The sequence below is a fragment of the Gymnodraco acuticeps genome, unplaced genomic scaffold (assembly GCF_902827175.1).
Source record: "Gymnodraco acuticeps unplaced genomic scaffold, fGymAcu1.1, whole genome shotgun sequence".
Lineage (NCBI taxonomy): Eukaryota > Metazoa > Chordata > Actinopteri > Perciformes > Bathydraconidae > Gymnodraco > Gymnodraco acuticeps.
Genome location: NW_022990513.1, coordinates 2,219,000 through 2,363,178, shown reverse-complemented (window position 1 = coordinate 2,363,178; position 144,179 = coordinate 2,219,000). Strand labels below are relative to the sequence as shown.

Sequence of the window (144,179 nt, the reverse complement as noted above, 5' to 3'; positions counted from 1 at the left end):
GGTGAACTGGCCCTCTCTGTTGGAGTGAAACTACGTTCCCAGAGACTGACTTCACTGTATCCAAACCTTCTAATTTTGTCATAAGCTGACCCTTCTCTGGACTGCGGCCCTTTCTGGTCACCCACACCTGATCCCCAACCTGAAATGGAAGAGGGATGGCAGTTAGATATGCCCTGTCCTTTGCCCTTGGTAGCTTATCCATACATAGGAATAAGTTGAGCCTTGTCAAATTGATTGGAATGTCCCAATCTGTTTTACAGTTTTTGATGATCCACTCTTTGGCTGCTCTGACACCTCTCTCTGCCACCCCCATTGGTTTGAGATTATATGGTAACGACCAGATGGGGTGTGATTCCCTTTATCCTGCAAGAGTGACAAAACTTTCTCATTTTTAAAGTGAGTCGCATTATCCATTCTTATTCTCTTAGTTTTGGAAAAATTACTGATATGTTCTGCCAGTTTAGCAGACACTGTGTTCCCTGTCGCTCGGGTCAGAGGATAGACATGTTTATGACTCCCTCCATTATCACAGATCACAAGGAAATACTTGTTCCCACTGGGAGTGCGGGTCGGAAAAGGACCTGCTATGTCCGCACTAAAACTGATTAGTGGTTCAAATCAAATCAAATTTTATTTCTATAGCACATTTAAAAACGATTTTCGGTCGAGCCAAAGTGCTGCACATGCAGATAATAAATAACACATTCCTACTGATGTAAACAGAAGACAATAAATTACAACATCAAATATAAAAATCAAACACAGGGAAGTGTCATGAGTCGTGCTCTGCTCTGATTAGAAGGCCAGGGTGAAGAAGTGAGTTTTTAGTTTAGATTTAAAAACCCCTAGGGTTTGGGCCGACCTCACATGGAGGGGCAGAGTGTTCCAGAGCCTAGGGCCAGCCGCCGCGAAGGCTCGGTGCCCTCTGGTTTTTAGCCTGGTTTTAGGCACTACCAGTAGCAGCTGGTCAGCAGACCTTAACGCTCTGGCTGGGGTGTAGCGCTGGAGGAGTTCAGCTATATAGGCCGGAGCCAGCCCATTTAGTGCTTTAAAAACAAATAAAAGGATTTTAAAATCAATTCGGAACAGAATTGGAAGCCAGTGTAGTGAGGCCAGAATTGGGGTGATGTGGTCACGCTTTTTGTGGCCGGTGAGGAGACGTGCCGCTGCGTTCTGCACTAGCTGCAGGCGTTTAATTGAGGCCTGGTCCATACCCACGTATAGAGCGTTGCAATAATCGAGTCTCGAGGTCACAAAGGCGTTGATAACCCTCTCCAGGTCTTTAAAAGATAAAAAAGACTTGGTTTTAGCCAATACTCTTAATTTAAAAAAGCAGGATTTCACTACGCTGCTGACCTGCTTGTCGAATTTAAAAGTGTTAGTAAAGGTCACTCCAAGATTCATGACAGAGGGGAGGATGTTTGTTTTAAGAGGACCCAGAATGTCGACAGAAGAGGCTGGAGGTTGGGGTCCAAAAAAGATGACCTCAGTCTTGCTCTCGTTAAGGTTAAGAACATTTCTGCTCAGCCAGGACTTCATTTCTGTCAGGCAATCCATCAACTGCTGTAGTGAGTGTTTGTCATTTCCTTTGAGAGGCAGATCAATCTGAACATCGTCAGCGTAGCAGTGGAAGGGAATGTTACGTTTTGTGAGGATTAAACCTAGGGGCAGTATATACAATAAAAATAGGATGGGGCCCAGGATAGAGCCTTGGGGAACCCCACAAGTAAGAGGGGCCTTTGCAGAGGAGAAGGCACCTAGCTGCACTGAAAAACTGCGGTCTGTCGGGTAGGACCTGAACCATGCAAGGGCAGAGCCTGTGATGCCAGCGGACTGTTCAAGCCGTGACAACAGGATGCTATGGTCCACAGTGTCGAAGGCAGCTGTCAGGTCTAACAGCACCAAGACAGCTGGGCTACCTGAGTCGGCGGCTAGGCGCAGATCATTAAAAACTCTTAAAAGGGCTGTTTCAGTGCTGTGCATTGGTTTGAAGCCAGACTGAAACTTTTCATGGATTCCATGTGAGATTAAAAAAGACTGCATCTGGGCGTAGACTACTCGCTCCAGGGCTTTGGATAAAAAAGGTAGCTGGGAGATGGGCCTAAAATTTGCGGGAATTGAGGGGTCGAGATTTTTCTTTTTTAGCAGTGGCTTGACCACAGCATGTTTGAAGGCAGCTGGGACGCAACCTGAGGTAAGAGAGGTGTTTATGAGTAATAAAATACTTGCTCCGTCCTTATCTTTCTTACAGTGCAGACGCTTTTCTGCTTGCTCTTGCCTCTGCTTACTTTTTATGCTGATTTTCCTATTCTTATTCTCTGAAAACTTCGAGCAGCGGCTCCTGGACATTAACTTATCACTGGGACAGTTCATCTTCGTAAATAGACGGAGGGTTTCAGCCATATTTCAACATTTTTACGACGACGTCAGTCTTACAATAGCGTGGCCTAGCAACAGCTAAAGCCTGGTAGGCTACTGCTATTTAGCTTAAGCTAGTTGGTAGCAAAATGCCTCCGTTCTCTACAGATGACTTCCAGAAACTTATACAGAAGATGGCTGTGTTGGAAATGAAAATGATACGGTTGGAAGTTAACGTGGAAGTGAATGGACTATGTCGTGGGAATGACACGACTTTACCAGTGTTGCAAAGTAATGGAGAAGGGTATGCTAACTCACAGCTAGTTAGCAGCTACAAGGATTCCAAGGAACAGGAGGGCTGTGTACCGGGTAATAAATCTACAAGTGATAGTCCTCCCTGGAACACTCTGGGTGCAAAGCCTAAGAGTAAATCATTTCCATGGGATTTGGGAGGACGAACAACATGCAGAGCCCAGCGCTCCGAAATCTGTGATGCGACCGGCTGGCCTGCATTGTTATCACCCAGGAAGAGCGCCTCTTCAACCCCTATTCATACTAGGAAACAGCAGTGGACAGCTGCTAAAGGGAGAATTACAAACAATCCTCCTAAACCACCAAGTGTGCCAATCCAGAACAGATACGCTCCGCTGACCGAGAACCGGAGATCTGATGACCTGGATAACCTGTCCTCTTCACGCAGCAGGGTAAGGACCAATAGCTACTCCAAAAGTAAAAGGCTAGAGGGAAAGCTAACGACTGGGCCTGAAACTCTGATTGTGGGTGACTCTGCTGTAAGAGATGTAAAAGGTCTGTGTAATAAGAACAACACCAAAGTACTCTGTTTTCCCAAGGATGTGGTCTCTGACTTGGCTGAGAAGATCCTGCATATTGGGGCTGAACATCCGATTGTGAAGAATGTGGTACTGCACATTGGAACAAATGATGTTGTGAAACAACAGTCAGAAGTGCTGAAAGAAGACTTTACATGTTTGTTGGAAACTGCCAGCTCTCTAAATGCAGAGGTGTTCATCAGTGGCCCTCTACCGCCAGTCAGAAGAGGAGTGGAGAGATTCAGCAGATTGTTTGCACTGAACACCTGGCTTTCAACGGCCTGTACTGACCATTCTGTTCATTTTATTGACAATTTTAACTTTTTCTGGGATCGCAGTCATCTTTTCAAGGCAAATGGAGTTTGCCTGAACAAGTCAGGAGTGAAATTGTTTATCTCTAACATATTCAACTGCCTGCATCATCAATCTGTTCCCTCTGCCAAGGACAAGCGGCAAGAGGAATCAAAACATCATCATCGGTGCCCCCCCCCCCCCTGTCAACGCCTTTGAGGATACTCCGTTCACCCTTTCACCCTCGCCCACCCTCCTGGAGATCGATGAACACACAAAGGAGATACAGAGGGTTGGCACCGATTCCTTCCTGGAGTTCAAAGACCAAACGAAGGCGATACGCAGGGCTGGCACCATGTCCTTTACCCCCGCTCCTCAACGACGCCCACCAAAATCACCGCGGAGACGCGCACCATCTCCCCCGTCCTCATCACCGCGCCTACGTCAACCACCTCCCCCCCCTGGCAGCATGTCCTCTACCCCCGCACCATCTAGCCCGTCTCCATCACCGTGCCTACGTCGACCACCTCCCCTCCCTTCGAGGGGGCTTCTGCAGTCTCCGAAGCCTGATAAGGATGTGTGTGTACAAAACACAACAAACTCTTACTGATATGTGATGGGTCCAGGCTCAAGGGCGTATGGCACTCTCAACTCTTTCCAGGACATGTCGGGGCCCTGCCTGCCAGTAGCTTTGCCGATATCTGTGTTGATAGGTAATAGATTAAGAGCGGTGAATCATAGAAACAGGAAGCGCTCAAACGTTTGTTTGAGTGTATCTAATTTAGCAGTGATTCCATGTCAGCCACAGCTTGTTACAAAAAACATGACTGATAGTGTGTTTAACAAACTCAAACTAGCTTTATTAAATGTCAGGTCTTTGGCAGGAAAAACATTTTTAATCAATGATTTAATCACTGAGCACAATCTCGATTTTATGTTTTTAACAGAAACTTGGATTGAACAAAATAACAGTGCAGCTGTTCTTATCGAATCAACCCCTCCCAACTTTAGTTTTATGAGTCAGGAAAGAATGCATAAGAAAGGGGGTGGAGTTGCTATTCTGTTCAATGATTCCCTTCAATGCAGGAAGACATCGTATGGAAACTTTGATTCTTTTGAATATGTGGCCCTTCGGCTGAAATGCTCCTCTCGAGCTCTGTTCCTAAATATCTATAGACCACCCAAATACTGTGCAAGCTTTTTTGATGACTTTACTGAACTGCTGTCTATAGTGTGTATTGACTTTGACCGTCTAGTCATTGTTGGTGATTTTAACATCCATGTTGACAACCCCCAGGACAGAGGGGCTAAAGAACTGTTTTGTGTTCTTGATAGCTATGGACTGACTCAGCATGTGACGGAGCCCACGCACAATAAGGGGCACACTCTGGACTTAATTATCTCAAAGGGTCTGAATATCTCTAAGGTTGTGGTGACTGATGTTGCACTCTCTGACCATTCCTGTGTTTTTCTTTGAGAGCTCTATTTCTGTTCATAAAAATGTTCAAAAAGAGGTAACCACAAAGCGATATTTAACTGAAAATACTAGGGAAATGTTACTCAGAATTTCTCTTCCACACTTGCCCCTGCCAAACATCTCAGTAAATGAGCTAGTAGATCATTTTAAAATTCAAAAATTAAAAATGTTATAGATGCCATTGCTCCAACTAAGGTAAAGGAAGTGTCTGGCAAGAAAAATATCTCCATGGAGAAAGGCCATGACCGTGAAAACAGAAAAAAGAGAATGTCGAAAAGCTGAACGCAGGTGGCGAAAACAAATCTCCAGGTTCCCTTTGAAATCTATAAAGAGAGACTTGGCCTTTATAATTGGAATTGAAAAACGCACGACAATCGTTCTTCTCTGACATCATTACCAAAAACAAAAACAACGCACGTGCCTTGTTTGCTACCGTCGACAGACTAACTAACCCCCCAGTGTCAGTAGCCTCTGAATTTCTATCCACCAGGGCGTGCAATGATTTTGCCTCCTTTATTCACCGACAAAATTCAGAAAATCAGACAAGCAGTCAGTGCCTCTGCATCAGGAACAGCAAATGTGTTGTCCCTATCTCCACTTAACATCAATTCAGACATCATGACACAATTCCATCAGATTAATGATAAAAACCTAGAGGACATTATTCAACTTCTGAAATCCTCCTCTTGCTGCCTTGATATTATTCCAACAGGATTTTTCAAAGATGTTTTGCCTTGCATGGCCTCAGATCTACTTCATATAGTAAAACAAATCTCTTCACTCAGGTATTTTTCCACAGGCCCTGAAAACTGCAGTCATTAAACCGCTCTTAAAAAAAGAATAATCTAGATGCTTCAGTAATGAACAATTACAGGCCCATATCAAACCTCCCATTTCTAGGTAAAATCATTGAAAAAGTTGTTTTTTCAACAGTGCAGTAATTTCTTGCATTTAAATAACTGTTTTGATGTGTTCCAGTCAGGCTTTCGTCCAAACCACAGCACTGAGACTGCTCTTGTAAAGGTCTTTAATGACATCCACTTAAACACCAGACAGTGGCAGAACTTCAGTGTTAGTATTATTAGATCTGCAGTGCTGCGTTTGACACTGTTGACCACAGCATATTACTAGACCGACTGGAGAACTGGGTGGGACTTTCGGAAAACAGTTCTGAATTGGTTTGAATCCTACTTAAAGGACAGAAACAACTTTGTTTCTATAGGTAAATACACATCTGAGGTTGACAAATATGACATGTGGGGTTCCTCAAGGCTCCATCTTGGGGCCTCTTCTCTTAACATCTACATGCTACCACTGGCTCAGATAATGAAGAACAACAAAATAAGTTACCATAGCTATGCAGATGACACACAATGTACGTAACAATTTCACTAGGAGACTATGCTCCAATTCAAACACTGAGTAAGTGCATTGAACAAATCAATGACTGGATGTGTCAGAACTTTCTCCAATTAAACAAAGATAAAACTGAGGTAATGGTTTTTGGAGCCAATCAGAACGTATAAAAGTTAGCACTGAGCTTCAGTGTGCAATGTTCAAACAACAGATAAAGCCAGAAATCTAGGTGTAGTCATGGACTCTGACCTGAGTTTCAACAGTCACATTAAAACTGTTACTAAATCAGCCTACTATCACCTAAAGAATATATCTAGGATTAAAGACTAATGTCACAGCAGGATTTGGAAAAAACTTGTCCATGCTTTTATCTTCAGTAGACTCGACTACTGCAATGGTGTCTTCACAGGTCTCACTAAAAAATCTATTAGGAAGCTGCAGCTAATTCAGAACGCTGCTGCTCGAGTCCTCACTAACACTAAGAAGTGGATCACATCACTCCAGTTCTGAAGTCTTTACACTGGCTCCTGTGTGTCAAAGAAGAGATTTCAAAATACTGCTGCTGGTTTTATAAAGCACTGAATGGTTTAGGCCCAAAATAAATTTCTGACCTCCTGCTAAATTATGAACCATCCGATCTCTCAGGTCTTCAGGGACTGGTCAGCTTCTGTCCCAGAGTCAGAACTAAACATGGTAAAGGCAGCGTTCAGTTATTATGCTCCAAATATCTGGAACAAACTCCCAGAAACCTGCAGGTCCGCTGCAACTCTTACTATACTTTTAATCCAGGCTGAAGACTTTTCTTTTTGTCACTGCTTTATTGAACTATTCATATCTTAGACTGCACTGTAACTTTTATCCATGTACTTTTTCTTTTAATGTTTAATTGACAGCACTGTAACTTTTATCCATGTATTTTTCTTTTAATGTTTATTTTATTAGCTTTCTTTTAATGTGACTGATTTTAAATGCCATTTTCTTAATCTCTTTCATTTTTTGTAAAGCACTTTGAATTGCCTTGTGTTGAAAAGTGCTATATAAATAAACTTGCCTTGCCTTGCCTTGCTCCAACTGAATCAAAAACATCTCTGAGAAGGCGAGAGGGAATGCTGTCTGAGGTGCAGTTTGTCGGCCGCAGGTGCTTGACAACATCCGAGAGAAGAGAGGGGATACAGGCTCAAAGTGGTCGAGGACAGCAGGGCACAGAAAAGGAGCAGAATCTGGGTAGCACTAGTGTGGGCTAGCCTAAGGGCAGATACATTTTCAATAAAAAATGTAAGAAACCTATCACAGAGAGTAGTTGATGGCACAACCAAAAGAAGCATCACAGGGATTTATGATCGAGTTGATGACATTAAAAATAACCTGAGGTTTCTGGCTGTTTTAGAGATTAACAGAGAAATGTGCTCTGTTTTGGCTGCTTTGACTGCCGTCTGGTAGTCGGAAAGACAAGCACGAAGGATTTTCTAGGGAGACATGGAGTTTATCCTTTTCCATTTTCTCTCTGCACGCCTGCAAGCGCGTCTGAGAGCACGAGTACAGTCATTGAGCCACGGCTCTGAGAGTACTTTGGTGCGTCTAAGCGTAAAAAGGAGCACAGAGTCCAGTATCAGGGTACATGTCGAGTCAAACATGGAGATAAGCTCATCAGCACTAAAAGCACAGATACATCTCTAATTTACAGATCGGAGAAAACATTAAAAAAAACATCAGAAAACTGTGAGGGCAGTCAAGGGGTTAATCAAACGCAGACGGCGCGCAGACGGCGCGCAGGACGGCGCGCAGGGGCTCGCGACTCGACCCCTGCGGAAGGGATCGAGGTTTGTAAACAGAACCGGAAAATGGTCTGAGATATGTGTTGCTGCACAGATTTCATCCACAGATACAGACAGTCCGAACGATAAAACTAAATCTAAATGTGTCCTTTTTTCGTGTGTTGGGCCAGCCACGGACTGAGTGAGACCAAAAGAATCAAGGAGATTTAAAAAGTCCCTAACCAGAGGTTTGGACTCGCAACACACATGGATATTAAAAATCTCCGGAAATCAAGACACGATCATATTTCATTCACCATGATCCCGGACAGAAAGTCAGAAAAGTCATTTATAAAATCCTTATTGCACTTTGGCGGACGATACACGACTGCGCAGAGTATAGGTGAGGCCGGGTTCAGTTCAAAGAGCTGCAACTCAAAGCTAGCATAGCTAGTTACAGGGTGAAGCAATCGGCATTGGAGGCTAGCTCTAAACACTGATGCAATGCCCCCACCGAGGCCGGTGGTACGGGGGGAGCTGAAGAATGTACAGTCAGGAGGAAGAAGTTCAGAGAACGGTGTATACTCGCCAGCGTGGACCCAGGTTCCTCCTCTATTATTTTAAGATGTTCAGGATGAACTTTTTTAAACCCATCCACCTCTGCACATTGAAGACATGATGAACGTGTGTGTTGTAGGTGCAGTTGCAGTTTTGGTATGAGGATTTTTTTGCTTAGACAATATTTTCTCATCCTAACTAGGCCTACATGGCCTAAACTGCTGTGTAATTTGTCTACTACCTGAGGAGCGTTTTCAGGAGGTATATGAACGCTTCCACCTTTTTTCCATATTACTAGGAAATATGGCCGTCAGGTGGTTAACTCTTCTCCTGCTTTGAGCAAGTGCAGTCAACTTCTCTATTCCCCTGATAGTCTAAATCAATTTTATCTGTATGGCTACGAACATGATTCCATTCTAAATCCATGCCTGCTCTTAACTCTGCAATAAGACTCCATTGATGGGCATGGGTCAGTGCTTCACGTTTTACATTGTGAACTGTCCTTTGTTCCCAATAATCAAGCTCTTCTTTTCCCGCTTTGTAACAATAATCACTATCAAGTAACTATACGGATGTGTGTTATTTTACGTTTTTTAGCAAAAAGAAGACCCTCAACAATGGCATTTGCTTCAGCAGTTTGTGCTGTACCGGGTATAGCACCCTTTTGTTTGTACTTCACCTGATTTAGTTTGCATTATAAAGGCCCAAGTGGCTGCTTGGTCACCTTTTCGCAAACTCCCATCTGTAAACAGTGTTATCTGTGGAGTAGCGGTTTTCTGTAAGGGTTCAATGTTTCCCTTTGTGGCTTACTTCCTGTGGTCCTAAACTCCACATCTGGATCAGACATCATCATCTGGCCATTTTCCCCATCTACTCATCATTGCTTTTGCTCCTTGAACAGTTTGTTTAGTAGCTTCTGAGATTGAAGGATAAGGAGTGGTATATGCACATTTTGGTACCTTGAGACATTTCTCTCAGAGCTGAATAAAATCTGAATGCAGTGCCAGATGCTTCTCTTCAGGAGAGAACTTTTCCTCTGTTCTTGACCAAGTCATGGACATAAACAACACTGACTTTTATCACCTGTTCCTTATCTCCACACTTCCTCCTAAATCATTTTTGGTTAGATGAACCTCCAAAGGTTTTCCCATGTCTCGCATTGTTAGTCTATGGGACTGGGTCACTACATACTGCTTCGTTTTTTGATATTGATCTTTTGTTCTGGTGTTAAAAAGATAACTTTTGGAGACCCCTTTTTTCTTAACATCCCCTTTAATTTGTGTAACGGAGCTGCATTTTCACTGTAGTGAGGTACGTGGTTAGAGACATATTCACAAGTCCCCAAAAACATTTTCTAGATCTTTACTTTCCTCTGGATCAGGAAAATCTAAAAAGTTTTTGTTTTGTACTCATCTGTCAGATCTCTTCCCTTTTCAGACAGTTTGAAACCCAAATACTTTAGCGTCTTGCTTTGCTACTTCACATTTTTTCAACCCTATCTTGAAACCTGCTTCCCTCAACTTGGTTACGACCTGCTGCAGCACATCAAGATGTTCTTCTTCATCACATGAGTAAAATAGACATCGTCTATATAAACTTCCACAGGAAGATTATGCAGGTATTGTTATAGCGGTTTGGAACACATTTGGTGAGTTTTTATATCCCTGAGGGAGTCGAGTCCAACAATATGCTTGAGTACCCCAGGTGAAACAAGTTTTAAGCTGGCTCTGTTCATCTAAATGGTATAGACCAAAACCCATTACTGAGATCAATACGCAGTTTTATACTTCCTCAAGGGTAGGTTTTCATTGTTCTTGATGGATTGATCAGAGGTCGAGCATCAGTGATGGATCTTTTGTTTAGCTCTATCAGATTATGCACCAATCTATACGTTTTATCAGGTTTAGGAATCCCCATTACTGGCCAAATTTGTCTTGGAGGACTTTGCACTTTTTTTATGACTCCTAAGAGTTCCAATTCTTCTATAGTTTTATCTAATTCTGCTTTGCTTCAGGTTTTATAGAAATTGGACGACGGCCTTTTTGGCATTCCTCCTTGAATTGAGTGCGTAAATTCTGGGGCAAAATCCCACATCATTTTTAAAATGGGAAACTGAAGTTTCAACTCAAGATTTTATGCAGACGAGTTTTATTTTTCACATCCGATTTTCCCACCAATTTCATTCACTTGATCAACTTGATTTACTGGTTTCATCATATGTGTTACATTGCTTGTCAAAATGTGGGAGATCTATTACCTTAGGCCAAATTATGAGCACCTCTTAAACCCACCACACCCTTCTCTCTCGATTTCAGACATTAAGAACACTCTTCCCATCTGCTAAAGTTACTATCTCATGATTCCAAGTGGGTTCTCCCTGTGTATGAATTGTGAAATCTGAACCAGAATCTACTCTATAGGTTTCGTCCCCTAAAGTACTGAAAAAATTACCCTCTGCATTTTCCCATGTGTGTTTTCGCATTAATTCTATTCTAACGCGGGTCTGTGTCGGTCTGAGGAGGCTTCTTCTGACCAAACTTCGCATCCCACTCCAATTGTTTCCCTCTGAGGGCATGTTTCTGCTCTTTGGTCATGCCTGCATATTCCTTGTTGTTCACCCTGGGTCCGTGGTGGTAAATTGGGATCGCGTGGAGGGATATTGAGTCTTGGGTTGATTTTGAGACTTCTCTCGGTTTTTTTGTGGAGCAGTGTTTCCGAATCTTTTGTTTTCCCACTCTTCTTTTTGTATTTCTAGCCCTTTGCGGTGTTGCCGGTAAAATCCTCCTCTGCTTCCTGTAGATGTACACTTAAATTACTCATTGCCCCCGCTCACCATTGGGTTGAGACGGTGTGTCATTTTTAGGAAAATAATTTAGTTTAGGATTTTTGTCTGAAAATTGTGCACCTTTTTTCCTTTCTCATTTACATGTATGCTTTCCACATCATACATTGGCAACTCAATCACTCTTTGCTGAGGAGTCAAGATTTCCCATCTGGCAGCTACTTTACTCCCTCCTGGCACAGCCAAGTATTTTTCCATATCCATCAGACCATTAGAATGATTTTGCAAGTCAATTGCAGCCACAGCAAGAAGCATTTTATCACTAGCACATCTCTGACTAACTGATTGATTTCTGTTGCACTGGATTTAATCCTGGAGTTATTCTGGTCGTGGCCAGCACCTGAGCGGGAGTCATGTTAACTGGCAAAATACACTCCCTTTGTAGTCGCATAAACATTGCTGTGCTGGGCGAACTCAACAAAGATTCTGTGAGACCTTTGTTTAAGCATGTTTGGTAAAACTCTATATCTGATTGTCCTGCTTCCCTCTCTAAATGCAGATCCTTCTTGAGGCAGTTTTGTAGAGTTTGTTTCTGTTTGGACAAGGTTTTGATTTATTGCGAGAGCACTAAAAGTGTCAAGGAGGTTCCCTGTTGGTCTTAACAGGGTACGAGTTGAAGAGATTACTGGATGTAGAGTATGTGCTAACAGGCTTTGACCTAAGTCAAGGCCAAGTTGAGTTTGAGGATCGTCCCAATTAGCATGTGAACCATATGTTTGTGATTTCTGAATATTATTATACAAGTGGTTCTGTTCCACTGCTTCATCCCTCCTAATATTCCCTTCTTGAAAATATTTATAGCCTGCTTGCAAATAAGCTTGCTTCCACGGAAGTGGGACTCCTGGTTTTTCCATTAATTTTCTTGGATCGGGTGCCTCTTTTGTCAATCTTGCCTCTCCTTTTGTTACAGGATACCAAGCGTCAGCCAGAAGGTCCTAATCGCCAGATTGTGGCCATTTAGTTTGCTCCTCAACATTTTCTAATTGAGGGTTATAGCTAGGCCCATCCATCATTAGTATACAATGTAGGCTCTTGACAAGGTGATTTTGTTGGATCGTATTGTTTTGCCACTTTACCCTTTGATCGACTGTTTTTTCCCCTGGCCACTAGAGCTCTGTCTACTTGAAATCTGACTTGGGTAGGGGTTGATATGTTTATGGGTGAGAGCAAAGGTCTTCCCCTAGATCTGGGGGTGGACTGCCTGGTTTGGGGAGATTTCAACATTATTACACTCTCCAGATCTTCTCCTCCCTGATTAGAGGCCATATCATTTTTTAATGGGTCTCTCTGTTGTCTGTTTAGATTGTGATTATCTTCCTCCTCAGAGGTATCCCCTCTTTCTGACTCCGATTGACCCCCTGCTGAACTTGTGTCTTCATCTTCACGCTGGGATTTTCTCTAGTTCCGCTCCAAACAGAGTTTTTATGTTTGGTGTATCTACTAGGAATCTGAATAAAGGTGAACATTCACCCCAAGGGAATGCTTCAGCTGCTGCTGTCAAGAGAGTATTTACGGGGATCCCACGATACTTTCTGCCCTGGGTTCTGAGTCTGAATGTGACTATGTTTTCTCCATCTGAAGTAGCAGACTGTATCAACATCTTCATTCCTCTGTTTAGGGCTTTGATTAATTTGTTTTCATCAATCTGATCTCTTTTTGAATAACTTTTTTTGCTTGCCATTAAATGCATAAATGAGGAGTATAATATTCCCATTTTGGATCCAGGATCCGCATCTTCTACTTCTCCTTCTTTTAAGAGTCCTTGGCCTAATGCATCCAAAGTTCCTGGTCCTGAAAATCGAACAGCAGTCGCTGCTTGATTTCTTTTATGCATTATATTTGCCCTTGTTCGTCTACAATATGCCTGTCTAAATGTCCTGCGACATTCAGCTTCGTGTTCAGCGTCTTTCGTTAGATCAGGCTCACACAAAGTCATTAACGGCCCTATTCCGAGCATTTGAGTTTGGTCTGGGGCAGCTACTTCAATAATGATCCTATTCTCTCCATAGTTTGTTTTTTCCATTTGTTGGGTTCCTATCCTATCCATTGGAATTCCCATTACGGGGTTGTTTTTTTCTGGTTCTGGCAGCATGTTTGAGGTCAGAGGTGATTCTTGAAATAACAGCTGTCTCATAGGAGTGTTTGGATCTCTTCCTAATCCTGGAGACTGTAGCATCTCAGGAGCAGAGAAAGGGGGGAGATATTGACCCTCAACACTGAGCTCCCTCAATGCATGTGCGAAATCATCATGCGATGAACAACATAGTACCACATTTAACTCTCCCTGACTTGTTTGTAAAGCTTTCTTTAAGGCTTGTGTTGAGTCCTCTGTTGTGTAACCGAAAATCCCATTTCCAAAAAGGGTCAAGAGCACAGTACCTGTCCATAGGTCCACATCAGTTTCATACCTTTTTTCCGACACAGATGGAAAAGCACCCCTGTGAGAGGAGAGGGAAAAACTGCCTTCTTCCTTATCAGTGACACCCATAACTCTTTATAAGCCGTACACTCAACTTTAACAAACCACTTGGTTTTATTTATACTGTAACTATAGAAAAACCTAAAATATGAAGCATGTTCATTGTGGGTTATACAAGAATATAATTGATTATATTTGATTATAACTAACTTTCGTTTTAAGTATTAAACATACTATGAAAACTCTCAACAAGTCGGATGGCTTCCCTGACCACCGGTATCCACCAGGAGGTTCGAGGGTTACCGCCCCTTGAGGCACCTAAGACCTTGAGACCACAGCTCCCCACCGCGGCTTCGGCAATAGAGGCTTTGAACACCGACCACTCTGGTTTAATGTCCCCAACCTCCACAGGAATTCCCGAAAAGCTCCGCCGGAGGTGTGAGTTGAAGGCCTCCTGAACTTGGGCCTCCTCCAGACGTTCCCAGTTCACCCGAACTACACGTTTGGGCTTACCAGGGCTATCCAGAGGCTTCCCACGCCACTCGACCCAACTCACCACCAGATGGTGATCAGTTGACAACTCCGCCCCTCTCTCTACCCGAGTGTCCAAAACATTCGGCCTCAGGTCCGATGATACGATAACGAAATCGATCATGGACCTTCTGCCTAGGGTGCTCTGGTACCACCTACACTTGTGAGCATCCTTATGTTCGAACATGGTGTTTGTTATGGCCAATCCATGACTAGCACAGAAGTCCAGTAACAAATCACCACTCCGGTTCAGATTAGGGGGGCCGTTCCTCCCAATCACGCCCCTCCAAGTGTCTCCAACATTGCCCACATGTGCGTTGAAGTCTCCCAGCAAGATTAAAGAGACCCCTTGAGGAGCCCCATACAGGACTCTTTCCAGGGTCTCCAAGAAGGCCGTATACTCCGAACAGTCAGAGTTTCCCCCCCCCATAACCCGCAGGTGTAGGGAGGCGACCCTCTCGTCCACTGGGGTAAACTCCAACAACGAAGCACCTAACCGGGGACTTGTGAGTATCCCCACACCCGCCTGGCGCCTCACACCTTGAGCAACTCCGGAGAAGAATAGAGTCCAACCCCTATCCAGAAGTAAGGTTCCAGAGCCAACGCTGTGCGTAGAGGTGAGCCCAACCAGATCCAACTGGTAACGCTCCACCTCCCGCACAAGCTCCGGCTCCTTCCCCCCCAGAGAGGTGATGTTCCACGTCCCCAAAGCCAGCTTCTGTCACCCGGGTCTGGTCCGTCGAGACCCTCTGCTTTCACTGCCACCCTTCTGGCAGCACACCCGACCCCATCGCTGTTTCCCGTAGGTGGTGGGCCCGCGGGACTGAGAAGCGGAGGTGTTGCCCACGTTGCCTTTTCGGGCTGTGCCCGGCCGGGCTCCGTGGCAAGCCCGGCCACCAGACGCTCGCCGACGAGTCCTCCTTCTGGGCCTGGCTCCAGAAGGGGACCCCGGGCTTCCTCCGGGCCGGTTATCCTCACTTCCTGTTTTTTCTTTCATGAGGTCTTTTGAACCAATCTTAGTCTGGCCCCTTGCCTGAGACCAATTTGCCATGGGAGACCCTACCAGGAACACAATGTTCCAGACAACACAGCCCCCAGGTTCATCAGGGCACACAAACCTCTCTACCACGGTAAGGTGCTGGTTCTTCAGAGAGGCTATTGTTTAAAGTGTTCAATACAATACAATCAAAATAAACTACTTTTGAATTCATCATTGAATTTTGTAAATAACAAAGTAACTTTGTCAAGTTTACCTGGGAATATAGTCAATGTTTCTAAAATCACCTAAAACTGACAAAAGGAGTGATTTCCCCGTATATAATGTCAAACTCACTTACACTCAAAGCTACATAGATCGCTTTCCAGTCTGTTAACCCAGAATGCAAAGCGATACAAAATCAGTCAAGTGCCGGGAAAACTCAAATTAAGTTAAAGATACAAACAAGAGACAAACAACAAAATGAGTGCGGGACCGAGCAAGAAGCTAAAAACATACCACTTCCACCCAGAATGGGAGGAAGAATATTTGTTTGTGATGTCACATTCAAAGGTTATTTGCCTTATTTGTAAAGCAAGCGTCGCTCTGCCAAAGAAAGGTAACGTGGAGAGGCATTATCGGAGTGTTCACAAGGCATATGACAGCGACTTCCCTCCGAGTAGCGAGTTGAGAAAGAGAAAGGTCATGTATTATTGCTACACAAACATTATCTCGCAGTCTTAGTGTCGCCAACTTGTTTCTAACATGCAAAAAGACAAACAAATGCGTCTATGGTCGGTGTATTTTCGATCTTTCCAATCCAGACGAGATCTCTCCCCCCCCTGTGTGCGAGGGGGCGGGGCAGTTTACACACACGCAGCTGCTCCATGCAGCAACACACGGCAGGGATGGCGGAGAGAAGCGCTCCAAGGTGTGGTTAAATGTTACCCGTCTTGAGGTGGACAATGCTCCTTGCCAAGAGAGTTTAGCATGTAAGGGCGGTAACACGAGCAATTTGTCTAAACATTTAGCAAAAGTGCTCCACATTCAGACGGAGGAATGCACCGGGCTCGACTGTCTTTCTAGTAGCTCTGTAGCCCCATCCACGAGTAACGTTTCCACGTCAGGTGTTATGTATGCTAGCAGCAACACACAGAGTTAACTCCATTATACAAACATGGGTTAATGATTAGAGGAAACTGAGTTATTTAGTTTGTTACAGTTTCAGCTATTCTGTTTACAGTTCTGTCATCAGATTATTTAATACGATTTGTTAAAACATTGTTGTTTCTTTTGATGTGAAATATTATTTATTTAATTTAAATAAAAAGCAATGTTAATTTTGCTCACAATTTGTTAAGTTCATTGAATAATATATGTATTTTTGAATCAAGTATTCATCTTTATTGTCTTCATTGTTAGTTTCCACATGCCTAAAACAACCTCAAGCTAAATCTAAAAGTTGATGGCTAAATAAGAGCGTTTGAGAAATTGTGCAAGGCATACAGTAATAGTCCGAATAGTCGATTAATCGATAGATTAATCGATTATCAAATGAGTCGTTTGTTGCAGCCCTATTATCCCATGTATAAATAAAACGTGTTATTCAGCAACTCTTGCAATTTGGGATTTTATTTTGGTTGGTAGACCTCGGTGAGCTGGTCATTTCAAAAGTAGCTCACCAGCCAAAAAAGTGTGGGCACCCCTGCTATAGGCTAAATGTCTTTCCCTGATATACCTGGTTTAAATGTAAGCCTGTTGGCTCACAGTAGGCCTATCGCCATGTTAATTCAAAGATGAACTAAATATAAAGATAAATGCATTAAGAATGATAAAGATGGGTTTATTATTATATATATTATATTAAAATAATTATATTAAATCTTGTTTTTTGCCTTAATCTATGGTCTGTGTCCTTTCGTTCATCCATTTACACCTATAGGGCCCATTCTATTTGTCAGTTTGAAGACCTTGCTGCACTAGCAACCTGTTAGGGGCTGGTGACAGAAGAGGTTACCAGCCCCTAATAGTCAAATAACCAACTTTTATCATAAGATAACACTCTTTGGTACATATAAATAAGGTTTTTTGGGGATTGGTCTCCTAACTTTAATAATGACAGAAAAGTATAAACATACCTTTTGGATTTTTCCTTTCAAATTTCATTTCCGCCTAAATTGTATCAGTGTTTGATTGTATATTTTACAAAGATGGACAAAGGTATTGGTACAAAATGTGCTTTAGTGTATGCTTTGCCTCACCCTGAACATATAAACCAAAGTCTGTGACATTCTGATCCTTATTTCCAGATATACAAGTGATAAGGTTGACATGGCCCCCTTCAGAGGAGCCTACATTTTCACTATTTTCGGTTATGGGAAGGTTCCATACATCAACCACATTTTTTTATTTTGCAGTAAAATATTTTTATACAACAATCCGTTTCATATATTACAGATATTAAATAATGAAAAAACATGGTTGTGCTTTGTTCTACCTCGGGTAGGGGTATCTCGATAACTAAAGCCTTTTTTGGGGGTTTGTTCCTCTACTATCGATTCTATTGGATGTAATGGTTAAGAAAAAGGTGGGGTTCCAGAGATATGGTCCTGCATAAAGTATAAAGAATGCCAGCCAGCTTAAGTACATTACGCAGCAGACTTTACTTATTGTTTACTACGTAAGGAAGCAGGACCCAGAGCACACGGAGCACAGAGCGGACAGCAGATAACGGAATTGCAGTTGTATTGCTTATAGATTATCAGAACATTTCAAAGGGGACACAGCCACATTGGATATTAACCTATGGATTAACTACATCATCGTTTTTATCGTTTTAATGCCATTGAAGACCAGTTTAGACCAGACAAAGAGGAAGGTAAGCCATGTTAGCCTAGCGCATGTTAGTACCTAGCACCACTTGTTTTGATGTACGTTTTTGTTGATAATGTCGCGAGTTTGTATCTTTCAGTGTTGAGGTGAGCACCGTTAGATTCTGTGTCTTTACGATCATAAACGATGTGTTGGAGCTAGGAGTGATTTTCGGTGCAGTAATAGGTTAGCATTTTTCGCTCGGGGCTAATTCAGAGGCTCACTGTTAGCATTGTGTGTTTTTTTTGAAAAAATAAATGAAAAAGATCAGTTAAATGAGTTTTTCCCCGTTATATGGATATAAAATATTCATAGTTTATTAAATATTAAGGTTCCTTAGACCAGTGGTTCCCAAACTTTTCCTGCCCGAGGCACACCAAAGGACAAGTAAAAATCTCAAGGCACACCTATTGTGCAAAATAGCCCTTATAACACGTGTTATCACTCATATCATGTAAAATATCTGTAAATGTGCATAATTATTTACTAATGCCAAATAAAATGTGACAAAGACAACTATATTACTCATGACATATTTATTAACGAAATATTTCAGAAATTAATTTGAAACTTTATCAAATTAGGTTTCATCAAAGCAGCAACACACTCATTTAAACCAGACAGGTCACATCATTAACATTTCAGCAATGAAACATGTGCTATTGTAAATATTTTTGCCGACTTACAAATTAGTGAGATACATGTGCCTGTCGGGGCGCGCAGAATTTTGTAATCCTTGGTGGCACTGAGGAGAGGGCCACTCGCAAGTCCTGTTCAACAGAGAGCCGTGAGTCCTGTGACCTCCTGTTGTTCTTCATGTAAATCAGAGTAGAGAACGCCAGCTCCAGAGATGGGGTCGTTACTAAAATGTTTTAATATATTACATATTACTTTTAAAAAAGTAATATATTACACTACTTCGTTACTATCTACATAAAGTAACTCGTTACTTTACTCGCCGAGCACGTACGAACTTGCGCATGCCTGAGTGGCAATAACTTTCCTTACCAGCAGGCGGCGGTAGTGTGTATTTGTCATTCAAAACAGGCAACAACCGGAAGACAGAGAAGAAGAACAGACGACGTGATATAAACAAACAACAAATAGCTGTGCGGTAGCTTCACCTTAGCATGTGTTCTTTGCAGGTGTTTGTTGAGGTTTGACCACGTGGTGTTTCCAGCAGTGGATAACAGCTTCTGGCCTGGACACAGTTTGCACCTCACCGTCACATTCCTGTCTATTCTTCGGACGAACTCAAAATAATGGGCATACCTCCACCCCTCGAGAGTTATCGCTGACTCAGCCATGTTTATCAAATCAAGTTTTATTTATATAGCACATTTATAAACGATTTTTGGTTGAGCCAAAGTGCTGTACATATAATAAAATTAGCCTACAGTAGAGACACTTTACAGCAAATACAACAACACAGATTGTTCAGAATATCAGTATGAGAAAAACGACACCCTCTGTCCTTAGACCCTCACATCGTACAAGGAAAAACTTCCAGAGAAAAACCCACAGCTTAAAGGGAAAAAATGGGAGAAACCTCAGGGAGAGCAACAGAGGAGGGATCCCTCTCCCAGGACGGACAGACGTGCAATAGATGCCGTGTGTAAATCGAAGAGATAATACATTTTACAGCATATAGACCGAATGTTAGGAAATGCATGTGTCTGTAATAAGAAGATGAATCCACGAGGATGTTAGCTACAATCCTGATGTTTATGCAGCACTGCACGTGGAGATGTGGACGCGCAAATCGCGCAGATTACGTACATATAAACCTACAAAGTACTGATATTATAGTAAATAAAACAATTATTATTTTTGTGTAGTTGTATATTGCAATAATAACGTATGGTTGTCACAAAATCCCACGGCACACCCAGACTTGCCTCACAGCACACCAGTGTGCCGCGGCACACCGTTTGGGAACCACTGCCTTATGCTACGTTCACACCGGACGCGATGCGAATATTCGCTTCGCTCTAAACGCTCCTATCGCATCGCTCTAGTCCAGGGGTGGCCAACCCGCGGCTCTCGAGCCGCATGCGGCTCTTTGCCTAGTTTCATGCGGCTCTTCAGTTCATATCGAATTGTATATGTGTGAGTTTGGGGGAGAGACACTGACTCCTGACTAGTGTTGCACGGTGTACCGATACTTGAAAGGTACCGCGATACCCTGCCGTTAAAAACGTTACTATTCCTCCGTTTCATTAGTATCGGTACTTTAAGAATGACGGGGAAAAGTACTCCGGTGAGAAAGCGCCGTTTAATAAGAGCCGTGTGTGTTCAGCGCTCTACTTCCACTCCCTGCACTGCAGCCGTGCCTGCAGTCCCGCCCCTCTCAAGCACGCTCAAGTGCCTCCCCTCTCTCGTGCACGCGCTAGCTGCCAGAGCACGTGAGAAAACGAGAAGCATGGCTGCAAGTGGGAGTGCAGCTGCTGCTGCGCCTCGGCTTGTTGACAAAAAAGACGCCAGAAGTGACATTTGGAAGTATTTGAGCTATATCTCTAACAGTGAGAGCAAGCCTACGGACACCACGAGGCCTGTCTGTAAGAAATGTATTAATTTGATTTAATACGAATTCTTGTCATTTCTTTTATTTATTGTTCTCATTGTTTAAAAGTGTGTGTTATGGTTATGGTTCTGGTGTGAAATAAAGCACAATAATTACATTTAAGACTGTTTCCCTTTTTTTAAGAAAAGTATCGAAAAAGAATCGGAATCGCAATTCTTGACTTGGTATCGAAACCAAAATGTTGGTATCGTGACAACACTAGCTAGCTACTCCTGACAGTTAAACCTGATATTTAGTAGGTCTGTTAAGTATTGAATGCTGATCATTCTGACGTAATTTGGCCGGTCAAAGTTGTTTGGGCTCGGATAAAATCGCTCCGTTACTTTCGTCCCGTGTTACTTTCGTCCCGTGTTACTTTCGTCCCGTGTTACTTTCGTCCCGGCTCTCCCTACGTGTGTATGTGTGGTGTCAGGTGTCAGTATGAGAGGATGACAGCGCGTCTAATTTTGATGTGGCCCAAGAGCCAATCACAATAATACCTGTGATGCAGTGAACCAATCACCTTTGAGGGGGGGAAAACCTATCGTTGATTAAACACTATCCAGTGTTTCCCCTACCATTGTCTTGGAGGGGCGCTGCGCCCCGCCAACGGTGCCCCGTGCCCCCCCCTGAAATTCAAGGTGTTTAAAAAATATATATAATTATTTTTTTTTTTAAATATATATATAGCACCAAATTGCAAATAATCTATAACTACTGTCACTTTTAACATTGAACATGTGCTCTTTTATTAAATAAACTAAACGCTTTCATTTTAAGTTGTGAGTTTAGTGTTTTTGACCCTAAGAAACACTGATGCATTAATCAATAACAATAATCCACAGCTCCTCTCTCTGCTCCAGAGGATTTAAAAAAAAAATATCCCAATGCCACAAAAATGCATCAGTGACGTGGTTGAAATCTTGTCTCCAGAAAACAAAAAACTGAAACAAGCGGTATCAGTGACTGTGTGTTTGATGTGGCTCTTTGCAGTAAAATAGAAAAAATGTGGCTCTTAACCTCTGACTGGTTGGCCACCCCTGCTCTAGTCGCTCGAGTTTCACAGCGGCTGCCAGCTGTGTTTACTCGCATCATTCAAACAAGACGCGCTGGCTCGGGAGCTACAACTACAACAAAATTAACATATTTTACCGTGATTAAATTGTAATACACGTTTCTAAATGATGCCGACGTAACAACATACTGATACCGGTTAGTAAAAACCATGAATTAATGCTTTGACAAGTCTGCAGACAGACGGCAGGCGAAAAACCTTTTAAAATGCTTGTTTTCTGAATGGAGATTGGGTCGACCAGGCTAAGCTAACGTTGTATATGCTCACTCCCAACCCAGTCTCATGGCATTTCGTGTTCACCAACACGATTTTTAATCTATTGATTCGTGTTCCCCAACACGATTTGCCCCTTTTGTTCGTGTTGCACAGCATGATTTTTTTTCGTGTTGCACAGCACGATTTTAAAAGCAATGTATTTCTACTGCTTGCTTTTATTTATTGGTTTAATTCCATAATCTCGGGCTTTTTTGGCGTCCGTCAGGGACTGAATTTCAAAATAAAATATCCGGAAACAGACGTAGGACTATAAGGGACATTTCGAGCGTCATTGCGATTGTCAACCTTTCTGAGTTTAGGATGGCCGAAGACACTACACTACACTACCCATAATCCCCAGCTATCGTTTAGGACTACAGTCCCCCGTAAGGTTACGCAGAGCGTCAAACAGCTGTGTGAAATGGAACGAAACCACGCCAGACTATCCAAAACTGGAATTGAACGCCCCCCCCAGAACTACACATGCTGGATGCTGGCTATTGTGTTTTGCCAAATGTTCTATGGGACGTCTCTACTGAACGTTTTCGTTTTTCCCACAATTAGAAGTTGCCAGTATTAAACACATTGGCGTTATCAAATGTAAAACTATTATATATTATTTATTATAATTAATAAATGGGTGAAAATCGCTATATATACCCACATGACAGCTCATTGTTACTTTGTAATTCTACTCCACTATAATTCAGAGGTTAACCTGGTATTTTTACTCCACTGCATTTATTTGAGTTACTTTGCAGATTCTGATTAATTATGTGAAATATAAACAACCCTTAAATCAGACTTTAGTTACACCTGAGTAAAATTCAGGTAAGGTGATTGTCAAGTGCCAACAATCAGGAGAGATATTTGATAGTTGGTGCTTGAGAAGACTAAACATGTATCTGCAATTGACATGAATGGAAACGAGTAATAAAGTATATTCATTACTCGTTATTCTCTACTAATAGTTAATTAAAGACTGTATATTATGGCTATTTTGCACATCCCTTTCAAGATTTTCAAAGGTTTATTGACATATCATATACACAACTACGGTGTAGTTATGCAATGAATGAAACACTTGGGTCACAGGTTCCTCAACAGTGCATTACAAGACATCTATCAATATGTGTGAACCTCCACCATTAAACTGTCATATTCTGCACATTTCTTATTCTATCTACATACATACGAGTATAATTCATATGTATAATATCAGTTAAACTAAGTGGTTCAACATAGTTAACATTGCAGGAAAGCAATATATTAGACGTTAAGTACTTTGTCAGGCTTAATATTTATCTGTAGATAGATACCCCCAACGTTTTTTTCTTATTTAAAAGAAGACCTTAATCTGTTATTTAATGTTTAAATAAAGGTTAATTCGTTTTTCTGTTTTGCACCTCCTCCTATTAATATCTTTGTACATTCTGCACTAAACTGTTTTATTGTAGAGATCACTTATAGTATCTTCTTTTTTAAATTTTTATTCTATATTTCTATATTTATACTTTCCCCCTATGAAAGTATGTACTCTTAATATTTTTTTAATCAAACACAATAATTCAATAACGTGCTTTAACCACTAGATGCACACAAGGTACACAAATGTTTTCCGGATTTCATATCATATAAACACAAAATCCCAGCATGCATTGCGGCTAAAACATCCAATAAGCGAGCTTAAAACCATAGCTGAGGATCTTGGGTAATGCCTATGTCCGGTTATTTTTATTTTGAAATTCAGTCCCTGACGGACGCCAAAAAAGCCCGATATTATGGAATTAAACCAATAAATAAAATCAAGGATAATTGTGTATTATTGGTGAGTAAATAACAGTGTGTTATTTTGAAAAGAATAACAAATTAGAAGGAAAAAAATATTAAAAAAATACAGATTTCAGTATTCTGAGGCTCTGAGCCCCATTTATTTTCCTCACAGACGGCAACAAAAGTCAGAAATTATACGATTTAAAATAAAAGCAATAATTGTGGCTTGATATTGAGTAAGAACATGTTTTTATGAACCACACAGCTTCAGGTCTTCCTCGACCCGACCGGAGAAAAAGACGTGCTGCAAGCAGTAGAAATACATTGCTTTTAAAATCGTGCTGTGCAACACGAAAAAAAGGGGCAAATCGTGTTGGGGAACACGAATCAATAGATTAAAAATCGTGTTGGTGAACACGAAATGCCGTGAGACTGGGTTGTCACTCCACACTCATAACAACGGCCTACAGACATAAATAAGCCAGCGACTGTATTCGCCATGACACAGACAGTCTGTGGTTTGCAGTGATGTACCTGAACGCGTTCATATTTTGGGCGAACGTGAACTAAACGTACTGTATTTCCGCTAGATGAACGTAATTGAGAACGCGTTCATTCTCAGCGCTGTATAACGGCGTTCAAAAGTGCGTTCATTCTCAGCACTGTATTATAACGGCGTTCAAAAGTGTGCCAGATTTCATATGCCTTTCAGCCGAAAACCCAGTTAAAACACACCGTAAACAGGCTTGAAAATAATGCGGAAAACCACCCAATCTGGCAACAGCAAGCTGCCTGTGACGCATACGCGCCTGTCACCCCTGGCTGTCGCACTAAAATATACGTCATCAGACTCCTCACAACAAACAATGTGGAACCGCGGAACCGGCGAGCATTGAATGAATGAATGAATTAGTATGGACGAAGCCGAGAGCAGCTGCAGCAGCACTCGCTCAGAGTCAGACTCTACGGCGTCGGTGTATGAGCATTTAAAAGAGTTTTACATTAAAGTCAGTACTGACTCAGACGAAAAAAATCTAACGTTTGCCTGTAACCTTAGTTTCATACCTCAGCCTGGTTCCTACCTCGTGTTGTGTTAGTACAGAGTTATGTCGGCACATGTTTATATGTTATATGTTTGCACAATGACTACTTTCACTTTTGGTACTTTAAGTATATTTAGATTATTATACTTAATAAAGACAATTCAAGCAGCACGTTTTTTCTCATGTTTTTGAAAATATACTGTAGAGATGAAAGCTGCAGCTGCTACTAGTGTGGACTGAATGGGCGGCAGCAAAGCGTTATGGAAATGCCAGTATTCTGATTGCTGTCTGTGGTTCTATATGGGTTGTGGCAATCATTTTGACAAATAATAGCTCGCAGCAACGTATTGAAAAAATAACTATAAACTATAAATTAGTTCATTTTTGAAACCATGAACTTTAGTTCAACATTTTGAATTATGAACTATGAACTGAACTAGTTCATTTTAAAATGTGTGAACTGTGAACTGAACTAGTTCATGTCGAAAGTGAACTTTCCCAACACTGGTGGTTTGTTCTTGTTTAACTTGTGTCCAGTTTCTGAACAGATATGAGGAGCTGTGATCTCTGTGTGCTAACTGCTAACAGCTAATGGCTGATGTTTTCTGGATAACGTCAGTAACGGCAGGCTGAGATCCTCACCGCTGATTGGCTACCGCGAGAACGCGTCACGTGAATTTGACGCTCGAGTTGAACAAATTGAACTCTCGCGTTTGACGCGGCCCCCTTCAATCGCCTCAATCGCGTGATTCGCGCCGCGTCCACCGCTTCATGCGCGCCGTCGGAGCGAATTCGCGTCTGATCTTGTCTCTGCATTGACTTTACATGTAATCGCGCCGCCCCCAAACGTCGCATCGCGTCCGGTGTGAACGTCGCATTAGACGTTGTTTCCTGCAAATGACGCGATTTCGGGTCCGTGGGGCCTAAGAGGATAACAGAGTATGTTTTTATTTTTTTCACAACAGTTGTATTTGGATGGAATGAATACCTATAGTGATAATTCAAAGTAATACAATGATTTTTACAATGAACAAGTTCAAATGGAACTGATGGTTCCCAAATTACCCAGAGGTGAGTCCGCCTGGACTTTATTTTTCTAAACCTCTCTAAAAAGGTCACATTTCACTTGTTTTGCATCAATCTTGATACAGGATACTTATTATATGTTATAGTTTGGATTCCTAAAGCTTTTAGTCTACTAACCCATCATTCAAGTGTGGTTTTCACTATAAGTAATGTTTTTTTTTTAGGCGGACATTAGAATTTACATGTTCTTACTATGTTCCATCTGAATTTACTTTAAAATAAAAACATCTATATTGATTCTGACACTTCTACATCCAACTCACAGATGTAACCTTGCTTTGAGAGAAAAGATTATTAATTTACCCCTTTTAGAAGTGAAGATATAGTCTTTTTTGTGTTAGTGGCATTTTCGAGCCTGAAACCTGAAAACAGGCTCAGGGCTTAAGAGGTTAATACAATTAATTGAGTAAATTATGCAACCAATTTGCACTTATGTAAAAAGTCAATCAAGATCACTTTGGCTTTTTTTTTACAAAACTCTCCTGTAGCCTTAACCAAATACATCACAAATATGCATATGGACATGTTAAACTAGCTTGCATATCGCTCCTTTAAAATGTAAATATGTAATGAGTTTAAACCATAGACTGTATATATAAATGGACGTAGTGTCCGTGACGTCACCCATAGGATTCTGAAGAGTTGCCGACAAGCCCTTAGTAGGCGGAGTCGGCCACTAACGGCTCGACTGTGACGTCAGAGTCTAATCCCGCCTGCTCCAAATAAGGGCAAAGAGGCGGAGCCGAGGCGGGACCTGCTGCCTCCGAACTGGAAGTAAACAGAGCTAGCTCAGGCTAAGAAGCTAAGCTAACATGAAATACATGCATACCAAGTTACTGCTAACAGTGTAGTTCCCCTATATAAACGTTAAATTCATAATCAAATGAGACAATCTGCAAGAGAATTAGCTATATTTTGTTATTCTTAATGCTTGTCATTCACACGTTGAGAAAAGACGGACTCCACCGCCCGGACCTAGTGGGCTAGAAACATGTTTTTTTCTGCTGTAAAGTTGGGCATTTTAACATGGGGGTCTATGGAAATTGCTCCTTTCTGCAGCCAGTCTCTAGCAGTTCATGTATGAACTGCAGTGTGTGGCACTTCCGTATTGGCATCCCGGCTGTTCCCCAGAGTTTGCCGCTTGGTTTAAACCTGGCTGCCTTTTAATTAAAGACTAGAGCGTATGCATGACATCTTGTTTTTCCTTACATTTTTAAACACTTCAACAATATTTTCTGCAGCTCTTAATTACAACTTCAGATAAACATGTATTAGCCATTAAGAAGGGTTTAAGTAGCATTACCAGAATCTGTGAAGTCACATTATTTTTTTACTTCAAATGAAACATACAGAGGCCAAAGCAATTAAGCAACAAAAAATGCAGTTCAATCCCAAGCATTGCAATCTTTCAACAAGGTTGGCCTTTTGTGTCAGTTCAATCATTTCAACCAGATACTGATACGCGGAGTGAAGCAGGTAGGACCCAAACGCAGATAATACTGATAATACCTTTATTTCAAGGGCTCTTATCGAACACATCACATGGAAACAAACAAAACACTCTACGGTGAACTAGGTCACAAACAAAAGAAGCACCAACCCTGAACACAGGAAGAGACCAGACTAAATACAGGGAGGGGTAATCACCAGACGAGAAACAGCCGGGCAGGGGAGGAGAAACCCAAGGGCCACAAGTGAACCCAATCAAACAATTAGACACACCAGGGAAACTAACGACAGGGAGGAAAAACCCAGGGAGAGGGACCAGACAATACACAAGGAGGAAAACATGACAGAGAGAACAGAAACACACCCATAACAAGACATACAAAACTAAAACGTGACATAACACAAGAATCATGACAGAACCCCCCCCTCAAGGGACGGATTCTAGACGTCCCTAAACACCAAAACAAAAATCCAACAACGTCCAGCAGGGTGGGTGGAGGGGGTCCGGAGGACGGGCCTTGGCTAACAGCCCAGGGCGAGGCAGAGTTCGAAGAGGGGGTCTCGGGCGGACGGCCCGGGGGCAAGGCAGAGTTCGAGGAAGGGGTCTCGGGCGGACGGCCCGGGGGCAAGGCAGAGTTCAAGGAAGGGGTCTCGGGCGGACGGCCCGGGGGCAAGGCCTAGTTCGAGGAAGGGGTCTCGGGCGGACGGCCCGGGGGCAAGGCAGAGTTCGAGGAGGGGCGAAGACCACAGCGGGCGAACTCAGGGGACCGGGCTCGAGGGCGAAGACCGGACAGCTCCAGAGGCCGGGCAGGAGCCGGTGTCGACCGGACAGGATCCGGAGCCGGTGGGACAGGTGTCGGCAAGATTCCCCACGGAAGAGGACACAGGGCCGGCAGGACCCCCGGCCGCAGAGCAGTCGGCGGAACCTCCAACGACACAGGACATGGGGTTGGCAGGAACCCCGGCAGAAGAGCAGTCTGCGGGACCTCCAACGACACAAGACATGGAGTTGGCAGGACCCCCGGCAGAAGAGTAGTCTGCGGGACCTCCAACGGCTCAGGACATAGGGTTGGCAGGACCCCCGGCAGAAGAGTAGTCTGCGGGACCTCCAACGGGACAAGACATGGAGTTGGCGTCGGCTGGAGAGCCAGCAGGAGCCGAGGTGCCGGAGTCGGACGGTACGCCGACAAGACTCGGGGAGCTGGTGTCGGCTGAGGAGCCAGCAGGAGACGAGGTGCTGGAGTCGGCCGGTACGCCGACAAGACTCGGGGAGCTGGCGTCGGCTGGGGAGCCAGCAGGAGACGAGGTGCTGCAGTTGGCCGGTACGCCGACAAGACTCGGGGAGCTGGCGTCGGCTGGGGAGCCAGCAGGAGACGAGGTGCTGGAGTCGGCCGGTACGCCGACAAGACTCGGGGAGCTGGCGTCGGCTGAGGAGCCAGCAGGAGACGAGGTGCTGGAGTCGGCCGGTACGCCGACAAGACTCGGGGAGCTGGCGTCGGCTGGGGAGCCAGCAGGAGACGAGGTGCCGGAGTCGGCCGGTACGCCGACAAGACTCGGGGAGCTGGCGTCGGCTGGGGAGCCAGCAGGAGACGAGGTGCTGGAGTCGGCCGGTACGCCGACAGGCCTCGGGGAGCTGGCGTTGGCCGGTACGCCAGTCCTGGAGCCGAAACTGGAGTCGGGACCATGGCTACTGGGGACGGTACTGAAGCCAGAATCATGGCTGTAAGGTCCGGTTTTGGAGCCGGAAACATGGCTGTAAGGTCCGGTTCTGGAGCCGGAAACATGGCTGTAAGGTCCGGTTCTGGAGCCGGAAACATGGCTGTAAGGTCCGGTTGAGGAGCCGGAAACATGACTGTAAGGTCCGGTGTGGAAGCCTGGACCCTGGCTGTGTACGCCAGGTAATCCAGTATGGACGCAAAGCTGCTTGGGCATGGAGGCATGGCTGCTGGGTCCGGCACAGGAGCCGGAACCATGGCTGTTGGGGCTTGTACTGGAGTCGGAATTGTGGCTGCTCCGGCTGCTAGCCTGGCCTTGCGACGACTCCTCTTAGCAGCCGCCTGAATACTCCGTGGACCTCCATAAGCCAGCCGAGTTCCGGAATACAACTCCTAGACAGGAGCAGGAACTGGAGCAGAAGCACGGGTTGAGTGTAGGCGGAACCCACCAAGGCGTATGGTGCCAGGTTGGGAATTGGGAGCCAGGGAGCTAGCATGCCTGGGGCTAGCAGGCCGGGAATCCCACACCGGAATCATGGCTGTTGGAGCACGGGCTGGAATCCTGGCCCTGCGTCTCCTAGAGGCTCTTTGGAGACTCCGTGGACCTCCAACAGGACCGTAGTCGGATCCGAGGAAAGGGTTAGAAGCGTCGGACCAATACTCAGGACAACTTGTGAAAAGCTGTAACCACTCCGGCAACAAATTCCTCAACCAAGGCATTTCGGCCACCTCCATTCGTGCCTTCTCGAGAATAGCCTCTTTGTCCTTTCTAGAATAAGTTCCTTTCCACTCAGCATGATAACATTGTAGAGAAAAGTCTAGATCGAACAGATCCATCTCAAACTCCTGAAAATCCGCTGGGTCCATTTCTTGGTTGGTGCTTTCTGATACGCGGAGTGAAGCAGGTAGGACCCAAACGCAAATAACACTGATAATACCTTTATTTCAAGGGCTCTTATCGAACATATCACATGGAAACAAACAAAACACTCTACGGTGAACTAGGTCACAAACAAAAGAAGCACCAACCCTGAACACAGGAAGAGACCAGACTAAATACAGGGAGGGGTAATCACCAGACGAGAAACAGCCGGGCAGGGGAGGAGAAACCCAAGGGCCACAGGTGAACACAATCAAACAATTAGACACACCAGGGAAACTAACGACAGGGAGGAAAACCCAGGGAGAGGGACCAGACAATACACAAGGAGGAAAACATGACAGAGATAACAGAAACACACCCATAACAAGACATACAAAACTAAAACGTGACATAACACAAGAATCATGACAGATACGAGTTATTGTAGAGACTGAGCTGGAGGGTGTGGACAAGATGTCAGTATCGTCTGATTGAGCAGACGCTGCTTCTTCACAGACGGTAAAGATGTATTCTTGGACACCATCATCAGGTATTGGGATGACCTTGATAGTTGTCAAATCTTATATATATTGCATTCTAAAACGTCGACCTATAGAGTGCCACAGTGATGCATCCTAAAACCCGGAAGTAAAGTTCTTCCGGTTCCATCGACAAAAAAAACAATGCAATTTCTCCATAGGATTTTGGAAAATAGCTCGAAATAAGGTCTGTGGTTGACACACATTTAAGAGACACGTTTTGTTCAGCCGGATTATCTCCACATGTCAACCCTACTTTTATAATTTTCGAATGAAGATTATTATCATCTGATATTTAAGAAGTGTGTTACATTTGAAATGGCAGAAAGTCTTGTTGCAATTTCGAGATATTAAAAGAGGCCCCTTGAGTTTCTCTGTTAATTATCAATAGTCTGTGCGAATGAACAAGGGAACTACAAGGGACATTTTCCCCAGATATAATGGTTACATTCTTCCTAAGTTAATAATGCGCATCCTGCAGGCCTTGAGAATTGAGTCACACAGTTAACAAGACAATAGTCTGAATTGTCAATGAATGCATTAATTCCAGTAAACGCGGACTTCGAGGTGAAAGGAAGTTCACAGAAGCTCTTAAGCTAAAAGGAACAATCAACTTCTGTTAATGATAAAGATGTGTGTGTGTTAAAGATATGCAGGATAAGGCTACTTGAGCAGATATGGTATTACTGCTCAAAACAATACCTGTGTTTGTGTTTTATATTGATATCTCTGTTTTATTATTTCATAAATGTGAGGACTAAACTTGCTCCAAACATTCTGGGGAGCCATGGAGTAAACAGGGTTTTATTGCTGTGTGGGTGGAGGCTGCAGAAATATGAGACAGCCAGATGTGTTTGTTTTGCTTCAAACTGAGACTGTTTGCGGGTCCTCTGCTTGCACACGCTGATTCTCTGTGACACAGCATCTTTTGCATCTCCCAATGAGATGACCTGAAAAGATGACCAGCTGACCCAACCCCTCCTGTTTTATTCTTGTATGTAAGCCTGTTCGGCCTTGTGTCCGGTCTCTTTCCTGCTGCCGTCAAGATGATAAGTTCTCCCGGCATTAGGACCAGAGCAGGGGGAGGCCTGACCCCTTTGAGAAGTGTATTGTATTATTACCGTTTATTATTAAAACAGATTATTGTTTAACCCTCGTCCTGGTTGTTTTGAGTTTTCCTTCTTTTAAAGCAAACTCATATAGGATCGGCGCGGAGCAGAGATATCTACTCCAACAATTTGGTGAAACCCCGACGTGATGACGTCATGACGTGGTGACGTGGTGACGTCATGATAGTTTTTTTTTTATTAGAGGAAACACTAGCAACGGACGGAGGGAGATGCCTGGAGTAATCTCTGACAAATGAAAGCGTTAGCGCAAATTCAATAAGGAAGACCTAACATGAGTCACTTACACGTCACTCTATTGCTCCCTTCCCCCCTCATTAAATACGAGGGCGTCACCCCTCAGCAGCCAATTGCTGCACAGGCTAAATTCCTTAAATACCTGCTCTTCCTCCCTGTCAGTTGTCATTTCAGGTGACTACACGCAGTGGTAGCACTACAATACTCCTCCTCGTGAGAAAAACCGTAAGAAACAATTAGCTCAAGATGTCCAACTCGGACAATTCGGAACACGAACCTTCTCTGGAAGTCTCTGATCCCGGTTCGGCTCCCCACAGCGGCTTATCAACAGAGGCAGACTTCCTCATCGCCCGGCTCCTGCAGCAGGGCATTCCCACAGCCCCAGGCCTCACTCTCTCTCAGCTGCGAGAGCTCTCGGACCAGGTCTCCAGCGTAGCTCCCCAGTCCGGGGCAGCAGCTCCAGTCAGCTCCCCAGAGAGCAGGGCGAGGACGCGGCCGCCGCCGCGGAGGTAAAAAAGGGCAGGAAGTCGAGCCCTCCAGGATCCCGTCCGCCTCCAAAATCCACCCCTTCCCAGGCTCGCCAGTCCGGGAGCGTCACTAACACACCCCATATGGAGAGTAGCGCGGCCGGCTCCCTGCAATCCCCGGCTAGCTCCATGATAGCTATCGATGCTCGCCTCCAGGCCCCGGAAGACTCCGTCACAGGAGCTTCAACTTCCGTTGCACTCAGGTACTAGTTTTAACGAAAATGTTTGCACTCACCCTTACACAGGGTTGGGTCGTAACGGAATACATGTAACGGCGTTACGTAATCAGAAAAAATCAAGTATATTCAGCTGGCGTTACATTTGAGAAACGAGTAATCTGAGTACAGTTACTTTCGTAAACCTGAAATGAATACTTATTGGAATTATTGGTGGAAAAGTTTCCTCACAATATGTAATATTTATTACCGGCAGAACCGTGTGCACACTGCACAGCGCTGCAGCATGTCTGTGAGCAAGAGATGCAGCGTGTCTGTGAGGCCCCGCCCCCGCACGCAGATGAGAGAGAGAGAGTTCTCTTTCAAAATATATTGAAAGTTAGAAACGGAGATGGTTAGATAAAATGTGGAAGATAACGTTTATGTAGCATTTATTTATTTTCGAAATGATGACATTTATAACGGGATCAAATCAAAGTGAATGACCTGCTGCTGCTGCTGAATGCATGGGGCAAGTGACTGGGAAAAGTTTTAAAAGTTATTACATCGTTTCAGATAATAAATAATAATGATAATTCATTACATTTAGGGGCGCCTTTCAAAGCACCCAAGGACACCTTACAATGCATAACATATTCCAAGGAAAGGTTTTAAGACAGTACAAATAATGCAGTCTGGGTGAGTTTTTTATGTGTGGTGCAGATGAGAGAGCTGTCCAGAATGACACCAAGATGTTGTGTTTGTGCTCTTCATAAGCCATTAAAACAGTAAAATACGTGTCTCCCGTTCACCAAAACATACCCATCTGTTATGGAGAGAAGTATTCCAAAGAAAAAGAAAAGAAAAAAAGAAGAAGAGGAAAAAAGAAGAAAAAGAGAAGAAAAGGAAGTATTCTAAAAGTAATCTGCCACCGGTACCGGCGGGGACTGTTGTTAGCTTCCGATGCGCAGAAGAAAAATCTGGCCCACCCTAAAGTACATTTCTGCCTACGCTACTGGTCCGCACAGCAGCGTGTGTTGACGTTGGCGGTCGGCGTGTCTGACCAATCACATGAATCTCTTGCCCCCGACATACAAAGCAATAGCAATGTTAAAACGAAGTAAACTGGAAAAAAAATCCCCAACAGGCGAAAACCTACCAGTTTCACCCACTGTCTCTGCCACCTCCCTCCATGCCTCGCTCTTCCGGTTTGTATCCCGGTAGATGAACAGAGACTGATCATACAGCACCGGGTGATTCACTAACGCTATAATGAACCTTCCCTCAAATGTTCGTAATATGAGGAAATGACCTGCGTAGTCTCTCCCAGCATACACGTGGTCTGATTGGCTAGCGCTGTACTGGCAGATTTGCATAAACGGGATTTCATTGGCCGACGCTTCTGCCGAGGCGCCAAAAGTTGAACATTGCTCAACTTTTGAAGCGAGCAACGCCAGCAACGCTCCACGTCGCTTCCCAAAATACAGTTCTGCTAAAAGTGACGTCACCCCATTCAAAGTGAATGGGCAGAAGCGTTTGGAAGCTTTAATGCACGCCACCGTGTGGACGGGCCATCACAGTAGCTCTGCACCAGAAACATCGTGAAAAAAAACAAAAAAAACATCCTCCACTCCCATTAACATCCCTCAGCTAGCAGCTGCGCTATCTACTCACCCAGATTCCGTGTTTGTTGACTATCTCCTGTCAGGGCTCTCCCAAGGCTTCAGGGTAGGGGTCCTCCCATCTCCCACAGTGACTTTCGTAGCAAGAACTTACAGTCAGCCGCTAAAGAACCCAACATAGTTTTCCCAGCTCATCGACAAAGAACTTCTCAAAGGATATATAATCGGTCCTTTTAGCTCCTCCCTCTTCTCAGTGTTCCGTTCAAATCCCATCGGAATAGCCACACGTAAATAAAAAGGCTGATTTTCGATCTGTCCGCTCCCTGCTCCGGCCCATTCTGCAGCGTCAATAGCATCATCCCTCCAGATCAGTTCTCCCTTCACCATGCTCAGTGGATAATGCAATAAAGATGATCAAGTTCACAGGGCACGGAGCTCGGCTCTCCAAAGCGGACATTACCGATGCCTTCAAAATCATCCCCATTCATCCGTCTCAGTGGAATTTGTTCGGTATTAAGTGGGAGTCCAAACTCTATTTTCGCCGTTCGCCTGACCTTCGGGTGCAGAAGCAGCCCCTGCATGTTCAATTCCTTCTCGGAAGCGCTCTGCTGGATCCTGCTGAACATCGTCAGAATCCCCTCCGTCCTTCACCTACCGGACGACTTCCTCCCCATAAACCCGCCACAGGACAGCTCAGGGATCTCACTGGCCAAGCTTAAACACTGCTTCAGGAGTGAGCTGTCCCTCTCTCCAAAGAGAAAACGTTAGGTCCCGAAACACGCTTAGAGTTCTTAGGCATCATCCTCGACTCCATAGACATGAAGGCGTCTCTCCCCTCCGACAAATTGCAGCGCATCCGGGACATCACCAAGTCATACTGCGAGCAACAAGTTATCACAAAACAACAGTTGCTCTCCCTTCTCGGACACCTCAACTTCGCCATGCACGTCATCCCCCAGGAGCGCTCGTTCATCTCCCGCCTCCTGGACGCAGCATCAGCGGTGACAACCTCCATGACTGCGTTTTCTTAGACGAAGGCTGCCGCTCAGACCTACTTTTCTGGTCCCTCCTGCTCGCCCAATGGAACGGAGTTACTTTCTTTTACGATGGCCTCGTGCGTTCCTCTGACTCAATGAGGTTCTTCACGGATGCCGCCCCATCCGTGGGTTTTGGGAGTTTCTTCCAGGGAGAGTGGTTCGCAGGGTCATGGCCCCCGTCAATTTCTACCTCAAGCAAGTTCTCATTAAATCCGGCCTATCACCTATATCATGCTCGGGACATTCCTTCAGCATAGGTGCAGCCACCTCTGCTGCTAATCAAGGTCTCTCTACCTCATCCCTACAACAACTAGGACGGCGGTCCTCCTCCGCCTTCACAACCTACCTTCGCCCGGACATCAGCGCCGTACTGGCTTCCCAAAGATCTCTCAGACCCTAACTATGGTATCTATGCATATAACTGGTGGTGGTTCATAACAAGTCTACACGTATACATGTCTCATTATGGTACCGGATTTCAAACTGCATTCCCGTCCTAGTCCGCGGGCCCCGCCCACAGGGAACAATGTCTCGTCTCACACTGCACCTACATGTAACGGGCTTCATCTCATCTCATGCACGCAGGTATCCAAATCCCAGGCCCTTGCTCAACTGTGTCCGTGTAAAATGTATATCCTGCGAAGTCAGGTGTGGGGTCCCCGTAGACTTCGGTCTCGTGGACTGCTGGTCCCAGCAGATTTCGGTCTCGTGGACTTGGGCCACCGTACACTTCGGTGTCGTGGCTTCGGGCCACCGTACACTTCGGTGTCGTGGACGTTGGGCCACCGTACACTTCGGTGTCAGTTACAAAACAAGATCCCTGCTCCGGCAGGACGTTCGACCTTCGGGCGGCGTAGTCAAGCCCTGCTAGCCAGGCAGGCAACCCTCAGGTCGTTTTCAGATAAGACCGGCACTGATTTCGGCAGTCAGAGTCTCAGCATGACCCGTAAGCTCCGGCAGTGATTCCGGCCCACTGCCGCATACATATGTTAATCTATTATTTCATCCCCAGATCACCACAGTCACCCCACAAGATAAGAAACTCAGTTCATCTCAGTATTTCATACTTCACTGGTTTTGGGGATTTCATCTGAGCGGTTCTTTCCCTCCTGAATGATTATCCTGCAAACCGGGGCCTAATCGCCAAACACCATTCCATTCTCCTTTTGTATTATCATGACAATCATTTCATTCATATGACGTGTAAACAATAAATATGTATTCCTTACATCACGTCTCTCCGGTTTGAACTAAGGATCCTACAACTGAAAGGTAAAACGGACGCCTGTTTCTATCGAAGGTCTGTAATTGGCTTAAGCTAAATTTTAGAGTTGTCAAGGAATATTTCCCAGTGTCATAGTCTTCACGTTAAGATAATGCAATGCATAGTTTACTATAGGTAGGTAAGTTATAAATAAATAAAGCAACGAGGTGTTAAGAGTACGGTGAAAGGCCCCGTAGGTTTTTCAGAATCATACGGCTAAACTCGTTAGCTACAAGTGAAGCGATGAGGTGTGTAACACTAGGTGAAAAACCCAGTGGATTTTTTCAGAAATCAATATTACGACATACTCATCGGGGAAGTTCAGTGGTTTTATAAAGACTCCATCCAGAACAAACCAGAATAATGCTTTCCAGTCTCATAGGAAGCTGCAGTTGTATTATGTTAATCCAAGAGGAGAAAACGCAAATTTCAAAAGCCATTTGAAATGATCGGATCTCACTATCTCTTGTTCTGTTGGGTTTAACGCCCATTCTGTTGAAAGAAATATCGCATCTTAAAAGCTGAACAAACAGCGTGGAGGATATATTTATGTGCTTATGAATAAATACAATATATTATTGAACATAGGATAGCCTTAGTCAGATAAAGAAATGCGAAGTCATAATGGAAGGATACCAGAAAAAAAATACAAAAAAGAAAAGAAAAGCCCCCCTTTCTCCACATTGCTCTAATTGCTGTGCAGCAGCCCGGAGCCAGACTGCTTGCTCTCTTCTCTAATGCCTGAAAAATGGCTGCTGAGCGTTGAATTTAAAACAAGGAGTGAATAATCAACGACTGATCTGAAGTTGGAGTGAATAACATTGAAAATTAATAGATCGATGTGTGATTTGAGGTGGTAGATATTGAAATAAATAAGAAACTATAATTTGTTGTTTTTAGCATAGTTTTTGTGGGATACAGTTACGTCACATTATGGTTTTTATGAGAAGTTTTGAGAACTGATTGTTACTATTGCATTGTGAATTTCGTGGTATTTGTCATTAACTGAGAATTGTACTTAATTATATTTCAGAGGAATTTAATTACATATAGTAACGTTGAGGGAAAGTAAAAAGAGGTTTTACTGAGTATATGAAGTACATTGAGGTTAAGGTTCGATTCAAATTAAATATAATAGTGGATTATTCCACCTAGATTACACATAGAAAGAGGAGAATTTGTTAAACATTAGATAACAAACTCACTGTAAGAAATATATATTGTAATGTTATTTAGGAGTTGTATTGATCATACAACAGTGAAGTTCAGCTCTAAGTGTTATGAACTGGCCTTGGCTGGTTACATTTTTTATTGAAGCCAGACTACAAGTCGTATGGTTTAATTTGTATTGAACTCAGTCTCCAAGCAGTGTGGTTTATATCCGCATGTGTTGAGTGTTCCCCTCCCCTTCCCCCAGTCACATGGGGCCAGTGCTATACTGCTAAGCTAGTTAGCCAGCCAGTTGGCATACTAGATGGTGAAATAGTTGGAATAAAGATGTACACGAACAATGAGAGTAGATTCAGTTGTTTTGTTTTTCATGCTTTTCACCAAGGCTCATTTGAGTGGTTATTGTTTTAATGTAGTGTTGTTTTGTGTTATATTTCTAAACTATAATGTACCCACACGCATGTGGTTTATTTGTCACAGTTCATTTGAAAGTCAGCCACCTCATGGCTAGATCTCATCTCTGAGAGTCCATTGTGTTAATGAGTAAGAGGTCCTTTTGTTCTTCAGGCCACATGTTCAGGATTATCAGCATCCAAGTTATTCTGTTAGTCCACAATCTTGTGAAAGACAAATCATTGTTCTTTTGTCACATTTTGAATTACATAAGATTTCATTTTGCTAAATCAATTTATCTATAAATGTTGTAGTTGGAGTTTGGTGTTTGCTAACATTTTTAGGAACGACATAGGCCTACACTTGGGTCAAATGACATTACTGTGATCTGATTAGTGTGCTCTGCAGGTTTACTATTGTTCTGACCAAGCAGTGGGATTTTTAAGTACAGGGAGGTTCTTTCATAGTGTGTGAAATATGCGATGCTGGAAACATGTGGGTGTTGAAAAACTTAGTTTGGGTAAATATGTCACAATGGACGAAACGATTATGAGAGGGAGTTTTTGTAATATCATTAGTAGACATTAATGGTGTTGTTTAGATGGCAGTTAACTACTAAGACAAATAGTATGATTAGAAAGAGACAGAGTGGAACGGGTTGGATTTATTTAACCTCAGTGTGCTAGAATTTCTATAGGTAATGCGTCCGAGACCTGGACTCTCTCTCTCTGCCCATCAGACGGCTAAGACCCCGATCCGCTGTGCAAACAAAGGCCAATCCCAACCAGGAGACTGCTCCTTCTCAATAGACCAGACAGAGAACCAGAGCTGAACCAACAACAACAATAAGAACTGCATCCAGAACTATCTCCACCTGTGGCATCCAGAACCAAACAGCTTGCTGACAAGCAGAGATCTACTCTCATCAGTCCCTCAGGCAGGGCATGAAGTTCCAAGCTGAGCCACGAGATTTGGCACAAGAGCAAAGTGTGGGACTTGAGAGCAGAATCCGCCCTCCATAAAGCAGCAGAGAGACTGTAAAGGAGGAGATGAAATGCAAAGCAGTGCAAGAACAGTGGCATGATGGGGGCTGCAGATGTAGCTGGGCAGATGGCTGCTTCAAAGAGTTACAGCTGATGGATAAAGGGGGAGGAGTCAGAATCAGAGGAGTTGGTCGAGAATGTGAGGTGGCCGGGGTCGCGGCTTGAGATAAACCAGAGGAGAGGAGAAGGGAATCAACGGGAATGAGTGAGTTTACACATAAACACACTTATTATAAGCGCACATTTAAAGAACTTGAATTGACTTGATAAATAAGTCAAGAAAAAAGTTGTATTAACCATGAATTAATCAATTGGTAAATTAAAAATAGCAGTAAAGAGGAAACTATTAAAGTAAAATGAGAATCATCCTAAAACACAATGAGGGATAAAGGGGGAGACATGACAGAGTAGAACCATATTCTTCAATCTTTTCATCATGTTAACAAATCATTCTTTAAGAGATTTTTATTCACCTATGAATAAAGTACTGATCTCATTTGTTACAATATTGATCACCATTAAAAGGATAATTTTAGGAACCACTCTATAGGACAAATCTGTATTTGTATGGATAAGGCTAAAGGGAGAGCTGGTGCCAAGCCAAATATAGTATTCCAATCTATAAAGTATTGATTTCACCATTGTGCCATAGTTATTACCATAGGCGGGATTTCAGATGGACATGCAAAATGACTTCTGTTTTTAAATCCTTGATAAAGTTGGGAGAAGTTGTTGCATGTTCGGACACCCAGGGTTCCACACACTGCTAGAGAATGTAACATTGTTTTTAAGTAGACCAGAATTGAAGATACATGAAATGCAGAGCTACACAGGTCCTAGTAATGGTTTGACTCAAGATAATAATTATATGCACAACTTTCTGAAATAGATCTATTAGACATGTTAATATAGATTGGGTGTTAATAAACTGCAGTAGTAGTACAATAAGGAAGTGCATTTTTTTGGCTATCACTTTTCAGGGAATGTGGGGAACAGCTGTCCCAATGAAAAGTTAGAGATATCTTGAACATTATAGTTGTAATCGTGAATTAATAAATGATGGCGCTCAAAGTCTCTGCAGAGCACGACACATGGCCAAAAAGACTGAGACCAACTGACCTTTGACCCTGACCGACAGTGTAACTTGAGAAGGCACTGTCAATGACTGACTCTGGGGTGAACCTGACCAAACTTGACTTTACAACCTGACAGTGTGAGTGTGAATGTGAGTGTATGTCTGCATGTGATCAGTGCAACTGCATGATTTAAAACAATGACTAATCAAGCAAGCTTTTGGACTAACACATTATTCTGGGGCTCAACACAATTCCACAGAATTGGAACACCGCACTTGTGCACTCCCACAGGAGTTTGCAGAATGTGAAACTCAAACTAAAACATGAAGATTCTGTTTCTTTTAGGACTGAATGATGGAGAGAAACACTTAATTTCACTGAAGTGTTTACTGTGGAAATGATGGATGTACATTTGGGAATGACCTGAAGATTCTCTTCCCATACAGGATTTTGGTTACACATGAGTTCATGTGTAAAAAGGGGGAGTGTAAACTTCACAGTCTACATTTTTCATTTAGGGACTGAAAGGAACCTGCTGCCCCAACTCGATTGTTCAATCTGAACATTGATTGACAGTTTTAGAATTGACCTGCTCCATATCTGAGGATAAGATACTGTTTGATGAATGTTGACATGTTTCTAATATTGGTTGAGTTATAACAGGTAACACAGATGCAGAATCAGTGGCCAAGGGGCTACTGTGAGAGATGTAATTCCAGAATGGAATACTGAAGAAGTTGACCTCTGAGGGCCCAGGAGCCCTGAGCGTAGGCTTGAGGGATTTGTATCAGATTTCTCCACACAGGTTGGTGACGCAAAAAGGGACCCAGGAGGCCGACACAGCGGAGTTCGTCTGGCTGAAGGTCATCAGGCCAAAGTGACTCAACCCCAGGCTCTCCGGCCCCGACCGAGTGACCCAGCGGATCTCTCATGCCGGACACCCAAGGAAAGGGGGACAGCTCGTACCACGGGTGCCAGTGTGCGGCGGCGAAACCACCTGCTAGGACCGGGGACGACATCAGGACGGACGTGGCCCTCGCAGAGGAGGTCGACTCGGAAGCTGTCATCAGTGGACTGGACAAGAACGACCTCGGAGACATCCTTACAGCAGACTACTCGGAAGCGGCTGTCAGCGGGCTGGGGGACTTGTCGAGGCAGCAGAGGAGTCTACTTCTCTCTGATCAGTTCCACCAGTGAAGGGAAAGCCGCATCTCCCCCTCCCTATCAGCTGCCCTTGTTGGCGTATTCCTCTGGGGGGGGGACCTGATGATTCACCACACAAGGATACTGCTTTCTAGCACTCAGGTTCCACCTCTGATAGTTCCTTCACTGCCATGGACAGTTGTGTTCTGTTCTCGAAGGTTTCAAGTACTCTAAATCCCAGCTTCGGATGGATTTATACAATGTTTGGGGGACGGACACAGTGGAAAAGAATGACAGTGGGTATGTTTCAAAATGCCTTGTGTAAGTTTATCTCTGGAGAAAGAGATAAAAAGGGGGAATTGAAGAATTGAAGTAAAGTGTGATGGCAGAAAGTTTAATACAGCGTATTTCTGGTATATTCATTTTTAATGTCATCTAATATATAGTCAAGTTTTTCCTCTTAATCATAGAGGTTTTTTACATTGATGTTCTTATAATGATGTCCCATTTTTAGTAGAAGTACATTTAGCGCAAATGGTCTTTTCTTCCACTTGACTTGTTAATAATCAGGAGGTGGTTTTTTGGCTATTTTGTGAGTAGGTAATTGTGAGCCTCTCCGCTCACACAGGGTTCAAAATGGACGGAAAGAGCAGGTTCGTGTAACACAGGCGTTTATTAGCTCCACACAACAGTATCCACGGGTCTCCAACGTTGCCCGTGTGGCAACCCTTTTGCCACCTTCCAGGATCCCGCCTACTGCAAAACAGACCAGAACCAGGTTACGACATGCTTTTATTCCGGCACTGATTACCTGATTCCGATCAGCTGTCTGGCCTCCGGCCGAGCCACTCCCTTCACTCCAGCAGCCGGCGCCCTAACCCACCCCGCTGCCACAGTAATGATACAGGACAATCTGTGATCTCTGCTTTAAGTAAAATAATTACCCATTGATAAGTATGTTTCAGAGAGTCATTTTGGGCTTTCGAGGGCAGAACTCAGTAGATTGTCTGTAAGAGTTTTCTGTATAATCTGGAAGCTTAAATTAATAAGAGGAGGACATATGTCAATTGCTGGATCTTCTCAAATATAACATACCTTGATTACAATTTCCAGATACTTGAAGAAGTCAGGAGACGATTGGGTCACACACAATTAGAGAGACAATGGTCCTTCTGATTCTGGGTGAGCTGACTTCGGAGTGGAAGGGAAGTTCAGAGATGGCCTGAGGGTATGGGAACAGTTAAGCTTTGTTGGTTAGCTGGTCCTGAGGAGGTCATGAGATGATGACTGTTAAACCCCAACAAGTATGGCTTTCATAAAGAAAAACATGTGACATTGGTGTGGTGAGCTGGAGGATAAGAGGTGTGTGCGTCAAACATCCATAGGGAGGATGTATGTGTTTATTGTAGTAGCTAGGTATAATTACTGCTCAAGCTATGTGTTTGTGTTTTGTTGATTTCTATCTGTTTTTTCATGTTATAAGTACTAAATTGACACCACATTTTGTAATAATTGGTTTAAACAGATGTGTGTGTTAAAGATATTTTAGGGGGAATGTGTGTGCGTTCTGTTAAATAGTCCTCTGTCTGTGAAATGACTCCAAAGTATGACTGTGGGACTGCCTAAGGGTAGACACACACACACACACACACACACACACACACACACACACACACACACACACACACACACACACACACACACACACACACACACACACTGTAAGGAGATGGAATCAACAAACTGCTGACTCATTGCCTAGGGTTCGCCCAGAAGTGAAACCGGCCAAACTCCTTCCCGCTTATGTGTATAAATACTTTAACATGTTTATGCTCTGGGCTCTCTTCCTGACTGGCTGTCGTGGTACGTATATCACACGGTGGTAGGAATTGAGCCCGGAGTACTGTTGCAGAGTGCTCTGTATGTTGTGTTGTGTTTTACCATTAAATCAGCATATTTGTTATAACCTTACCAATGGTTGCTGTGAATTCTTCCTCTGTTAATCTGACCCATTCACAAAAGGACGCGTGGAGGCAGAGGGGGGCCTTAGAGCCCCCGCCAAAGAATGACGTCTGCCACAATATAATTCAGAACGCCGCTGCTCGAGTCCTCACTGACACTAAGAAAGTGGATCACATCACTCCTGTTCTGAAGTCTTTACACTGGCTTCCTGTGTGTCAAAGAATAGATTTCAAAATACTGCTGCTGGTTTATAAAGCACTGAATGGTTTAGGCCCAAAATACATTTCTGACCTCCTGCTAAATTATGAACCATCCAGATCTCTCAGGTCTTCAGGGACTGGTCAGCTTTCAGTCCCCCGAGTCAGAACTAAACATGGTAAAGCAGCGTTCAGTTATTATGCTCCAAATATCTGGAACAAACTCCCAGAAACCTGCAGGTCCGCTGCAACTCTGACTACTTTTAAATCCAGGCTGAAGACTTTTCTTTTTGTCGCTGCTTTTAATTGAACTATTCACATCTTAAACTGCACTGTAACTATTATCCATGTACTTTTTCTTTTAATGTTTATTTTATTATCTTTTCTTTTTAATGACTGATTTTAAATGCCATTTTCTTAATGTCTTTCATTTTTGTAAAGCGCCTTGCCTTGCCTCTCCTCGCCTCGCCTTGCGCTCGCCTTGCGCTCGGGCTCAATTGCTTATCCTGTCTGAGTAGCCCGGATAATGCTGCACCGCAATTTTGGACGACAAATGTTATACACCGAAAATGTTGACGTCGAATTTTTTTCACTTGAATTTTTACATTTTTATTTCACATAGGTAAATTCAGATAGATGATTTTCAAAGTAATTATTTTCATTGCTATAAATTCGGTGTCTAATACAATTAAAATACTTCTGTCTCTTGTTTGCTTCCATAGATACGCGCCGTTATCCGAGCTAAACTTCAAGAATTGGTCACAATCTGCAGCTGGAGGAGGGAGAGGAGTGCTTAGGGACCGTCTACAAACTGCAACGGGGTTTTAAGAGATCTCCAGGATGTGACCATCCATGCATTCTCATGTTCACTCTTTAATCCTACGCTATTCAATAATATGTCTTCTCTGTCCCTGTATAATTCTCTCATTATATCCATAGATCACCGCAGCTAGCTCGTAAGGTAAGAAGAAACCCAGTACATCTCATTTAATTGTACTTCATTTCTTTTGGGGATTTCATCGGATCGGTTCTCCCCTCCCCAATGATACTCCTGCACAACGGGGCCTAATCGCCAAAACTCCATTTCATTCATTCGTGTATTCCTGGCAATACATATGTATTCTTACATCAAAACCGTCTATCCTGATTGAAATGAAGCTCAGCGTAAGTTCAACCAGGAAGACCTTCTTTACTCATTCATTCACTATTTCCATGTTACTACTATCTCTCCTCTCAATAAGTGATCAGCGCGTCACTTCCCAGCATAACCAATCACTTCGCTCTACTCTCACAAGCCTATCATAGCACTCCGCTAAATCTTTTAAATCTGCTCTCCCCTCTGACAGCTGCCATTTCAGGTGAATCGGCGCAACCCTCCTCCACCCCTTCTTTCACCTCCTGTCCCTCTGAATCCAGGGTCAAGCTAAGCCCCTCCCCTTCAGACCGAACCCAACTATCCATTCACCACCACCAGGGTCTAGACCCCGGGGGATTTCATCGGATCGGTTCTCCCTCCCGAATGATACTCCTGCACAACGGGGCCTAATTGCCAAAACTCCATTACATTCATTCGTGTATTCCTGGCAATAAATATGTATTCTTACATCAAAACCGTCTCTCCTGATTGAACTGTGGATGTTCTTTCCCTGCACTCCTCTAGAGGAGAGGTGTTACCAATGCAGAACAAACAGAAAGAGGAGATGTTGGACACACATTTCACTGCCTCTCTATTTGTTTGAGTTAAAATCGCTGGAAACATGGTAACGCAAAACCTATGATCCACCATCCACCAGTAATCATAGGGTTATAAATGGGCATGTACATGGGGAATGTTGGTTAATGCTGAGGTGCCCGGTTGTAGGAATCAATTTAAGATTTTCTTCTTTTTTTGTAATGTAATTTCTGTTTATTTTATTAGTGATTTCCCGAGGATGCGAGGTTGCTGTCGACTGTAATTTGATTGGTGGTTTATTTGTATAAATAGAAAAAGAGTTTGTAATATCACTTTTAATTCCAACAGAAACACGGATAGTCAACAAACTCATGAAGTAGTGATCTGTTGCACACCCAAATTTGAATCATAGACATTGTAGTGAGGTAAGGTAACTCATTCCTTTGAGAAAGTTTAAGTGTTTAATTTGTACAATAGACAACAGAATCATCGTATGTGAGTATAGGATTAGGCAATACCTAGAAGACATCTGTGACAGAACAACACATTTGTTGACAGCGACAAGCAAAATAAAATCTTGAAATGACACACATTGCAAAACTATCTTTTAAGTGTAAGAAGTGGACAGGAACTTTAACCTCTGAGTTGTCCAACTTCAACAAACATTTTAAAGTTTATCACTCAGGCAGTCCTTTGCTAAATTGACGAGGAGCCTTTAAAAAGTGTCACAGAAAACATTTGGCCAGAATCAACATCAGTCCCTATCATGCTTGGAACTACTGATAGACAAGAAGCAGAGGACAAGACAACCAATCAGATCATCTGATCTACAGAAAATACATTATTCTTCACTCACATATTCATTGTGTGGTCAGTAAAGCCAGTGTGTCTGAATGCATTCATTGCATTAGTAAATGATTACAATCTTAAACAGAAGTAAACATGTTCTCTTAGTTTCCAGTTTAACGCTGACGGTACACATAGACCCCTCATCTATTATCACACCCTCTTAGCCTAGTTGCCAGCTCATAGAGTACTTTTGTGAACCCGGAAATGTTGAGTGCCCCAAAGTTTTATGTTAGAAATATATAGTAGGGTCCCCAGCACATAGAAACTGCCAGAGGCTAACTTGCATTCATTAGCATGAATTAGCATATGAAGGCAATAGTTCAAAAATGGCTTGGCCGATTTGGAACATTGTTTTGGAGGGTATTTAGGATGCTGAGTACATTTCTGAAATGTTTAGGATAGAAATGGCAGTTTTGAGTTGCCTAAAACTATAAAGTTGATCCAACATTCATCAAAATCAGTCCACACAGGGTATAAATATGGCCACTTTCTGGTTGAATCTGCCATTTTTCATCCTGAGAATGTCAGAAATGGTTTCAATATCCTTAAACAACATCAAAACCACACCAAAATTGTACAAATTAGCCAAGCAATTGTGCTGTTGTCTGCATATGCTAATTCATGCAAATTAATACATTTTATGATAATCGCCCAAAATATGAAAGTAAGCATCCAGCAGTTTCTATGTGCTGGCGACCCGTACTATACATTTCTGACATAAAACTTTGGGGTACTCAACATTTCCAGTTTCACAAAAGGACTCTATGAGCTGGCAAACAGACTGTCTCTACAGCCTGAATAAAATGAAACTGGTTGATGTGAAAAAGATAGCATTTTACATTGAATAGGTATTAGCTTTTTCCAGTCGTGTTTTTTCATATGCAGAGGGAAGTCACATCCAATTCAAAAAGCTTCCTAAATCGACTCAGCTTTGATCCAATCCACCAGATCTTCTGTGACCTCACTGCAGGATTTTATCTCGCGTGTCGGGGAGTCTGAGGGCCACCAGGCCCCCGCACACCAGCGCAGCGAAGGACAGCAGGATGGGCACGGCCCTGGTGACGCCCACAAAGCTGGGGAAGATGGAGCTGCCGAGCACTGCCGCCAGCTTACACAGAGCGTTCAGCAACCCGAAGGCTGTGGCCCTGAGAGGGGAGAGATACTGTGAGGTACTCTTCTGTTAAACCTTCCACTGAAACACAACTGCTCTCAACAACTGTATTACTGCATCTACATCCAGTGGTTACTTTACTTTATTCAGAGTATTTCTACTGTATGCTATTTTATACTTCTACTCCTCTACATTTAAAAGGGAAATCATATGATTTTACTGCATTACATTTATGTAAAAGTTTTAGCTATTTTAACAACATCTACAAATGTAACTGGTGGACTCTTTAAGTCACAAAAGAGATCAAATATTTGACAAGTCAATCAGCACTTTGTTTGTCTACAACAGTAAAATGCTACTTGATGCAACCATTTTATCTAGAAATGTTACATACTGTATATCACAATTATATACACACTAACAAGCCATTTTTTTCAGAATGAATACTTTTAATCTATATACTTTAAGTACATTTTGCTGATAATACTTTTGTACTTTTACTGAAGTAGGATTTTGAATGCAGGACTTTTACTTGTAATGGAATATTTTGCCAATAATGTATTGGTACTGTTACTCAAGTAAAGCATATGAATACCTCTTCCACCTGATTTACTTGAGTATTTCCATTTATTGTTACTTTATACTTCTACTTCACTACATTTCAGAGGCAAATATCATACTTTTTACTCCACCGCATGTATTTTTACATTCTCAGTTACTAGTTACTTTGTACATAAAAATACACATGCAGATATGGTATAATGCCGTATTGTACTGCTAATCTAGACAGTATTTCAAGTATCTAAATTGCTCCACATTGACAAATTACAATACTAACATTCTCTTATATGTATAATATAGGATAACATAATAAATATAATAGTATAAAACTGTGAAAAGATCCTTTCTGCAACAAGTACTTGAAGTACTCTACATGTGGCTGATACAGTAATGCTTCTTTACTTTATATTATTCTGAAATGGGACATTGTGCAGAATGAGTAGTTTTACTTTTTGTAAGGACATTTTGGTACTTTTACAATTACATTTTTTTATTAGGAGTTTCACTTGTAATGGAGTACTTTACCACCATCGTATTTGTACTTTTACCGAAGTAAAGGATCTGAGTACCTTTCCCAACACATCTGACATACACATTGTATACAACAACAGAGTGTGGTACCTCTTGGAAGTGGGGAACAGCTCCACGGTCACCACCTGGATGCCGTTCCATGCCGCGACACTGACGCCGCAGAACAGACACTGCAGGGCGATGATCGCTGATTGGCTGAAGCTCAGGAACAGCAGGAAGGTGCAGCCAGCTGAAATGAGCATGGAGCCACCTGAGGAGAACACACACGCTCTGTATGAATCTTGACATTGAGTCTCAATGTAGGTTTTCTATTCTGTTCATTTTTCTGGAGTGATTGAAAAGATAAGAAGAATTAAAGCAGCAACAACTACCAACACTGAAAGGATAATGAAGCCCAACTCGAGATGACTAGTTGTGTCTGTAAACCTGACCAAATCCTCACAGCTGCTCTCTGTAACTCAACTCTTCACCGATGAGGAACACCTACAGAAATAACTCCACCACAAGGCACAATCAGAGGACACTTTAGGGATGATGATAACTAACACTAACTATTTTACATTTACTCATCAATGTTGGAGTTGTGCTGTAAATTCATTCTTTTGATGTGTATGATTAACTTGAGTTTTTCCTACATTTCATCAATAGTTTTTTCCTTGTTGTGGTGATAATGGCAGATAAAACGGTTTGTATTTAGTGTGAGGATTTTGCTACTCATTGTTGAGTCAGCAGTCAACGTTTGGCCGACTTCACACTTGAGCCGCAATCCAAAGGTGGGCTGATCTTGTACCGTTGGTTGAAATCTGATCATTTCTTTTTATTTCACTTACCATCTAAATAAGGCCACTTCAAAATATGATACGATAGAGGGTTCGAGTTCCTATGTGGTTGAAATGTGGTCCAGCGTCATTCATTCCATCATTAGAATGAGGTGGAATCATGTCACCAAGCTAACTTGAACAGAATACAAAAACATTTCAATAGTTTGAGTTGATAGAAAGATTTTGCTCCAAATGTTTATCAGAAAGTGGGGATGTATTCCTAACTTCCCTAGCTATCCCTGCTTGACCAACTCCAAGGTGGGATTTGGTCACAGCTCATTAAACATCTAAACCCAACTAACCCCAGCATTCAACCTATCACAATCAATTTAGCCGCCATTTCTTTATGTGACCACCTAGCTGCTGTGCAGTTTTAAAAGGTGAGCATTTTTTCAGCTATATAAAACATGTTGAGTCTGCAGCCAACCTTCTGTCGCCTACACACTTGAGCCACAATGCCTTGCCTTTACATTCGCATAGGAGCTGAAAAACGACACTTCAGAATATGAAAATTGTTGGTTTTTTTGTGACTGCATGGACTTATAGAAAAAGCATCTTTGAATCAGAAGATTGAGGGTTCGAGTGCCACGTCCAGCATCATTAGAATAAAAAAAGCGAAATTCTGTCTCCTGCCAACTCGAGCAGAATACAAACATTTAAAACGTTAGAGTGGATTCTGCTAACTTTCCGTTGTGAAGTCGGCAATCTACCCTTCAAGCTATCCCTGCTTCACCAGCCCCAAGCTGGGATTTGGTCCCACCTTATTAATACTGTGAACATATATAATTCTATTGTCTAAAAAAACCAACATCTAAATACAGCAGAGGAGCCCGGAGAGCACAGACCTCGGCCAAGGCCAACCCCAATATCACAACGTAACAATGATTTGTGTATCTGCCCGTGGTTCTGATGGAGAAGAAAACTGGACAGGCAAGCACCCTTATTCCAAGATCAGGTTACCCCTCCCTCTGGACATTGTGTTCTGTCTTCTCACAAGCATTGTTTGGTGTTCCAAAATGTACCGTCATATTTATGTGTACAACAGTGCATCTACACAGAGATATATACAGGTTTGGACATGTCACGCATGGATAGTGCTGCGTACCTCACTCACATTCAGGTTCAGATCCGGACTCAAGTCCAGAGGTTCAGGTTCAGGTCCGGACTTATAAGTCCGGACCTGAACCCATGGCTTGTGTCAAGTTGTGTGACTAAAGTGAACTTATTGTGAGCTAATTATCAATTGAAAATGAACTCATAATCAACTCAAATTCAAACTCGTCAGGTGTATTGTGCTCCCTTCCAACTTGTGTCTACATTTCTCTACAAAGTACAAATGTAAAAAAAATACTTTTTGCCACTTAGTCTACAAATGACTTATGACAGCAACTACAGTGAACTACTACAAAGTTCAAACATTTATTTCATTTACCAAACTAAAGTAACCAAACAGTCCCTGAGCTGACTGAGCCTAAATCCCTAAAACGTTGCTGAAAGGTAGAGTGTAGAGTAGACTATACGCATTACACTGTTACACACCTACTATACAGTATACACTGTAGTGACTGTACAGTCAGTGTACTGTACTCTCTGTACACCATGTCTTTTCTACAACTCTACATGTGTACATTATACAGTACATACATACCAAATATCCAATATGGCGACCAGCAGCCCACGCTGTCCACTATGTCTAAGCCAATCACATCGCTAGCTTCCCTTGACGTCACACAGATCTCGCGAGCAGTTGCGATATTTTGCGAGACTTCGTGAGTTCAGTAATGGCCGCCATATCAGAAGCCGACACGATGTTTTTCGTCTTTACTCAGCGCAAATTTCTCAATCTATGGAAGGTTTTAGATGGTTTAGAACAAAAAGGAGAATATACACAAGTGCTAGTTTTTATGCGAGTCCAAGTACCAGTTCCCGACGTTCCGGTTTAAACCGGACTTGAACCGAAACTTTTTACAAGTCCAGTACCGGTTCGGCGTACCGGTACGCAGCACTACGCATGGATAAGTAAAAGGTAAGACATTTCCAAAACTCACCTATGATCTTGACCCTGCCAATCTTCTCCATAAAGAGGGCAGAGATGATGTTGCCCGGCAACACAGCCAGACTTCCCAGGAAGCTGACCAGGTAGATGAGCACGTCGTTCTCCTCCACGGTGTCCAGGTGGCAGCCCTGTTTGTTGTGCTCGAAGGTGGTGTTCTCTATCCTACAGTCAATGAACTTCTCCTCCCACAGGTCTACAAAGAAACAACATCATGACGAGGAAGATGAAGCTCATGAAAGATTCAGGGAAACGTATGGTGGGGTTTGTTTAATTCAAACTTGAATGAACTTTTTGACTTAGCCTTCACTGTTTTGGATATGTTGTACTCTATGCCTGAATGATCTTGTTATTGAGTTGTATGCTTATATCATTGTTTGTAAATTGTTTGTCTAGTTTTGTGTGACTCAAAGATCTATAGGGACAACAATGAAAATGTCATTTCACTACTATCTGTATCCGTGTCCTACACAAATATATTCCGATCTGTACTTGGATTATTTTGGAAGTGCACAACAAATTAACTGTGTAGTGTACTATCATTGTTTGCATTCGATTTTGTTAGAAAAATATCACTCGTCACCGGCTTGATCTTCAATATCAGGAAACATGTATTTATTATCCTTGCAAGAATGGAAGTAGTCATCACACACAGAGGTTGCATGGGACAAATAGTTCTCCGAACAGTGTCCTTAGCATTCCTTATATACAAGAGAGTGTTACAGTCACAAGATGAGAGAATACTGGTTCAAAGCAGTAATCTGACCTTGGTTCAACTTCAGATTAGCTAAAGCCTGCGTAATCAATAAACATGACAGTCATATGCCTATCTCTCTAGGGGCTGTGTCATCATGTTAATCGTAAGAACATAGCTATCATATGTAAAACACAGTGTCTCATGAGCGTCATCCATCTAATCATACATCTGGTTACGTACACAGTTACAGTTAGGTCTCGGTTATCATGTGCTACACTGATAGAGAAAGAGTACATTAGTATGTAGTATTTTCCCAATATATTGTTTACAGCTTGGCTCCCATCTAGCCTATATGAATTAAAAAAAAATAGAAAGCAACATTTTCTCCACCTTCAAAACAAAGGAGGAAGGATAAACTAAGGCCAAATGTCTATATAGAAAAAAAACATATATATAGCTGTTGGGGTCTGGATTAAATTAAATAGAGGAAATAGAATATTAAAGGCAAAAAAAGAGGAAAGACTGAAATTAGTGGGCAATATTGTATGATTTTCCTTTGTACTGGTAGGAGGTTCAGATGGAGCTTGAACCTGCTGTTATGTCTAGAATAGAAAATGAGGCCCTACTGGTACAATGGGTCAGAACCAGGTAAAACTCATTTCAAGTTACTCAACATATACTGTATTTCGCTGTCTAACCACTTCTTAATTTCTAAAGTATAATGATGTATGGTATCTAATACATTTAAATGATCAGTAAGGGAGAGAGGGGTAAGATGACCACAGCAACCTTTACTTCAGGACGTCTTCTGTCAATCACAATTATAATAATGCATCAAAGAAATGTGGTCTTGTGGCTTAACTAAGGCGTACATTGATCCCAGTCGAGGGGTAAATTGAGCCATCTGGGGGTAAAATTACCAGTTGACTTTTCAAGTTTAAACCTGAGTTGTGTGGTACAGGAATGCTGTTTCTGTCAGTAATTCAGAGCCAGTTCACAGCATTTCTTTGGAGTAAGGCCATGGAACTGGTCAGCAGTTTTTTGATCTGGTCTGAAGCCCCTTCTCTCTCCTGTGTGAAGACCCTCTTTCCTCTGCTGTTCCTATACCTCCTGTTTTCACTTCTCTACGCAGGGTTGACCTGTCAATATTTCTGTCTTTTGCCACTGCTCTGATGGATTCTCCAGCCTCTCCATCAGTGGCTGCTTTCTTCATCTCCTCAGTCTTTCTCTTGGGCTTTCTTGGCATGATGGCTTTACTACAATGTTTAAAACATCACAAACACATCAGTTGTGTACAACTATATTGAAAGAGCATTTTACACCTCCAGTGCCTCATGGGGGGTTAAGATGAACTTTGCCCCACAGCCACTTTTTGGAAAAAACTTTGTAGCTTAGTCCTTCATGCTAATCTTTAGCTAAATGATTCACATGGTGTTACACCTTGCTACATAACTGTAAACTGTAAATAACCAACATGTGTGATATATATTTTCAGACCTGGATATATTTGCTTTGACAGAACAGTAATTATAGCTGACATGTTGAAACCTGGAGAAGACATTTTTGCTTAGGAAGGTTCGCAACAGAGTGAAGTGATCTGGAAGTTCTTTAGGAGCAGCCATGAAAAGAGCTGTTCAGAGTCTCTAGATCAGTGGTTCCCAACCTTTTTTCCCAAGAGCCCCCCCAAATGACTCCTGTTGGAAGTTGCGCCCCCCCCACACACACACACAAGGGGCGTGGCGCGCAACAGCGGGAATTCAAGTTTAAATATCTCAAAAAAGCTACAACTACTGCCACAAACTGGATGAATGTGAAGTATTTAGTTAAAGGAGGATGAAAGCGTAATTAAGGAGCACTATTGGAGCGACTTTGATGGTTATTGGACTCAGGATTCATTCATTTGGATTCCCGCTGTATGAAGAAATGAAAGGACGGCGCAAGTGGAAACAATTCACAAAGGGATGAAACTGTTTAAAACACATGCTCAAAGTAAGCCGGATTTTGCCGATGTGTTTATGTGGATTCAAAAGTCGTAAATAATCTAAATGGAGGAGACCGATCTGATCGGAGCAACTGTGACAAATAATCCAACTGAAACCGGCATGGACAATGACTATGTTTTAAAAATGCACTTATCCAGAAAAGCCTGGTTTGGACACTTTATGGGCAGAAGAAACATTTATATTAAAGAAAGAATTATACATTTCTGTCTTTTTATGCCTTTAATACTAACTTGAATTTTTATTAAAATTAATTAGTCAATTATTTTTTATATTTTATTGTAATGTAGAGAAGAGGCTTTTAGTGACAATCATGTATTGCCTTACAATATGTACAAAAAAAAAAAAAAAAAAAAAGGTCTAAATATGATATTTGGCCTCAAATCATCTGAGGCCTGGCACCCCCCCCTGCAATCTTTGGGTGCGCCCCCCAGGTTGGGAACCACTGCTCTAGATGATGGAAAGGAGCTTCAATATTTCCTTTATAACCTCCTTTACCTGAGGATACACTGGACCATCCTTTACAAAGGGGAGGAGAAAATGTAATTGCAAACGATTGTGACGGAGAAACGAGCTAATGTAAATTACGGTGCTTATTATGCATTTTAAAACTAATGCAATAACTTGCCAAATTCAGTAATAACTTGCCTCAGCCGGTTTGCTTTCCATCCCCAAGGCCAAACTCCAGAGCTTCGGGGACAGAGCCTTCTCTGTGGCAGCCCCGAAGCTCTGGAACTCCCTCCCCCAATACCTCCGTGAGTCTGAGTCCCTCACCCTGTTCCAGTCCCGCCTCAAAACCCACCTCTTCAACTCTGTATCCATAAGCCCCCCCCCTCTCAATCAACTTCCTCCTGACTGCTTTTCTGTTTTGTTTATTTTTGGCATTGTCTTTGTTTTGTTTGTCTACCCTCCCTCCCAAATGTAAAGCGTCTTTGGGTTCAAGAAAAGCGCTATAGAAATAAAATATATTATTATTATTAAATTGTTTAACCCCACGACGTGAGTCACAGAGGTTAAGCAATGGTGGTTAGGAAAAGACGACCTGATATGTGACAACTCTACCACAACCCTGGTCGGCGACAGAGTCTGTGATATACAAGATTGTATTGTCAGCTTAAAAATTGACATCATAAAGATTCATAGTAAAATGTCATTTATTTAGAGTAATTATCAGGGGACGCAATATAAATAATTGTGCGACACATTTATCAACCACAAAAAGACCATGGCCAAAACTCTCAAACTGTACCAGCTTCATTTCTTAAACTACCGTTCTTAATACATATATTATGGACTAGACCTACATTATTGTTTAGGCAGCCTTTCATCTGTATACGTTTGGGATAACAAGTATTTAGATTTTGTAATGCAGTGATGACAATTTAAGATGTCAAATAGTGAACCATTGTGTGATTTTTTAATATTAAGTGTGAGCACTGCAAATACTTGTTTAAAGTATCTGGTTTTGGGAGGTGCCTGAAAATGATGGAATGCAGCAGCAAGTAAAGATTTAGATGTAACCCTCTGAACCGTAACTCCTGCATCACTCTTGTTTTTTGTAATGGTCCCCCTCCTGCTCCAGCTGAACCTACCTGTGTCAGAGAAGCGGGTGGAGCGGATGGTGCAGTTCTCAAACACAGTGTCTGTGGACCTGATGTCTTCAAAGCGACAGCCTTCAAACAGTGAGCCCTCAAACCTCACTGACTTCATCTCTATTTTGATGAACCTATGGGGGTGGGGTGGTACACACACAAGCCAACAGACAAAAAAAACATGGACTCACTTCTATTGCTGTGGCAGCTCAGAATTAGAAAGGTAAGAATGGGTTTGACTGGTTAATTCAACATGGCCGTCTCTGATATTACTGCCATGGAGTTCAAAGGGTGGAATGATCATCTCCATGGAAACATGATATAGTGTACTCCATTGGCAGCCTTGTTTATTATACCATCAATGCCGTATAATATGTTAAAGCCCATTCTATATTTTTCAATTCTGCAAAATGCATAGAAGTTAAATAATATACAGTAGTACACCATACTGTATATCTGCAATGAACATGTCCTCGTGCAGAGTGTAACCCTAACCCTTGGGTTCTCTCGCTCATGTTGTTACAAAACCACACAGCAACACCAAGTCCAGCTCATGGTTTTAAAATTCAACTGTGGGAAACTTGGATGATACTTTAGAGGTGGTGCAAAGTTTGTTTAAAAGCTAGACTCAGATTGAAAGGAATAAAGAGATACAAATAGGTGCACATCAATTCAAAGAATATGATAGTGGCAAAATAGAAAAAACAAGTATGAAAGGTATCTTACTTGTTGTGGAATTAAAGATTACAAAAAGGTCAAACTGAATGAACTCAGCACAGCGGTGCTGATGGGTTCTCTCTAACCCTTTTTCAAAGGAAAACAGAACAGCAGACACTCGATATGACTTCAGGTTGCTCTAACAAAATCAGGGGCTATATATTTACTGACTTGATAGTGTACCTGGCATATGCATGTATACACAGTGTATACCTTGTAAGGTGCAAAGCCTTCATAAACCTGTAAGGATATTTACGGTGCACTTCTGTCATTTCTGTTCTGAACATTAGCATATACAGTAAGAGATTATCTGTGCTCTTATTGCCAATGTTTTATGAGTTCCAGGGCATCGCATACATCAAAACACAGCATGCTAAACAGTTTCTGCTAACAACATAACTGAGAATGAAATGATTGATATTGTAGACCTCATCATAATCTTGTTATGGTCACGGGGATGAGGTGTTGATGAACCTTTTCTGGACAGTAAATTGAAAGTAGCTGTCTTTGGATAATGCTATTATGGTCTGAGGGTGATCTGATCCATCGGCCACCAATAATTACCGGCTCATTGTAGGTGGTCTCTACAAAGGCCTATCAGAAGAGCCGACGACATTCTGAATTCTAACGTTTTCAATACACATTTGTACGATTTATGGCCTGCTCTTCATTATGATATCTCAGTGCCCTTAGTCTGTATCGCCTTCACACTCCTGACTACTTCCAAAGACTCATTACTCAGTTGTGCATACGTATTAAAGCTGAGCATGTCTTAGCACACATGTGTTCCAACTCAACCTCAAGACTCTACCTGCTGTGTGCGGACAATATCACTGCATAGCTTTGTGTTATGAAGATGATGCAGCGGTACATACGAGTCATTGATGTATTCCCCTTCTTTATGGATCTGGTTTTCTAAAGAAAAGTTGAAATGGAAGTTCTCCACTCGTTCTCTATGGAACACCTAAAGGAGGACAAAAAACATAAATACATTTTTTAAAATCAAGCAATGTCCTTTCAAACCATGATGATGTTTATTTATGAAGGTAGATATGGTGCAAAATGCGAGAGCTTGTAAAACCTGATGTGAGCACTTGCAGATGAATGTGTCGCTAAAGTAATTTTCACCTGTAGATGTGAGGGGAGGGAGGGGGGTAAGGGGCGGAGCTATCAGAACGACGAGGCGCAAACTCGGGTCAGTCACAGCCATAGTCAGGTCGAACCGGATGACTGCGGGGGCCCTGCATGTTGCCCCTTTCACACCAATGCGGTTCCAGGGCCGGTTCGGAGCTTGAGCCTGATAAGCACCGTTTTTTCCTGTTCACGCCGCAGCGGAACAGGAAAACCCGAAAACCTGTCTTACCAAGCTCGAAAAAAAATGCGGTCTAGAAGCAAGAACTGCATACGTCACGTCAGAGGGGGCGAGATTAACCTGAACTAACAGTTTATGGAGAGTACGGCAAATAAAAGTTGAAACAAGCAGTAGCACTGAGCAAAGTGACTAGAACGCAACCACACACTTGTAAAAACAACACACTTTATAAAGTCAGGTAACACTAACCAGGCTTCGTGTGATTCTGTCTTGTACCTTACTTTGACCATCCGTTCACTGTCATTGATCATTGTGGAGAGCAGGCAGACGTGTTGTTTTGTATTGTAGCAGCTATCAGATTAAATCAATACATGGGCTGCACAGGTTGTCATGTCCGACTATCACAAGTAGGGATGGGTACCGAGCCCCGGTATTAAACGGGCCGCGGGGCTGAATTATTAAAGACCGTGGTACCATTAAGCTCCGACGTTATCGGTCTTTTTATCGGTACTGGAGACATGTACAAAAGATATGTCATATGTATTATTGCTACACAAACATTATATTGCAGTTTTAGTGTCGCCAACTCTGTTTCTAACATGCAAAAAGACTGCAAAATGCGTCTATGATTTATTTGTAGTATTTTCGATCTTTCCAATCCAGACGAGAGATCTCTCTCCCCGTCTGTGTGCGAGGGGGCGGAGCAGTTTACACACACGCAGCTGCTACATGCATGCAACCAGGGGCGGACTGGCCACGGGACGAATCCCGATGGGCCGGTAGCCCGGTACCGAAGTGGGCCGGTCGGACCACTCGACGCGGCCCACTGCCCCACTCCGATCGGCCCACTTCGGTACAGGTGAAATTGTAATCAGCTTAATGCTTGGCCCATGTAGTGAACGTGGATCGCTTTATTTAGTGATCGGATACGATCGGAAAAGCATTCCATGTAAACGGGGCTATTGATAGGTTGTCAAACTTGTCAATCTTATGTTTTTCGAAAGTAGGCTAATAGATGAACTGAAGGGGTTGGGCCGGGAGAGATGAGTCGTCTCTTCCAATTGGATAGAGAGCGAGGCCCGCGTCAGAGGTCCACTCATCAGACAAGCTCCCTAGCTTCGTTTGATGATTGATCAGTAAGTTAGCTAGCGAAATTGAGACAGACAAGTTGGAGAACAGTAAACATTTTCGAAAATCACAGAGCTGTTTAGTAGAAGGGCTCCCGCTCCCAGTCGCAGTAATAAGGAGGAGAATGAGAAAGAAGATGATGAACCACAGACCCGGCATATAATGACAGCAGGTGCAGTGTGCAGGGCTGTGTTAATTTATGTTACTGTTAGCAATAGCATTAGTTGACTGAGAAAACCGTCAAGAAAAAAGTTTAGCGATGTTACGACTAGTATAATATGCCCACGGCTGTGATTGACAACCTGGACAGCCAGTCAGAAGCTAGAATGCCAACCTAGAGAGCCAATCATAACCTAGAACGGGCTGCAGGGCTGGCCAGACTATTATATTGTGCATACAGTTAGATGCATTAGGATAGAGTCATATGCTCATGATATTCCAAGTTCAATTATATAATATTAATATTATAATTTTAAATAATTATATTAAATAATATTAATATTCAATAATATTAATATTGATTAATATTCAATAATATTAATATTGAATAATAAGGACACATAGATGTGTGGCCAATTCACTATTGCATTCATTTTAGTGATTGACATTACTGTGCATGATATTGTATTCCTTGAAGTTGGTTATTTAATAATGACTATTAGAATCATTTGTTGGTTAGACCACATGGCATTGATTCGAGCCGTCAGGGCCCTCTAGGCCCTCTGTGAGGGCCTAAGATATTCTAAAAAATAATATTTGAAAACATTAAAAAAAAAAATAATAATAATAATATTAAATATTAAAATAATATTTCCAAAGAAATAAATCCTTCGAATCTGCCTGTTCAGTTTCTGTTGGAATGTGAAGGGTTAAATGCCGTCTCTGCGAGTTACTGTGAAGACGGGAGGGCATGTTGGTCCCTCTCTACATTGATTGATTGATTGATTGATTGATTGATTGATTGATTGATTGATTGATTGATTGAAAAGTGTATTAACAGCTTGTATATTGGGTACAGTACAGTACAGCTCAAAACATACAATTGTTAAGGGGATGCAGACCAGAGAAAGACTTTCGTCTTGTTTACATCAGGGTCCCCCATTTCCAATTCATCATATCATTTAAGACATATAAGACATACAAGACATACAGATGGCTTATTTACAATTTACATACAGGTGGTTTTTTACATACAGATTGCTTATTTACAATTTTCTTTTTAGATTTCGTTCTAATACATCCTAACCGGACATTTAAGACATACCATGTCTACAGATATACAGTTAGTAACAGAGTCTAAAATGCGAGTATATACATAGATGGGGGGGGGGAAGCTGTCCATTGAACGACAGGTTGAGATTTGTACCATTACCGGGGCCAGTTTTGCAATGCTCTCCCCCGAAGGTGCTCTTTAAGAGAGGTTTTGAAGGTAAGTATAGTTTTACTTTCCTTTACAGTTGTGGGAAGAGCGTTCCACCTTGATGTGGCATCATTGCGAAACGTGTATTCCCCCTTTTTTGTGCCAAATCTGGGTTTCACATGATTTGTGGAGCTCCCTCTGGTGTTATGATCATGGTATTCCTTGACCTTTGGGAAGAATTTTGACATGTACATGGGTACCATAGAGGTGTAGTGGATCTTGTAGACCAGGCCCATTGCAAGTAGCTGTACTCTGTCGTCTACTCTAAGCCATCCTAGGTTGTCAAAGTGGGCAGAGGTGAGGTGGGTTCTAGATGAAAGGTCAAGCAGTAGTCTGACCAGTTTATTTTGCGATGTTTGAAGTTTTATTTTTAGCGCCTTGGAGGTGCTATGGTACCATGACGTGCAAGCATAGTCATAGTACCCTTGAATTGACATTCACAGAGGGCCCAGCTATAGTAACTCAACGAGAGAGTAATGTCAAATGACAGTACAATTGACCAATCATATCTTCCCTCTAAATGGGCGGGCTTTATTTTCGCGGACTTTATGACAAGTTCCGCCCGCTGTGAGGTCTATGCAAGTGGTGCAGTGACGCGTTCTAAAACCCGGAAGTAAGCTGCGCTCGGATTCCCTCGACAGAAAGCAACGGGATTTCTCCATAGGGTTTTGGAAAATAGCTCGAAATAAGGTCTGTGGAAAACGAACCTGTTAGATAAATGCACGTTTTGTTCAGCCGGATAATATCCACATGTCTACCCTACTTTTATTATCTTTGAATCATAAATCTAATCGATAGATTTATGATCGACAGATTTATGATCGATAGATTTATGATTAGCATAAGTTCGTTCATGATGGCTCACTTCAGTGATAAAGATGACATCGTTGCGAAATTATTAACCGAGTCATTTTCAAGATTGAGTTCCAATGATAAACTGGAGTGGCAAAGGATCAGCTGAATGACCCGCCATCAAGTGCTTCATCCAAAAGGACAGGAGGATGGACTTTGTGTTTCAGTGATTTGATCATCAAAGGTAGGCCTAAGTCATTTTCAATGTGGGCCGCCGTGCCGACTTAATTCATTTGTAATTGTTACTTGGCTGTGGGTGCCCTGTCATGATAGGTGTTTATATAAATGGTGTTGTTCTGTGTGGTAGAGGGTCGCTGTCATTGATGCGTTTTGCACCCCGGGCCGCTGTTTTGATATTCCGCTGAAGTATACGTTGAGACGTAATATCTCTTCTTTTTTTTCGAGGGAAGGGGGGGTCAGAGGGCCTAGGTATAAAAGTCACGGCTCGCCAGTGCATTGATTGAATATCTGAGCTGCATGTGCATTGCCACTTCTTTTTGTTTACAGCCAGGCACAGGCAACCATGTTTGACTATACCCATTAGCTGTACTTTGTCCTTAATCCCAATTGTACATTCACATTACTGACTCCTAGTCAGCCACTTTGACATACTTCACACATGACACGGACATTTTTAAGAAACCTTAACTAAAGGAAGGTTTCATTTTGCACCTTACTCCTGTTGTCCATCTCTTTTATGTTATGGCTTGACTCTGGGGAATCTAGCCATAACAGTATACAGTATATGAGCATAGTAGATGTATCATTTATCTGTAGGCTACAAGGGTGGTCCGCATGCGTGGGCGGCGGCCCGGTGTGTGGGCCGGTGCGTCTGAACGTCCCGGGCTGAATTTGTATCCCAGTCCGCCCCCGCATGCAACACACACACACGGAGGAGATGGCGGGACAAAATGATCTGTGTTGTCATGAGTTCCATGAGCTGTTGTTGACCTTACCTTGACCTTGGACTCGTACTCCTCATACTGAAGGTGTTTGATCATGTCAGGGAACCAAACAGACAGGCCATAGTAACTGTGACACAATGCAGAATGTAAAACACTGAATCAATAACAGGAGCAAACAACAATCATAATGAAGCTGCACTCTGTATCACATAGTTATAAGACAGATAATCCTCTGCTTAAAGAGTTATTATATTAATGATTATTTAAAGATGAAATTATAATTTGTCATAGCCTTACTCTTCGAGTTATTCTACCATGTAAGTGTGACTCATTTTAAATCTGTAAAATCTGTTTCTTATAGACTGGATGATGATGTAATGCATGACATGGTTAACTCACCTGAAAGCCATACAGAACCAGATGATGGCCATGAAGAGCGTAGCAAACCTCAGCTCTACAGACAGGAGTGATGCTACGTTCTTCAACACCTGGGACAAACATCCACACACAGCCGTGAACAATGCTACATCACAGTAAGCACACTGCGAAATGATCATCACAATATAATATCAGAGAGCGTTTCTGTTTTAGAGATAGTAGGGGGAAACCCATTTGTCTTGGTTTCAGGATAGAACAATGGCCTAAAGCTATTTGAAGTTGTGTTGCATTTTGACCGTTAGAAGTTGCAGAATTACAATACTTAATTGAAATATAAAATGTACCAATAGCATTTTAGACAAAAGTCTAAGGCAGTGTTTACCCGAGAACGAAACGGTTTGTATCTGCTACTTTTCTCTCGCATATAGCCCCTTCGTTCACACGAGGCCGTAACGGAACCGCGGAAACGGACCCCTAAAACGATAACGGGTCCCAAGGTGGATAGATCTGCAGACGGAACGCTCTGGGGGGCCAAACGGCTCAGTGTGTACGCCCTATACGATCATTTCCTGATAACGATGAATCCATAGCCCCGCCTCTCCCCACCTCTGCTGCTCACTGCTGTAGCATGGTCAGTAGATACTGCTAGTGCTACTGCTACTGACCATGCTACAGATGTTAGTGCAAAATCTACAGCTCCTCTACCACAACCATCAGCAACAAGTGGACATGGAGAACTACATGAACTACATGTTCCTAAATCCACCGCGGAGAATAAACAGAAGGGCAACCATGGCAACCATGCTCGGGGATCTTCTTCGCTGTTTTTGGTGTATTTTGTGGCAGAAGTCCAGCGCCACTTACAGGCCCGGCATATGTACTACAGCGTTTCCAGTAGTCTCGTGTGAACGGACACGTTAAATGAGCCGAATGCGTGTGCACGGAAGACTTTTTTGATAACAAATTCGGTCCGTTTGCGCTCCCGTGTAAATGGGGTCAAATAGGAAGGAGGCTATCATAGCTTATCTGCTGTGGTCAACAGTCTAGAGAGAATGTACATGCTTAGCTAATGTGCTAACCTTTATTGAATACATATGTGAAAAAATAACAGGAGTCAATAGTCAACAATCACAGCTGTCAAGCTACAGCTAGTGGAGGACTGTATGTACTCTGCAGATACTTAACCTAACGCTGGGCCAACATGTTTCAGATCTTATCTCTACACTATTGTGTGTGCAGTACTTACCAGTTTACAGAGTGTGAGTGAGCGTACAGCCCATCGCTGTAAAGCTGTTCCTGTAGCGCTCTGAATCTCAATAAACTCATCCTCTGCTGTCTTAGGTGCCTTGATATGAGTCACCTGAAAATATATAAATGAAGGAGAGTTAAAAAGAACATATTTGTCTAAGAGGCTTCTCTTGGTGGACCCGCTGCCTTTTTGGGCTTCAATTCAACACAACTCAAGCTCCCTTCATTAACCACGAGACTACAAACATCTTTAGGATGTGGAATGTTTGACTTACCCTTTATCAACCTCAACATTTTGGAAGAAACCATGTACCAGAACACTCATATTGTTATAGACTCATAATGTCAGAAATGTTGATACGCCTAATTGTAGAACAAGCTACTTCCAATCATTAGCTTACTGTCAGCTTGAATCCTACTTAATGCCCTTTTACGGGTGCACACTATTGGACACTATTGGATTGACTACCTCTCAATTAATCTCAATTTGAAACAATTATGTGGATAATGACTGGATATGACCAGATACAGTGTCTATACTGTGTCTGTGGGTAGCAGCAGTGTAACACTATTATCTGTACCTGTTTATATGCATGTTTTACATTTCACCAGAAGATGAAAAAAGTGTTCTTCACTGCTTCATTTGCTGTGCTGAATTTTCATAGCAGACACTTTCACATGAATACCACCAATGCTACCACTAATTTGAACAATGTCTATATTCAGGTGTCCGAGTTAGCCCTGACAGTGCCACATTGAGAAAGTTTGCACACTGCCATGACCTTGAAACTGAAAGAGCTAAATGGAATTCATTCTAGTCTAACCTCTTAAAAATGTGACTGGCCATCGTGCAGGCAACCACCTCTCTTTTAAAGCCTTTAGTGGGCTCATTCTAAAGCAATAATACATTTTTGACCTGGAATGATATGAAACTAGAAAACATGAGGAATATAATGCTGCAAAATGTCCTGCTAGCTTATTCGGAGGGAGACTAAATAACGCTTTAAGCTAATGCTTTGGATAAACGCGTCAGCTAACTGTAATGTAAAGTAATGCCATCCAGTTTGAAAAATAATCATGCAGTGTTTTGCAGGCAGAATACATGTGTTATTATCACCTATTTTAAAGGGTTGATATAAATATATCTCCATGCTAGACTCTAAACAGACTTAGAATTGCATAAAAATAACCGGCTGTCAAAAATTACTCCGAGGTTGCAGATGTGAGGGGAGGGGTTAGAGTGCAGTTGTCGAGAGTGAGGTTGAAGTTCTGGGATGTGGGGCCAAAGATGATGATGTCTGATTTGTCGCTATTCAGTCGAAGGTAGGTTGTTTGCATCCAGGATTTGATTTCTAAGAGACGGTTGGTGAGTCTGGAGTTGGGTTGTGATGTATTTTTGGAGATGTGAAGTTGGATGTCATCAGCATAGCAGTGGAACTGAAGGCTGTGTCGACGGATTATTTTTACCAAGGGGGAGCATGTAGAGGAGGAAAAGGAGGGGACCAAGCACCAAACCCTGGGGGACGCCTTGGGACAGAGCGGTGGTGGAGGAAGTGCAGATATTGATATGGATGAACTGTGGCCTGTACTACGAAGCAGGATTTGCGATTAGCGAGGTAACTTCAGGGTTAACTCTGAATTTTCAGTCCTACGACGCTGGTTCACTTCTTACCGGGATAGATCTCCATGGTAACTGATGCTGAACACCTAATCTAACCGGAGCTCAGTGAAAGCGCCGCCTGCTGACCAAGCAATCAGAGCTCTGTTTACGGAGTTTAAAGCTATCAAGTCATATTACAGGATAAAGAAAAATACAGTTTAAACTGACGTTGCAGGAAAGACGGCCTGCAAAAATCACAGACTGTGTTAACGTGAAAATTAATAGAATATCACCTTCCATCTTTAGAGGAATCTGACTATTATTACATTAGCGTTAAGAAAGCTTTCTTAAATATCTGCCACAACATAAGTAACCGGATCAAAGTAACATTACGTACAGTCCACGGCACTGTGAGTGCAGACGTGTCCCATTATCATTCATATCACATCATCATATATATAATATATCTCCTTATCTGAGTCAGCTGAGCCGTATCTGGCCGTGCAACACTCACAGTGTCACATACTGTATGCAGAAGTATTATTTTAAGCAACACATTAAGTTGACGAAACACTCGAGTCAAATGTAATTAAAGTCAGATCGTGTCTTAGACGGGGCAGTGATATCATAAACCTGTTATTGTGCGAATTCAAACACTTAATTCAGCTGTTCTGTATTCACCTTGCAGGTGCAACTATGTTGCTTTTATCCTGGATAAAGTGTTTAAGTCATGGATGTTTAAAATGTAACTTCTTCATATTTGTCTAACATGATAGTTTACTTTTCATTAATGAAGTATGACGCTGCGTCAGTACGCTTGTCCCTGTTTGATTGGTCAAATGTTGCTAACCCCGCCCCTTTCACGTGAACGAGAAACCCTGGGTTGAGTGACTGAGTTGATAACCAGCGTCGTAGGACCGCTTAGCGAGAGCGCGTTTGTTTGGGTTAGTTAAGCCAGATAACTCAAACATATCCAGGGTCTGTTGAACTGGCTTCGTCGTACAGGCTACTGGTGTTTGTTGGTGAGGTAGGATTTCAGCCAGGATAGTGCATTCTCGGTAAATGTCAATTAAGCACGTTTTATTTCAGATGTATTGCCAGGACAAACAGAAAGAGTGCAGGGCCGCATCGCAAATTAATCTTCATGTTCCCTCCTTTGAGACGATGTACACCAGCTTGGTAACATATCAATAGGGAAGAGCAGAAGAAGTATAACTGCAAAGATTTGGAATGCTAAACATTTGCTCATATCAAAATAATATATTAGCAGCTTGTTAAATGCATATTCAATGTGTACTCACAGTAAATACTTTTTCTGGCTGTCCCTTGGCCCTCCAGTTGGTGTCATGGACCTGCTTCAGGATCATCCAAGCCTCATCGTGCTTGGCTGTCTGCTCAACACAAACACGCACACACACACAGCAATGAGAACACTCACTGAACCGAGGTTACTGCAAGTATGCCTTGCCACCGTGGTATAACCAAATATTAAGCAATGCACAATCAAGTATTAATGTGTAACACATTGTTTGTTTGACATCATATGGGTGTTGCTGGTCCTGTGTTAGAGTAGAATGAAGATGTGTGCAGTCTCACCTCCAGCAGGAAGCGGGGGCTCTCAGGCATGAATGTGAGACCGACCAGGGAGGAGATAGCAGGAAGAGCTGCAACCAGGACAAACACCCTCCAGCTGTGGAACTGGAACTCTGTGCCCATACTGAACCCCCAGCCTACACACACACACACACACACACACACACACACACACACACACACACACACACACACACACACACACACACACACACACACACACACACACACACACACACACACACACACACACACACACACACACACACACACACACACACACACACACACACACACACACACACACACACACACACACACACACACACACACACACACACACACACACACACACACACACACACACACACACACACACTAGTTGGGGAGCAGTGTAAGGTCACTGGAAACAATGCACTGATAACTTATTGATAACAAAACATGATGACCATAATCTTCAGCATGTCCAACAACATGTTTTCCTGAAGAAGATTGTCCACAGACTTTCCAAACTGGCAGTTTGTCATGAGGAGAACTCAATGTTTAAATGGCCACAAAAACCCCAAAAGGCCACCCAGTGAGTAGCCATGGCAAAGTTCAAGTGGTTATAGCATACTGATGATGATGTATGATGTATTGTTTGAGATTAGAGAAATCGTCCATTGTCTGTATTCCTTTTTCTTTCCTTTAGGTGTTGAAACGTTAAGTAAATAATTGCATAACTCAGACACTTTAAAGTCACTAGTCTTTGACTAAACTATTTCTCAACCTGTCTGCTTCCTGAGAACATTTTGCAAGAGATACTGAATGTTGTCCATTTTACATTGAGAAAACAACAGTGAACACCTCCTTCACTCTGTCTATGAAAGGACTCATTTTGGGGTCTAACCCAAGGATTAGGAAAGTATACATGAGCTGCTTTCCTATCCAGCAGCATTAATATGCTGTATATTGAGCTGAATTAACTAAGCTCTTTTAGATCTTACCATATCTGGGGATGATTCCCCAGGCGGTGAAGGAAGCGTAGATGCCACCGATCATCCAGAACATACACAACCAGGACAGATGCTCGCCTCTCTTATCCATCTGGAGGAACTCGGAGAAGTACGAGTACACAATGGGCACTGTGCCACCAATACTGAGAGAACAGAGGAATAATGACAGAGAAAGAGTAATAATTACAACTAATAAGATGTATTAGCTGACCACTGAACTATAAACAACATACAAATGTTTCATTGTAAAAGTATTTCCACTTATTCAAATGTTGCAATGACAGAACAGATCCTATTTCAAGCATTACGAGAAGTGCCAAAAGTCATGTTGTAGCAAACAGAAACTCAGAGAGCAAAGTGCTTTAGTCGTCACATTCTGACTCTCTTTCGTCTTCAGGCACACTCCCACACCTTGAACCCTATCATTGTCATTCCCTAACTGTCCACCAGAGGCCCTCAGACTTCTCCCCCAGGTCTCCTTCAGCTGCTGCACCATGACCTGAATTGTGTCACCCAGAGCCTGCCTTCCTGTACCTGCCTGTAACATCCTGTATGTACATCTTTGCTTCTTTAGGAGGAAATAAGAGATTTCTAGTGTGAAATTAGCTTGAATAACGTGCCAGAAACACTCACTGAAAAGCATTATGATTACATGTGGGTGCAGTTGTGTGGCACACACATGCAGGACACATGACATCTTCTGATAAGGCGAGCTGTTCTGCATCACATCCTCTGCTGAGCTCAGGATGTGACCTCATTTCTCAGCCCGAGTGTCCCTGTGGACTACAGTGAGTCTGAGTTAGAACACTCTGCTGTGTAACTGCAATAAAACCCTAACCACACTCTGCATATGCATGGTGTGGAGCTTGATTGATGATTTATTTATTAAAAAGCCTTTGAAAGACGTTGCAATAGGAAATGTTACACATCTGGGGCTCTGGTTGAGCAAAGGGGAACTCCAACACCAGGACATGCTTAAGGTGAATGCTTTCTGCTCACAATATCTGTGGGGTTTCAACTGTGTGAAGGGGGATACAAAGGAGAGCATTTAGGACACCCAGCTAATGTACTCTGCACCTCTTTATGAAAGGTTTGAGTTGAGGAGAAAAACCACATGCTTTTATGCTGATTATCACATTTTTAGGGATTACAAATATTAAACTTATTTGGGAAAAATTGATTTAAAAAAATGTAAACTGTGCTGAAGTATAGGTGTTGGTTGCATTGGGGGATGTTAATACTTTGATGGATTTAAAATCCTGCCCACAGCCTTCTCTAAAGATCTAAACTCTGTTTTTTAGGGGACAGTGTTTCAACAACATGCTTGAAATATGTATGTCTCTGGAAGAGAAAATACTATTCTTTCACAATGATTTTGTGATTTAGAATGATTAAAAATGTTTATTTTCAAATGAAAACCTTCCACAATACAGCCTGGTTGTTAAGTTAACAATAAGCATTAGCTTCTATAAACATTTCCAAACATTTGGACTACCTATGTTGCAAATGTATTATCTTTTCAATTTACACACGGCATCTATTGCACGTCTGTCCGTCCTGGGAGAGGGATCCCTCCTCTGTTGCTCTCCCTGAGGTTTCTCCCATGTTCCCTTTAAACTGTGGGTTTTCTCTGGAAGTTTTTCCTTGTACGATGTGAGGGTCTAAGGACAGAGGGTCTAAGGACAGAGGGTGTCGTATTGTCATACTGATATTCTGTACACACTGTGAAGTCCACTGAGACAAATGTAACATTTGTGATATTGGGCTATATAAATAAACATTGATTGAAAACATTGATTACATATTAAGTATGTATTATTAAGACCATCTTAAACTACGCTGGTCCTGCTTGGAGTGGAAACATAAAACGTTCACCTCAGTAAGAGAAGGAGTGTGTGTGTGCGTGCTGTGTGTGTGTGTGTGTGCGTGCTGTGTGTGTATGTGTGCGTGCTGTGTGTGTGTGGTGTGTGTGTGTGTGCGTGCGTGCTGTGTGTGTATGTGTGTGTGTGTGTGTGTGTGTGTGTGTGTGTGTGAGTATTACCCAACACCAGACAGCACCCTGAAGAAGAGGAAGAAGCCATATCCCTGGGCGAAGGCAGACAGGAAGACAAAGACACAGTTTATAGCTAACGCAACGATCAGACAGCGCCGCCGGCCCACTTTGTCTGCTAGACCCCCCCACAGGAACGCTCCCACCATCATGCTCAGGAAGACGGTCAGACCTGCACAGAGAACAAGAAAAGTAGAATTGTATAAAGATATGACAAATCTGAAAAAACTATAGCGTCAGCTGCATGATAACTTTTGTTAGATGGTAATTAGCTTAGCTAGCTTCTGTTGCCCCTTTAATCAGACAGAACTCTGTCTCCAGTTTGGCAACTTTATTCTTCCAGATGGAACATTTATTACATTTTAGCAGACAGCTGCCATAAGGAGACAGCTGTTCAATTCTCATTTCCAACCAGCAGTCCATGTGTTGTTTTTGAAAGCATAGCCATGGTTGCTCTCTAACCTCAACCATATTATATATACTGTAACACATTATTGTGTTAGTGATTCATTTTGTCTTACTCCTAGGAATCTAACCTTTTCTGTGTGGGGACGTTTAAGACCAACCCTGAGTCTGTTATCTGTCTTAAAGAATGGGAGGCGTCAGCTATTGTTGATATTATCAGGTCAACTATCGGGCACAGAGGGTTTTATGACTGTGAGAACGCTGGCTTCTAAGCACCACAGACAGGTGATCCAGTGTCTCCAGATGTTGGGGCTATCTCCAAGTGTTCCTAGAATGTTTACGTCAGCCCCCCAATATGTGGATTAACTCTCTGTAAGATAGTTAAAAGGTCTATCGAGAGAGAGGCTATTCAGATTTGACATGGCAACCCACCCGTGCAGTCAGAACCTCTGGCTGCTGTGCAGCAGGGCTGAATTTCTCCGGCCGATACTTGTAATAAACATCAGTGTTTGACATCAAAGCTCAAACTCTCCCGTGTCTCTCTGAGTCCTGACTCTCCATTGCTGCAGAAGTTTCCCTTACAGTATGTTAATGTCCCATTACATGACTTAGTTATTTTAGATGTTCGCTAACCTATCAAAGTACTGAGTTCGCCTTAAATTCGTTTTTTAATCTTAAACCTATCAAAGTTATGTTTGGGTCTGAATGGTCTGAATCCAACCAAATTAACCATAGCAGGAAGATTGAAAAATATATATTTTTCCAAATTATTTTTAGGCTATGGTTTCAGAGGGAACAGACAAATGATGTCCTGCTAGTGTTTAAACATGATTAACCTTTCCACCTGCACCTATCATTTATTTCATGTGACAGTCTTTACTGAAAGCTTTGTGTTGCCTCATTTAGAAGCTTGAACTGAATAGGGACACATTGCTGACATTTATAACAGGGATTAATAAAGGTGTATCTAATCTTACTGCAAAGTAAACCCCCTCTAGGTACTAAAATAAACACCAGGGTTGTGGTCAAATCGTCCATTTTGGTTACGAAGGTTCCTAACAGAGTGAAGTGACTGGAAAGTTGTTTAGTGTCAGGCGTGAAATGAACTGTTAGGATTCTGGAGTCGATAGGAAAGGAGCTTCAACGCTTCCCTTATAACTTCCTTTATCTTGGGATACACTGGACCTTCCTTACAAAAGAAAGAAGAAAATGCTGTCCCAGAATACCTTGCATCCGCAATATTTACCGTGACACAACATTCAGGAAAAACAACCGATCGTGACTGAGAAATGCATATCATGGGAGTTACTGTGCTAATTGAACATTTTCCATCTAATGCCATAACTTCCCAAAGTGTTTATATATTTGAACATTAATACGATTTTAAAGATAAAGGCAACCTATCAACGTTACGCTAATTACTGTAAAATGAATCAAGTCTATATTTCATTTTATTTTACTCAGTTTACTGATTTTTGTGGGGTTTCTTAAACTCTTTCAACATGTGATTGTGATATGCATAGGGATCGATGTGTACACCTAGCAAGTGATGTTTATATTGCGGAACGTTTTATTTAATTGAAATAAATAGATAAAACAAAAGGGTGATCGTGAGTGTGAGCAACCATTTGGTTTCACTTTCATTTTTTACTTCAATAAACTTTTCAATTTTGTGAACGTTCATACAGTTCGCATCAAAAATCAAACAAAGCGCATTGGGCAAAATATCTAGATGTGCTTTGTATAGGCAACCCTATGGAAAACTGTTATTTTCCCATGGCAGACGCACATCAATAAGATCCACTCACGCATCATAATTACGTTGCCTAGTAGTGCAAGTAGTGCAGTCACATTCTCTTAGCACTGCTTTTGTCTTTTCATAAGTCCTGATACATTCTCCTTCACATCTTTCCTTAACCCCATGCAGTTCCTCATAGAGGTTAAGGGACAGTAGTAAGGAAAGATGATCTGATATTTTGTTAATTCAACCGCAACCCTGTATTTGCCATTTTTTCATCCTCTCATTTTCTTTCCAAAAGTCGGGTTAACTAACATACACGGAGGTCTTAGACTTAGACCATACCGCCGTATGATGTCAGGACTCTTTTTGCCTTAACATTTCAAGTCCTTGAGGAGCAGCTTGCTTCTGCTCCCGCCACGAATATCCCCCCCACTGCTGCCAGAGACGGCGAGCATGTAACACTACACCTCAGTGTGCAGATGGCCATGCAGCAGGGAACAGCTGAGTCTGTGACTCATCATATCGGGTTGGAAATTATAATAATAATAAAATCCATTAACATAAACTTTATGAAACACGAGAAAACCTTCAAAATGCACACCCTTGAAACCAGTCCTAGCAGGGACGGCTGTAACCAACAGGCTGATATCTACTTTCAAACTCTGTCCCAGGGGCACCGCCAGGGATTTTGGGCCCCATGAAAAGATAATCACATTGGAACATTTTGTTCTTAATGTTCTACAATTGTTTGGGCCCCTGTCAGTCACGGGCCCTTAGAATCGTCCTAACTGTTCACCCCCTTACGGTGCCCTTTCCCAGGAATATAGGGAGCGCTGAAACGCTGCACAGCTCTCTCCAAGGTCAGGATCGATCGCTCCGGCTGCATGCTGACTCAAAGTGTTTTTGAAAATACAACGCTGGATCAAACTGAGGGGGGTGGAGTAGTAGAGTGAGCAGGAGTGATTTTGTTTCTCTGCCCTTCTGCTGCTGAGTCTGGTGGTTGGGGGGGGGGGGTTGGATATAATGCTGATGATAGTCACAAAGAAGAAGAACTGCCCAGAGCACTTTCTTCTCTAATCTCCTCTCCACTTGTCTACTACTTTATATCTCTTAAAGGGCCCATGTAATGCTTTTCCGGTTATTACCTGTCCCCTTATAAACAACCTGATCTCACCAGAATGCGTGACTCCACCACGACTCCTTAACACCACATTGCGTGGTGGAGATCACGAACTTTGCTACATTTACTGTACGTGTCTGCACCACGCAAACAACCCCAATGTAAAGTGAATGAGGCTCTTTTGTCGTGGTGCACACACGCATTTCTACAACGTCCAGCAGTGAGCTTTTATTCGATAAAACGTTTTTAAAATCTACTTTATAGATTGTAGTAACTCACGGGAGGCTTATTTTATTTTATTTGTATTCATAATAATTTGTATTTTTCGTCAGAATGTATTATGGTGCATTAGTTACCAATGTTTGTTCTCAAAAAACAGTGCATTGGGTGTAATACAACTGTGATTTTTATTAAATTAGTTAGTATTTAAGGAAGGCCAGAGCTTCAGCTGTGTCAAATAGATTGTTCCCTTTAGTTAACGTTTTTTAAAAGAACAGTATATTCCGGTTTGATCATGTCCCCTTTATTGTATTACGGACGCAAAGAGCAATGTGAGCGTCCATTCCCATTGGATAACGGAGAATTTTACACCCGGAAGTAAGTATTCTCTTTACTGTCGATTGATTTTACAGTGATATCTGCACTACTCATCAACTCAAAAACACCAGATTATCCTTGTTAATTACACAACATTGATTGGTTTAAATTGTATACAATGCTTTTGTAATTTTCCCCTTCGATTCGGAGAAACAAATATTTTTTCGGAGTTTTTGGATGGCAGAACACTACCCAGAATCCTCAGCTATCGTTTGGGACTACACCATAGAGGCTTCTCAATACTCAAATCCCCCTCCTCGACTCCTCGGTCCTCCGGTAGTGACCCGGAAATGAATTTCAGCGCGCCATTTTGAAGGACATCTAATTTCTCTAAATGCACACCGAGGACCGAGGATCGAGCATCAAGGAGGCTCTCTGGAGGAGCTCTAACCGAGGATACACTGATGGTTCCTCCACGGCTCCTCTGCGGATGCATTTCCGGGAACGGTGGAGGCGTGACGCACGGCCGGACTTATCTCAGCCAATGACAGCTCTGCATGCATCCCCTGGATATTATTTTAGAAACTGCTTTCATCGCGATGCGATGTTTCCAGTGAGAACAGCTGAGAGGTCCGTGCAGAAAGCAGAGCAGTGTGTATAATATATATCACTCAGTATAACTGGCCTACTCTCTTTATTTGCTGTAGTTTAGTAGATATCTACAAACAAAGAGTCAATATTTTTCTAAGACCATTTAGTGCTTCACATAATAAAATACACAACGGCTGTAGCCTGATTATGCTTTAGGAGCTGTAGGTGTGTGTGTGTGTGTGTGTGTGTGTGTGTGTGTGTGTGTGTGTGTGTGTGGGTGTGTGTGTGTGCGTGTGGTACAGTGTGTAGCTGTGTGTGTTGTACAGTGTGTAGGTGTGTGTGGTACAGTGTGTAGGTGTGTGTGTTGCAGTGCGTAGATGCGGCGGACAGACGGCCCTCAGTTGGTTTGGTGTCCTATGCTTACTTTTAATAGGCCTACTTGTAAATACAACTTTTGGCCCGTAATTTCAATTCCCCATTTCAGCGACCAGAGAGAGGGGGGGATATATCCAGTCTCTGATTGTGTTACGTTATGAGAATGCTCTCATACTTTAAATTGTATATATTTATATAAATATACACTGTAAAAACCAACCTATAAGATCTACTCAATAAAATGGAGGTTACAATTTGCACACTCCTTTTGAGTAGATTTTACCCAATGTTTTTGGGTAAAGGTTACTAATATTTAATATATAAGACTTACTTTAAGAAATTAAGTAAAATCTAACTCAATTACTTAAAACGTATTACTTATAAATGAGTAATATTTACTCCTAATCGTAGGTAGCTATTTACTTAATAATTGATCCATATTACACATTCATATTACTTTATTAGTAAGGTTACCAGTAAACACACAAGATGTTATTGATCATGTTTTTTTTATTGACCAAATGTATTGTGCAATATGGTCATACATTGAGATTATTTAAACAGTTAAGTGCATTTCAATTGTTAACACCGAGCAGAATCTTCAAAATAATCACAATCACATTGTTTTAACAGTAAAGAGCATGGGAATTGTAAACATTTTTAACATAATCTTCCAAGTGCAATTTACTCAACTATTAAAACCTTTGAGTGCCAGTAAACAGTCCACTTTTAACAGAACAAGGTTTCTTCACATCACATTATTTTGTGTTTGTGTCACTCGGCACTAAAACAAGTCAACATCCACTTCAGAACAAATTGTTTATTTGAGGCTATGGACCTGTTTGAGCAGCTTGGCTCCATCAAGCTCCAAAAACTGTTTTTAGAATACCTCAAATGTGTATTTGAGCTTGTTGGGGTATTCCAGGTTGAGGGTGTAGATCAGTGTTTCTCAAACTTTTTCATACCAAGGACCACTTAACCAATCAAAAAACACTCGCGGACCACCTAACTCCAAAAATATCCAAAAACACATTGTTTTTTACAAATCGCCTGAAAATTGTACAAACAAGTGGCAGCATGTGTGATGAAGGTGCTTATCTGGGCTATATCATGCAATCGAAAGTGAAACTTAAGCTCGTTCCATTGCGGATGTGAAATGTGAAATGTGACCAATATACTCACGGACCACTAGGGGACGCTCACGGAACACCAGTGGTCCGCGGACCACACTTTGAGAAGCACTGGCTCAGATGAATCCCATCAACAGTGCGCATGCCTTTGTTTGGTTTCCGCACAAAACTCTGTCTCCCTCTATGACAATAGACACATCTGCTGGTCCCCCCTGTCCCTGGCATCATGGATCACAAGCACCTTCATAGTTTGGTCCACGACGTTGTCATGCTCGTCCTCCATGTTGAAAAGAAAGAAAGAAAAGCATATTCACTTTAAATTAGGCATATTAACAAGAAGCTATTATACAATATAGGCTTTGTGGTCTAGCATTAAGCCTAATCAATAAAACCAGGGATTGACTTTTTTTTAATGATTTGTAAAAATGTGTGGCAGCGATTAAAAACAAACAAGATTTCTAACTTATATAAAAAATGTCAGGCCCAGTCAAATTGCCCATCGATCTAATCAATGACATTACATTGATTCTTTCCCATAAACATCACTTTTCAGTGCATGATTTTATTTATCTTATTTCACTTTAACACCAAAAGAAGGTTTTTGTTTTTAGGTAGTTGTATATGTTAAGTAGCTAAGCACATCAGTACATTATCCCTAAATCATGTTCCTGTGAATGCTAAACCATTTATAAAAACAATAAGATGTTTACAGATTTACAGCAATAAATTGCATATTTATTTGTTAGGTGTAAGAGTGGTTAATCACAGAAATTAAACCATGGTATCAGAGCGACCTCCGAAATAACTCCGTTAAAATCTTGAAGTGATCAGTCTTTAACGACATACCTGGCTGTCTTGAAAAAGGTCTTCTTGGCGTTCCCCAAGGTCTTCAATCAGGCACCTGGCCACTGCATCTCTTTTTCCCAACACTCTGGGCCTGTGAGGAAATGCATTTTAGTGACAAGACTTATTTCTGCATTTTCATATTCTTGAATGAAACATTTAAATAAATGTGCCTCATCAATTGTGCTCAGAAGAGGGCGCATCCTGGAGCCAGCATCTCCTCCTTTGGCACGCATCAGCTGGAGCGAGTGGTGTTAGTGTACCCATCCAGTTTCAGCATCAAAGTCTCTTCCAGTGAAAGAGTTGTTATGTGTCGGAACTCCTCCTTGATCTAATAAAGAGCATAGGAGACAACACTCATTACTCACAACAGTGAGTTGAAATGGAAACAAATACACGTAACGTTCTCACCTGAGCCTCATTGAATAAACCAGGCCATCTCTCCTTGAAGACACTGACACGTGGGCTGAGGGTCACCACCTCCACTCCAAATTGTCTGCAGGATTTAAAATGCATAGGACTTAGTGCCATCTCTGAGGATGTTACACTTATATTCACATTTCTTACACTGAACATTACCAACAAAATAACACAATTAAACATGTATATGTAGAAAAATCCTAAAATATATAACAATGAGCTTTGGCTCTGCTCCGTGGTAATCTCTCCAGTCCTCACGATAATATACAGTAAGCTTAATGTAAACATAAGTCTATAGGCTATTGCTGCAGCTATACCTCAAAAAAGACAAATGAATCATAAATCATTATTACTGTGGCTTGGCAGAATATATTTTTCACTACGAGATAGTTGTCTCAGTATTTATCGTTTCATGCACGCTCATATGAATACAGGCACACGAGGAAACTGACGGCCGACGTTAGATAGACTAAGAGAGATGCTACAAGCTAGCTTCAACTTAGTTAGCCTTGTGCATCATTTGAATTTGTCCCCCACAAACCGTTACTGTACTCAATACTACTCAACCGGGTCAGAGTTCGTCATATTACTTGAACTGACATGCTATTTAATAAACGGCTACTGATTTTTGCAGTGTGCATCACGTATCCATTTAGAATATTTGGTAACACGTCCATTGGATAATGTGTAGAAAATAACATTGGACAAACACACTTATAGAGGACGACCAACTTCAAAGGTTGATTTAAACGAATGCCGCCTTCCGATAAACTATCGGTGAGCTGGATGCAATCCTACCTGGAGGGGAGAGAACAGATGGTGGAGGTAAACGGTACTCTGTCCCCCCCCCTCCCAGTGAGCTGTGGTGTTCCACAAGGAAGCATATTAGGTCCGTTACTGTTCCTAATTTATGTAAATGACATGTCATCAGCATGTGACTGCAACTTGTTCCTGTTCGCGGACGACTCAGCCCTGCTGGTCTCTGACAGGAACAGGTTGCAGGTTGAAAAAACCCTCAGCTCCGAGCTCGGCAGAATCTGCACCTGGCTCGCCGATAATAAATTATCATTACACCTGGGTAAAACAGAGTCCATTCTCTTCGGTTCGAAACATAATCTCAGCAAATCCGACGACTTCTCAGTTGCAGTGGGCGACATTATTGTCACAAGTAAGAAGGAAATGACATACCTAGGATCTATTCTTGAGGCAAACCTCTCCTGTGACAAAATGGCATCCAATGTAATAAAAAAAGTCAATCAAAGAACTAGATTCCTATACCGGATCTCCTCTCTGGTAAACAAAAACACCCTGAAAACTCTGGCAGGAGCACTCATTCAAGGGTACTATGACTATGCTTGCACGTCATGGTACCATAGCACCTCCAAGGCGCTAAAAATAAAACTTCAAACATCGCAAAATAAACTGGTCAGACTACTGCTTGACCTTTCATCTAGAACCCACCTCACCTCTGCCCACTTTGACAACCTAGGATGGCTTAGAGTAGACGACAGAGTACAGCTACTTGCAATGGGCCTGGTCTACAAGATCCACTACACCTCTATGGTACCCATGTACATGTCAAAATTCTTCCCAAAGGTCAAGGAATACCATGATCATAACACCAGAGGGAGCTCCACAAATCATGTGAAACCCAGATTTGGCACAAAAAAGGGGGAATACACGTTTCGCAATTATGCCACATCAAGGTGGAACGCTCTTCCCACAACTGTAAAGGAAAGTAAAACTATACTTACCTTCAAAACCTCTCTTAAAGAGCACCTTCGGGGGAGAGCATTGCAAAACTGGCCCCGGTAATGGTACAAATCTCAACCTGTCGTTCAATGGACAGCTTCCCCCCCCCCCATCTATGTATATACTCGCATTTTAGACTCTGTTACTAACTGTATATCTGTAGACTTGGTATGTCTTAAATGTCCTGTTAGGATGCATTAGAACGAAATCTAAAATGAAAATTGTAAATAAGCAATCTGTATGTAAAAAACCCACCTGTATGTAAATTGTAAATAAGCCATCTGTATGTCAAATATGTCTTATATGTCTTAAATGACATGATGAATTGGAAATGGGGGACCCTGATGTAAACAAGACGAAAGTCTTTCTCTGGTCTGCATCCCCTTAACAATTGTATGTTTTGAGCTGTACTGTACTGTACCCAATATACAAGCTGTTAATACACTTTTCAATCAATCAATCCGCGCGCTGTTCTTGTTAGTACTTAGCTAGCAAACAATAGCCTTATCTGCTAAGCACGCACGATGCTAACGTGAAACACAACTTGGCTGGTTAACTTACATTAATATACAACTGTCGCCGTGACGCTTAACTCATTTCAGACGGCATGCCGTCAACATGCACATTATTGCTGTAATAACAATTATTAACAATATGGAGCTAAACATCATAGTGCTTTACTCTTAGCTCCTATGTTAGCTACAGCTATCTAGCATCAGTGACCGACTTCCAGTGAGTAATAGATGATAATAGATGAGAACAAACTTACATTCCTTGTCTAACAGTGAAGCAAGCAGACAACAAGTCTTGTGATGAACCTCAAAAAACGTGAACATGTATATGTAGGACATGATAGACAGTAATATCTTACCTTCCAACATTTCCACACACCAGGAGGAGGGAGGCGCGAAAGAGAACCGCTCCTCTGGCCTGCAGCCAAGAATCACCGCAGACGCATGCGCAAAGGGGCAGTGTGGGCCTAATGTCTTCAAGTAGATTTGACCCAGATTGTTTGTGTTTCAGTTGGTACTGTCAGAAATTAGGTAGTGTAGGTAGAATTTACCCATTCATATATACTAACAATGCTCACTTATATACCTTGAGTACAATTTAAATGATTTGCTTGGATAATACTACCCTCCAAAATCCTTTTTTATAGTGTATGTGTGTGTATATGTCCGCATCTGTAGCCTGTTATTGTCTCATTATACCGCACTGTGAATGAATCAAAGTAAATATATAAGTGGTCATGAACACATCAGTTAATCAGACAGGGCTGCTGTGCCTCCTGTCATCATTAATGGACGTCTCTTTAAAATGACCGCTCAGAGGAGAGGAGTTCTCATTTCTCTAACCGCCTGCTGCTTCCCCTCCTCAGTCCTCCGCTCGCATCTCCTGTGGGCGGGACTGAGGCCCAATCCCAAACCACCCCCTCGAACCTACCCCTCCGTGATGGAGTGAACTCCGTCTGTAGCCACACTCGCAGCTCAACGAGGCTCCCTCCTGTCAGATGGAGGGAGTAAACACAGCAGCAAGCTTTGGGACGGCCTCCCCTCTCTCCGGCAGAAACAGGAAATGCCGTAACTGTGTGTAACAACGGTTTCAAATCAGCATCTCTTAGACAAAAAGTTTAAATTAATAACTCAAATAAAACTCCAAACATCTTTCATTGTGTTTCAAAGCTCTTTTAGTTTTAAACCTGATGTTTATAAGCTTCTTAGTTTTTGCAACGGTCTGTAAATATACACAACTTTGTAATAAAAAGCACACATTTACCTTTTTCTAGACTGAACACAGGTTTGATCCTCAGTTCAAAACATATGAGGTCATCATGAGGTTGTTAACATCGTAGTTTATCAGTGGATGTTTGCTGGAACTACCTGTAAACAGCGTGTTTCCTAACGGACACACACAGCGTGACTCCGGTCAGGTAGAGACCGGTCTCAAGTCAGCTGCAGACTCGCTGTTTGAGGGCTTGATAGCCCACTCCCCCTCCACACTCGTTGCTTTGGAACAGCCCTCAATATGGCGGACCCTCCGCGTGAACGCGCAAACGGAGGGGTAGGGTGTAGGGGTAGGGTGTAGGGGGCGGTTTGGGAATGGGCTTGACTCACGAGGATATGAGTGGAGGACGGGAGTCGAGGAGGGGAAATTTAAGAATTGAGAAGCCTCTCATGTGCTTAGCTTGACAAACGCCGTGATCAGTCCAAGCTCTGTGATTGGATGTTGGAGTGGCAGTGCACGAAGTTTACACGGAGCGTCAAAAAGCACTTTGAAATGGAATGAAACCCATCAACGGCACACTATTCAAAACAGGTATTGAACGTGTCCTACCCCCCCGCCCCCCCCCCCCCCCCCACCTTAGGTCGCAGGCTCCTCCAACAGTGCAACACAATAGAACAGATACACAGAAAAAATTGTGAAATAGTGCAATAAGAGTCTATATAGCTACAAGTGATTGGAATATGATATATTCGATAAATAATTTCTAAGTAGCAGCCAGATGAATGTTATGGATGTTGTTTCTAAGTTCAGGTGTTTAATAGTCTTATGGCCTGTGGGATGAAGCTCTCTCTGAGTCTGGTGGTTTTAGTCCGGATGCTGCGGTAACGCCTGCCAGACGGCAGCAGACTGAACAGTTTGTGACTGGCGTAATGGGGGTCTTTTATAATCCTGAGGGCTTTCTTTAAGGTTAACGTGGTGTTTTTACTCCACTACATTTAATTTAGTTACTTTGCAGATTCTGATGAATGATGTGAAATATAAACAACCCTTAAATCAGACTTTAGTTACACCTGAGTAAAATTCAGGGAAGGTGAAACATTTATCTGCAGATCTCTATAAAGTATATTCATTACTCGTTATTCTCTAATAGTTAATTAAAGACTGTATATTATGGCTATTTTGCACATCCCTTTCAAGATTTTCAAAGGTTTATTGACATATCATATACACAACTACGGTGTAGTTATGCAATGAATGCAAAACTTGGGTCACAGGTTCCTCAACAGTGCATTACAAGACATCTATCAATATGTGTGTACCTCCACCATTAAACTGTCGTATTCTGAACATTTCTTATACTATCTACATACATCTTATAAGAGTATAATAAATATGTATAATATCGGTTAAAATAAGTGCTTCAACGTTAACATTGCAGGAAAGTTGATTGTCAAGTTCCAAAACAAATCATGCAATATATTAGACGTTAAGTACTTTGTCAGGCTTAATATTTATCTGTAGATAGATACCCCCAAAGCTTTTTTCTTATTTCAAAGAAGACCTTAACCTAATGTTTAAATAAAGCCTTATTAGTTTGTCTGTTTTGCACATCCTCCTATCAGGCACTAAACTGTTTTGTTGTAGATATTATTTACAGTATCTTCTTGATATTTTCTATTCTATATTTATATCATTGACCTTCTACTTTCCCACTATTTTGTATGTACTCTTAATATTTAAATGTTTTCATCAAATATAACACATTCAAAAGTGCTTTACAAAAATGAAAGACATTAAGAAAAAGGCATTTTAAACAGTTATTAAAAAGCAACACAATCTACCTGCATTGCATTACTCTAAACGTGTAATAACGTGCTATAACCAGTAGGAGGTTTGGGTTAAAAAGCTGTCAAGTTTACAGTGTTAACAAAATAAAAATATACTGCTGTTTCTGGTTTAGTTTACGACGGATATATTTAGTTATTGTCTTGATATTTGTAACACAAAAGCGATGGAAAAAACCCACAGCAACACAGAAAAGATGGTCTTAACATGACCCAGCGGTCTAGTAGTTAATAAAAAACAATAATATCAAAACAAAATATTACTACTAACTTTATTGTGAAATTCAAACTGAACGGTAAAATAATAGTTTCCGGTCTATTCTGAGCCCGATCTCTGTAGATAAATAAAGAACTACGACAGATGTGTAATATTTAATGCAGCCAAACCATTTATTACAATGCATTCATGTGATGACTTTCAAAGAGTAGAGCAAGCACTGCTGAATAAAGTATGATTTGATCTTTTACGAAACGTTTGTTTTCATATGGAATGCAGTTGGAGGTCAACCAATCACAGAGCTTGAGGACTAATCACGGGGTTTGTCAAGCTAAGCACATGAGAGGCTTCTCAATTCTTAAATGTCCCCTCCTCGACTCCTATCCTCGATACTTAGTCCCGCCCACAGGAGATGCGAGCGGAGGACTGAGGAGGGGAACCGAGGAGAGAGGAGGGGAAGCAGCAGGCGGTTAGAGAAATGAGAACTCCTCTCCTCTGAGCTGTCATTTTAAAGAGACCTCCATCAATTCTAGTAGACCTCAACAATGGAAATATGATCAGTAGAAATGGCCATGACATGGAACCTTTCATATTTCCTCCTTATTATCTCCCGCACCTTCCTTGTTTATCCTGCTGTCTCCCCTGATTTCCTCTCTTGTACTCCCCCCTTCTTCTGCTCTGTTTTTTTTCTCTCCTGTTCTCTGCTATCTTTGTCTTCATATTAATGGGGGAAGTAAATGGGGGCAGTGTTTCACACCATCAGTTGACAATCTCTCACACAAACGTATGCAGTTTAATCCAAGTTCTATACACACTGATGAGAGGCGTCACTGCAGCAGAGTGACTGTTCAATGTGAATATGTTAAAAAGTGAAATAGTAAAGTTTTGGAAGCAATGCGTGGGTTTGGGAGAGACTGGAGTCGTGTAAGAGTCTGTACAATTTGTATTCATCCACAATGGATGCAAACATTTTCTTTTAGTATGTAAGGGAACACATGGTGAGTGATGGAGATAGAAACAGATCATTTTGTTGGACAATGTGTTTAATCTCCTCGCCATTCCCTCTTTACTCCTCCCCCTCTTTGGATCTGTGTTCTCCTATCAACTCCAAATCTTTTTCCCTCACTTGCTCTACTCAAAGACCCCATAGACTGCAAACCTTGAGATGTGACTCTCTCACACCCTGCACATAACAGAGCCTTCAAACAGCTACAGTTGGCAGTACACACAGATTTATAGCATCCTCACTGCCCATTAGCTAATTACTGCAGCAGTCATTTGAGGATTAACTGAGATTCAGGAAATCATTCACTCTCCCTTGACTGCCAGAGTGTGTGTGTGTGTGTGTGTGTGTGTGTGTGTGTGTGTGTGTGTGTGTGTGTGTGTGTGTGTGTGTGTGTGTGTGTGTGTGTGTGTGTGTGTGTGTGTGTGTGTGTGTGTGTGTGTGTGTGTGTGTGTGTGTGTGTGTGTGTGTGTTGTGTGTGTTGTGTGTGTGTGTGTGTGTGTGCATAGAGCTCAGTTTATAACTCGAACCCTGATTACAGGTATAAGAATGTAATTCATTATTACGTTACTTATTTTCTATCATGGCTGAAAATAAAAATGTCATTGAGCACCTCGAGGGCTCATGAGGGGTGTGTGTTCTCTCCCCTATGTAGTAGTGCCGCGCACATATACTATCAGGACGTTACTGATGTGGTGCGGCCGCGGAGTGATACTGTGGGTATACAAGCCCGCATCTGGTATGCATGTATGTACTCATGGAAAGGTCTACGGATACCTTTATTACTCTCCATGACCTGCGGTCAACTATATAGCATAAAGGACTATTACACCCTAAAACAACAAATACAGGAAAAGTTTCTTCCTTCAGTAGTCAGCAGTCACCTTTATAAATAAAGTGTTAGGTAGTAACCCTCCAACACTAAGCACCCTCTTTACCACTTCAAGTCATAGGTATATACAGTTTTATAGATTCAATAAACAGCGGTTCTTTACATGTACGGTACCGTAACCAGTGGCACAGTAGGAATAAGCTTGCAAAATATGTTACCAATTGCCAGAGTGCGTCACCCGTTACCTGCAGAAGGAAGCCATGCACGCATCGCAGCGCTGAAGGATAATCTAGGGCCCGCTCTCTTTAACTCCAGTCGACTTTCTGCTGCTTTCCTATGTGGTGAAACGAGGACCAGCCGCTGTGTTCAGTGGCGTTTTTATATGTACAAAAGTGTTGGGGCACTTAGGGCGCATTCACACCAGCCTTTTATTGTCACGATCTGTCTGTGTTGTGTTTTGTCTTGTTTAGATCTGTCTTTGGTTTCCTGTCTCTGGGCCCTTCTCACTTCGGTTAAATGGATTCCTTGCGTCCCTCACTTGCGTCGTTTCCCTGTGATTAGTCCCTCCCACCAGGGAAGCATGGAGAGACGCAAGGAAACCACGAGAAGCAGGAGACCCCGTCTCAGGTCGACTATTTTCATTTCCTCGCTCCTCGGTCTGGGTCTCACCGGAAGTTGATTTGTCTGCGCCATCTTGAGTACCGTCTCATGGCTCTTATTTCTGCCAGAGGACCGATGATCGAGGATCGAGGAGCGAGGAGCGATAATGGAGGAGCGATAATCGAGGAACCACCAGACCATCCTCCGATGAAATCCTCAGATACTCGCCCCGCCCCATTACTTACTATCGCTCACTGATTGGACGATGCAGTGCATGCACTGATCTGATGCTTCTTGACATGAGAGCAGTTTCCCAGCGGAGTGAAGAAAATACACGAACCTCACGGGAGTCACTCCTCAGTTTATACCGTGTTTTGTTTCAATTCATGTATAATTTAGTTACAAATATGTGATATATCTGAACAACAAAGTGGTCACAAATCATTTTATTCATTTTTTGGAAACATTTTTTACAGCACCCATTCACTTAGACAGTGAGAGACAGGGGCTTGATCGGGGCTTGATCGGGGCTTGATCAGGGCTTGACCCACATCGCTCAAAATGGCTCAATAGGCAAACTGTAGACACTAATTAGAAGAACTTACTTGCTCCTACTTGGAGCTAGAAGTTGAGCTTGGTGGAAAAGTAATGGCAAGCTGTGCTGTGTTGGTGGTAAAGGACGGTGAGTTGTGGTAAAGGCCATCAGGGACGGGAGTACCAGGCACATACTGGCGTGAAAGTGCGTCAGCATTTCGGTTGCTTTGACCGGAGCGGTACTTGATATCAAAATCAAAAGAGGCAAGCTGGGCCGCCCACCGTTGCTCAGTGGCCCCAAGTTTTGCCGACTGGATGTAGCTCAATGGATTGTTGTCGGTATAAACGATGCACTTATGCCCCAATAAGTACTCTCGAAACTTCTCCGTCATGACCCACTTGAGCCCAAGGAATTCCAGTTTCATGGAGCTATAGTTGGACATGTTGCGCTCCGTGGGCCGAAGGCCTCGGCTAGCATAGGCCACTGGTCTCACAGCACCGTCCGTGTCCTGGGAGAGGACAGCCCCAAGGCCACTATGACTAGCGTCAATCTCCAAAATGAAGGGGCGTGAGAAGTCCGCATAAGTCAACACTGGGGCTGAGACCAACTTTGACTTCAGGGCCTCAAAGCCTTCCTCACACCGAAGACCATTCGGCAGCCAAAAGCTGACCTGATTTTGTCTTGGTCTTGGTGCCTGCCAGTTTAGCCACTAACTGGTGCAGAGGTCCTGCCAGCTTTGCAAAGCCCTTTGCAAAGCCCTCTACAAAGCGGCAGTAATAGCTGGCGAAACCCAAAAAGGAACACAGCTCGGAAACATGACGGGGACGCTTCCAATGAGCGACAGCCTCAACTTTCTGAGGGTCGGTTGCAACACCCTGGCTCGAGATGACATGCCCCAAGTATTTAACCTCATGTTGAAGGAAAGCACATTTGTCAAGCTTTACTTTAAGGCCCTCTCTTTCAAGTCGACCAAGCATCAACTCCAAACATTGCAGATGTTTAGGGACGGGTGGCGCAGTGGTCTGTGCATCCGATCATCAGATCAAGGGGGAGTGCTGGGGAACTCCAGTTCGAAACCCGCTCCTGCCGCCACTGCGTCAGGCCGTTGTGTCCTTGGGCAAGACACTTCACCCGGATTTGCTCCTGTGGGTATTGTCCACAGTACATGTATAATACTAATGTGTACCTGTAAAAGCACCTCGAGGTCTTCGAGGCGTGAAGATGGACGGTGTGGCGCAGTGCGCTGTGCAATGATCATCAGATCAAGGGGTGAAACCCCGCCGCTGCTGTGTCTGTAAAGCCGGTGTGTCCTTGGGCAAGACACTTCACCTGAACTTGCTCCTGTGGGTATTGTCCACAGTATCTGACCATTGCATGTATCATATATGTGTAATGTGTGTATATGTAAAGCGCTTTGAGTCATTGATAAAGCGCTATAATAAATGTAAGGAATTATTATTATTAGATGTTGCTCAACAGAGGATGAAAAGACGATGATGTCATCAAGGTAGAGCAACAACGACTGGCCCTGTTGGTCGCCAAACATCCTCTGCATCAGCCGATGGAAGGTACTTGGGGCGTTGCATAAGCCAAAAGGCATCCGATTGAACTCAAAGAGGCCGAAGGGTGTACAGAAGGCAGTTTTGGCCTGGTCGGGTTCCGACATCGGAACCTGATTGTAGCAACTGGCAAGGTCAAGGGTGGAGAACCAGCGGGCCCCAGAAAGTGCATCAAGGCTCTCCTCAATGCGGGGCAAGGGGAAAGCATCTTTCCTGGTCTTGCTGTTGAGGAGGCGGTAGTCGACACACAAGCGCAGGCTCCCATCCTTTTTCCTCACCAGCACTATTGGTGATGCATACGGGCTGCTGCTCTCCCTGATGACCTGGGACTCCAAGAGCTGGTTGATATGGGCCTTCACGGCTTCATACTCTGATGGAGGGATGTGTCGGTACCTCTGCCTTACAGGCACATCATCAAGAACAGGAATGTCATGGGAAATGAGTGTAGTGCAGCCCAGGTCTCCATAATGGGTCGAGAAGACAGACTGGTACTGTTGCAACAGGGACTTTAACCTTGTCTGCTCGTGCTCATGCAAGGCAGACAGATCCAATGACTCTAACTTGTCATGCACGGAGCAGCGGTCTGGGAGGAGACAGTTGCAAAGGTTGACCCCACCTCAGTGACACCTGCAGGGAGACTTACAACCTGCGCGGCACTCAACGTGCCAAGACCAGTCCGTGGGTAAAGGAGAACCTCAGTGGTCCCAACATTGACCACTGGGACGTATGCAGTACCCCGGACTACCTATACAAGGCAAGGTGACACAAGCAGCCCAGCTGGCAACCCTGCCTCAGGGGGCTCAAACAGAGCAGTTTGACTGGAAAACTGTGCCGCACATGTGCTAGCAACCAGCTTCATCACACCTCCAGGTATGCGCACCACACGCTTTCCTCGAACCCTCACAGTGCCAGTTGGGTTCCCAAGAACCTGAGCAGAAGACTGGTGGCACTCCTGTAGAGCTGCAATGACTGTGACAGGCGCCCGTGTCACAGTGGGTGAGTCAAAGAGAGAGGGACCAAAGGTACCAAAGAGTTCTCGATAGCATCGGCGAATCACATTCATCCCCAGGATTCCAGGGACAGAAGACACAGCACCAGGGGGGTCTTTAACAACAAGAATCCCACAGCTGGCCATCTCCTTGCCACACAGTTCAATATCTAGCTCCAAGTAGCCAATATATGGAATGGATAGGCCGTTAGCTGCTCGCAGCCAGTGACAGGAGCGGAGGCGATCGTTGCCCCAAGGTGCAAAATGCGACAAGAAGAAACTTTCCGTGACTGTGGACACCATGGAACCCGTGTCCACCAAGCAGGTAACAGTTACACCTCCTATCAAGACATTTATGTTTGGGCAAGGAGCAATCAAGTCGACCGTTGCCCTTTCCTGTGAGCCTGTGGTCTCTCCAACTGAGCTGTGACTCGAAAGCTCAGTGGGCTCTAGTTTTCCGCCTGGTGGGATGAATGGGAAGGCCTAGCAGCACTGGAGTTTACGCCATCATCAGGAAAAGCACGGTGCCGGGAGGGAACCCGCTCACTTTAACACTCTCGAGCTATATGGCCAGGCTGCTGACACCTTCTGCAGATCAAAGGACCATTACGGGACGTTTGACCTTGGAAGCAAGGGGCCTGCAGGGAGGCTACAGTCTGGGTGAGTCGGTTAAGCTGTTCTTGCTGATGCTTCAAAAGGTCCATCAGGTCACTCAACCCTGGCTCAGGCGGAGTGACAGGAGGAGTGTGTTGGAAGCGTCCCTGCACCCCATACTGAAAACCATAAGCAGATGGCAAAGAAGAGCTGTGCACCCTGGCACCCCCTGGAAGACCCTCCCTCTCCCACCTAATAGCCTCACCACGAAGGTCCAGCAAGGTGGTATTGTGGTGGCGACGGACAACTTGTTTGAGCTTCCTGCGAAATAACTGTCAAGAACGTGCTCAATGAACTGATCACGTAGTAGGATATCTGCGTTGGGCATCCCATCAGGTGCATGTTGCGTGACCTGAGCCATTAAAGCCATAAGGACTAAGGCATACTCCTGCAGGGTCTCACCTTCGAGTTGGTGACGAGAAAAGAAAGCCTGTTGTAAGGTGACGTAAGACTGAGCGCAACCATATAGCTCCTTTAAGATAGCGAGCATCCGAGCTGGGTCTCCTCGCTCTGCACTAGTGCAAAACTTGATCTCTTCTTTGGCTTCGCCCTCAAGATGATCAAAGAGGAATAGGGCTTGGTCGGCCGCAGAAAGATGGCGGGCACGCGCACATGCCTGCACCTCCTCTGACCACTCAGCTATGCTTATGCCTGTCTTTCCGTTAAACATGGGACATTTACGGTCCCTTGGAATAACAACTAGCCGCTCAGTGACAGCAGCAGCAACCCCCGCAAGCGGGGCCTGACTAACCATAGCAGAAGAGGAAGAAGCACCACCAGAGTCCGCCAGGGGAACAGTACGCTCCTGACGAAGTCGCTCGTTGTCTGCCCTAAGCTCATACACTAGGTCCCGGAGCTGCTGCATCTCCTCCTCCATAACGACTGGGGAAAGCTACACCAAAGCTAAGAAAATGGTATGGGCATGGCAAAATCCTGCAGGTGATAACAACACTGCGCCCAGGGGAGTCCTTAGCGGAGCAATTTCTCCGCCACTGCACCGGCAGTCAGATGCGCTGTCCAGATGCGAGTGTTGCGAAACGGCTGCCACGACAAACAATTCATTCAGGCCACGCCGTGCTCCAGCCACCAGCGAAGGGGTTGACAGGTAAGTCACGAGCTACGCCACACCCCTGTATTTATACTTCCGGCGCGCCCAGCAGTGACAAATGCGGAGGCGCATGGCACAGTGCCGTGCAGCGGTGCGGAGGGAGAAAACCTCCGGTCACACAAATACAACTGTAAAAAAAATAAAAAACATACTCTGTTATCCTCTTAGGCCCCACGGACCCGGTTCCGGGGCCGAAATCGCGTCATTTGCAGGAAACAACGTCTAAGGAACCTTAATATTTAATAAACTATGAATATTTAATATCCATATAACGGGAAAAAAACTAATTTAACTGATCTTTTTCATTTTTTTCTTCAAAAAAACACACAATGCTAATTGTGCTAACCTATTACTGCACTGAAAATCACTCCTAGCTCCCTTATTACTTATCCTAGCTGCACATCCAACACATCGTTTATGATCGTAAAGACACAGAATCTAACGGTACTCACCTCAACACTGAAAGATACAAACTCGCGAAGTTATCAACAAAAATGTACATCAAAACAAGTGGCGCTAGGTAATAACATGCGCTAGGCTAACATGGCTTACCTTCCTCTTTGCCTGGTCTAAACTGGTCTTCAATGGCATTACAACGATATAAACGATGATGTAGTTAATCCATAGGTTAATATCCAATGTGACTGTGTCCCCTTTGAAATGTTCTGATAATCTATAAGCAATAAAACTGAAATTCCGTTATCTGCTGTCCGCTCTGTGCTCCGTGCGCTCTGGGTCCTGCAATTCCTGCTTCCTTACGTAGTAAACAATAAGTAAAGTCTGCTGCGTAATGTGCTTATGCTGGCTGGCATTGCACTGCATCCCCATTAAGTAATGGTTGATTAATAAATCCCATTTTATGTTTCATCATACTCTCAGAGTAGTCGTCCGGAAACTTGAAATGTTCGCTGCATACATGCGCCTGTGGATCTTTCGGTTCGGTCCGAGCACATTTCGCTAGCCACTGCCTCCGAACGTACCTCCTACGCTTACCCGTTGGCAATAGATGGAACCGAGCATTCCGTGGATTGTTCCTATCCGAATTGTGGCAATGTTTCGCGATACAATGAGGCATATTTCTATAGAATTGTGAGAGTAACTAGAGTTAGTGATGTTACGTATTGCACCGAGGCTTCGGAGTGTGTGTCGAGTAATCCCCGAAGCTTTTTGTGAACCTTGTATCGAGGCTTGTATCGTTTTGGGCCAGTGACGTCATCGATGACAAACGAAGCCTCGCTGTCTGCCGATACCACGTGACTGCTTCAGGAAGCGATTCAGATCGGTTGAACCCTATGGTTGAACCGTTGAACCACAACGCTCATAATACCTATGGATGTATAATAAATTACCCCTCCTGTACCCGGGCCCGCTGGTGACACGATGGAATTAAAAGAGCTCAGAACCTCACTTATATAGAGGTCGGAACATGGCATAAGTATAAATAGATACAAGCATAAATAAATGTAGGAAAAAAAACATGAATGAATAAATACAGGAATACATATGTTACAGTGTTTTCAGGGAGATTCAGTGTGTGTGCTGTGGCTCAGCTGGAAAGCAGTTGACTCATGACCGCAGGGTTCCTGGTTCAACGACTGTCAATACGTATTTTTTGTTGTTTATAAAAGCTACAGCTACATGAGATAATGTAGTTAATAAATGTATTCTTTGATATGGTTTAGCCTTTCTCAGGCTATAACATGGTTACGTTTATGAATATTAGTAAGGAATACAAATCCCTCTTTGCAATATTTACCAGCCTCCTTAGGCTTTTCAATCACAATCATTCAACTGGAATAAATACAATATTGTTAACATGAAAATATGATTTAATGTTCGTTGTTTAGAGTTATTCTAAGGCTTTACTCATTGGGAACTCGGTATGAGATAGAGCACACTGTTGAGATGTCCAATCTGCCTGTTTTACACACTTTGACCAACAGGGGGTTTGTGTTCAAATGAAGCCCATGATGAAGCCTCATGAGATGAACCCTTTTGCGAACCAATTGGCTGGAAAGCTTCAAAGCTTCATAAGGCTTCATCTCGCCATCACTAACTAGAGTAAACAACATTAATAAAGCACATAAGTCAATTTGTCCTCGACACCAAACGCATAGTTCACGTCACTTTCGGTAAAATAAGTCATGTGACTCGTCAAAATGGCGCCGCCCACAGGGTTGATGTTATTTTGGTAATTAATCAGCTTAAAATCACTGATAACGTCATCGGATTAAAACAATTAAAAAAAGACTGGCAGAGACTGGTCTGTTTTATCGGATGATAATTATTAAAAAATGCGTGTCATGAGGATTGCCTCCCTTTAAGTGATTATTGAATTTCTTTCTTCTTGCCGCTTGGAGTGCCTATTGTATAGCTGCGGCTTATTTAGGTTTATTTTGATATTGTGTTAGTTTCTTGGACCCCATTAATTGTTTCCCTCTTTGTCCCCCTTTTTAGTTACTGAAACTTACGGTGGTGGTTTCCCCATTTTTGAGTTTTAATTTCTTCCAGTGTGAGTGTGAGAGTGTTGGACACTTGTGACTGGAGTTACTTCAGTTTTGTTTGGGATCCGTCTCCTCACTCGTTGACCCTGTCCCCTCACTGGTAAGCCTCAGCCCCCTAATTAGTTTTCCCCTTTTTATTATAGCCCCGTGTATGATTGTGTTTTAAACTGTCTTTTAAATATTGCATCGTATTTAATCAAATGTAATATTTGTGATAATTGGAACCACGTCTCCTGCTCCTCAGTATTGGAACCTTTGTGTCTGTTTAGCGAAATACATGCTATATTTCCATGGGTGCAATTCCCAAGGTGCCGTTGTCGGACTAGTGTGAAGTTTATTATCAAATGAACCTCAACAAAATACTTTCACCTACCCCGTATCATTTGCGGCTGCTGCCACATATGTATAAATGTCCTTTCTACCTATAGTCAGGGGTTACATTGGGCCGGGGCTGTCCGGGGCACATAGGACGATGCTCTGACTTCATCACCCTCGCACATTTGTCATATGTTTACAAAAAACGATATATATGTTAAAAATGTTCTCGTTCTTAATATAGACTATTGAGGGTCGATATGTGTTGACTTTACTTTAAAATAGCAGATCACTGGGACCGGATATAGTTTTTTCGGCTTAATGAACGTGTGTCTCTTCCTTGGAGAAGCAGCATCGCCCGGACTCCGGTCCTCCTCTTCCGTGCAGAGAGTTTGCAGGGGTGTGTGTCAGTGACGTGTAGTCAGGGGAGGCAGGGGAGGTACGGATCGGCCATCGTGAGAGTCGGGACCAGTGGCGGATTTAGGATTGTAGGAGATCCGGGGCTTAGCCCAGGAGTTGTTGGATTGGTGGGGGGGGTGCAGGGGTACAGTGCTATTTTTTACAAGTGGGGGGTGGACCGAACATCCTTTAGGGGGATCGTCGCCTCCTCTCGGGGGGTCCGGGGGCATGCTCCTCCGGGAAGATTTTTTTTTAAATATTGAAGTTGAAAGCATCAATCTGGTGCACTTTGAGAGCAACATTAACCCTACCTTAATAACACCTTAAAGCAGACAAAAGGCACTGGAGAATACTCATTAACACCCTTTAATGAAGCAAACTAATGCCTTAACTCACTCAAATAGTCGTTTACTTATTAAGGTGAAACGAATGTGCGTAGAGTTTTAAAGGATGCGGATAGTCTCACCTTGATTCTGGCGCATTGCTTATCGTTTTATAGATCTATTCTCATCCACCATCTTTGTTTGTGACGTAAAGAGTGTAAGAGTCACGTTTCTGAATCGGACACTCTGAGTGGATGCAGTCACAGCCAATCGGAGTCTGATTCAGAGGGTTGCCTGTCAGTTCTGTTGTTATGTGTACTGAAACGAGAGCCGGTATAATTCCACGCGCGAAAACAAAATACAAATTGGAATACGTTATTTTAGTGTCTTAAAAGTAGACTGAGGTATGAAGGGTTAACGTTACATCTTAGGATAATTTGTAGTCATGTTCTGTATACATACTAACATATAAGGGTATACTTAGTGTGGTTACTCCATGTTTACTAGCTATAACATTAACGTTACATCACTCTTTTTCACTTCTTACTCAGTCAGCCAGAGTGCAGATATCACCATTAGATTAACAAACCTGAAACATCATCCATTTCTTGACTGCTGGTGATGACATTGTTGTCAGCTGCTGATACTGCTGCTGCTGCAGCTTGTGGCCTGCTTCGATGACAATAACTTTATAATATCCATAACTGTATAGGCTATTAGCTTAAAACTCGTCAGGCACTAGGAAGGATCACTTCTTCTTCAGGGCAGGCTACGCAGTACGCAGGCTAATGTCCCACAGTGGCTGCCTCTCTGGTGGACTCCGGTACTACACATTACTCCCGAGACGTTTTCAACAAAACATTTTTTATTTTTTTATTTTATTTAAGTGAAACATCCGGGGCTTTTCAGAAAACATCCGGGGCTTGAGCCCAAGTAGCCACCCCCTAGCGCCGCCACTGGTCGGGACTTATCCTGGTGGGCCGCTGGCCAGCTGTGTGTTCTGGAGAATCAGAGAGCGGCCAGATGTCAACGGCCTGGTTCGCTGACGGCAGACAACACCCCCCCCCCCCTTGACAATTCACGAGCGTCGTATTTGGGGTTTTTGTGCCGAAATAGCTCAGTTGGGAGAGAGATAGACTGAAGATCTAAAGGTCCCTGGTTCAATCCCGGGTTTCGGCAGAAGGTAGATTTCTTTAGGGGACAAGTTGCTCAATGGTTATACCTGATGTACCCTAGGTTGTGAGTTGGGTGAGCGTTACACCAAATATCTGAAGGTCCCTGGTAAATATTGTGAAAGTGTTTACTTTGCATGAACGGGAGCAGCAATAAGAGCTTGTATTGTTCAGATAATTCATGAAAAAGAGCAGAAAATGTATTTTCCATGATTTTCTTTGATTAGATATAACATAAACAAAGCCTAATTTTTTTTAAGTGAAACATCCGGGGCTTTTCAGAAAACATCCGGGGCTTGAGCCCAAGTAGCCACCCCCTAGCGCCGCCACTGGTCGGGACTTATCCTGGTGGGCCGCTGGCCAGCTGTGTGTTCTGGAGAATCACAGAACGGCCGGACGTCAACGGCCTGGTTCGCTGACGGCAGACAACAACCCCCCCCCCCTTGACAATTCACGAGCGTCGTATTTGGGGTTTTTGTGCCGAAATAGCTCAGTTGGGAGAGAGATAGACTGAAGATCTAAAGGTCCCTGGTTCAATCCCGGGTTTCGGCAGAAGGTAGATTTCTTTAGGGGGACAAGTTGCTCAATGGTTATACCTGATGTACCCTAGGTTGTGAGTTGGGTGAGCGTTAGACCAAATATCTGAAGGTCCCTGGTAAATATTGTGAAAGAGTTTACTTTGCATGAACGGGAGCAGCAATAAGAGCTTCTATTGTTCAGATAATTCATGAAAAAGAGCAGAAAATGTACTTTCCATGATTTTCTTTGATTAGATATAACATAAACAAAGCCTACAAGTATAGGCATGTTTGATTAAACATTGCTGTAGTTAAGGTTAAGTAAAGCCAAGATATGAGAAAGTATGGTACTAAAGCCCCTGTCACACTGTCCCGAAATTGACACCCGATGGACACACGATAAAGGAAATGTTCAAATTTGGCTGTGATCGTAGCAACATCGGGCCATTCGTGAGGGCATCTAAGCCATCGTATGACCGCCGGTGGAGTTTCTCAGGCTCCGGCAGCAACTTCGTGAGCGGCAACTTCGTAAGGCACTCGTGAGGGCATCTTGTCAAATCGTGTCATCTTCGTGTTATCATCGGTGCATTCACCCTCACTCTGATCGGGGCGAATGCCCGATGGCCTCACGATGGCCTTACGAAGGGCAAAATTGACACACGAATTCAACACGAAAATGAACCTTCGCAAGGTCCTTCGGCAATTTTTTGGCATGCCAAAGATTTTGCCACTGCTCACGAAGTTGCTGCCGGAGCCTGAGAAACTCCACCGGCGATCATACGATGGCTTAAGATGCCCTCACGAATGGCCCGATGTTGCTACGATCACAGCCGAATTTGAACATTTCCTTTATCGTGTGTCCATCGGGTTGTTTTATTGCACAACAAAATCATGTAAATATATTATGTAAATAACCCAATTTGTGTTCTGTGAAACTAAAAAGGATATCATATATTATTTTGAAGGACAGTTGACAGGAAGTTGTTGTTGTTATGGAAACAACATTACGGAGAAAACGTAATATTTTCTACATATAACGACGGATAAAGTAAAGAACAAAGTCTGAAGATATCAGTACAGTATCATAGTACTGTAACACAATTGTTTTTGGTACTTTCATTGCAGTTGTATGTCTTAAATGTAATGTAAATGTTGCCTTCGTGTGTGTTTCGGGGCCATCTTCGTGCGAAATTCACAATTCCATATTCGTGTGTCCATCGGGTGTCAATTTCGGGACAGTGTGACAGGGGCTTTAGCCATGCATTTGGGAAAAAAGCTGAGAATGTCACCAATTTTGATTTAAGAGTCATAAACCAAGGGTAATACATATTAAACCACTTGAATATAATCCCCCTCTGGTACATGTCACACTAACCCTGGCTCCACCTGATCATGTTTAGTTTTAGTTCTTGATCGTATCCCTTGGCTGATGAATTCTTGAACAGAAAAACTCTTTATAACCAGTGGGAGTCAACACATCAATACATAACTATAGCGGTCAACTCGGTCGCTGCAGCACAGACTAAAACACTTCCCACACAGAAGCCACACTGTAAGCAGAAGTAAATCATGAAAGCCCCTACCCAGCATCCCTTTATCTGCATTGGAAAGACACAGATCCTTTTCTGCAGAGGGTAGAACGAACGCTACCACAAAACACTCGACTCCATCCCCCATCAGAGCCAGGCCCAGCACTACAAACAGCGTCCACTGGAACTTCCCGTGGCCACAGTCCTCCATGATGTCTTCGTATTGTTCAGATAACTCTTCTAGTTCAGACACCGCACTGCCAGCTGCTCTAGTTTTAGCCCTGGGAAGAGAACAAGAAGAAGTCTTAAAGATGAATGAAGATGGGTTTTTTGACAGATCTAGGGATTTCAAACCCTTAAAGGGATCATTCATACTGAAGTGGGTTTTTATTTGATTTTACCAAGCAGAACACAGGAGATGCTGGTCTACTGCTACCTCTATTCACAAAATAATGATTAACAGAGCATCAGTGCTTTGGTGGAGTAGATATAACAGTTGCCTGCTTTAAATGTCTTTCAGAATACTTTTTTTAAGATAGCGTCGACTCAAACAGATTTTACAGATTTGTTAGGCAGGCCGTTCTTTTAGGTGATAGGTAAGATACATTTAGCTGTTGCCCCCTTCCACAGCAATACAATGCTTCACTTCCATTTCGTAACTCCTGTCTGCTACTTCCAGCCCAGTTTCACAGTGGCATGCTGACCGCCACCTACTGTACACTATGGATAATAATCTCATACAACCAAGAGTAAACCATACCACGTTATACTTTTAACTGTTTGTGTTTGATCACAATTATAAAAAACTATAGAATTTATGTTGTTACATTTGTATCCATTGTGCAAAGATCTTTGTGCAATGCCAAGTCATGGTTAAAATGACAGAGGAAGTGATAGTGAAACCCAATTATTCTATATATTGTTGCTTTCCTCTAGTTATTGCTGTTCTATCAACTCGTTTTATTGTTAATTTTAAGAATCACAATGTCTTCAGACAGAAACCATTCAAAATAATATATTCATTTCATAGACAGTAGGCCTATATAGACCCATATGCTTCTATACTCAAATGAATATCTATATAAGGTGCCAATCCTCTCACTTCCTGAATGTGTGTTTTGGCATCTTAGAAAGTCCTCATGTAATACCTCTGATAAACTATGATATGCTGTTACGACCCTGGTCGTTATGTATAGTGTGCAGATATTTCTTCCTCCTCCTGTGTCTGTGTGGCTGCGTGTGAGTAAACAGGTGGTGCCCGGTAGCTGATTGGCTGCCCTCGACAGGCTGATTGGTCCACCTGAGGAGACGGGAGCATATTAAGCTGCAGCCGTGCAGTTCCTCGGCCGCTCTCTCTGATTTGACTTCTCCTACTCCCAATACAAATTGCGTTAAGATATCTGTCCTGTTGTGCTGTGTAGCTATTTATACCGTATACCGGTACTTCTCTTCTGTTGTGAGACTGTAGAAAGAAAAGCTACTTTACCTGTCTTTGTAGACACGCTTTATTTTTCTCAGGAGTGCAAAACCCTTTGCGTTTGGGTAATTCGTTGTCTCCTGTTTTTACGTTAGAGTAGGTAAGAAGCCTGCACGTTTATTTTTCTCATTCGTTAGGTAAGAGTTTTGTGTTAAAAGGTTTGTTCGTTTTGTGGTTTTGTTCCTGCTCTTTGTAATAATTTTGGTAATTAAATTGACCAAACGACATTCTCTGTCTCGGCGTCCATGTTCTTGGGAGTGGGAAAAGTGGGGAGAGTGCAACTTTATGCTGCACCTATGTTCCCCTAGACCTGGGCGTAACAATGCTTACAGTGTATGGTTAGGGTGTTACCATAAATATGTCAAAAGTAGTAACCTCACTACTTAGGGATTAGGACCAATGCAGTGGCTGTCCCCGCCTCCATGTTATTTTAGCAATGGTCAGTTATCTTGACTTATTAGGTATGCTAGGCTAGTTTAAGTAGAATGCTTGGAATCATTAAGACTTCTGCTAATGCTGCACATTTCCACAAGAACACATAGAACCAGCGTGCTGGGCCTCACCGTGCTGCTCTCTGTGCAGCCTTCACCTCGTCAGGGTGGGGTATCCCTTGATATTCTCCTTCGTACATCTGATCCTCTTCATCATGTCCTTCTGTCGCATCGCTGGCTGCATCCTCTTCCTGGGTAGGGTAGTCTGCCTGGTAACCATATCCATCATGGCCTCCACCTTCTCCGTAACTCCCATAGCTGTCACCTCCTCCTTGGTGGTATACGTTGTTTTGGTATGGGTCAGCCATCTTGGTTTACTAGACTCACTATGCTAATGGCTAACTTTACTGCAAGTACAAGGTCACTGGTTGGCTTGCTAGTTATGTATAGTCTGCTGGTAGTTAATAACTGGTGAGATAAACTTGCAGTTTGACCCTTTAGTTTAGCATGATGAGGTTATTAGCCTATATATGAATATAATGCAGAATAACTACAGTAAAAGTCATTAGTTACAGTGACCGTGTGCTTTTTAAAGCCAAGATTGCTAGATTAAAGTAGATCTTTTAAACATGAAGGTGCTCTCCTTGAATGTATCTCTGTAATAATGTGTGATGTCTCTGTCCCTGGTGTTAGTTGTGATGCTGCTGTGAGTTATTCCAGAGTCCTGTCAGATATTGTCTTCAGTTGTCACTCCTGAAAAGAAAGAAACTCATGTTGATTCATCTTCATGGCAAAATGCTGTAAAGACACTTGCAGTACTGCCGACTTAAAGCTAACCTATTATGCTATATTTGGACAATATATTATAGGGCCATATCTTTACAAAACATGTCTCTGAAGTGTTTTGCTCAAAATACCAAACAGATCACCCATTGTAGCATGCCTCATATCCCTCTATTTCAGCCCTGTTACTAAAGTGCTGATTCTGGGTCTGGTCCTTTAAATGTAACCGAACTGCTGCTGGTTACGCCCCTTTGGAGCTGCTGCTGGTTACGCCCCTTTGGAACTGCTGCTGCTGCTGGCCACGCCCCTTTGGAGCATCCACATGCAAGCAGTGAGCTCTGTGAAGAGAAGGCTGTCTACCAGCAGAAACTCAGCTAAACTCTGCCATGATTAAACACTATATTATGTTCCAAACCTCATCAAGCATTATTTCTGAAACATTATGGAGCTCAAACGCTTTCTCTCTCACGGGTTTACCACAAGGTGAGTACCTTTTTATATCTGGCTTCTTTACAGAGATGCTTGCTAATGTAAACACGGACCACATTACTTCCAAACCACGTCATGCATTGTTTCTGATACAGCGACGTTTGTGATAGGGCCGTGGGCGTAAAGCCAGCCCACATTTCAGTAATGTCGTCATGACTGCAACAAATCTGGATCAGCTCCGTTGTTCTCCCGTTTTTAAAGATGTGGGTAAGGAGGAAAATAGACAGGGTTTTATTTTCTGACACTTTGTGAGTCTCCTTACACACCGGGGCCACATATTTATGTATAAAATACATCAAAAAGTGCATTTTGCATGATAGGAGACCTTTAAATGAACAACTGACATGTATGTCCATGTGCTAAACCCAGTGTTGGGACTAACACGTTACAAAGTAACGCGTTACTGTAACGCCGTTATTTTTGGTAGTAACTGGTACTCTAACGCATTACTTTTTAAATGCAGTAACTCAGTTACCGTTACTACATGGTGCGTTACTCCGTTAGTTTTTTTTATATAGTCAACAGCCAGGCGAACAGAGATGAGAACTGTACTTAAGTACAGTACTTGAGTAAATGTACTTAGATACTTCCTGTGTCACATGCGGAGACGCGCTGTGGGCGTGTTTGTGTTGTTTACTAACAAGACTATCATGGCGGCGGCGGAGCTCAAGTCTAGTTTCTCCACCTGGAGATATTCTCACTATTTCACTTTTGTCGAGCACAAAGAAAAGAACGTTTTAGTTAAATGTAAGTTGTGTCTTGGCGGGTCAAAGAGCCTATCTACTGCCCAAACCAGTAATTCAAATCTCTTAAAACATCTGCAAAAACAACATGCTGGGACAAAGCTAGTAGCTAAGACCACAGAGACTCAGCCGACGCCACTCCACCTCCACCTAAGCAACAGCGGCTGGATTTTAACCAAGGGACTGCTAGCCAGGGAAAAGTCGTTAAAGCCATTGCACGGTATGTTGTAGAACACATGCAGGCTATTGCTACAGTGGAGTCACCCGCTTTCAGGGAGCTAGTTAGCATGATAGCATGTCCGGGCGGCACACGGCATATGGGACGGAAAACTTTTTCCAACTACCTGGAGAAAGAATATACAAAAATGGAAAGCCAGCTAATATCGATGCAATCCAGATTGCATATAAGGCATGTCAAGTTGATCAACAGATTGTATTATTCTCCAATGCAATAACAGTACTGAAATGAAGGCTATAATTTTATCCTTTAACGCCCACATAAAATCAATTTCAAGGACCGCCTACTTCCATCTACGTAACATTGCAAAAATCAGGCATATCTTGCCTCAAAACGATGCAGAGAAACTAGTCCATGCATTTGTTACTTCAAGGCTGGATTATTGTAACTCTTTATTATCAGGGTGTACCTAGAAGTCAGTCAAGTCGCTTCAGCTGATTCAAAATGCTGCAGCTCGTGTACTAGCCAGAGTTAGGAAAAGGGACCACATTACTCCTGTTCTGGCTGCCTTACACTGGCTCCCTATAGAACACAGGATAGAATTTTAAATTCTTCTTCTCGCCTACAAAGCCCTTAATGGGCAGGCGCCATCTTACCTTAAAGAACTCATTATACCCTACTGTCCTACTAGGGCATTGTTTTCCAAGAATGCAGGGTTTGTTGGTTGTTCCTAGAGTCTCTAAAAGTACAATGGGAGCCAGAGCCTTTTCTTATCAAGCTCCACATTTGTGGAATCAGCTTCCAGTTTGTGTTCGGACGGCAGACACCCTATCCGTTTTTAAGAGTGCGCTTTAGACCTTCCTTTTTGATAAAGCTTATAGTTAGGGCTGATTAGATTCAGCCCCTAGTTTTGCTGATATAGGCTTAGTTTGTCGGGGGACATCTTACTTCTTCCTTCTCTCTGTCTATACCTGTGTACTCTCATGTTCCCATTAACCCAGCTTCCCAAAATGTCTTTCTTTTTGGTGTCTATATACGCCGGGATCCGGAGTCATGGATGATCCTGCGCTCCTCTGTCCTGGATCGCGAGCCCTGGATCTTGAGTCGTGGCTGTGGTCCTGGATCATAGGTCCTGGATGGATATCCTCGTGGATTCATCTTCCTATTATACACACATGCATTTCCAAACATTTGGACTACCTATGTTGCAAATGTATTATCTTTTCAATTTACACACGGCATCTATTGCACGTCTGTCCGTCCTGGGAGAGGGATCCCTCCTCTGTTGCTCTCCCTGAGGTTTCTCCCATTTTTCCCTTTAAACTGTGGGTTTTCTTCGGAAGTTTTTCCTTACGATGTGAGGGTCTAAGGACAGAGGGTGTCGTATTGTCATACTGATATTTTGTACAAACTGTAAAGTCCACTGAGACAAATGTAACATTTGTGATATTGGGCTATATAAATAAACATTGATTGATTGATATAAGGGCATTAATGGGAGCCCTTTTTTTAAGTAACGAAAACGTTACTTTTCACAGTAACGCATTACTTTTTTGTGTAAGTAACTAGTAAAGTAACTGAGTTACTTTTGAAATGAAGTAACTAGTAATGGTAACTAGTTACTGGTTTTCAGTAACTAGCACAACACTGGCTAAACCACATAGTTTCAGTGACAAAAAGTGGTGACATTTATTTACTTCCTTGCTGAGAGTGAGTCTCATCAGTCTCATGCTTCAAGTCTCTGACCCAGCTGATTAGCTTAGCCTCACATAAAGACTGGAATCAGGGAAACAGCCGGCCTGCCTCTGTGTCTCCATTCTGTTTTTAAAAAACGTATAATATTCACTAATTAACACATACGTGTTCAGGGCTGTTAGTCACCATAAATTACTCACAGCATATAACTCTGTAAAACAACACGTCGTTTTGTTTACATTTCTGTAAATATTTGAGATATAACCGCAATCCATCTGATTTGAAGAAAACACCGGGAAAGGTTATCCGAACTTCCTCTGCCTTATACAGTAGGCAGTCCAGTACCATATTTTGCAATGATGACCCACAAAGACTCCCTAGTTAAAAACTATATCAGTTTCTCTGTTATGGATGCTTAGTCATTTTAAATGCAGTAAAGCATTGGGACCTTCGTTGCATGTCAAACCAGTCCCTCTATCCTTGGGGGACTGTCATCTGCCAAATAAAGGCAAAAACATTCCCCAAAGATAATATTATACAAAACAAAAAACACAGCTGAACCACTAATGAGTCGATATTTCAGTTTGATACACATTTTTACCAAGAGTCTAAGACTCAGCAAAAGACTCCTCTTCAGGATCCCAACAAGCAAACTAGTAAGATCTAACATCTTCTAAAACTCTGCAACATTCACGATAAACCATTCAGAAATATGTAACAAAAGCCCATATCTTAGAAGAAGGCTCAGTTACATGCCTTCTGCTCAAAATGTTCCTGGGACCATATGAAATATGAAGTATCCCATTTCACCTACGTTTATGTGCAGGGAAGCTCAGCTGATATTTTCACACAATTAGTTATGTCCTCATTTTAAACTCAGGTTTGCAAAAATGTTCAATGTCAGACTGATCAGTTTGCCAGATGTCCTTATGACCAAGTTTACCGTGTAGTATTAGAACAATTGAACGGCATGATGGCTCAAATGATATGGACAATTTCCATATATGTGTAATACCATAGAAGGATCTTACAACGATCTGCTGATATTTACAATATGAGCCACACAGTAAACCATTAGTGGTTGAGGTGATGAACAATGTATTTATTGCTCCACTGTGTTCTACACAGTTCCATGAATGTCCCCTTGCTTTTCAACTGCTGTTTAGTCAATCCTATTTGTTCTACCCTGCTCTCATTCTACTGCAGGTTACTTTCTTAGCTGATATATTTAAGATATGCACTGTTATATAACACCTCAAGGGAAAATCTGACAGATCATGAAGTCACAGATTATTGTGATTCAGTTCACATTTTGTGTATACTCTTCATCTTCTTTATCATCTTGCTACCTGAAGACAACAACATTTGGAAGAGATTTATTTTTTGTTTTTCTTATAACATTATTCAAAAACAAGCAAGGCAAGGCACGTTTATTTATATAGCACCTTTCAACACAAGGCAATTCAAGGTGCTTTACAAAAAACGAAAGACAGTGTTGAATGCACCCACCAAGGCTCCTAGAAGCTTTACAATAAATCCATGATCTGATGGTGGTTATTACCCAGCAGGCTAGCCTAGGCTGGAGAAACTGTTGGACTGCAGTAACAACGCAAATGTCCTTTTACGAGGGAAGCAAGAGAGTAGCATGAAGCTGCAGCATCGGAGACTGCAGTTTCAGGACCGCACTCCTAGGACCCTAGTTTTCGTGACACTGCCACCTAGCGAGTAGGAGACATGAATATGAACGACAACGCACAGAGTGTGAGTAATGTGAAGTGCTTTTAAAGTTGTATTTGTTTAACATTAATAACAATGCCGGTGTCTTGAAATGAAGTGTGATTAGCTAACGTTAACTTTGATAGTCTTAAGGCAATACAAACAATCACCTGTTAGCTTAGGATAGCTTCTAACCGTATTAAATGCACTAAAAACAATTATTCGTTAGCTATAGCTTTCAGCAAAATAAACTGTTAGCATATTTGATTATTTGTTTAATGAAACCGGGTGCTTTCAATGCGACCATCTTTATAAGGACGTTGGCACAGGCTACCGGGGAAGTGGACGGCGAGGAATCTTGGAGGGTTTTAACTCCGAAGAGGGCTTCCCGGGGTTCTGCAGCTGGAGCTGTTTTCTGGTGGCTGAGGGAACAACAGACCCCGCATCACCCCAGTGAAGAATCCTCGGTGTGGAAATTGTGCCCGTCTTCTGAATAAATACAAATGGATTCTGCACTGAAATGCCTCTCGGTCAAACGGCATGTTTCTCTTTGGCAGCCAGGTGCAGAAACACACTAACAGTTGTTTTTGTTTTTGAGTAATCAAGCACCTCTTCAAAGACACATTTGGTTTGATTTATTTCGAACGTGTAATACAAAAAAAATAATAATAATGAAATGAAACAAGAGAATTATGATACTGTAGAAACGTAAGCAGTATCAAATTGATAAACTAAATATTATTGACTTACAAATGATATATAAACAAATGATCTACCTAATTACACATCCGAAAAGGCATGGGAAGGAGTTTACACGTATTTAACCCCACCCCTTCTCCTAAAAACTAAATTAACATTTTGGTTTTCTTTTAACAAAATATACATTGATTGAATGTTTCTCATAACTCTGTCATTATGCTGCTTTCAAATCCATGTCTCAGTGCTGTACCAGTCACCTCTGTGGAAACATTGGTATCACTGCCTTTTTTTATTTATATTTGAGTGTTGTATGTCTTTTAAAAATGGACCAAGAGTCTCTTCAAATGAAAGCTGATGATGATGATGATGATACATCTAAATGTATGTCTACATACAATATACATTTCAAATTATAAATAGATTATATCATTCTTACTACAATATATATATATTTATATATATATATATATATATACATTATATTTACGTTGTATGTCAAATTTGATAAGACAAATATACAAGACTATCTTTTTACATCTGACATACAAAATACATTTGTTATTAAAAAAGAAAAACATATTTTCATGCATTTTTAGATCGTTAATAACAAGCATTACAATGTCTAAAGAGACTTGCTGTGGATTAGACTCAATACTCGCTGGTTGTACTTTTGCGGGCATCCAATTCGCTAGGTGGCGATGTTGCAAAACAACTAGGGTCCCAGGAGTGCGGTCCTAGGAGTGCGGTCCCAGGAGTGCGGTCCCAGGAGTGCGGTCCCAGGAGTGCGGTCCTGAAACTGCAGTCTCCGACGCTGCAGCTTCATACTATTGGAGTAGGAGGCAATGCTTCGTGTTGAAACCACAGATGGTCTGTTATGATTCACAGTGTGAACCACTTGTTTTGATGGTTGACTTTTCAATTGTTCTACGAAACTCTTAGCGAGGTCAATATTCACTCTTTGGGATTCTCCACCTCCACAGTAGATGATGGTCCCCCTTTAGCTTTCCATTATAGGCGAAGTTGCTAAGAGTTCAGTATCCTCCATGTACCCTACATTTCATTTACACTGCTTCCCTGCTGGACTAAGAACAATTAATGGTTTGTTAAAGCTCCCCTAACCCATGGTTTGTTTATGGTGATACAGCTGATACAGCATTCCCACTATATGTTCTTCTACGCACGAAAAGTTTATTATTCCACCGGCTTATTTTGCTGCGCTTCTCCTCCCACATTCCACATCGCTGAAACTCCGTTCAAACATCAAAACGTTCAGCTCGGTCGGGAATCGATTGCTCTTACTTTTCTCATTCATAACTTTCATAATTACAGAGATACATCCCATAATACATCACATTTTTAACATTGAAGTCAATGGAGAAACTCTTCAGACTTGAAAAATCTTCATGCGACTTCAACTGCTAACTGTTCATTCATACTTTCACTCAGAAACCTCATTCCAACTTTAAAATGTTACACGTCTTTCTGACATTATTAGTTTATAACAACTTTTAAATCTGATTCTTACTTTTAGAGATATTAAACATTGTTCAGACCTTGGTAAAGAGGCTTTCTTCAGATTTTAACATTACATTAACTAGAGTGCGTGATGTCACAGCTAGAGTGGAGGAAATCTTGAAATTTGCCTTCGTATTTTTTTTAAATCTGCCATAATTCGCAAAACCCTACATTCCTGAGACATAATGTATCATGACAGACGTAGGAAAACATCTCGTAGCTTAGAGGTTTATCTCTCATTCAGAACAATGGAAACCTGTGATCTCTGCACAGTTAGCTCAAATATAAACACCTGTGTCATGGAACACGATGATGTCACATTGACAGGTTTGGTAACTTCGCTTGAATATCACCGGTCCAGCCCTCAACAGCTCTACGTCAATTATGGGGTTTCTTCAAATGCCATTTTCACTTTAGTGAAAATGCTCCAAACGGCCCAACATTTCGCAGGTTTGGTAACGATGTAGCCATCAACGCATCTAAGCGTATTATGGGGTGTCATCAAATGCCGTTGCCATGGCGACAGACCACTCGCCATGAAACACGATGTCACTGTAACTCCAATGGACACGGTGCAATCGTCCCCGAATCTTCACTTGTATATCACCGGTCCATGCCTCAACAGCTCTACGCCAAATCTGAGATCTCACCATGTGCCGTTTCCATGGAAACGCATCCCTCGCCTTAAAACACGATGTTGTCGTGATACCTATGCAAATGGAGCAAACACCACCAGACTTCAGATAATGGTTAATGGTCCGGCCCTCAACAGCTCTGTCAATTATAGAGTGTCATCATATGCCGTTTCCATGGAAACGCATCCCTTGCCATGAAACACGATGTCGCTTTAACTCCAATGGGCACAGTCCGATCGCCCCCAAACCTTGCTTGTATATCACCGGTCCATGCCTCAACAGCTCTACGCCAAATCTGAGATCTCACCATAGGCTGTTTCCATGGAAACGCATCCCTTGCCATAAAACACGATGTTGTCATGATACCTATGCAAATGGAGCAAACACCACCAGACTTCAGATGACAGTTAATGATCCAGTCCTTAACATGTCTATGTGCCATTAGTGAGTTTTCCTCAAAAGCTGTTGCCATGGCAATAAAACACAATATTGCTATAACTCCTATGAAAATTGTCAAAAAGTGGTAAAACTTCACGTGTGCCAACAGTCCAGCCGTGAAGACATCTACGGGACAGTTTTGAGATTTCTTAGAATGCCGTTGCCATGGCAACACAATGTTCGCCTTGAAACACGGTTTTCTCATAACTTCAGTGAAAATAAACAGCCCACAACTTCACAGGTTTGGTAACGATGCAGCCATCAACGCATCTAAGCGTATTAAGGGATGTCATCAAATGCCGTTGGCATGGCGATAGATCATTCACCATCAAGTTAGTTCAAAAGTTTGCAGTTCAAATATTCTGCTGCTTTTCCAAGCATTTTTACTTTATTTTCTTCTCTCATCACACATTCAAGCCCCCAGTGTTCATGTATCATTTCAATCTCAATTCTTCACTTTCTTCTTACACATTACATTTCAGCATAGCAGTTTAGCGTCAGCTTTTCAGCATAAAGCATTCCCACTAGCAATTTCTTCAGGAATTGCATTCTCTAGTTATTGAATAATATTCCTCAACGCTGATCAGTTGTGATTTAAAAAATCTGCTTTCACATGTGTCTCAGTGCTCATATTCATACATTCTGTCATTTTATTCTGCTTTGTGTAAAAGTGAATGTCTTAAATCATACCTGTTTACTGTTACCTGCCAATAGGTGTGGATAAGAAAAAGGAGAAGAGAGATGCTAACCAAAAGAAAGCAAATGGAAATCACTCTATCATAATAAAGAAGAACATTCTCAGCCTATTCATTAGGTGTTTTTAAATGTTTTGAATATAAGTTGTTTGTACAATATTTACAATACTGAGAAGCCTTAATAAAAAAAAAGGCAAGACCAACTTAAAGAAGATTGGCTCACTAAAAGACACATTTATGATGTAAAGGACGCAGGTCTTTGGAAGGAAGTGATGTTCTGCTCTGCAGAATACACAATGCCATTTATCTCTCAGACTACACACATTTCAAACTAAGAGCAATAAGAGATCAAGCTTCATCTACTATACATTAGAACACACACCAATCAGCAAGAGGAGTGAGATACAGTCACAACTGACCCTTTTCTTTCTATATAAGGAAGGAGAAGAAGGGACAAATGGCAAGTTTCTTTTTGTCTGCTCGAACTGAAAAAAGATTTGGGGCTCGTAGACATAAATAAATGTATAACACACACACTCACGCACAAACACACACTAATGTGCCCGGTGATACATCTTGCAGTTGCAGCTTGTCCCATCATAATGATTATATATGGTCGTAGCTAGCTGGTTGGATTCAGTCAGTTTTCACATCAAGCTGAGAAGTGTGCAAAAAAAGTACAATTCAGAAACATGTTATCATACCAGCACACTATTACAGTAATGTGTTTGTGTAGTCATGTCCGTCAGTACACGTTCTACAAACAAATCCATATCAAGGGGACTGCACATATACTGCCAGCTTGTGTGTGTTAAATAAGTGACAACACATCCTTGGTCTCTTGATATATGTGGTCCTTCTACTGTCTTTGTCATTTATGTCATAACATCGGCAAACAGCCTCTAGCATCCCAGCTCCATCAGAAAATTAAATTGAATTTAATTCAAGGCTTTATTATTGGTCTCTTCAGTGGACCACTAGTTACATCAAAAACATATTTGAGTGTTGTTACATTTAAATAAAAAACACTTTCTGTGTGTGAATCTCTCTGCATTTGAGTGTGAATCTCTCTGCATTTGAGTGTGAATCTCTCTGCATTTGAGTGTGAATCTCTCTGCATTTGAGTGTGAATCTCTTTGCATTTGAGTGTGAATTTCTCTGCATTTGTGTGTGGATTTCTGAGACTCCCCTGACGCCGCTAGATTCACACATACAGTCTGCTTAATTGTAAGCCAATCACATGCGTGTGTCCCCACGAGGGTTTGCCTAATGCATTTGCAACGTAGCGTAACATTTACGCGGTTTGCGGAGTCTGGGGGTGTCACAGAGTCCGGGGCCGTTTCTCAATGTCGAGTACACATGCTGCAGAGCCACTATTTCAAGTATATTACGTCACCAAGAAGAGCCGGCTCTTTCGGCTCCCAAACGGCTCTTCAGTTTACCACATATTATACCTTTTATAATTCAATCAAATGTAGCCCTGTTTTGACTAATGATGTATATGTGTACACATATATCACTTAAATTATTCAATACATCCTTTGTACTGAAGTATTCAAAAGTAAAAATTACACGTTTAATATAAATGATTTGCTGTGGCGAAATGTTTTCATTGCATTTACAGACCCGTGTAACTCTCTGATACCACCCAGTGAATGCACTGACTTGCAGAACCACGCTACACAAAGCAGATAGCAACACCTATAAAAACTTAAGCATAGACATTTAAACTAAGGGGCTACTGTATCGACATTTTAAAATTATATTTAAAGAAAAGGCCCTGACAAAACAGCAGGGCTCTATTTCAGTATTAGCTATAGAAAAAAAGACAGCAACAGCTGACATCAAATCTTTGCTGAGCCTCAGGATAATCATAAATAAATAACATAGTGAAAATAAATATATTGCAATGCTCAAAACAGCAGCATCCAACCGTCTCTAATCCTTGGATATTACATGTCACTGCATGAATGCACGGAGCAGCTGTAGCGCGGAGATCATCATCATCATTCTGTCTTGTATTACTTAACAACAACAACAAAACTGGCTCGTTCGCGGGCGCGAGCCGGCTCCCGTCGTTCACTTAAAAGAGCCGGCTCGTTTGCGACCGACACATCACTAGTTGACAGTTCAGAGTTCATCTCCAACAACATGGCATCTTGCCGTTGGTCATGCAATAATCTCGAAACATAAATGATTACTTTTGCTTAATTATGAAGGTAGCTCAGTTAGTTTGAGGATATTTTGCCCACCGCTATTTTGCTACCACTACTACTGTGATTAGAACGTTGATTTTGCCCACTAGTGGTCTGCGGGCGAACACTTGTTTACCAACACCGATTACTCCTATGGCTAACGTTAGCAAAGTTACCTTATGATCCTACTCATCCTAGGTAATCTATTAGCATTATTTAGCTTACTTGTTTGCAAACGCTAGTATTAAATGCCACGCATAATATATCAATACACACCAGTAATGAAGCAACCATTCATAGCTTAAACATACTTAATCATGAATGCCAATATACTTCTAGGCGATAGACCCTGTCAAACCGTTATTTTCAATAACGTCAACTTCATATAACCTCAACCTGTTAAGCCCCAAGGACCCCCTCGGCGGGTCCTTTTTTTTTTTCACGACACTGGGGGATCTTAATATTTAAGAACCTATTAATGTGTTATACCAGATTAACGGGAAGAATCTCAGCTAACTGACGATACAAATCATTTTTACCAAAACAAAACACAAGTCTCATAAGAAGCATCTAAATGACCCCGAAAAATGCTAACGCACTTTGGCACAGAACTCAAGATAAAAGATACCCTTATCAGCTGCACATACAAGATATCCGATTAAAGCTGAGGTTCCACAGATTATTTAGGTATATAGTATCATCACTGAGTGATCCGAACTCGCGACAGCGGAAGCAAACACAGACATCACAACACGTACCTTTACGTAGCTTTTACAGGAGATCGTCTCACCGTAGCTGTCAATCTGATCAAAAGACTTGTTCAATGGCATTACAACGAGAAAAAACGCGGCTGAATCGGTTGATCCATAGGTTGATAATGTTTCTGTGGAATATTTTAATCCATAATTCCATTTTTATGTAAAAATCGGAGAGTAAAAGTTAGCTGCTAATGGTAGCCACCAGAGTTATCGCAGCTTCCGGTTTTGGCTATGTGTCAGTCTCACACAAACACATTACCAAATAAGGAGTATGTGGGAGTTCCCCTCGATTCCATTGGCTCTGACGGTTAGAAAGAGATTTCAATCAGCAAAATCGAGCAAGGGGGGCCAGAGATAGGTCAAATCCACCCAAATGACCCCAGAAGTGGGTTTTTTGTGCTTAATCTCTCTAAAAAGATCAAATTTCACTTGTTTTGCATCAATCTTGATACAGGGTACTTATTATATGTTGTAGTTTGGATTCCTAAAGCTTTTAGTCTACCATCCCATCATCCAAGGGTAGTTTTCACTATAAGTAATTATTTTTTTTGGACGGACACAATAATTTACATTTTTTTACTGTGTTCAATCTGAATTTACTTTAAAATAAAAACATATATATTGATTCTGACACTTCTACATCCGACTCACAAGTGTAACCTTGCTTTGAGAAAAAAGATTATTAATTTAACCCTTTTAGAAGTGAAGATATGATCATTTGTTCTGGGAATGTCATTTTCGAGCCTGAGACCTGAAAAACAGGCTTGGGGCTTATTAAGCCCTGAGCCTGTTTTTCAATATAGATGTTTTTATTAAGTAAATTTAGATTGAACATAGTAAAAAAATGTAAATTATAAAACCACTTATAGTGAAAACCACCCTTGAATGATGGGATAGTAGACTAAAAGCTTTAGGAATCCAAACTATAACATATAATAATAATAATAATAATAATCCTTATATTTATTATAGCGCTTTATCAAAGACTCTCAAAGCGCTTTACAAATACACATTACACATACAGTACCCTGTATCAAGATTGATGCAAAGCAAGTGACATTTTTAACCTTTTTAGAGAGAAATAGGAAAAAAAAAACACCTCTGGGGTCATTTGGGTGTATTTGCCATATCTCTGGAACCCATTGGTCGATTGTGATGATTGACATCTCTTTTTAACCGTTAGAGCCAATAGAATTATGGGCATAGATATGTCTCATAATTATTTGTGTGAACATAAAAATAATTTGTGTGTAAATATGTGATTTGTAAATGTAAAACACCATCCACAAATGCATTTAAAAGATTTGCAAACTCACAAATAAATGTGCAAATGTAAAATGGATCTGCAAATACGCTAAATATTTTCACAAATAAAAAAAAGATCTGTGAATATCTCTTTAACATTGACAACTTTCGATCAGGCATTTGTGAATCCATTTTGTATTTGCCCACCAAAAATGCTCTTGCGGATCTCAAATCTCTGCTTGTGGATCGTCTTTTTACACACACAGAGTTTCGAGACAAACTTTCCGCCGGTCTCGGCTAAAATCTACTCGTTTCACTCGGTTATTTTCGGAAACCACGTGATGGCCAGCTGATGACGACATTTCTGCATGATTTCAAAGTAAGAGCATGATGGTTTGTTTAATGCTGTTTTTGTATTATAATGAACAGCGGAACGTTAGATGCATTCTTCATCACCATCACCATCACCATCATCATCATGTTATAGTGATACAGTTAGTTTGTGTTAGTTTATTGGATAGCATATATCGAGCACTTTCGTTGATGTTGAAGTGCAGGCTATAGCCTACGCCACTTTCGGGTCCCGGGGGGCTACAGCTGGCAGCAAAGCAGCCCAGATAAAACTATTTCTTCATTGTTTGTTGTGTATTCAGTCAAGCGGGTCAAAGTTACAAAGCACTTCACATCTTATTAATCGGCCTAATTTTACTTTACCAGTGCAGTAATAAAGTAATCTGTAGAAAAGCACCGTATTTAGGTCAGCCTTCATAGTAAGGCTACATTAAATGTTATAATATTCATTGTGTCCTTTCTACTGTATGCATATATTCCTGTCTATTGCTTTCATTTGTATTTAATGTTATTGTGTTTGTACTTGTTTCCACACATTTCATAATTTGGGATGAATGAAGTATCTATATATGATATCCATCTATCTATCTGTCCGTCTATCCATCTGTCTGTCTGTCTATCTATCTGTCTATCTACCTATCCATCTATCTATCTGTCTATCTGTCTATCTGACTGTCTGCCTGTCTGCCTACCTACCTACCTATACCTGCCTGCCTACCTAGTACCTACCTACTAGTTGTTATGTTTGGAAAGGTTTTGTCATTGTATTGCTCTTTACCGGCACCTGCAGAGTACAGGACTTTACATTGTACTTGCAATTTTACATTGTAACTTTGACCCGCTTGACTGAATACACAACAAACAATGAAGAAATAGTTTTATCTGGGCTGCTTCGCTGCCAGCTGTAGCCCCCCGGGACCCGAAAGTGGTGTAGCCTGTACTTCAACATCAACGAAAGTGCTCGATATATGCTATATTGATCCAATAAACTAACACAAACTAACTATATCACTATAATATGATGATGATGATGATGATGATGATGATGATGATGATGGTGATAAAGAATGCATCTAACGTTCCGCTGTTCATTATAATAAAAAAACAGAGCCTTAAACAAACCATCATGCTCTTACTTTGAAATAATGCGGAAATGTCGTCATCAGCGGGCCATCACGTGGTTTCCGAAAATCACCGAGTGACACGAGTAGATTTTAGCCGAGACCGGCGGAAAATATGTCTCAAAATTCCGTGTGTGTAAAAAGACGATCCACAAGCAGAAATGTGAGATCCACGAGCAGAGATTTGAGATCCGCAAGCGCATTTTTGGTCGACAAATACAAAATGGATTCACAAATGCCTGACCGAAAGTTGTAAATGTTAAAGAGATATTCACAGATCTTTTTTTTATTTGTGAAAATATTTAGCGTATTTGCAGATCCGTTTTACACTTGCACATTTATTTGTGAGTTTGCAAATCTTTGAAATGCATTTGTGGATGGTGTTTTACATTTACAAATCACATATTTACACACAAATTATTGTTATGTTCACACAAATAATTATGAGACATATCTATGCCCATATAGAATCGAGGGGGGGTTCCAAAATCCACCTACACAGTTTGCCCAAACCGAAAGCTTCGTTACACTCTATGAAGCATAGCATTTTTTCGCTCAGGGCTAATTCAGAGGCTTGGTATTACCCTTGTGTTTTGTTTAGCTAAAAATGGTTAACATTGTCTGATAGCTGAGTTTCTCCCCGTTAAGTGGGTATGACACATTCATAGGTTGTTAAATGTTAAGAAGCCCTGAGACACAGTTTCGTGTAATATTGTTGTCCTGGGGGCAATCGGGCTTCAGAGGTTAAAGACGTTACTTGATAGCAGAACAACCAAATTAGCATACAGAAACTTTAGACAGACTTAGCAGGGCTAGCTAATGTTAGCTTATATTAGCTACAACACAACTAAACCTACTGAACAGGTTTCAAAATATCCTCGAACTAACTAAGCTACCTTCATAATTAAGCAGAAGTAATTATTTATGATTCAAGATTATTGCATGACTAACGACAAGATGTGAAGTAGCTTCCAGATGCCATGTTGTTGGAGATGAACTGCCACCCCCCCCCCCCCCCCCCCCCCCCCCCCCCCCCCCCCCCCCCCCACCCCCCCCCCCCCCCCCCCCCCCCCCCCCCGGACTCTGTCACACCCTCAGTCTCCGAAAACCGCGTAGATATTATAGATGTTACGCTACATTGCAAATGCATTAGGCACACCCTCGTCGGAACACACGCATGTGATTGACTTCAAATGAAGCAGACATCTGATTGGCCGAAGACACTCACCTCTTAAAAAATGTATGTGTGAATCTAGCGGAGATTCACACTCAAATGCTGAGAGATTCACAAACAGAAAACTCAAATGTGTTTTTGATGTACTATTTGTGTGTGGATCAGAAATATATTTGTGAAACTTTTTTACATTTATAAAATGATCAGTTTTTGTGTGTGCATTGAAAGATATGTGTGTTGATGGAGACATTTATATATAAATTCAGAATTACATTTGTGTATCCTTCTGTGTGCATTTATTTATTTTTGAGACTGATCTGACCCCATAGTGCGATAGTCCACGCTTTTCAGTTTGGCAAGGACTTCAACATTTATCCAGGGCTTCTGATTGTGGAAAGTTCGTACAGTAATCTTCGGTACTACGTCATTGGTGCATTTGCCAATGTAGCAAATGACCGTATCCGTGTGTGTGTTGATGTTTTCGTCCTCAAACACACTCCACTCCGTAGATTCAAAGCAGTCCTGCAGAGCTGAGTCTGACTCCTCACTCCAGCGCTGTAAAGTGTAAGAAATCAAAGTCTAATGCTCCTTATTGACGTCATTAATCACTCGCGGGAGACAAATCTAAGGACACGTCATCATGAAGCTGAGAGGAAGACCCGCCCCCGTTGACGCTAAGCCAATGGGAGAAGACTACAGATGATAATATGGGAAGTCAACAGGAAGTCTGTCTCTTTTCCAGCCGTCCCGTGACGAGGACAGAGAGAGAGCACACTCAGGCCCGAGTCACTCACTGCAAATTCATTATATCATTGTACCATTGTTTCATTTAACGCTGTTAACTTGTAAATAAGCTTCCTGGAATCAGCTAATCCTAAACTGAGGGCTATAGAAATACCAACAATAGTCCGTGTCACCGGTCTGTGCCGTTTGAGTTTCTGCTTGTAAGCAGGCAGCAGCAGCAGCAGCAGTGAGATGTGGTCTGATTTGCCGAAGGGAGGGCGAGTTGTATATCCATGTCGGAAAGAAGAATAAACAAGGTCCAGTGTGTTTTCACGCACGTCTGGAAGCTGATATGCTGGTATTACTTCGGGCAGGACTTTTTTCATGATGGCAGGGTTAAAATCTCCAGCGACAATAAAAGCCGCCTCTGGCCGTGAAGTCTCTGTTCTGTCGATTACACCATACAGCTCGTCCAGCGCTGTGTTGTTGTCAGTGTGCGGCGGAAAAGCAAATGGAAAGGCTAGCATCCGATCATGAGATGCTTTGAATGAGGAGAACAGTCTGAAGAAATAATCCCCACATCCGATGACTAGTTATTGTTCACCATCCCTTACTTTTCCCTGAGTTAACAGTCCGGTCCTGGCGTAAAATAGCTAATCTGTTCGTGACAATGGAGGAGGAGACCAGGATAGAGGAGTTGAGCCAAGTCTCCGTGAAAGCCATCACGTTACAGTTCTTTATGTTTTTTAGGAGACTTGGCTCAACTCCTCTATCCCAGACTCCACCATTGTCCCCGACGGATTTTCTATTTTTCTCTCAGATGGCTGAGTTACTAGGATCTTCAGCTTGAATCTGAAAATGTAACCAGTTGTGTTCAAGTGTTATCAGCGTGTAAATAAAGACCCTTGCTTTAAATCTAAATGACTTTTTGCAACAAGGTCTAGTACAAGTTTCAGCTGGAGATTAAGGTGGACATTCAGCTGGTGCAGTGAAATATACGGTGCATGCCGCTTTCTCAATATTGAGCACAAACTCCGAGATGAAGCAAAACAGAGTGAATGGAGCAAAGTTTAGTGAAGATGTGCGAAATTGTCTACAGTCGAGATTCCGATTATATATTTAACTTTGATGTCTATTGTGTATTTAATAGTTTTGTTTGTTAACTGTGGTTAGAAAGGGGTTTGTTTTAAAGTACACCCTGTAGGGAGTAAAACTCTAACACAGAGAAGACCTGTCTATGCTGCCCCAGAACGCCTCGTTGGACATTTCTCTTTTTCCATTTGTTTCTTCCAGGAACCGCATGACGTCATGCGGTTCCTGGAATCAAAATGGACCAATCCGCGGAGCTCCTCATACACCAGGATCCCTTGGTGTTACTATCAAACGCAGTGGGGGGACCTTTAGCGTAAATGTTCAACTAACACGGAGTCCCATTGACTTGCATAGAGCTCCCTGAACGTTGGTAATAGACGAGTTGGGATTGCGGAGAAATTCTCTCCGCAATCCCATTCTCACAGCGTTTATCAACCTTTTTCTTTCTCAATATCAAGCCACACTTATTGTTTTTACTTCGGCTGTGAATGTTTGTGTGTGCTCAGGATGAGTTTTGCGCTGTCTCGCTGTATCGCTGTCTCGCTGTATCGCCGACCCGGAAACCACACCGGTAAACCCGCTCACTGAGCTGCAAGCCTCGCAACGTCCCGACCAATCAGAGCACACTGGGCTCACAGGGAGCCGTGTAGGACAGAGTGAATACACATACTATACAGAGATGCTGTTTGAGAAACCAATGTGAGTTTGGAACATTGAACAATGTAAATCTATTCTAGTCGACCTCAACTATGGAATTATGATCAGTAGAAATGGCCATGACATGTGACCTTTAAAGTGAATTTATATCCTCAAAGATAAAGTTCAACCAGGCTAACCAAACTGTGTATCAAAACATAGTTTAATAAACTGTAGTCTATATGATAGAAAGAACAGGAGTGAACAGAGGTTTATCATGCTGAAACTTTATCTCACTTTATTTAGCTGTTCCTCTACATAGTGAATGTGATAATCTGTTCCAAATGTCATGCCAATGCATCAAATAGTTGTCAAAATATTTCACTTTGAACCACAGTTGCCAACCATAAAGAAAAAAGGAAGGGTCATCTGAATCAGTAAGGTTCATCCTCTCATGAATGTCCACACAAAATATGAGGGTAATTTATCCAATATAGTTATATCAGGCTGGATCAAGGTGATGGAGCGACAAACCAAGAGCCATGCTGCTCACAGGGCTAAACATGAAAAAACACACAATTTGCCATGGGGGATTTAATTTCACGATTGCAGAAAGAAAGCATTTTACCCAGCAGTCTGCTCAGCTTATGTTCACTGTGTGCAGCTTTTTTTTACTACTACTGTTTTCTTTATATGACATTATTCTGACATGCAATAGGAGGTCCCAGCTAACCTTTAAAGCACAGTATCTCCTGAGCCTGCCGCACAGAGGAGCAACATCCTGGAGCTGCACTCTACTGTATTATTTAAGAGCTCATGCATGTCACACTATGTGTTGCTTGGCAAATAAAATCTAAAAATAATTACAAATGTGTGAGGGTAAACATACCGCTTCACATACAACCTCCCCAAGTCCCAGAATCAAAGTTTCACCTGACAATGTCTTTTTGCAGGGTACTTCTGTCCTTTCTCAAATGGTTGTTGTCATTTTATTTGGCTAATAAAGTCAGCTATTTGTCAGTAGTGTGGGAAAATCAACTCAAAAAACACCCCCACTGTACAGTAGGTCCGAACACTACATAGTCAGGAAACACTACAGAGAACATGAAAATGACACTAGACAACACACTGAGAGGAAACACAGAAAACATCCCTCTAATGGTTACTATACTCTGATCGAGAAGCTACACCTCTTGGTTCGCAGGAAGTCTGTTTTCAACTTATTGTTTATTAGAAAGAAAGACATGTGATACACTGTGATGGCACAGAAACCCTGCTCAGACCCAGGATGGATGTGAGAAGATGAAGATGGAGATCTAAGAGTCCGCCCCGTCATTTAGACATAATTAATAATGCATTACGTTCCTATCTACAGCAGGAAAAGACCTCATACACACACTCTGTGCACGGTGCAGTCTGCTGTTTGAAATCGCAGCAGAAGTGAGCGATCCGCTCCAGGTCGAACAGGACAGTGAGTCTGCAGTTATGGGCCCCCGTAGCTCAAGTGAAGCACAATCCTTCAGACTGACTCTTTGCAGGTCGCTGCACCTCCTTCCCTGTCTGTTGTTTTCACTGGGACAGTCTTATGACGAGGCAGAGCAGCCAGGATCTGCGAGTCAGCGGAACACAATGCAGCTTCCTTCTGATGGTTCCAGCAGAGAAACATAGGTATCTCTACATCACTTTAAGCGAACTGGTTCTACTATTGATATTTTATTTAACTACAAAGCCTAGTGAAACGCAATTCTGTAGCAAATTCCGATATGGGTTGGGAATGACTAAAAAAAAAAATGCTGATGTTTAAACCAAAGAATTGGACAGACAGAATGTTGTCCTGATGATGGCACTGAAGAAATATCACCAAATTCTCGAGAGGAACATTAATACAAGATAGAAGGTCAAAACATTTCCACCGGAGGCAAAACTGTCAATGTGTTAGTGAGAGGACGTCAGGGGTCCCAAAGACAAACATGTCCAAAAAGGTCCACACTGAAATGAGAGGTGAATTAGTCTAGGGGGTGGCCGATTTCTGGTCCTCTAATTTATATTTAAATATTCTACATGTCAACTATGTTTGAAGTTCATGATGTGGAGCGTTTGATCCAAAACTTTCCCAGTGGAAGCTGAGGGGACAGATGACCCGGACAGATGACCCGGACAGATGAACACGGAATAAAGCCCAGCTTGTTTTATGTTCAAACCGAATTAGTAAACAGAGGAACAGTACAACGTTTTTTACCCAACATGCTCATGCTAAATGGAGTTTAGATACTGTGCAAGATTGTAATATGAGCTGTGTGTGTGTGTGTGTGTGTGTGTGTGTGTGTGTGTGTGTGTGTGTGTGTGTGTGTGTTTGCGTGCATCGACTACATAATGCTATTGGCAAGCAATCCCTGCTAAGTAGGAGTTTTTGTGCTTCCTTTTTGTTCGAATAGATTAATGTTCCCATTTACTCTGCACCTTGTTAAGGACTCTAAACGGTCCTCAGTGTTTCCTCTGAGCTACACACAGAATCTGTGTACACACAGCTGCTCTTCTGTCAGAGCACACAGATCAGCAGATTATCTTCTCTGATCAGAGAATGTCATTTGACTTACAAATACATCCAACATGGCAATACTGTATTTATCTGAGAATACCATTTATTTAAGCCACAGAACAAAATAAAAACTCCATATTAATTTTAAACATCTGGTGATGTTTGAAGATCTGAAAATAAATAAAATCCCTGGATAATTCTTCCATGGAAACTCAATTTCCTTATACGACAAAAACAAATCAAACTGAATAGAAAATCACTTTCTTACCAGCACAGATCAAACTGAAGTTTACATCCAATCGATGGTTTCCAGACCTGACAACAAATCTGCTGAAAATCGTCCGTAGCCTTAAAATTGAACACAGAAGTTGTTTTGCTGTATCTGCAAAGAGTATCAACACAACAGACCGGACTGAGGGATTAGAGGAGAGTGCCAGCCTCCCTCTCTCCCCCCTCTGTCTCTCTTTGCAGTACTCCTCCCTGCTGCCACCCCCCACCACATCCACAATGGTACAGTCCACTCCTGTACTGCAGTACGTACGAGGATATGCCATTTGGCCCGCTGTTCGGGGGAGAAGGGGTCGGGTGGGGCTGGGGGTGGCGGTGGAATTAGAGAGACATATGGGAGGCTGGTGGGGGGGGCGGTGGATAGATGAAAGGCAGCAGGGAGGAGGGATGGAGGAGCTGGACCAGGGGAGTGACAGATGTGTGAGAGCGGAGATGCTGTGATGGAAAAGTCCTGCAGCAACACACACACTCTGACCCTGTGTCGATTCAGTGTGTTACATTTACATCCTTTATCTTTCACCACATTCTTACTTTAGCTTCTCCTCTAATATACATCCTGACCAGCTGTAATACATCCTGACCAGCTGTAATACATCCTGACCAGCTGTAATACATCCTGAGAAGATTTTACTGGCAGGTTTTTCTCACTAAGACCTTTTTCTTGTTATCACTTCTACTTTTACTACAGCTGCTTGTCCCTTTGACATTAAATAGGTGCTCTTTTTTTGTGTGTCTTCTTTGCTTCCTGGATTGTCCAGGTGTTTCTACTGCTTGTGCACAATCTTCACCTGCATTTCTGCAAACAGGGTCAAAAACACTACCAAATTAATTAAACGTCAGCGATGGAAGAAGGTGAGAGATGGTGTTCTATATAATTTAAAGACAATCTATCACTCAGGAACTGATACTCTTTTGGCGCGTTTCCACTGCAGGCCTCGCTCGGTTTGGTTAGGCCTTATTAGGCCCGGCTCACTTTAATGCTGCGCTTCCATTACAGTTTAGGAACTGGGGTAGTTACTATAGTAACGCAGTGTAAGCGGAGCCGTGACGTCGTCTTCAATGAGAGCCGCAGAAAAACAACACAGCCGTTAGCTCTTAGTACTCAGAGCTCACAGCTCTTCATATCTGTTCAGAAACTAGACACAAGTTAAACAAGTACAAACCACAGACTGCCTGTGTCATGGAGAATACAGTCGCTGGTTTATTTATGTCTGTATAGGCCGTTGTTGTGACTGTGGACGGTCGGAGCATATATAACATTAGCTTAGAAAACAAGCATTTTAAAAGGGTTTTTCGCCTGCCGTCTGTCTGCAGACTTGTCAAAGCATTAATTCATGGTTTTTACTAACCGGTAACAGTATGTTGTTACTTCGGCATCATTTTGAAACGTGTATTACAATTAACGGTCAAATATGTTCATCTTGTTGTAGTTGTAGCCCCCTTGCCAGCGATTCTCTCTCTAGTTTAGCATACTCAGCCCGACTCAGCCTGGTTGTTCCTGGCCCTACAACCACGATTTAGTCGGGCCAGAAAAAAGGTGAAAAAGTAGCCCCGGGCCAAAACTAGGCCAAGTGGAAACGCAACCAAAAACGGGCCCCGCACGGCTCGGCATGCTTAAAGTGAGCTACCCGCTGCAGTGGAAACGCGCCATTACAGTATAGTCTGTATTTAACTTGAAGTAAGTTTGTAATAGTAAATGCATTGAATTGTAAAACTGAAGTATTGATTGAACGACGTCTAAATAATGGAACATTTGCACTCACTGATCGTTATATTCAATATCAAACTTTAAGCTCTTATGTTATAGTTTATTCTAGTTGAGGTCCAATGTGTGTGTGTGTGTGTGTGTGTGTGTGTGCGTGTGTGTGTGTGTGTACAGCACCAAAGGCACACCATATGGAGCACCTATCTTGTGCTCATTAGTAGTTTAGGCTGGGAGGGGTAACCTGTGCATGCACACACACACACACACACACACACACACACACACACACACACACACACACACACACACACACACACACACACACACACACACACACACACGCTGCCTGATGTTCCTGGTGTTTAATTTGCCCTCTGCCTAGTTATTGGGCCTAACTAAGTCGTTTTGAACTTGAATTTGCTGAATTTATTTGAAAATGTGGCTTATTAACACATACTGTACGTACTATAATGTGTAATATATATGTTTACATGTATATTTAAGAAGTACAATATAAGAGACATGTTTCAGGTGTGAGCCATATTCCATTATGCTTTTTGAATTTGCTGCGGGCCAATTCAAAATGGACCACAGGCCTCAGTTGGGCCTCGCCCACATAAAATCAATCTCAAGGACCGCCTACTTCCATCTACGTAACATTGCAAAAATCAGGCATATCTTGCCTCAAAACGATGCAGAGAAACTAGTCCATGCATTTGTTACTTCAAGGCTGGATTATTGTAACTCTTTATTATCAGGGTGTACCAAGAAGTCAGTCAAGTCACTTCAGCTGATTCAAAATGCTGCAGCTCGTGTACTAACCAGAGTTAGGAAAAGGGACCACATTACTCCTGTTCTGGCTGCCTTACACTGGCTCCCTATAGAACACAGGATAGAATTTAAAATTATTCTTCTCGCCTACAAAGCCCTTAATGGGCAGGCGCCATCTTACCTTAAAGAACTCATTATACCCTACTGTCCTACTAGGGCATTGCGTTCCAAGAATGCAGGGTTGTTGGTTGTTCCTAGAGTCTCTAAAAGTACAATGGGAGCCAGAGCCTTTTCTTATCAAGCTCCACATTTGTGGAACCAGCTTCCAGTTTGTGTTCGGGCGGAAGACACCCTATCCGTTTTTAAGCGTACGCTTAAGACCTTCCTTTTTGATAAAGCTTATAGTTGATAAAATAATCTAATAAGAGTGCATTGACATAGATACGTTGGGCCTCTTCACCTATACATCTTAGTTCTTACTCTTTTCCCTCACTGATGGTATGTCATTTGGTTGTGTGTGTAGACGGTGGAACCCGGGAGAGGCATATACGTGCCTTGATCCCTGCCGAGTCGATGCACAACTGTTGATTGGTGTCAGTGCCAACAAGAATGGACAGTGTGCGATACATTTGATGGAAACCTTGCTCAGGATGGCTTCAATGGCTTGTTAGATGACATTGTGTCAGACGCTTTAACCTAAAGGGACTTACATACACTCAATACTGTGGACAATCTCTAAAGGAACAATTTGGGGTTAGGTGCCCAGGGACACATTAACATGTTGACTGCATTGGGTGTCAAGGTGGGATTAAACTGGTGCTCGCCCTGATCTGAGCCCACAACCCACACCCCCCCCCCCCCCCCCCCTCCCAATTGATTGACAGAGAAGAATGTTGGTGACCTGAAGATCGTCAGTCCAAGAAACTTCAGTATGAACCTTGGGTCTGGAGTAGAAAACCTAGCATGGTGACGGAGTATCTCTCCTCATCAGGGGCCTCATTTATAAAGGGATATACGCTCAAAAAATGGCGTACGCCAGTTTCTACGCAATGTTTGCGATTTATAAAATACTAACTTGACGGGAAAACGTGGGGTCCTCCACGCAAACTCTAACCCATGCGTACGCACTAAGCACAAACACGGGAGAGACGAGAAACTGCGACACCGTTGGCAGAAGGAAGAATGGAGAGAAATATGTGGAAATAATACCATAAATAAAATGTTACCTCTCATTTATCATATATGAAGAATTCATTTTCAAACATTGATTAAAGCCAAACTTAAAATGATTAAACAAACGCCTGTTTGAGACTCCTCAGTGCACACAAAAACATAACTTGGAGAAATAAATAAATACGGAAATGTTATTTAAAACCACCTCGAATATATTGTGTTAATGTTATGAAATGTTTTCTCATAAATGATGCGTTAAGCAGGAGGACAGAATTACGTCTAAACTGACGCCGTTTTGCATTTCTATAGGTTGTAAATACGAGCATGGTTTTATATACTATTACGTTTAATCATGTTTTATGCCGTTTGCCAAGACTTGATAAGTCGCTCGTAAAACACAGGAGGTGGAAGCTAAGAACACCATATGTGGTCAATTGTACAGCTAATATAACACAACACATTAGTTGTATTTCCTTTAACTGGTGGATATAGAGTTGCTGCGGGGGGGTTGAGACGCACAGGCTGCAGTGGAGACGCTGCGCACAGCTGATCGACAGCTGGAACACAAACCACCAAATACAAAAACATAATTCAGATCCAGTCGTCATGACTCCACTCCGGAGGGATTCCCCGATCATTTCTTACAGTTTTTCATCAAGGGGGGGTCTCCTGTCCCCGGTGCAAACACACTCCCTGGGGAAGGCTATGTGTATTCTTTTTGTCATTAACCTTTTTCGGACCACTTATTTATTTATTTTGGTGACGATCCGACCTCCATGCTGCTACTCTGGTTCAAACTGCATCCACCAAACAATATGATTTACCTCCCCAAAAGAACCAAAATCTGACACGGTGTGAGATGTCTTTTTTAGCTGTTCTGTCGTCAATTCCTACGATCTTCTTCATGCTGTCAAATAATAATGATAATAGCTTGGATTTATATAGCGCCTTTCAAGGGACCCAAGGTCGCTTTACAAGTAATAGGGCAAAAACAAACATAACAAAACAAAAGTCAGACAGACAAAACAACAGATCGATTAGGGGCCGAAAGCCTTAGCAAACAGATGGGACTTGAGGGCTCTTTTGAAGGCGTTGAGTGTGGGGATGTTGCGAATCTCCGCAGGGAGAGCGTTCTAGAGGGTGGGGGCTGCCACACTGAAGGCTCTGTCCCTGAAGGTTCGCAGTTTGGTGCGGGTGGTGGTAAGCAGGCCAGAATCTGAGGACCGCAGAAAGATGTCCGATAGGTACTGGGGGGCATGGGCATGGAGGGACTTGTAGGTAAGGAGGAGGACTTTATAGGATATGCGGGACTTGACCGGCAACCAGTGTAGGTGGATGAGGGTGGGAGTGATGTGCTGCCACGGCTTTGTGTGTGTGAGTACCCTAGCAGCACAGTTGTGGACATACTGGAGCCTGTCCAGGGTTTTGTTGGGAACCCCGAACAGGACACCATTGCAGTAGTCCAAGCGGGTGGTGACAAACACATGCACTAGGGTTTCGGCAACCGACTCCGAGAGTGACGGTCGGAGTCTGGCAATGTTCCTTAGGTGGTTAAAAGGCCGATTTGGTCACAGATTTGACGTGGGAATGGAAGGGAAGGGTGGAGTCGAGGATGACACCCAGGTTGCGGGCTTCAGGAGATGGGTTTTCGTTACACTGTGCTTGCATTTTTGTAATGACAATAAAGTAATCTAATCTAATCTAATGGGGAGATGGAGCAGCCGTCGACCTCGAGGATGAAGTCCCCAACCTTCTGGAGCAGGGCCTTGGGTGCCACAACCATGAGCTCTGTTTTATTGCTGTTCAGCTTGAGGTAGTTGGAAGACATCCATGTTTTGATGTCATGCAGGCAGTTGATGAGAGACTGAGGGGGGAGCTGGGAGGATGGAGTGGTGCTGAGATACAGTTGGGTATCATCAGCGTAACAGTGGAAATTGAGTCCATGATGTCGGATGATCTGGCCGAGGGGGAGCATGTAAATGGTGAACAGGAGGGGGCCAAGCACAGAGCCCTGGGGTACACCGTGGTGGACTGGGGCCGGGGGTGAGTTTGAGCCATTGATGGAGACAAACTGTTTCCTGTTGTGGAGGTAAGATGTCAACCAGGACAGCGCTGTGCCAGTGACACCTAGGAGGTCTGAGAGGCGGGTGAGGAGGATGTTGTGAGAGATGGTGTCAAACGCTGCAGAGAGGTCCAGGAGGATGAGGATGCTGAGGCGGCCAGAGTCAGCAGCAATGAGGAGATCGTTGGTGATCTTGATGAGGGCGTTTCAGTGCTGTGTTGCTGTCTGAAGCCGGATTGGAAGGGCTCATAGAGCTCATGGTTCGACATGTACAGATGGAGTTGGCCGGCGACCATTCTTTCCAGAGTTTTGCTGAGGAAGGGATGGTTGGTGATCGGCCGGTGATTCTGGAGGTCGTCGGGGTCCAGGCCAGGTTTTTTGAGTATGGGGGTGACTGAGGCAATTTTGAAGCTGGTGGGGACTATACCAGGAGCCAGAGAAGCGTTGATGATGACCACCATGTAGGGACAGAGGGTGGGTAGGCAGTCCTTGACCAGGGCTGTGGGCATGGGGTCCAGGGAGCAGTTGGAGGTCTTGGCCGAGCTGACGAGTTTGGCCACTTGGAGAGCATCCACAGGGGAGAAGGATGAGAGGTTGGAGTGGGAGAGGCGCGGCGCTTAGGGTGCGTTACCAGGTGGCTGAGGTGCAGGTAGGGGGGGAAGGCCAGTATCAGGAGCTGCTAATGGATGGCCTCGACTTTCGCCTGGAAGAAGTCGAGGAATTTGGAGCACAGATCGGGAGCCCCTGAGGGCTGGGGGGCGTCAGGGGGCCGTAGTAGGCGGTTGATGGTGGAGAACAGTGTTCTGGGGTTGCTTTGCTGGGCACAAATGAGACGGGAGTAGTAGTGAGTCTTGGCATGGGAGAGAGCTTCCATATAAGTTTTGACATGGTCACGAAAGGCCAGGAGGTGGACTGTGAGGCCAGTTTTTTTGGAGAGCCTCTCCAGCTGGCGACCAGAGGCCTTCAAACGGCGGAGTTCGGTGTTGAACCAGGGGGCAGGGCGGGTGAAGGAAACAGTCCGGGTTTTAATGGGGGCGATAGAGTTGAGACTGAGGGATAGGGCAGTGTTGTAGTGGGCTACCAGGCCGAGCGAACGGGAGGTTTGGTCGGATGACGTTGTTTGTTGTGATGACCTACAGGGTAACTTGGAGAGGGTCCGAGTCCGACCCTTGTCAATTAACTACAGGGGTCCCTCAGGGCTCTGTTCTTGGTCCCCTCCTCTTCTCCCTGTACACAAACTCGCTCGGATCAGTCATTAGCCCGCATGGTTTTTCATACCACTGCTACGCTGACGACACCCAATTAATTCTGTCCTTTCCTCGCTCAGAGACCCAGGTCATCGCACGCATCTCTGCTTGTCTAGCTGACATCTCTCAGTGGATGTCTGCTCATCACCTCAAGCTCAACCTTGACAAGACTGAACTGCTTTTCCTTCCGGGAAAAGATTGTCCCACTCTTGACCTAACAATCAACATTGGCACCTCTGTTGTTTCCCCGACTCAGACTGCAAGGAATCTGGGTGTGACCCTAGATAACAACCTGTCCTTCACTGCAAACATCGCTGCTACAACCTGTTGCTGCAGATACACGCTTTACAACATCAGGAGGATACGTCCCCAGCTGACCCAGAAAACAACGCAGGTTCTGGTCCAGGCTCTCGTCATCTCACGCCTAGACTACTGCAACTCCCACCTGCATGTGCCATCCGACCTCTGCAGCTCATCCAGAATGCAGCGGCTCGTCTGGTCTTCAACCTTCCAATATTTTCCCACACCACTCCGCTCCTCCGCTCCCTAGTAACTGCTAGAATCCACTTCAAGACACTGGTACTTGCGTACCATGCTGCGAATGGATCTGGCCCTTCGTACATCCAGGACATGGTTAAACTGTACATCCCAGCACGTGCACTACGCTCTGCATCAGCCAAACTACTCGCTGCACCCTCGCTGCGAGGGGGACCCAAGTTCCCATCAGCAAAAACACGTGGGTTTACTGTCCTGGCTCCAAAATGGTGGAATGAGCTCCCCATTGACATCAGGACAGCAGAAAGCCTTCACATCTCCATCCTCGCCTTCCTATAGGACGTTTGAGTCAGGCTCAAATTGTAAGTTTGCCAGATGGTGTTTCTACTGTAGCACATGAGTCAGGTGGTGTGACAGTTACCCTTTCCTCCCAAGAAGCTCAGGTGAACCCAGTACGCCAGCATATAGAGACTGCAGATTTATCTGGCCTCGCTCAGTCAGAAAATCCTTGTCTTAAGCCTTTATGTTGACTGCCAACTGTATCGTGTTTTCTTTAAATTGAATCTGTGGAGTTTTTGCTGTTTGATCAAGTTGAGTCAGAGGGCAACTTTGATCAGTAGAACAGCTAAACTTTAGGCCGTGTGCGCGGCCGCGGTTACACAACCTTCCCATGTGAATCCTACGCACAGCGTTATAAATTAGGCCCCTGGTCACAGACCCCCCCCCCCCTTAAGGCCGCTACACACCAACCTGAGACCAAAGAACGCGTACCGAAGGCGTCCCGACTTTTACGTCCGCTATGCCGCACGCCTACGCCGCCCGCCTACGCCGCCCGCCTACGAACACACTGCAAATACTTCAGTTGACGAGTGGCAATAACTGTCCTTACCAGCAGGCAGCGGTAGTGTGTATTCGTCATTCAAAAGAGGCAACAACGGGAAGACAGACTATACACCGAGAGAAGAAGAACAGGCTGTGTGATATAAACAAACAACAAATAGCGTCTGGGTTCCATTTTCACTCTCTCTCGTCGATCGAAAACATGTACACATAAAAAAGAAACTCTTGCGTCCAGGTGAGATGAAAATGTAAAAGATTAATAGTTTGTTTTGGTCCCTCACTTCCGCTTTGCTTCTCATGCACTGACTCGCTAAGCTGAACAGCCAATCAGAATAATTTCTTTGTCCCGACTTTCTTTGGCCTCCCGCGGGAGGTGTGAAAATGTGCCGTAAAGCAACGATGGTGGGGGACACACCAACCTGAGTAGGGCGCCGCGAATGCCCGACTGCCTCTGACGGCCTCTGACTCCCAAAATCGGGTAGGTGTGTCAGGGCCTTTCAATATACAGTCTGTATATGGTTGGAACCAACCGGCCTTAATCCCTTCATTCCCATCAAAGCCACACCAGTAGATTTGATCTAGATCGGGAGTGGAAAGTAATATATGTCCTCAAACACCCACACCCCACACACACAGACACACACACACACACTCCCTTAATCCAGTGGTACTGTGACAGTGCAGTACAAAGCTGATGACGGAGGATTACATGGGGCGTAATCTGTCAGCCTGAGAAGAGGCAGACATACTTCTTAATATCCTGACTTCTGAGTTATAAAGAGTCGACAGTCATCAACAGCGTATCGCAGGCTAACAAGGATTTGGCGTGTTATCAGACAGTGTCAACACTTTAGGATTCAATTGTCCGTCTCTTCATGTGTCATGTTGTTCTCATCAGAACACACTGCAGTTGGACAGCCTGTATGCTGCTCACACACACCACATCTGAAAGTATATCTAACCTTGGTACTTCACTTCATTTCTTAATGGATCTTAAACTGCTGATTCATTCTCCTGACGGTGGCTCTTTCAGTTGCTCTTAAATTACTTTAGCCAATCAGTTTAATTCTCCCTGCCTGAAACAGAGCAGCTCTGTTCACTTCTCTTTGGGGGCTGAGAGACTCAGTTTGGAACTGTTCTGGACCACGGTGGCAGGACACGATGTGCATGCTTTAGTACTGTCTCATCTACCAATTCACTATTCTTGTATTTTATATGGAATGTTGGATATTTAACTTTTCCCCAAAAAATGACAAATAACACAGTCCTTTACAAATAAATAGCGGTAAAATGAAAGAACGAATAAACTCAAGCACTGTAAATGACTGACAACTATGGGCTCAGAACAGTCTCATAATACACACATGCACACAAAAGGATTCACACTTGTATTTCATGATCCGGTAAAGGAGTCACACTTGTGTTTTCCAATGCACACACAAATGTGTTCCGTTTCAAATACATGTAATTAAATTCAAGTTTTACATATGTATTTTTGATCCACACATATTTGTTTCCCGTTTAAAACCGCTGAACCTGCAAACATAAACCGCTTTCTGTGCATGGATCGCTGTGCATTCGTGTGTGGGTTTTTTGAGACTCCCCTGACGGTCACCCGATTCGTACTTGTAATCAAAGAACATCTTTGAGAAATGACCCCTTAAATTATGACTTCAGGTGATGTTAGAGGGGGGGGGGAGGACAAATTGAGGCTTAAAAATATGAGATAATCCATAATCTTCTGTGTGGTTAGCTATGTATCTTCCAAAACTTCCAAATACCTTGTCCTGGACATAGTTTCTACAGTATAAACTGTGCAACAGTACAGTAGGCCCACACAAACTGCAGAACACTGGTGCTTTGGGAACACTCAAATGATTTAATTCCCATTTAAAATCAGGAGACTAAATACGAACATTGTGTGTGTGTGTGTGTGTGTGTGTGTGTGTGTGTGTGTGTGTGTGTGTGTGTGTGTGTGTGTGTGTGTGTGTGTGTGTGTGTGTGTGTGTGTGTATGTGTGTGTGTGTCATACTTGCCAACCCTCCCGATTTTCGCGGGAGACTCCCGATTTCATTACCCACTCCCGGTTTCCTCCCGGGGTCATAATTCTCCTGCATTTCTCCCGATTTCTGACAAAATCAGATTTACTCACAACTGTTTCCACTCGGACTTGAATACAGCTACACCATTGTTTGGTTTCCATGGTAGCGCGTCTCTTTAGCAGCGCGCACAACTCAAAGTCTGAGAGGGTGAGGAGTCACAGAAAACTGAACAATAATCGACAACTCCACCCTCTGCTCACTCCTTTCCTGTAAAATACAGGTCCAGCCCACACATACGCTCCATGGTGCTACAGGCATTGCCCTTACAACTACAATAAGCATGTAAATGTTAATCTACAGCTCTGGCGATCCACTAGCACTGGAGTCTCCACCTGCAGACGCAGCCATCCTCATCAACTACTGACTGTAGCGTCACCTTGGATACTAGTCCAAACAACTCACAGACTGCATCGGGCGCTGAAATTGCCGCCCTGTGACCATCAGATCTGACAACGCTGATTGGCTGAAATGATGTGTTGGCGGCATAGTTTACAGATAGCAAGAGTCAGCAATGTGTTGGCTGCTGTTGCTCTGGCTGAGGGCTCCTTTCTTAGCGCCCAGACGAGAGAGGGTAATGATACACGCTGTGGCCAGGCAGGAAAATTGTGACTTATCAGTAACTTTAGACACCGTAAAACAATTTTAAACGAGATTTTATTGTAGATTATACATTTTACTGATACCAACTATATAATATTTACCTTGTTCATTAAAAAAAAAAGAAAATTTAAATATATATTTTTATTTATTTTTTAATGACAATCAAACATGTGGGAAGACGGGGGGCGGCGCCCCTAGCGCCCCTATGGGCCGGCCGCCACTGATGTCTTGCGTTCATGATGTAGCGCTTCATATAGAGAAGCGAAGTCCCTCCCTTTCCGGGGGAGCTCCATGGGACCTTATTTCGGAAAAATTATGTATTGAAGTCAATGGGGAGAGAAAGATTATCTTTCGATTCCGTTTGAATTGTGCCACGAATTACACATATGATGTTTGTCAATTCAAAACATAATCTTACAAGTAAAACAAAAAAAAGTGTTGTAAAACTGTGAAACCGTGTTTCCACTCAATGAACTACATCTCCCGTCTCGCACCACACACCAAGACGGCCGTCACGTTGGCACATTTCATTTCTTTCAGAATGAGGCGAAAAGTATTAAAAGAGGTGAAAATCACTCCAAGTCTGGGCATGTTGAGAGCTGTACATACACAAAAGGGGAGTTAGTTGGTTCCGTAAGAGCCAGCATGCAGGACCGGGATTCTGGGATTTGTAGTCTTTCTAGTTGCATATTTTTCATAGTCTTATATTTCAACGGTTTTACGACAAACTGTGACTTTTTTTAAATGGAAATTATTTCTTAAGATTGACAAACATGTGGAGCTGACAGTTCAACCTGGTCTCACCAGAATGCGTGACTCCACCACGACTCCTTAACACCGCATTGCGTGGTGGAGATCACGAACTTTGCTACATTTACTGTACGTGTCTGCACCACGCAAACAACCCCAATGTAAAGTGAATGAGGCTCCTTTGTCGTGGTGCATACACGCATTTCTACAACGTCCAGCAGTGAGCTTGTATTCTATAAAACGTTTTTAAAGTCTACTTTATAGCTTGTAGTAACTCACGAGAGGCTTCTTTTATTTTATTTGTATTCATAATAAAAATAAATTCCGTCAGAATGTATTATGGTGCATTAGTTACGAATTTTTGTTCTCAAAAAAACAGTGCATTGTGTGTAATGCAACTGTGATTTTTATTAAATTAGTTAGTTTTTAAGGAAGGCCAGAGCTTCAGCTGTGTCAAATAGATTGTTCCCTTTAGTTAACGTTTTTTAAAAGAACATTATATTCCGATTTGATCATGTCCCCTTTATTGTATACGGAGAGCAATGTGAGCATCCATTCCCATTGGATAATGCAGGATTTTACACCCGGAAGTAAGTATTCTCTTTACTGTCGATTGATTTTACAGTGATATCTGCACTACTCATCAACTCAAAAACACCAGATTATCCTTGTTGATTACACAACATGGATTGGTTTAAATTGTGTACAATGCTTTTGTAATTTTCCCCTTCGATTCGGAGAAACAAATATTTGTTCAGTTTAGGATGGCCGAAGACACTACACTACCCAGAGTCCTCAGCTATTGTTCCGCTTTGCCCTTTATATACAGTATATGGCTTTGCCTCACGCTCTGTGATTGGTTGACCTCCAACTGCATTCCATATGAAGAAAACGTTTCGTAAAAGATAAAATCATACTTTATTCAGCAGTGCTTGCTTTACTCTTTGAAAGTCATCACATGAATGCATTGTAATAAATGGTTTGGCTGCATTAAATGTTACACATCTTTCGTAGTTCTTTATTTACCTACAGAGATCTGGGTTGCGTTCCAATAGTCCATTTAGCTTAGGAACCTTCCTAACGGAGTAAAATGACCCGGAAGTCCCTCACTGGCAGCCATGATAAGTGCCGTTCCAATTCTCTAAATGAAAGGAAAGGTGGTTTCAAACTTCCTTTATAACCTCCTTTAGCTTAGGAACCACTGGACCTCCCTTACCGAAAGGAGGAGAAAATGCTGCCCCACAATGCATTGCAGCCGCAGCATTTGCCGTCACTCAACAGTCGGCCGTTCACGGAAACAACCAATTATGACCGAGAAATGATATCATGAAAGTTACGGTGCTTATTAAGTATTTTAAAACGTAGGTGGTAAGTTGCCAAAGTGCTTTGTTTTGAACGTTCATCAGTATTATAATCAAAAAGAGAAATATGAACGTTAGTTTTTACTGAAATGATCAAATAAAGTCAACATTTCACAGTCTTTACTGAGCTTTGTGGAGTTTGTTCAACTTTTTGGGGGTTTCTTGGGGTTTGTTCAAAAGTTTCACTTTCCTTATTTATTTCAATTCCAACTTTGGTCATGAAGAATATGTTTCTCTGTTGTCCACGTTCATAAAGCATAAAGCAACAGCATCAGAGCACGGTGCAGAGTCTCTAGATGAGTTTACAGTAGTCCCTCGTTCTTATTAAACATCCATGTTGTAGTCCGCTGTATAGAAAACTGTAGTTTCCATAGTTTCCCCACAGCAGCAGACGCACATTCATGACGTCCGCTGGCGCATCATAAACACGTCGGATAGTGAAAGTGCAGTCGGATTCTCTAAAGTACCGCAGTCTCTTCTCCTAAATCCTTTTGACTTCTCCTATCCACTATCCCTTAACCCCGTGACGTTTCACTCAGAGGTCAAGGAATAGGAGATAGGGTTAGACGTTAGGAGCTGATTTTTGGATTATCGGAACGCAACCCTGGCCTCAGAATAGACCGGAAACTCTTCTTTTACCATTCTGTTTTAATTTCACAATAAAGTTAGTAGTAATATTTTGTTTTGATATTATTGTTTTTTATTGACTACTTGACCGCTGGGTCATGTTAAGACCATCTTTTCCGTGTTGCTGTGGGTTTTTTCCATCGCTTTTGTGTTACAAATATCAAAACAATAACAGAATATATCCGTCGTAAACTAAACCAGAAACAGCAGTATATTTTATTTTGTTAACACTGTAAACTTGACAGCTTTTTAACCCGCACCTCCTACTGGTTATAGCACGTTATTACACGTTTAGAGTAATGCAATGCAGGTAGATTGTGTTGCTTTTTAATTACTGTTTTAAAATGCCTTTTTCTTAACCTGTTAAACCCCGAACCTGTTTTTCAGGTCTCAGGCTCGAAAATGACATTCCCAGAACAAATGATCATATCTTCACTTCTAAAAGGGTTAAATTAATAATCTTTTTTTCTCAAAGCAAGGTTACACCTGTGAGTTGGATGTAGAAGTGTCAGAATCAATATAGATGTTTTTATTTTAAAATGAATTCAGATTTAACACAGTAAAAAAAAATTCATTATTGTGTCCGCCCAAAAGGTTTGTTTTACTTATAGTGAAAACCACCCTTGAATGATGGGATGGTACACTAAAAGCTTTAGTAATCCAAAGTACAACATATAATAAGTACCCTGTATCGAGATTGATGCAAAACAAGTGATATTTGACCTTTTCAGAGAGATTTAGCCAAAGAAACCCACTTCTGGGGTCATTTGGGTGGATTTGACCTATCTCTGGCCCCCCTTGTTCGATTTTGCTGATTGACATCTCTTTCTAACCGTCAGAGCCAATGGAATCGAGGGGAACTCCCACATACTCCTTATTTGGTAATATGTGTGTGTGTGAGACTGCCGCATATCCAAGACCGGAAGCTGCGATAACTCTGGTAGCTACCATTAGAAGCTAACTTTTACCCTCCGATTTTTACATTAAAATGGAATTATGGATTATAAATTATAAAAAGTATTACCCAGAAACATTATCAACCTATGGATTAACCGATTCAGCCGCGTTTTTTCTCGTTTTAATGCCATTGAACCAGTCTTTTGATCAGATTGACAGCTACGGTGAGACGATCTCCCTTAAAAGCTACGTAAAGGTACGTGTTGTGATGTCTGTGTTTGCTTCCGCTGTCACGAGTTCGGATCACTTAGTGATGATACTATATACCTGAATAATCTGTGGAACCTCAGCTTTAATCGGATATCTTGTATGTGCAGCTACGATAAGTAATAAGGGTACTTGTATCTTGAGTTCTGTGCCAATGTCGGTTAGCATTTTTCGCTCAGGGGTCATTTAGATGCTTCTTATGAGACTTGTGATTTGTTTTGGTAAAGATGGTTTGTATCGTCAGTTAGCTGAGATTCTTCCCGTTAATCTGGTATAACACATTAATAGGTTCTTAAATATTAAGATCCCCTGAGACACAGTGTCGTGAAAAAAAAAAGGACCCGCCGAGGGGGTCATTGGGGCTTAACAGGTTTTTAATGTCTTTCATTTTTGTAAAGCACTTTTGAATGTGTTATATTTGATGAAAACATTTAAATATTAATAGTACATACAAAATAGTGGGAAAGCAGAAGGTCAATGATATAAATATAGAATAGAAAATATCAAGAAGATACTGTAAGTGATCTCTACAATAAAACAGTTTAGTGCCTGATAGGAGGATGTGCAAAACAGACCAACTAATAAGGCTTTATTTAAACATTAAAGAATACTTTAGGTTAAGGTCTTCTTTTAAATAAGAAAAAAGCTTTGGGGATATCTATCTACAGATAAATATTAAGCCTGACAAAGTACTTAACGTCTAATATATTGCATTGTTTGTTTTGGAACTTGACAATCAACTTTCCTGCAATGTTAACTATGTTGAAGCACTTATTTTAACTGATATTATACATATTTATCATACTCTTATAAGATGTATGTAGATAGAATAAGAAATGTGCAGAATATGTTTAATGGTGGAGGTATACACACATATCGATAGATGTCTTGTAATGCGCTGTTGAGGAACCTGTGACCCAAGTTTTTCATTCATTGCATAACTACACCGTAGTTGTGTATATGATATGTCAATAAACCTTTGAAAATCTTGAAATCTTGAAAGGGATGTGCAAAATAGCAATTATAGTTTTTAATTAACTATTAGTAGAGAATAACGAGTAATGAATATACCTTATAGAGATCTGCAGATAAATGATAAATGACCCCCATCACGCCAGCCACAAACTGTTCTGTCTGCTGCCGTCTGGCACAACAGCCGCATTCTAGGAGAGGATGTGGCTGTTGTGGAGAACTACAAGTACCTGGGAGTGCGCTTATGGGCTGAACTGGAGGATCAACACTGATGCTGTGTACAAGAAGGGGATGAACAGGCTATTTTCTGAGGAAGCTGAGGTCCTTCCATGTGTGCAGCAAGATGCTGGAGATCTTCTACCGGTCTGTTGTGGCCAGTGCACTCTTCTTTGCTGCGGTCTGCTGGGGGGGCAGCATAAGAGCCGGTGATACCAGCAGGATCAATAAACTGATCAGGAAAGATGGGTCTGTCATCGGCATCAAGCTGGATCCCTTTGAAGCTGTGGTGGAGAGGAGGACACTGAACAGGCTGTTGTCCATGATGGATAACCCAGCCATCCTCTCCACCTGCAGCTGGACAGTCAACGGAGCTCCTTCTCCAACAGACTGCTGCAGCTCCGCTATCACAAGGACCGATACAGGAACACATTCCTGCCCACTGCAATAACTCTGTACAATAAATCACCTCTGCTGGAAGAGAACTCTCTGCTCCATAGTTTATCTTGTAATACAACCTCGCTGTACATTTTACACATATAATCTGTTCAATATTTAATATTCCATATTCCATATGTCATATATTTTTGAATATATATATATATATATATTTGCATATATAATATCTACATGTATATTTTCTATTTCAACACGTATATTTCCTATTTTCTTTTCTTTCTATTCTTGTTTATTTGTAGTTTTGTTTTATTGTAAAATACCTTTTACAATAAATTGGGATTAATAAAGTACCATCTTATCTTACCGCAGCATCCGGACTAAAACCACCAGACTCAGGGACAGTTTCCTCCCACAGGCCATAAGACTATTAAACACCTCAACTTTGAAACAACATCCATAACATTCATCTGGCTGCTACTTAGAAATTATTGATCTAATATATCATATTCCAATCACTATAGACTCTTATTGCACTATTTCACTTTTTGTATGTGTATCTGTTTTATTGTGTTGCACTGTTGGAGGAGCCTGTGACCTAAGGGGGGGGGGGGGGGGGTAGGAGACGTTCGATTCCTGTTTTGAATAGTTTGCCGTCAATGGGTTTCATTCCATTGCAAATAGCTGTTTGACGCTCTGCGTAAACTTCGCGCACGGCCACTCCAACATCCAATCACAGAGCTTGAGGACAAATCACGGGGTTTGTCAAGCAAAGCACATGGTGTAGTCCCAAACGATAGCTGAGGACTCTGGGTAGTGTAGTGTCGTCGGCCATCCTAAACTGAACAAATATGTGTTTCTCCGAATCGAAGGGGAAAAATACAAAAGCATTGTACACAATTTAAACCAATCAATGTTGTGTAATCAACAAGGATAATCTGGTGTTTTTGAGTTGATGAGTAGTGCAGATATCACTGTAAAATCAATCGACAGTAAAGAGAATACTTACTTCCGGGTGTAAAATCCTGCGTTATCCAATGGGAATGGATGCTCACATTGCTCTCCGTATACAATAAAGGGGACATGATCAAATCGGAATATAATGTTCTTTTAAAAAACGTTAACTAAAATGGAACAATCTATTTGACACAGCTGAAGCTCTGGCCTTCCTTAAAAACTAACTAATTTAATAAAAATCACAGTTGTATTACACACAATGCACTGTTTTTTGACAACAAACATTCGTAACTAATGCACCATAATACATTCTGACGAAAAATACAAATGATTATGAATACAAATAAAATAAAAGAAGCCTCCCGTGAGTTACTACAAGCTATAAAGTAGATTTTAAAAACGTTTTATAGAATAACAGTTCACTGCTGGACGTTGTAGACATGCGTGTGTGCACCACGACAAAGGAGCTTCATTCACTTTACATTGGCGTTGTTTGCGTGGTGCCGACACGTAAATGTAGCAGAGTTTGTGACTCCACCACGCAATGCGGTGTTAAGGAGTCGTGGTGGAGTCACGCATTCTGGTTAGATCAGGTTGGACAGTTCCATGGAGCCTGCCTGCAGGCGCTAATCTCAGGACACTTCCACTCTCAGTACATTGCCACTTTCTGAACAGCTGTTAGAACTTTTAATGCCGGAGCCTCACAGCGGGGAAACATACTTTTAAAGATGAAAATAACATCTACACATGCTTATTGTAGTTGTAAGTGCAATGCCTTGCTGCCTGTAGTACCATCCTTGATGGAGCATATGTGTGGGCTGGACCTGTATTTTACAGGAAAGGAGTGAGCAGTGGGTCGAGTTGTCCATTCTTGTTCTGTTTAGTCTTCCTCCCCATGCTCTCAGACTTTGAGTTGTGCGTGCAGCTAAAGAGACGTGCGCTACCATGGAAACCAAACAATGGTGTAGCTGTATTAAAGTCCGAGTGGAAACAGTCGTGAGTAAATCAGATTTTGTCAGAAATCGGGAGAAATATGACCCCGGGAGGAAAGCGGGAGAGGGCAAGTATGCCTACGACGCTGGTTATCAACTCGGTAAATCAACCCAGGGTTTCTCTGTCCTGCCGAGAGCGCGTTCATGTGAAAGGGACGGGCACAAACAGGGACAAGCGTACTGACAGCGCAGCGCAGAGGTGGGGACTCGAGTCACATGACTTGACTCGAGTCGCATATTTTTGGACTTGAGACTTGCCTGACTAACATTGATAACAGACTTGACTTGACTTTGACTTGGTATTCATGACTTGAGACTTGACTTAAGCTTGAGACAGATTATTTGAAAGGACTTGACTTTTTAAAATGAAATATTTGCGTTTGTTTTTGTATTGAGATATTACGTTTAGTTTTTTGGAAACGTGATTGGATGATTATAGCTCCATGCGCGCAAACCTGGCAACCCACTAGAAGGCTGTTAACATGGCAGCGGCTAGCGTTACTCCAAAAATAGTGAAGTTTGGATTCAAGGATTATGTTGTCGACGACGCTAATAAGAAGAGAACAGCGGTCTGCAGCATAAAGATCAGTGACAGGACCACCACAACATCCAACTTCATTCGTCACTACAAAAAAAACCACAGAGAAAGGTACGTGCATGTGTTGGCACGTTAGACTTGGTTTCAAATCGATTAAGCAAAGAGAAGACAAAACGGTAAATTAAGGGATTCATTTTGACTAACCCTGATACTGATGGGCTGTCGAGAGAGAGAGAGAGAGAGAGAGAGAGAGAGAGAGAGAGAGAGAGAGAGAGAGGAGAGGAGAGAGAGAGATGGAGAGGAGAGAGAGAGAGAGAGAGAGAGAGAGAGGAGAGAGAGAGAGAGAGAGAGAGAGAGAGAGGGAGAGGGAGAGAGAGGAGAGAGAGAGAGAGCTCGTTTATCTCCCCTGTGTTATTATCAGAAGTTACTGTAAACTGTTGAATAATGTAATGTATTTTTAGTAGTTTGTTTAAATGTTTTAATTATGTGTTTGTTGTTTGTAGAAGTGCATCATTCCTTGATTTATTGTAAAATGAATCTGAACTTTTTGATCTGTTATGATGATAAACTGAAGCCATTTCTAAATTAACCCAATTAAGTGAGTTTTAAATCGTCCTACTTAGTTTATAAGGAAATGATGAAGAGGAACAAATGAAATGATTTGAAAATGATATCTATGTAGGTGCTGACGCTGTTGGCGGTTTCTAGTCTTAACAGACATTTAAATTAAATATGTGTAATGGAAAATTCCATATATGATTTTCTTTACCTGGAATTCTGCCTTTTTGAACAGACTTTTTGAGTCCTAGCTATATTGTCTGCAGTTCTAGGGTTAATATCAATCTAATATGATTGTCATCGGTCTAAATTAGATTTCAAATGATTAACTGTGTATGTAATGAAGATCATAGTGTGGGTTAAATCCATTTTCATAACCACTGTCTTTTAACTGATTTAAATGCGGAAAATGGGCTTATTCATCAGCATTTTGTATGACTTGACTTGACTTGCTTGACTCTCACCACAGTGACTTGGGACTTGCTTGATACTTGTAGGTCAAGACTTGCTCATGACTTGCACATGTAGGACTTACTCCCACGTCTGGCGCAGCGTCATACTTCATGAATGAAAAGTAAACTATATTAGACAAATATGAAGAAGTTAAACTTTAAACATCCATGACTTAAACACTTAATCCAGGATAAAGCAACATAGCTGCTGCACCTGCAATGTGAATACAGAACAGCTGGTACAAAAAAACGACCGTGTTTGAATGCGTACATTAACATGTTTATGATATCACTGCCCCATCTAAGACATGAGTGGATCTGACTTTAATTACATTTGACTCAATGTGTTGTTTAAAATAACACTTCGGCATACAGTATGTGACTATAAGTGTTGCACCGCCAGATACGGCTCAAGAAGCTGACTCAGGCCCCGGCCACACGAGGACGATAAAGGCATGGCTAGCTGGATGCAAACAGGTAAATGCTGTATGTTTCCCATGCTTGCTCTTCAAACAGCCGGGGACAGATACGATCTGTTCAGAAACTAGACAAAAGTTAAACAAGTTCAAACCACAGACTGTCTGTGTCATGGAGAATACAGTCGCTGGTTTATTTATGTCTGTATAGGCCGTTGTTGTGAGTGTGGACGGTCGGAGCATATATAACGTTAGCTTAGCCAAGCTCCATTTAGAAAACACACATTTTAAAAGGGTTTTTCGCCTGCCGTCTGTCTGCAGACTTGTCAAAGCATTAATTCATGGTTTTTACTAACCGGTATCAGTATGTTGTTACTTCGGCATCATTTTGAAACGTGTATTACAATTAAATCACAGTCAAATATGTTCATCTTGTTGTAGTTGTAGCCCCCTTGCCAGCGATTCTCTCTCTAGTTTAGCATACTCAGCCCGACTCAGCCGGGTTGTTCCTGGCCCTAGAACCACGATTTTATGGGGCCAGAAAAACTGTGAATTAGGACCCGCTAGCCCAGGGGTAACCAACAGGTCGATCGCGATCGACTGGTCGTTCTTCAAAGCCTTCACTGTCGATCCCTAGCATTTAAAAAAAAATATATATATATTTTCCAAAAAAAAAAAAAATGTCATGTTGGTTGGTTATTTAAACAAACTTTTTAGACCTAGCTCTGGTTTGTTGATTTGAATCACGCACAGGTCATTTTACAAACTCCAATTGGTTATTAGATATGTTGATGTCTATGAATTGCTGCATGCAATTGTGGGTGGGGTTACAAATTGTATCTTAACGGTCATCTTGAGGAGTAACTTAAACTGTACCAAGTTCTGCTAACCTTTAACCAACATCGATATGGCTGAGGGTCTGGCGAAAAAGAAATCAAAAACGTATTATTTCCACCCGGAATGGGAGCATACATTTATTTTCACATCAGCGGAAGAGAAGACTGTATGCCTCATATGCCAACAGGCGGTAGCCTTGGCGAAACGGGGCAACATGGAGCGCCATCATGCGAGCACCAATGGTAAATTCAAAGACTCATATCCACTCAACAGCGCATTAAGAACCAAAATAATTGATGAACTGAAAAGAGGACTATAAGCACAGCAGTCGCTTTTCATCGCGCCTACAGCAAAAAGCAATGCAGCTATAGAAACGTCCCTCCGGATTAGCCATATTTTGGCTCAGCACAAAAAACCATTTACGGATGGTGAGATGATTAAAGAAGCAATGAGCGCCACAGCTGACGTCTTGTTTGCGGATTTCAAAAACAAAGAGGACATAAAAGCAAGGATAAAAAGTGTACCACTTGGTGCACCTACTGTAGCCAGAAGAGTCGAGTCATTGTCCGAAGATGTATCCCAGCAAGTATTAAAAGACTTGTCTCTCTCGGAATACTTTTCAGTTCAATTTGACGAGTCTACCGATGCCACAGACACATCCCAGCTAGGTGTGTTTGTCCGGATGGTTTTCACAGATTTGACTGTCAAGGAGGCCTTTCTTGCCCTTATCCCATTGAAAGAAAGAACCAGGGGTGAGGATGTGTACAAGGCATTCAAGGACTATGTTCGTCAGTACAAGATTCCCATTCATAAAATAGTGTCCTTCACAACCGATGGGGCACCAGCGATGCTCGGTGTTCGTTCAGGATTTGTTGCGTTGTGCAGAAAAGACCCAGACTTTCCACCATTTGTAAACTATCACTACATCAACAGGCATTGCTAAAGCAATTGACATGTCACATGTAATGAATGTTGTTGTTAAGATTGTCAACTCAATTCGCGCAAAAATGCTCCAGCACCGGCTATTTAAGTCTTTATTGGACGAGCTCGACTCTGTGTATGGAGATTTGATCCTTCACGCAGATGTAAGGTGGCTCAGTCGGGGCAAGGTGCTCCAGCGTTTTCTGGATTTGCTGCCAGAGATCATCAGTTTTCTGAAGTCGAGGAACGAGGAGTATGAGCAGCTGTCCGACGATACTTGGTTATTGGACTTGGGGTTCCTTACCGATCTGACTGCAAAACTCAATGACCTTAACCGAGAATTGCAAGAGAAAGACCAAGAGCTTGGTCACATGATTAGCGCAGTGGAGGCATTCAAAGTGAAGCTCAGTTTGTGGACCACTCAGTTAAGACATGCGAGGCTGACACACTTCCCAAATCTCGAAAAGGTGTCACAAAACCTCACAGACAAAACTGCTTCCCATCCTGAACAATTCTGCGCCCATTTGAACAAACTGACATCAGAATTTGGTGCTCGATTTGTGGAGCTACAAGACATGGGGCAAGTAGTTGGTTTTGTATCAAACCCTTTCCTCAGCGTTGACATTGAACAGCTGTCAGCTAAAATGCAGGAGGTGTTTACATTACATATGGGTGTTGACATGGAGATCATTGAAATGCAAAGCGACATTGAATTGAAGGCCAGAGCAAGAGATCAGGACTTTTGGTCACTCGTGAGTAGAGCGAGGTATCCACTGATTGTGCCATGTGCGCTTAAACTGAAGGCCTACTTTGGCTCCACATACTTATGTGAAACTGCCTTTTCACAAATGAAAATAATTAAATCCAAGTATAGAACTCGTATGACTGACGCACATCTTACTGACTGCCTCCGGCTGGCAATCACTAACTATCAGCCAGATTTCAAAAGGCTTACAGATAATGTGCAGTCACAGCAGTCTCATTAAAGGCAGGCTGATAGAGCAACTTGAGCATTGGAAATATATTGTGCATTGAACAGAGAAACTTAATATGGATTACATTGAACTGTAGGCTAATATCTGTACATGTGAATATTACTAATTGAACTGAGAAACTAAATATAGTGCATTGAACAGATACTGTAAATATTAATAATAGTTTGTATTGAACAGATATGCCTACCGCAAATATGAATATTGTACATTGCACAGATAACTGTGCATAACTGTGTCTTTCTTTGTGTGCATCTTTACACGTACATTGAGCCTGTTGTAACATAAATTGATTGCAAAAATAAATATGACGATGAATAGTCTTACTCCTAAGTGGGTTGCGCTTCACACATTTGTTTGTGTGAAGCGCTCAACATTACATTACATTACATTGCATTTAGCTGACGCTTTTATCCAAAGCGACTTACAATAAGTGCGTTCGACCAACAAAATACAAACTTGAAGAAAACAGAATCATATAATGAACTACAACTCTGGTCTGGCATACGTCACAAACACCAAGATGGCCGTCATGTTAGCACATTTCACCTCTTTCTTTCCGAATGAAGTGACAAATATTAAAAGAGGTGAAAATCACTACAAGTCTGGCCATGTTGAGAACTGTACATACACAAGGGGAGTTAGTCGGTTCCGTAAGAGCCAGCATGCGGGACCGGATATACAAGGTTTCAGTGAGTAACACGAGTGTAATGTGTAACGTTAATGACTCTGGGATTTGTAGTCTTTCTAGTTGCGTATTTTCCATAGTCTTATATTTCAACAGTTTTAAGACAAACTGTGACTTTTTTGACATGGAAATGATTTTTTAAGATTGACAAACATCATATGTGTAATTCATGGCACAATTCAAACGGGATCGAAAGATACGTTTTCTCTCTCCATTGACTTCAATACATCATTTTTCAGAAATAAGGTCTCATGGGGCGGAAGTAGATGGGCGCTACTTCGCCACTCTATTTGGAGAAGGCGGGAGTTGAAATCTGACGTCACTGTCGAGC

General features: G+C 42.5%; 1 protein-coding gene, 1 long non-coding RNA gene and 2 other non-coding genes across 7 annotated transcripts; 2 read left to right on the top strand and 2 right to left on the bottom strand.

Annotated features, from left to right (window-relative positions):
* Positions 1–45,690: 45,690 nt before the first annotated feature.
* Positions 45,691–120,177, bottom strand: LOC117553257 (synaptic vesicle glycoprotein 2B-like). Of its 4 annotated transcripts, none has more exons than XM_034227125.1 (15): positions 119,997–120,177; positions 98,441–99,061; positions 96,455–96,681; positions 69,653–69,833; positions 67,603–67,754; positions 66,620–66,753; positions 66,325–66,414; positions 63,422–63,535; positions 62,197–62,285; positions 61,849–61,924; positions 57,056–57,144; positions 55,464–55,597; positions 51,170–51,370; positions 48,391–48,550; positions 45,691–47,242 (listed from the first exon to the last, which is right to left on the bottom strand). In XM_034227125.1, exons 2-15 carry the CDS (start codon positions 98,674–98,676, stop codon positions 47,059–47,061), a joined length of 2,067 nt encoding a protein of 688 aa, XP_034083016.1. In that variant the 5' UTR covers positions 98,677–99,061; positions 119,997–120,177; the 3' UTR covers positions 45,691–47,058. The 4 variants fall into 4 exon arrangements, with proteins under 4 accessions (XP_034083016.1, XP_034083018.1, XP_034083019.1 ...); XM_034227126.1 differs by lacking the exon at positions 119,997–120,177 and adding an exon at positions 115,800–115,955 and having other exon boundaries at positions 47,059–47,242; XM_034227127.1 differs by lacking the exons at positions 96,455–96,681; positions 98,441–99,061; positions 119,997–120,177 and adding exons at positions 75,613–75,837; positions 76,407–76,499.
* LOC117553258 lies at positions 76,578–79,764 on the bottom strand. Its single transcript, XR_004570100.1, has 3 exons — positions 79,447–79,764; positions 76,815–76,899; positions 76,578–76,734 (listed from the first exon to the last, which is right to left on the bottom strand). It is a non-coding gene; the product is annotated as an uncharacterized LOC117553258 (long non-coding RNA).
* On the top strand, positions 94,288–94,360 carry trnaf-gaa. The gene has a single exon. It is a non-coding gene; the product is annotated as a tRNA-Phe (tRNA).
* Positions 94,833–94,905, top strand: trnaf-gaa. The gene has a single exon. It is a non-coding gene; the product is annotated as a tRNA-Phe (tRNA).
* Positions 120,178–144,179: the final 24,002 nt, after the last annotated feature.

Excerpts from the sequence above, each read along its gene's own strand:
- LOC117553257 (XM_034227125.1), bottom strand. The coding sequence starts at position 98,676 with ATGGCTGACCCATACCAAAACAACGTATACCACCAAGGAGGAGGTGAC. Across the intron at positions 69,834-96,454 it reads TGCAGATAAAGGGATGCTGG|GTCTGACCGTCTTCCTGAGC; the intron begins GTAGGGGCTTTC and ends TTCTCTGTGCAG. Across the intron at positions 55,598-57,055 it reads GGGGAATACATCAATGACTC|GTTCATCAAAATAGAGATGA; the intron begins GTATGTACCGCT and ends CCACCCCCATAG.